General features: G+C 42.7%; 3 protein-coding genes across 4 annotated transcripts; 2 read left to right on the forward strand and 1 right to left on the reverse strand.

The window, feature by feature from the left end:
• Positions 1-3,269: 3,269 nt before the first annotated feature.
• On the reverse strand, positions 3,270-25,274 carry ARHGDIB (Rho GDP dissociation inhibitor beta). 2 transcript variants are annotated; one of them, XM_063133668.1, is made up of 6 exons: positions 25,124-25,274; positions 11,395-11,661; positions 9,674-9,757; positions 8,304-8,380; positions 5,563-5,626; positions 3,270-4,006 (listed from the first exon to the last, which is right to left on the reverse strand). In XM_063133668.1, the coding sequence occupies exons 2-6, from the start codon at positions 11,570-11,572 to the stop codon at positions 3,807-3,809; spliced, it is 603 nt and encodes a 200-aa protein (XP_062989738.1). In that variant the 5' UTR covers positions 11,573-11,661; positions 25,124-25,274; the 3' UTR covers positions 3,270-3,806. The 2 variants fall into 2 exon arrangements, with proteins under 2 accessions (XP_062989738.1, XP_062989737.1); XM_063133667.1 differs by lacking the exon at positions 25,124-25,274 and adding an exon at positions 14,177-14,309.
• An 11,027-nt stretch (positions 25,275-36,301) lies between these two features.
• On the forward strand, positions 36,302-50,353 carry PDE6H (phosphodiesterase 6H). The gene is made up of 4 exons (XM_063133683.1): positions 36,302-36,339; positions 44,401-44,591; positions 47,791-47,831; positions 49,425-50,353. Exons 2-4 carry the CDS (start codon positions 44,446-44,448, stop codon positions 49,499-49,501), a joined length of 264 nt encoding a protein of 87 aa, XP_062989753.1. The 5' UTR covers positions 36,302-36,339; positions 44,401-44,445; the 3' UTR covers positions 49,502-50,353.
• Positions 50,354-65,469: 15,116 nt separating this feature from the next.
• Positions 65,470-87,010, forward strand: AGBL3 (AGBL carboxypeptidase 3). Its single transcript, XM_063134982.1, has 13 exons — positions 65,470-65,535; positions 67,101-67,161; positions 67,720-67,902; positions 70,427-70,534; positions 73,448-73,595; positions 76,169-76,951; positions 79,203-79,368; positions 81,429-81,555; positions 82,240-82,340; positions 82,455-82,543; positions 82,732-82,780; positions 84,223-84,321; positions 86,879-87,010. The coding sequence occupies exons 1-13, from the start codon at positions 65,470-65,472 to the stop codon at positions 87,008-87,010; spliced, it is 2,112 nt and encodes a 703-aa protein (XP_062991052.1).
• The last annotated feature ends 15,414 nt before the right edge of the window (positions 87,011-102,424 follow it).

Below are 102,424 nucleotides of genomic sequence, written 5' to 3' on the forward strand. Positions count from 1 at the left end.
AAACATTCCTGCTTTCTCTGAGATAAGAGGCTGGTGGGGGCAGAGGCTCTCAGAGCTTTCCTTTCGCATGTAAGGGATTCCATGCTTCGTTACTAATAGGCGTTCCATTTTTACAGCATCGTAGATATGGCACAGAAACAGCACAGTATAGATAAGAAAGAGGGACCTCTATCATTTCTGGTCAGGGCTTTCACCAAAACCACTTATCCAAGCACTTTGTTCAATTAAAGAAATCGCCAAAGATTAATTATATGAACTGTTCTAAGTGTACATAAATAATGTATATGAATGAAAATGTATATGAAGAAAAAGGCTGTGTGTGTGTGTGTGTGTGTGTGTGTGTGTGTGTGTGTGTGTGTGTGTGTGTGTTTAATGGCTCCTGCTGTGGGGCATATGTCTAGGAAGAGGCATTCTCCCTTTTGCGAAGGAGGTGGAAGGAAGGTGCATTCTCAGAAGAGGCATTCCTCCTTCTCCCACACACAAGGAGGGAATGCCTCTTCCAAAGGGATTGGTATATACTTACATTAAATGGGGTGGGCGACACCAGGACTACATGCGCACGCACCCCATTGGGAGTTTTGGGAGTCTCGCTGAGTCCCTTGCCTCTGTGGCACGGCCCCCACTGTGCTGCACCACTAGATTCCCAGCAGAAGCGCACCCCCACTCACACACCCACTGCCGCATCCTGCCAAACAGTTGTTTGGTGGGCTGATGGGAGTATGTTTCGACCTGCATTTGAATTCAAACCCAGAAGTGTAAAAATTCTTGGAATAATTCTTTGGAATAACCCTTTTTTCTCTGAAAGTTCTCTTCTGTGGCTGCTTGATTTAGCTTCTCCCCTGCCATTCTTCTCACCTCTCCCTTTCCTGTAATTTCAGGTTTGCATAAAGTGTGTCCCACAGAGCATGAGCAATTTCTGCCAATAAGAAAGATTAAAAGAAATATGGGCGGTTTTCCATGGAAGGTTTGTTTCTTGAATTAATTCTGTATACAAACAGCACTATATTGCCAACCAGTGATCATTTACAAATGTAACACATCATGTTTAAACGCTGTAACAACCAGGGTACGATACCCTGAGGCTTAGAATGTGCGGTTGCATTTCTAGGGTATGATCCATTGGTTAAGAAAGTCACCCTAACCAATGGAATGAATGGTGGAAAGGCAACCACATGTATTGAAGACATGAACTTCCCTACCCTATATAGTCTCTGCTTCTCTCAGTACCTGCTTTTCCCAGTACCTGCCGGAGATAATTATCAGGCTGAAACGAGGAAGGGAAGAGAATCAGGCTCACCATCAGTTGTGCTCCGACACCAGCTCTGTTAGGCTCCTCCCTCCCAGCCCTTCCATCAGGCTGCACACACAGAGAGAAGGGAAGCAGGACACTCCATCAACTCTGCTGAGACACCAGCAATTTTGGCTCCTCTCCATTAACTCTTTCTGTTCCAGCTGATCATTGTAAGGACTTTGTAAGAGCAAGCGCCCGAATTTGCTTCCCCCGCCCCTCCCTCCCAATCCCTTTCCCTTTTGTGTCTTTTATATTATAAGACAGAAGCAGGTATTTTTGTACTGAACTTTGTAAGCTTTTTTGGCTGAAGAGCAGTGTAAAAACATTCAAATAAAGAAATAAATATCTACCTGTGTATTAGACACAGAGATTTAATACATCTGTGGTGGAAGAAGAGAAGCAAATGCCAAAATATATGGTTTCGCCTATTGTCCAGTTAAGGTGGATCAGAACACTGATATTCACAGTCTGCTATTCTCAGTGGAGGCCGGTGGCTCCGTTTTCGGTGGGGCTATGAATCCATTCTGGGTTTTAGTCAGAATAACCGATAATTCTAAAGGAGCTATCTAAGGTGATTAATCCCACCCCCAAAATAGGTTCAGCACCTTCGGTGGTTCCTTTAGAGTTCTTCCTAAGACCCAGAATGGATTCACAGCCCCATTGAAATCAACCCCCCCACTGGCTGTCTTTAGAACTCCTCCATCACCACCACCATTTGAACTATGCTTCCACTGGCTCCAGATTCTTCCCATCCTCACTTTTCCTACTCAGGTCAATACATGATCTTGCTACTCCAACACTGTCTTGCCTCTCTAATAAACCACGAGCATCGTGGGCAAGAGCAGTGTCACGTCTACATTCTGTACAACAGGGGGGCAGTCAGACTTCAGGCTGGGAGATCAACTGTCTTTCTTTACTACAACCAGAGCCTGGTGGAAAAGACATGACTTCGAACTAAAGAATCCTGAGCCCAAGAATTTGTCTTGAGAAGAAAAACAAAACTGAACAGAAATTACTTCCACACACAAAATCCACTCCTAGTTACCTGAAGCTTTCTTCATTTCAGTACAGCGAAGGCTGGTGGCTCTGTTTGCTCTAGGTTTCAGTCAGAACCTTGGACAGCTCCTTTAGAGTTCGGGCTGGTTCTGACTGAAACCCAGAGCAGATTCATCACCCCACTGACATTGGAGCCACCAGCCTCCACTGTTTCAACAATATAGTTTACGCATGTGTGTCTGAGGGAGGGCTTATAATTTCATTGCCGTCATTGCTTTATATTTGGTGTCAGAAGTCCTTGCCAGTCTTTTTCACGTCACCCAAATATCTACCAGTAGATCTAGATCTACCTTCCGCCCACCTTGCCGTAAGCACCATGCAAAGCCTAAGCGCTCAATAAATGTTATGCTATAGAGCAGTGGTTCTCAACCTTCCTAATGCCGCGACCCTTTAATACAGTTCCTCATGTTGTGGTGACCCCCAACCATAAAATTATTTTCGTTGCTACTTCATAACTGTAATTTTGCTACTGTTATGAATCGTAATGTAAATATCTGATATGCAGGATGTATTTTCATTGTTACAAATTGAACATAATTAAAGCATAGTGATTAATCACAAAAACAATATGTGTTTTCTGATGGTCTTAGGCGACCCCTGTGAAAGGGTCGTTCGACCCCCAAAGGGGTCGCGACCCACAGGTTGAGAACCGCTGCTATAGAGGAAGGCAGGAGAAGAATCTATGGTTCTATGATTCTAAGCCCTGAAGCAGACAATATTGCTCAGAGGGAAGATGTCACCCTAAACCCAATCCCTAGAGGTTTGCATATGCCCCAAATGGTTAAAATTATATAAGTAAAATAAAGTGTCTGGGCCCATTTTTTACCACTTATCGAAGATCTGCATAGGCTTGGTCCTCTGCAGGTGCAAAGGACAGAACAAGTCGCTGTACTGTAAGGAACACGAGAGGCTCGCTCAGAAGCAAAGGACAAGACTGGCTTTATTTTCAAAGACACTGAAATCTTTACAGGCCAGGGCAGGCACTGTGTCTCCTGATACTGTTAAAAGGCAAGATTTCCAAATGCAGTTTGGGGCATGACACCCAAACAAGCTTAAATGAATCCACTCATAGGCAAAGATTTTTCCACTGAGTGCAGGTTGCGAGAGGAAAGAAAGATAACAGCCGTATACCTTTAGATGGGGACAACCTATCTGCCCTGGTAGTAAGGGGGTTGGGTTAGCAACCGTACGTCTTCCTAGCAAAGGCACTTCAAGGACTGATCCTGTGCAAGCAGAGAGATGGTTTGTCCCCGAGCAAATTCCTTGTGATTACGTTTCAATGGAGCAGCAGGAGAGACAGAGTCTGTCCAAAGGCCTGTATTAAAGGAATTTCTTGTGACAATCAATGAGCCAGCTGGGTTGTGTGGAGGAAGCGTGGCATGCAGGTGCAGGCGACTGGCACGCCCGGAATACAGCACGAGAGGCAGGAGGAAGCAAAGAGAAGGAAACGAGGCGGAGCTCATTCCGTCCAGTCCTTCTTAATGGCCAAGTTCCACTCCCAGGTGAGGTGGTCGTGCTTGTCATCATCGGTGAAGAAGGATTTGTTGCGGTAGTTTCCTCGAGCCATCATGCCCTTGGGTGCCTCCTCAAGAGGTGTCATGAATTCATATTCCTCTGGCCGCGGCCCATAGCTGCCCACCATGAAGGTCGCTTTGTCCACTAAAGGAGAGCAGCCCACAAGAAAAGGAAGAGTCACAGGGAGGTAGTCCGAGATAGGACAGGACAAAGACACAAACACAGACCCCTGGAGGAATACATGCAAGCAGTTCGGCCTCAGGGCTGGGCAATTCTGTCATGTCTGTTTCTGATCAGGTTGTCAGGTTTCCACACCTAAATTTGTCCCATCCCATTTCTGTATTGATACATTAATTCTTTTTTAATCCACTTAAAAACATGTATTTTTTGTGCACATTTTTCCAATTGTGTGCATTCCTCGTGCACATTTTTTGAAATGTATGCATTTCTTTCCCATAGGATAAAGCGATGTTGTACATACTCCCCCCTAACAGGCACATTTTTGTGCATACTTTTTAAATGGCCTTTTTTTTTTTAGTTCATTTATTTATTACATTTATATACCACCCCATAGCTGAAGCTCTCTGGGTGGTTTACAAAAGTTAAAAAACAATGAACATTAAAAACAGATATACAAAATTTAAAACCACCAAAAGTATAAAAAACAACAATATCCATTTAAAACAACTATTCTCGAGACAGTTAAAAACTCAGCATATGCTGTTAAAGGCCAGTTAAAGGCCTGGGAGAAGAGAAAAGTCTTGACCTGGCGCCGAAAAGATAACAATGTTAGCACCAGGCAAGCCTCGTCAGGGAGATCATTCCATAATTGGGGGGCCACCACTGAAAAGGCCCTCTCCCTTGTTGCCATCCGCCGAGCTTTCCTCGGAGTACGCACTCGGAGGAGAACCTTAGATGTTGAGCGCAGGTTCATGTCGGGAGAGGCGTTTCATCAGGTATGGTGGTCCCAAGCCATTTAAGCTATTGGAATGTGGATGTGACATTTGGGGAAATGCAGGTTTCAGTTTGCGACTGCGTGCTGGCTTGTGATTTGGCTCGGGGAGCGCTAATATTCAGTCTGTGGTGGCCGCAGTTTTGACCTCAAGCTATATCAGCCTGTGGTAAAGTGGTCATGTGTAGACTGCTGTCAGCCACACACAAAGTCAGCCCAGATAGTCTTTCAGTATGGCTTGCCGAGGCACAGAGTAAAGCCCAGATTATTCTGTAAATGTGCACCACACAGACTGATGCAGCTGGAGGTCAATATTGGCTGGCTGAAAACTGCTATATAAATAAATAAATAAATAAATAAATAAATAATAATAATAATAATAATGCAGCAGGCATAGGCTGATGGTCTGGTGTGAACAGGACTACAGCAAACCAAAGAGTGAGGAATTTGGCCCAACTGCAGAGAGAATAATGAAAAAACACCTGGCCATACAGATCAGATAGCAAATTGGCCCCCGGCCTGCATTAAAAACCTAGAAGCCAACAATGATTCATGGGATCTGTATACAGGAAGAGACAAGAAGTTATGTAAAGATCTTTGTAGCTTTCTTTGATTCCTCCAATTCTATGAGGTGTGCAAGATTAAATTTGGGGGGGGGGGGACTAGATATGCTGGAGCAGGAGAGAGGATAATAGGAGGGAGGGAAAGAGCTTTGCTGAAGAACAGGAAACACAGTCCCCTTACTCACCTTTTACCCCTGTCCGATAAGTGTGCTGCACATATTTCAAGCCAGAGACAATTTCCCTATTTACCTGTAAGAGAAAAGCATAGTTGGCTGAGGCAGTTCAACTCAAGTTTTGGCTGCCTTTCTTTCCTTGGCTAGAGAATTGTCTTCTATTCCTTGTTTCCCTCCTCAGCTCCTCCGTTTTCATGCCACCTCCCTCACCCTCCCTTTTTGGCTGTTGGAAATGCCATAGAGGTGGCTAAACCCAAACAGATCAAGGGGTTCAATTCAAGATGGCCTCCCTGTGACAGCTGTAATACGTACACCAGTGCATCAGCCAGGTTTTCCTAACCCACTCTCACCAGTGAGTGAAACTTCCAACTTCTCTATGTTAGAGGTTTACCGTGGGCCAGTGCAGAATTCAAGCTGATGTCAACAGCAGTTGATCTACAGTGCTTATATCAGGAGGCCCAGCCCAAGGCAAGTCGCTGCCTGAAGCAGGATTTGCCATGCCGCCGGTTCCCCCCACAGAACCTCTGGGATCTCTTGCAATACCTTGCCGGATGCACATGCACCACTTGATTCCTGAAGTCAGAATGGCCTTACAGGGAACACATGGGCCCACACTAGGGAAAGCCAGCAGGGTCAGGAGGTGTAACGTGAAGGTGCATGGCAGGACAGAGGGACACGTATGTGAGCAGGCAGCTGCTGCTTCTTATTCCTGCCAGCTGCCTGCACGGCCAGCCATGCAGGTGGCCAGCAGGACCAAGCAGCAGCAGACCCTTTGGAGGGGGAGACAGCAACACTCTTCTCATCCTCTTCTGCCTGCTGTGCCCACTTCCTACCACTTCAGACAGATGTTTCCCCTGCCCTACCTAGAGATGCCAGGGACTGAACTTGGGACCTTCTACATGCAAAGGACGTGCTCTTCCACTGAGCTGTGGCCCCTCTAAATAGCAAAGTTATCCTGGACCCAATCTACATGGAAATGGTTTCAGAAATGTTATATCCAGATTTTCATGAAATCAGCTTTGTTTCGTCAGCAGCACACAAAGCAAGAAAAACCACTTTCACAGGTCAAACAGAACTTGAAGCCGCCATACTGTGATATTGTGAATGGTTAAAACAGGCTACTGTGATATTGTGAATGGGTAAGGAAAGCTACTGCGATATCATGAATGGGTAAAACCAGACTGTACCATGGTGCAGGGAGGGGCATCTTTCCCAGCAAATGGAGTGGGGGCTTGGATGGCAGCAGGGGCTAAGCAACCACGGCAAGAAGGCAGCTGCCAAGTGGCAGTGGCTGAGATTGGTAGTCGGGAAGGGAGAGTCAGGGGCCGGGGACAAGCCAGGGAGATAATTAAGTTCCAGGGTGGCTCAGTCATCATTTATTGTTATAGTTAATGAACAGCATACAGGGCTGATCAAAATAAGAAATGTTGAGAGATCTTTTAGTGGCTAGAACGAGAGGCAAAGTGCCTGGCCAAAGGCCACTGTTCTCTATCATGTTAAGGTGGCAACTGCAGCAGCAATGGGAGGTGTTATAAGATGAGCAAGGAAAAGGTGGAAGACTTGGTACTACCCACTACAATTCAAGTCTGACTATCATGCTAATGCAACATTACACAATTGTGCAAATCCAGAACTGTGAATCAGCAGTATAGAAGCCCTGCTCCCGCTTGAGTTACTACCCTAGTACAACTCCATTCTGACTATCGTGCTTATGTGACCTTGCACAACTGCACCATTTCAAAACTGTGAAGTAGCAATCCTGTAGCTTCCCTTCCATACAGAATTGTCAGTCAAGCTCTAACCCACCCCTGCAGCACCAAAACAGAACTGAGAAATAGTGCAAAGTAAAAAATAAAGCCAGATAGCGCAACTGCTAAGTGGGAAAGGAAGCCTGTGTCCAAAGCGGCTACTGCCGGGGGGGGGGGGGGGAGGAATGAGGAGGGGGGGAAAGGGTGACCCAACCCTTTGACCAGGTCGCAGACTCGCCCCTAGGCATACCTAGTATGCAGGATTTAATTCGGGGGGCCAGGGCACATTGCAGCGCAAGCACACAGGAGAGGTGTTTAAGAGGAAAGGATGCACTAAAAGGGATTTGAGACTTTTTGAGAGGGAAGCTGTGCGGTTGCTGTGGGTCAGCCTTCCTCACCCTGGGGCGCTCCAGATGTATTGGACTACAACTCCCAGAATGCCCCAGCCAGCTCTGGCTGGGGCATTCTGAGAGATGCAGTCCAACACATCTGGAGCGCCCCAGGGTGAGGAAGGCTGCTGTGGGTGGTGACAACGGGATGTGTCACAAATGGCCCAGATGTGCTCTCAGTCTGCACTAAATCACTCATGTAAATTGGGTGCAGGATAGTCAAATAAAGGAATTTATGCTTTTGAAATTTCTATTTGGAATCTAGGAGGCCTTTTAATTATATATAATTATTAATTTTCTCCCGCTGGCAGAAAAGGGACACGTTACTTTGAGGGGATGTGGGGTAGGGGGATTAAATTAAAAAACAAACCCTAAGTTACAGACAAATAAATAAACAGCTCCACTAATGGGGTTTAAGAACCCCAGAGTGTATGAAAGACCTTTCAAACTGGTACAGCCAACTGCTATGACGCACACTAGTTAGACTGTGAGATACAAAACATGTGAACCAACAATGAGCAGATTTGCATTGGACCAAGCTTCATTAAAGCCATTCAGCAAGGACAGAATCCAGCACTGGACCACCATGGAAGATACCAATGGAAAAGTGACTCACTTTGAAGTGGATCTTGACATTGTATTCAGCTTCTTCCTTTAACACAAAAGTCTGTTTCTTGAGAGCTTCCAGGTCACCTGAAGCAAGGGGGGAAGTCTCAATTAGCCCCACAGTAGGTCAATGGAGTCCAGTGCATACAGGCGTACATGTAAACTCATCTATATTGCAAATATAGATCGATTTTATACCAGTTTAATTGGAATCGGTTTTGAGGAAGGGTGGCAGATAAATGTTTTAAATAAACAGAAATTATAATTCCCCCCCAAGCATGCTGGGAAAGATCTGAGACTTCTCGGTTTGAAGACGCATAACATTTTTCCCCACCCCGGCCTCTTCACTGAACTACTGCGGGGTTCAAAGTCACTATTAAACAATTGTAATAACTCTGTAGAGTAGATATGCCTTACATGCCTATGTCACAGACACTGCATACATTCAAATGAGCATGCAGATCTGAAAGTGCAAACGTTCCTGAGCCATAAATATTTGTGCATAGGGGCACATTTGTTTCATTCCAGCGAACACAGGAACAATGGGCACAACTGACTGGGAGGATTCTCTTGCACAGCCTCCACTGAAGTTACAAGGAGTTGCATAAAAGGACACCTGTGAGCACATGGGTTGAAGAGGAATGTAGGTGCGGCCGCGTACAAGCGTTACAATAAAGAAAACCAACTGTTTGTGGTCTTGCCTTCTCCAGAGATTTCAGCTGAAGCGGAAGCCTCTGAGCTCTGCTGCACCCTGACTTCCTCTTTCATCAGATAAAAACCCATATAAGGTGAAGCATGATTCTCCCTTGCTGGCTGCTGAATGCACAGGAGCAGCCGCTCGAGCCTGCAGAAAGGACTGTTGCTTCAGGGCTCTGCCAAAAAGGAAGAGGTGAGAGCAGCTTTCCCCCAGCCTGGTGTCCTCCAGATGTGTTGGAACTACAACTTCCATCATCCACACATCTGGAGGGCACCCATTTGGGAAAGTCTTGGGCAAGCACTACTCTGTGCACACGTCAACACTCTAAGTCATGGGGCTTTGGGAAAGGTGGCTGCAACCTGCTACCCATATGCATCATGGAATTTTAGAGCTGGAAGGAACCTTGAGGTCATCTAGTCCAACCCCCAGCTCACAGCATGATCTTCCATGCTAGATGCAACTACACCATCCCTGACAGATGGCCGCTTAGCCTCTGCTTAAAGAGCTCCAGCATTCTGTTGTCACATCAACCGGAAGGCACCATGTTGGGGAAGACTGCCCTAGGGACTTGTCTCAGTATTCACAAGGCCAACTTCAAACAGGAAACCGGGTCCAGGTAATCCTTTTTTAGCTGAAATCTTGTGCCTCCCTTTAGACAGCGAAAGGAAGAGAATGTCACCTACCGGTGAGGTCCATGGTGATCGGCCCGGGAGCAGTTTTGCATACCAGGGTGAGCCGAGTGACAGTCACATTGGGAACTGTAGGGTCTGTGGGGTCAGAAAGGAGAGGTGTTCAGTTTGTTAACCAAACATGGGGAAAATGTGCGGCAGCTCCCCCAGCTTCATTACTCAAAGATTCCTGTAGCATCAGCCTCACTGTAGGCAAGCACTTGCCTTCCAAGGTTCCCAGCCAATAAAAATCAACCTGCTACTCCCCAAAATACAGAATCTCAAGCAGTACCCATCAGTGACAAGCTGCTTCTCCAGCAAAAAGACAAAGCCAGCACAATCCTAAGCATGGTTGCTCAAAATAAAGCCCCTGAAGTTCAACAGGACTTAAGACCAATTTCTAGAATCAAGAGGGAAGTTATAATTTCTGGCCTGCTTCCCTTCAGGCTGCAAAGGGAGGGCCACATGATAAAATGCTCTCTTATTAAAGTCTTCCTGTGCACAGGACACTAGCAGGTCACGGAAAACCTAGCATGTCTCCCTGACATGCTAGTTTTCTACATGCAGGGAGAACATTTTTGTGGTGAAGAACTCCATCTCACCACCATTAACTCCTCCTGCCCCTGCTGTTGAAAATGTTATAGTAAAGGTTGGGCATTGCCACTTGACTCTGCTCATTGTGTGAACGGTACCTCCCTGCAGCTAGTAGATATGCTTGGCACTGAACCCTAGAGATCCTTCTGAGCACATAGCTGCCCCACCTCTCCTAACAAAGAACAATTCGGCGTTCACACTTGCAAGACAACTCTTCACTCTGCAGAAATGCTTCCAACTGCACATCCTGAAAGCCCCAACTAAGAGCAGTCAAAGCTGAAACCCGTGTGCCTAAGTGCTAACGTTCTTCATTATTAAGGATGTATGCTGCAGACCATTGTGCAGCTCAGCTCCCCGCAACCTGGTGTCCTCCAGACTACAACTCCCTGGCTGGAGGATGATGGGACTTGTAGTCCAACACATTTGCAGAGCACCAGGTTGGAGTAAGCTGATGTAGCTGCTATAACTGTAGCACTAGAAGCACACAGATGCCTTAGTTCAGTGGTTCCCAAAGTGGCCGGTACTTCCCCCTTAGGGGCGGTGGGATTGCATAGGGGGGCATTAAGAGGCAAAGGGGGGCAGTTACCTGAAAAAGTTTGGGAACCACTGCCTTAGTTGAACCTCCCAGACATCATGAAACAGGTGCTGTAGGAGTCCATCTACTGCTAGCAACCTGTCCGGCAGCTTCTCTCACTACTGCTAGGTGAGATCCTTTTAACTGCAGGACCCAGGCCCTTGCAAGTGCTCGGCATGTGCTCCAGCACTGGGCAATAGGGGGAGACGTGGATTCTGAAAACAGGATTCAGGTCTTCCAGAAAGCAACACAGGTAGAAGCTGTGCTGTTGTCATCCTGGTCAACTACGTCTGCCAACACGACTCCATCCCCTGCGTTTAGGATGGGAGTTCTGGATACTCATACTCACCACCTGAAACAAAGCAAGCCCTTCTACATCAGCCTTCCCTAATGGGGTGCTCTCCAGCTGTTTTGGACCACAACTCTCATGTTTCCAGACTACCGCCCCTGCTGGCTGGGGCAGATCAGATCTGTAGTCCAAAACATCGGGAGGCGCCACATGATGCAGGCCAATATTGGCTCCTTCCCTGCTCTTCTGCCTGTAGCCCGTCAAGGCCTTAAGCCATACCTGCCACCACGGGCGCATCCCCCAGCAGGGACTTCTTGTACTTTGCAAGGCTCTCGTCATCCTTGTCCAGCTCCTGCAGTTCCTGCAGCGTCTTCTGAGGCGGAGGCTTATAGTTCAGTTTGCTGTCTAGCTCATCTTCATCCTCTTCCACATGCACCTCTGGGTCTTTCTCAGTCATGGCTGCCTGCTGGCCTCACAAGAGGAAGTTGTCGAATAGCGTAACAATCGGACGCTGGTGGGGCTCGTAAGTCCTTAGCCGGGTGTCTGCTGTAAGTAGAACAGTTGTCTGGTCACACGTACAGCCATTAAAATATTTCCGCAACCACAAGTAATTATGTTTATCTGGAAGGTTCTATTGATGTGCAAGGGTTGGTTTGCAGTCATTTTGATATGAATGTGAAACAGCTGGTTTGTGCAGTGGTTGGTTCGGTTGGTCAGATGTGCAACAGCTGGTTTGTAGTCATTTTGATATGAATGTGCAATGGCTGGTTTGTGCAATGTGCAATATTTGGTTTGGTTGGTCAGAGTGCAATGCTTGGTTTGTCATTTTGAAATGAATGTGCAATGGCTGGTTTGTGCAATGGCTGGTTTGTGCAATGGTTAGCTTGGCTGGTCAGATGTGTAATGGTTGGTTTGTAGTCATTTGATATGAAGAGATGTAACAGCAGCCTGACTGCTGGTACCTTACTGCTGTGGGTGCTGTCAAACCAAAAAGAGCCCATCTTGCTCAGTAGCCATCTTCCCAGCAGTTCCCAGTCCCAGATGTGCTACAGAAGCAGTATAAAACAGCACATTATAACACTCAAGTCCCTGCCAATCTCTTCCAACTATAAGGCAGTTGAGGGTGCTTGCTCTACCCACCTCCATAGCCACTGATATTCCAGCCTCCTGTGAATGTATCTAATGCCAGAGTTAGCAAATATATATGCATTAATTTTTTTAAAAAAAAACACTTTCTTTCACCATTTCTACCCACGTTTTGTGCTTTTGGCAGCAAAAAAAAAAAAGCTAAAAAATACAACCATATGCCAGTGGTATGTATCTAGGCCAGCACCCTGAAACCCTGAGCCAATATTTTATGCACCATCACAGAGCTCCCCGCCACTTGAGGTTATTTATTTGATTTAGAGTACAATCCTATGGATTGCGCCCTTGTGAGATGAAAGCCTCCTATCTCAGAAGCTTCTGTGTATTCAATGCTCTTCTGTATCTATGCCCTGATTTTTTTCTCTAGACGGGCTTCTGAGCGTAGGGAGAGCATGCTGGCAGGGACAGGACAGGCCATAGGATTCCTTGTATCCTGGCCTTTCCTCTCCTCCACCCTACCCTTCCCGACCACCAGCCTTCCCCCTTTCCACTTTTGCAACCTTGGTAAGCAGCCGGAGTAGTCCTTCCCAAGGCAGCTGGGAGCAGTCAGGGGAGGGATCGGATACCAGATTTCCCCCTTCCAAAGTCAAAGCTGTGTCTACAGCCTCATAGTGGGGGGGGGGGGCTCCAATGAATCCAATGGTCCCTGGTGTGCCCTCTTATAACCCACCTTTCCACCAAGGAAATGGTACTCAGGACAGCTAACAATAATGGGAATCAATATTTAAAATAAAGTCTTAGTTAAACAATCAAAACAAATACATTAAAAACACAATGAAAAAACACAGCAATAAGAGAATAAAAACAGCACCGAACCCAACAGACTAGCTTACATGCCAAAGGTCTGCTTGAATTAGGACATCTTTGCCTGCTGGTGGAAGGACAGCGGAGAGGGAGCCAACCGAGTGTCCCTTGGCAAGTTCAAAAGCCTGGGAGCTGCCAACAAGAAGGCCCTCTCTTTGAGTCTTTGATGGTGGAGGTATGGAGAGAAGGGCCTCCCCGAAGATCTTAAAAACCAGGCGGACTCTTATGGGAGAAGGCAGTCTTTCAGGTAGCTTGCTCCCACGGTCCCAAGTCATATAAGGGCTTTATAGGTCATAACCAGCACTTTGAAGTGTTCCCGGAAACACACCGGTAGCTAGTGAGGCTCTTGTAACAAGGGAGTCGCATGCTGCCTGTCACCATATTGAGGCCCCCCTCCCCCTCCCCCATGATCTCCCATCCCCAGATGAAGCCATAGGCATCAGCAACAGCAGTGGCATAATCCAGCACTGTACGTCTTGGTTTACAGCTTCAACACAGTTCTGCTAGTGGAACCCAGAAATACTCAATGCTACTTGTGAAGCTAGACAGATTTCAGCCTTCTAAATCCAGGGATTTTCTTACTGGAAGCAGTAGCCACACCCGCATTGCACTACAAAGCAGCCACATCTGCCCACTATCAGATGCACCTGGCTGGTGGACATGATGAAAGCCATCTGTAGGGATTCGGTCAGCTACTGACAGCTCTGGGATCTTTTTTTCTTGAACTGGGGTCTAGGGCTAATCATTGCAACTGGATCCAAAAATGGTTTTATTTTGAGTGCATTGGCTGGAACCATTTCAGCAGGAAAATCTCTGCTCTGCACACATAGCCCCAGCATAATTTCAGTAACAAAATGCTTCTCATGGCTCCAGCACCGGCCAGCAAACCCCTTTCAAGCCATACTGAGACAGACAAGCACCCCCTTCGGGAAACACCCATTGCATGCAGCCCTGTTACTCCACGACACCTATTACAATCCACTCCAGCCTTGATCAATACCACTACAATCAAAATCAATCACAGATTCCATGCAGTAACTTATAGGGATTTATACCAGTTAAGGACAGGCTAGAGATGACATTTAGAAAGAAAGGCAAGGAAGGAAAATACCTGAATGGAGCTTACAACATAACATGAAAAAGGTAAAATAATGCCGACGAATCCAGCTGCAAATACCATGTAATTTCACGGCTGCACAACACTTAAAATAGCTGTTCTCTGTGCTGTGACCAGGTCCCCTTCCTGTGCAGGAAGGAAGCATGTGGCTTGTTCCTATGACAACCCATGCCCTGGCTGCAGACTCCTACGCGCAGCAGCCGTTAAGCACTGAAACTTCTCCAAAAAGGGGAGGAAGTAAGAAAGACTCAATTCAACACACAGCGTTCTCGACAGTGGCTTAAATGGGAGTCGCCTTTGCGACACCATGAAAAGAAGCCCGCTCTGGCAGTTTCATGTCAGGAAGCAGTGGAAGGAAAGACGAGAGAGCACAAGTAGGTAAGGTGGGCAGATGGAACACCTCCATGATGGGCAGGGCAGGAGGAAGGGAATCATAGAATAGCAGAGTTGGAAGGGGCCTACAAGGCCATCGAGTCCAACCCCCTGCTCAATGCAGGAATCCACCCGAAAGCATCCTTGACAGATGCTTGTCCAGCTGCCTCTTGAAGGCCTCTAGTGTGGGAGAGCCCACAACCTCCCTAGGTAACTGATTCCATTGTCGTACTGCTCTAACAGTATGGAGGTTTTTCCTGATGTCCAGCTGGAATCTGGCTTCCTTTAACTTGAGCCCGTTATTCCGTTTCCTGCACTCTGGGAGGATCGAGAAGAGATCCTGGGCCCCCTCTGTGTGACAACCTTTTAAGTATTTGAAGAGTGCTATCATGTCTCCCCTCAATCTTCTCTTCTCCAGGCTAAACATGCCCAGTTCTTTCAGTCTCTCTTCATAGGGCTTTGTTTCCAGACCCCTGATCATCCTGGTTGCCCTCCTCTGAACACGCTCCAGCTTGTCTGCATCCTTCTTGAATTGTGGAGCCCAGAACTAGACACAATACTCTAGATGAGGCCTAACCAGGGCCGAATAGAGAGGAACCAGTACCTCACGTCATTTGGAAGCTATACTTCTATTAATGCAGCCCAAAATAGCATTTGCCTTTCTTGCAGCCATATCGCACTGTTGGCTCATATTCAGCTTGTGATCTACAACAATTCCAAGATCCTTCTCATTTGTAGTATTGCTACTACAAGCAATACTACAAGAAGGGTGAGAGCATAGATGAACATAAGAGCACATTGGAGTAGAAGATCTTCAGCTGTCCAGACCATAAGATCTCACAGTGTTCAGATGCTCCAGAGAAAAACACACTCTATAATGCAAGAGCTTTATGGCCATAGATATGACATCAGTGCGACAACCAGTTTAGCAGCATAGCTCTACAGGCCATTTTGAAAGATTAGATGCACTATCCCCCCAAACCTTTCACCTTTGCATGGTGGAGGGAGAATCATAGAATGGTTGAGTTGGAAGGGGCCTACAAGGCCATCAGTCCAAACCCCTGCTCAATGCAGGAATCCACCTTAAAGCCTACCTGACAGATGGCTGTCCAGTTGCCCCTGGAATGCCTCTAGTGTGGGAGAGCCCATGGCCTCCCTAGATAATTGGTTCCACTGTCATGCTGCTCTAACAGTCAGGCAATTTTTGCTGATGTCTAGCCAGAATCTGGCTTCCTGTAGCTTGAGCCCATTAATAAAAGTAGCAGTCCTCATAAATGTTCTCACAGAATTCTCTCAAATCACATACCGGGGTGGGTGGGTGTTTTACTGTGTAGATGGTATCCCAGCCTTCCTTCAAAGAGCCCAGGGTGGCTACAGGGCTTTCCCATGCACACAAGCACACACACACACTACCATCACAACAAGCCTATAAGATAGGTTAAGCTGAAAGGCCACCCAGTGAGTTGTGTGGCCAAGTGGAGATTTGAACCTGGGTTCCTTGGTCCTGGTCTAATAACTATGATCTTAAAGCAGGCACAACTGCACACAATAATTTGGTTGTACAATACATGCATATTGAATACATGCATTTGAAGTTCAAACTCCATGCATCCTCCCAGGTTGCATAAAAAATTCCAGAGAGATTGTAGTTTCCAAGCACTAATATTTTGTTACAGGAAAAATTAGATTCTCCCCACCACCATCAAGCTGGTGTTTCCATTGCTGTTCCAAATAGAGCATGCAAGATGGTTGGGTGAGCGTCACAGGTCCCTACTAAATATTGACTATGTAATATCATTCATGATAAGCAGCACAACTTCTCCGCAGTTTCAGTCCTGATAAAGCACTATTTTTATTCTTTGAAATGCTGGTTTGTCGTATATCCCTACAAAAGAAAATGTGGAAAACAACAGTAACAGCCCTCCAATACCAGTGGCATTCTGGGTATTGGCTAGTGCTAGTGTGGAGCATCACCACATCATGTGCAAGTCCAACATGGTGACCACCACAGCTTATACACAAAGTCACAAAGATGTTGTTTCAAATGGCCAGGTAACCACAGTGGGTGGACTAGCCCTGTTTGTCCATTTCATTCTGCACTGTAAAAAGAGCCATGCCAATTTCACTTCCCAACTTCTGATGGTAGGAACACTACAAAACTGGTTGGGAAGAGTAATGGCTGGAACTAGTCTTGCAATGTCATCTCTTTGTGGCTCAATCATCCCCCAGTCTAGCATAAATAAGTCCTTTAAGGCAGAATACAAACAAGCCAAGATGCCCTCACCTCCTCCCATGCTAAATCTCATGCCTACCTGCGGCCCGACTTCTTTTCTTGTTGCCAAGAGAGGTACCACTCCAAAACAGCACGGCTACCACTCCAAAACACTTTCATAGCAATGCTGCTTTCTATGAATCTACATTTTTATTTATGTAGAGTTATGCTAATGCAACCTTTAAATCTCCTTTACTCCTCTCAGATGGCTAATAGAAACTGGAACATGGTTACATTTATTCTCTATCCTCTTTTGTTCCCTGGTCTAAAGAAGCAAGTGGAGCAGTTCCTTTCATGAAGTTACATCGTGCCAGTGTGTAAATGAATATGAAAAAAATGCAAGGGAGCGAGCAGATCAGCTTGCAAAATATATTAACTGGTGGGTCTTCTACAAACACACGCTTCACTGGTGCTCCGTTTTCATCTCCCAAACAGAGAGCAAAATGAAGTTAATTCCACTGCTGGTCAACACATACAGAAAGAGCCAATGGGTTTTAGATGGTGGCAGGATTCCAAAAAAGTTTCTTGCTGAAGGCACTACAAAGACATATGTCCAAAGTAGAGAAATGGTCAGCTCACAACCATGTGCAAATCTCAGACATGCCATCCACATAGCCCATTTGGAGGGAAGGGGAGAGGCACTAAGGTTCCTCCAACTCTCTGTATGCTATTATGTTGCTGCTAAAATGGAATGGATCTAACCTAAGCACCTGCTCTGCTTCTTCCCTTTCACCAAATGAGGAAAGGAGAAAAGGCTTAGCTCCCATCCCATGCTGTGTCCAACAATATGGGAACTCAGTATATACACACCCCTTCATGCTCCCCCACAAAAAGGGCGGAAAGCCTACACCAACCCTCCCTAACCTCATGCCCTCCAGATGTGCTGGATTGCAACATTGGTTGTGCTGGCTGGGAATGATGGGAGTTGCAGTCCAACACATCTGGAGGGCACCACATTGAGAACAGCTGGTATTAACTATGGTTTTAAAATGTATAACCTGAGATAAAAGCATCACTCCTAAAACCAGACATTTTAATCAGAGGAAAACAAAGGTGCCTTAAATACTTAGCCACCAGTTAACGAGATGTACGGCAAGGAAAGCAAGAGAGGAAAGGAAGTGATAAGAGGAGTTCAGAAGCCTCATTCATACAAATGAGCTGCCGCAAGGTGGACAACTGAAATCCAAACCATGCAAAGGCTGCTCCAAGCAGACCATCTGTGCACGTATAGTAACCACTCCCCTCACAGATTCACACATTCCAACACAGCCTCACAAGACTCCAAAATAAGTTGTACTTCAGAGGAGGTAGCAGATGCTTGATGTGATGAATACCTTGCCACTTGGAGCAGACATCAAGAGGTTTGGATGTCAAGAGGCAGCTGCTTTATGCAAACTGAACCTTAGATAGAGGTATTTGCATATAACTGCTTTAGTAAAATGCCCAAAGTTAAGGAGAACTTCTAACAAATACAGAATCAGCATCTACAGAAAAACAAACAAAAAAGAGGCACACAAAAGTCTAAAGGTAGGGAAAATTACTGTGCAGGGAATACAACTACTACTGCCAGCGTCAATGTGATCTACTGCCTAAGCTTAGAAGACAACTGAACGGCCCATATTTAAATGATATATACTCACATATTGTGCTACCACATGTCCCAGTAAAAATCATCTCTCCCCAGTTTAGAAAAAAGTTTAGATCCAACAGCACAGAAGCAAAGGGCGGGGGGCAGAGACAGAAAGATTGCACAGGAGAAACATCATCTACATGAGCTAGATAGGAGGAAAGACTTAAATGCAGAGGCAGAGGAATGCAAAAGGAGAGAGAATGAGGTACAAAGGAAAAGCGAGAATACAAAGAAGACACATGGGCACTCACTCCATAAGCGCTTACGAGATGGACTGCTTTTACGAGACGGATTGCTTCTCTGTGCCGACCCAGTAAAGCAATTGATCACAGTCCTGTCTGATTCATGCACGCTAACAATTGCGGCGCCTCTTGCTTGCTCCTTCAACCACCACCACCACCCCATCCCATTTTTCAAGAGGAGTAAATACAGGATTGTTAGAAAGGAGATGGGGACCACAACCGCTTATAAAAATGGAGAGGGCTTATGTCCACTCTCCCCAGAGCTATTGTTGCCATCTGTTATCACCACTCCCAGAGAAAGCCATCTATATATCCTATTATTCCCAGTTGGGACCTGGAAAAAGTGCATCTGATGAAGTGGGTTAAAGTCCATGAAAGCTTATGCCAGAAAGATTTGTTAAGGTTTAAGGTGCCACAAGATGCTTTGTTATTTTAACTTGAAAGTGGACTCTTCCACCCATGACCTCACCCATATTCCTGTACTTCTCCTTCGCCATTAGCTCCAGAGTTTGGTCCCAGAGACAGTGTATCTGACTACTGACCCTGCCTAAACCAAAGTCCACCCACAAGTTCCTTCGAAATTGTTTTACCTGGTCCTGTGCTTAATTGGGACAGGGAGTACAGGGTTAAGGTTCCTCTGACAAAAATATCCCCAGCTAATTCACACGCATTTCTGAGATGGAGAAATTGCCAGAAGATACCTTTCTCCAGTTTGTGTATGATGAAGTTGAGGCCATTTAATACTACTTCATGTGGCTAAACTGCCATATCCTAGAAAGCACTAATTCACTAACTAGCTGCTGTTACTAATAATAAATAGATTCCTTATTTACTTATTAGCTCCTTCAAGAGTTTATGGAATTAGGCGCTTCCTTTCCAAACTCCCATAGACACTGGCTTGGTTGCTGGCATGGGAGAGGGTAAGAAGTTGTGCAACCCTGCTATAGACTAATCATGGGGGTCACAGCTTGAACCCCTTATTCAGTCATGAACTTGGTCCTAATAAAGGTATTGCCTAACTGTGGGTGTTTCACTCTTATTGTTTCAGTTCCCTGACTGCATAGCTGCTAACTATATTCCTTTCCCAAGAAGCCACAGGGCTGACTTCGGGGGAAAAAGATGAACAATCACATTTATCAATCTCATTTTCTGGTCAAGTTCAACTGGAAACAATAACAAGATTGAACTGATTGCATTTCTTGCATCTTCGACTTCCTGTATGTTCGCCCAACATTTTACTAGGCAATCAGTAGAATTGGCAAGCATGCTCTTGTGTAAAAAAATAATATTGATCTATCTCAGAAGCCTGAAGTACAAAAACAACAATGTAAAGATTGGAAAGGACTTTTAAAGTGCTGCATACAAGGCTCTTAATAGTATGGCACAGAGCCTCTATGAATCAGGTTCTTCACAGACCAGGGGGCGGGGGTAATATGGCCAGAACAAAAGGTACTAGATGTGTTCAATATACCATGGTTTATTTTGATAGGAATGAGTCTAGCCTCCCACCGGCTTTGCATGCTCCCATCACCACCCTCTTCTCCTCTGGCCCAGCCACAAGGAGGAGATTGGAAGCTTTCGCCTTTGTTTTTGATTAATTACAATGTACTGACTTGTCGGAATACTGGCTAATCTTAAATACAGTTTATTGAAACAAGTCACTTCCATAAACTACAGTGTGACGTTGGCTTCTGTCAAACAAAATATCATTGAAATTAACCACAGGTTCAGACAACCCAACAACTGGGTTTAGATTAACTGCAGCAGTTAATCTAAACGAGAAGTGAATGCTTCCACACTCCTCCTTGTGACTGCACCAGGGAGGAGAGAGTAAGGCCCAGCACGCAAATCTGTGTGGGGAGGGGTGGTTTAGGGTTGCTGCTCTCATGATAAACCAAGATTTATTGCGAATGATGTCCAAACGCAGCCGGAGAGGCAAGACTGCATGTTCTCCATAACTATGAGGGCTCAACACTTTTTAAAAGCTACTCTCACTCTCCTAATAAAAGCCAAGACTACATTTACTGTGCTGCTCCAGATTTGCCTTAACCAGAAATTATGATACTAAGACAAATTGTTCCTTCCCAAAAAGGGTTGACACAGCAAATGGCCACCCTCAGCTAACATCATTTCGTGCTACACCAATGGCTAACCAGGATCTGAAGAGCCTTTCTTGTGGGAGGGGAAAATAAATTGAGCAGCATAGGGCAGATTCCACAGGTCAGTTGCATTATGCCTCTAGAGATTAACAGGAGCATTTGGGCTGCAAAATAGTGTTTTAAAATTAGGACATTACAAGTATCAGAAATATCAATACAGGATGTATGTGTGCTTGCACACCATGAAGCGTAGAAAGGCTATGCAGATGTGATCCACAAAGTATATTGCCTGCCTATTAGTTTTCTAACCAAAAACATGTGTGTGCGTGTTTAAAAAGCAAAAAAATATATCTCTTCCCCCTCCCCACCCATCCTTTCACTCTTTGTATCCACTGCCCATCTCCTGTAGCTCTTCTTTGTTCACACCCTGGTTTTAAAATTGTTTCCATAGTAGCATAGTGCTTCAGTGTTCCCAAAGAAGAAACAAAGCATTAGAATGCCTGAACCATTGCTATAAAGAAAGCACACGCTTTAAGAAGAAAAGGCTTAAGCAATCACAACTGGTGGCGATTTCCCAAGGCAGAGGAGGAAGAAATCATCCTCCCTTTTAAGTCAGCTCACCATAGATTAAAAGAGAAGCACCACTGTGGCACAGCAAAAAGGTATAAAGAAAATTCTCATTTTTCTCTTTATGGTATAATTAGGTATTCTGTGAACAAAGAAGTAGGTCCCAGCTGTGTGCTTTTACCCCCTATTTCACTTGTCTGTTTTAAGAATCCACAAAGCAATGGCTGTATTTATCCTCAAAGCATGCCATCTGAAATAAGGAAGTACAATTTCCCCTATTTTACAGTTGCAGTAGGCATAAACACTATAGTTGCTTCACTCTGTAACAACTCCCATCTTCTACTACACTCACCGTTGCGAACACACGGATTGCAATCTCCCGTTCACCCAGAACCACATGCTAAATAGGATTGCCAAGTAGTGCCTTTAACTGCTGCATAAAATGCTTTCATTCAAGAGGTAACGCCTTTGCTTGCATGCAGATACAGTGATTGGGAAGCTTCACCTGCTGGACTTCTGCCTGTTGTTAAAAGCACAGTAGCCATGCCAAGAAAAATGTAGCAACCATAGCACTGAAAAGTGGGAATATTACCCCTTTTACTTCTTTCATCACCCTGATTGTAACTAGGAAGGATAGGTGAAAGTAGTAAGAGGTAAAAAAAACTTGAGCATGCAGTCTATTCACATAACCCTGTTGCCTCAATAGTCTTCAGTCCCCTATTATCCAGGCACACACAGCCTTTTTTTAAATTAGTTGTAGGTTACAAATCCATAAGGTAAGTATAGGTAAGGTAGCATAGAGTAATCCTATACAAATTAACTTTAGAGGTAGATGGAGTACAAGGTGTCTTTAACTTCTAACCTGTGGGCCTTTACAATTGTCCCAGTCTCAAAAAAAATTGACAGGGAGGAGGGTTGCATGTTTCTGATCAGCAGCACTTTCCTAGTTTAAAATTTGAGGCATGGTGTCACCATCCAGCAAGCAAATGAAGCTCCTTTCCATTTCAGGGGTGTGGGGTTTCTGTGCCTCGGGCAGTAGAATCTCCATATTGCAGATGGAGCTTCTGCGACCCAAGAAAAATTATAGCTACAGGAAGAAATGGAGGAGAAGCTATGTGGAAAGTAGAGTTGCAATGGGGACAGGATAGGCCAAAATAAAATATCTGAGACTGGCTAAGACAGGGCTATCGAATCTCAGGCAACACCACCTTCCCCGCATCACCAGGTGGTTTCTACATTTTTCCCCAAGTGCCAATTGTTCAACGGCTTTCCAGATTTGCCTTGTTTTCTCCTGTTTTAAAAGGCTGAGATGGTTCTCCTAGGGTTAGTTACTACCAGTAAGAGCTTAAGCTAAAATATGCAGGCATTTTTGGGACTACCCCCCTTTTTTCCTTGCCCCCCCCCAAATCAAATGCACTCCCCAGGAGCTTCCCTGAAATGGAATTCGGCCCTCAGGTTGAAAGAGGTTCAACACCCCGGGCTAAGGGTTTTGTGGCTGGGGCAATTAAGCCCTAGCCAGCCTACTAGGAGTGCGAATTTGGGAGCATTCTGGAGCTGAGCCTTTCGTGGGTGGAATGCACATACTCCCTATTGGGAACATAAGAAGCTGCCTTATACCAAGTCAGGCCATTGGTCCATCTAGGGAACTATTATCAACACTGATTGGAAGCCGCATTCCAGGCAGGAGTTTTTCCAGCCCTACCTGGGAATCAAAATTAGAACCTTCTACGTTAAAGCAGGTACTCTACCACTGAGCCACAGCCCCTCCCAGGTTTGGGGTACACCCTTGATTTGATCATTTGCTAAGGGTTGCACAGCCTTTGAAATCTTGAGAAACTACTGAAGGGTGATCTTACATAAGAGTAATTTCTTGTTCAAGCAGCAGTACTTTCCAATTCATTTTTGGGCCATAATAATAATAATAATAATAATAATAATAATAATAATAATAATATATTTGTTACCCGCCTCTCTCTCTGGATTGAAACACAAATGCAACATCATACAACTAATTAAAACATTTAAAACCAATACATCACTATTGGTGTATATTAAAGTGCTGGTCACCTATAAAGCCCAAAACAAGCTTTGGGACCCAGTCCTTTGAAGGAGCACCTACCACAGCCATCCCAAGACATGTTGTTGCCTAAGATGAAGGACAAGATGGCACCCTGTGTCCTCAGTTCCATGGGCAGAAGCTGACTGGGCATCCATAGAATCTTACTTCAACACTAGCAACAGGACATCCTCCACTGCATCTGAGGGCAGCACACTAGCTTAGGGGTGCAAGCCAAGCTGTGTGGCACACATACTTCTATCTCCAGTTCCTTGTCACTTCTCCCTTTCCCCCGTCTGCCACCTGAGGCAGCCACCACCCTCTGCCTAACGGTAGGGCTAGCCTGGCCACCTTTCTCCCATATAATCCTGCCCACACATTGCATTCATCAACAGACGCCTTATTCTACAGAGCCTTTTCAGCAGAGGCACTCCCTGGGAAGTGTGATTGGACATTTCCTTAATGGCCTCTTGGCACGCTGAAACATTTTTCTTTAGCCTGTAACCTCGGGTGCATTTTAAACTCCCGGATGTGAAGTCTGTTATTGGTTCTACGTTTAGCTTTCTATTTCTTACTTTTTTTAATTGGTTACTGTATTTTGCATTTTATTGGGCTGTGTGTGTGTTTAAATATTTAAATAAATAAGATATAGGCTTGTTTTCCAGTCTGTCTATCCAGATGGTGGCTTTCCAAATTCTTTATTCAATGTTGCGTAGCATGAAGCACACTTCCCCAACCATACACCCTCCAGAGGTGTTGGAACTACAACTCCCATAATCCCCAGCAAGATAGGGGATTGTGGGGGTTGTAGTCCAACACCTCTGAGGGGGGCACCAGGCTGAGGAAGGCTGGCATGTAACAAGGACTATGGGAAAACTCCTGGGAAAGCACCAAACCCTACACGTTTGTCCGGCATTAGTTCCTGTGAACTGGCATGTATTGGCAGCTCCCTTGATTCAGGGGCCAAAATCCAGTCCCACATCCCTCAAAAGAGACACCCTTATTCTGTGTAGCCAACACCCAGCAAGTTTCACGGAGGAAGCCCATGGCACCATGTCTCTTGGCGATTTGGACTTGATCGCCTTTAAATAATCAGCAACCCCTATCTAAAAATAAAGGAATGCACCCAGAGAGGCCTCTGGAGTTGATGGGAATGATAGACAAGCTTCAGCACAGGAAGTGGAGTGGAATTTTCCACTGAGAAAGGCAAAAAAATGCGCACGCAGGACTCCAAGGGCAGAGTGTTCACCCGGGCTCTCCTCCGTCCAGCTTCTTGGGGGCCCAAACTCGAAGGAATTCTACTTCTTCCCCCTCCCGCCCCCCACCATCACCACCCCGCGCCGCCGCCGCCGCCGCCGCCGCCGCGCAAACCTCTCCTCGCTCTCCACAAGGTGACCCACCCTGGCTGCATTGCAGCGCCGCCGCCCCCTGTCCTCCCCTCCTCAGCCGCAGGCACTAATTCTGCTTCCCCCTTCTGCCGTGTGGCCATGCTGCTTATTGTCTCTGCAGCAACCTTGGGGCACTTTCCTTTTGTCATCTTCCTGAGCGGCCTGATTCGCCCTTCCCCGGCTAGGAGCAGATGGGGAGCTCGGCAGAGCGGTTGGCAAGCGAGGCGGCGGCGGTGTCCCCTCCCCGCCTTCGTTCTCCTTCCCCGCCGCTGCCGCCCCCTCGCCCAAACCCGCGGGGGATGTGCATTTACTCACTCCCTGGCTGGCGGCTGTGTCCGGGGTCCCTCTCTCCTCTCTGCTTTGAGCTTTGGCAGTTAAAAGCAGGAAGGAAGTTGGTGAAAAAATAATTATAAAAAAAAAAAATCCGACTTGAAGAGGAAGCCTCCTTGGGCTGCGGTGTTGCTGCTTTTCCTGCCGTGCACACTTTATCTGGAGCCTCTCCCTTCTGGATTACTCACCCACCCCCAAAAAACCCATCTTTGCCCACAAACGAGAGATATGTGCGAATTCCTTGAGTGTCATACTTACTTATGGACATCAGTGATTTATGCATTATTTCCTCACCTGCCTGTGATGCCTTTGGCATACCCATCGGTCTGGTCTTGGTTTCTCTGTAAACATTCTTATTTGGATGTGTCTTACAGTGATAGGCTTTTTCACTGATATTCTTGGCTATGATTTTCCTGAGTTCAGCAGAGTGTTCCTGAGGTATGCTGCTTCTAGGGAGGGAGTGATCTCAAGCCACAAAAAACAGGTTCTTCCTTTTCCACTCTCCATGAAAGAGGAGTGCTTAAAGTGTCATTATTTACACATTGTCTACATTCCTACGTTAACTATTGTAACACACTTAAATCAAGAGCATTAATTACGTGGTGAGGGGTGAGAAAGTATATTCACTTGACCTTCACACTCTAGGGACTTTTTGCGAATTCTAGACAATTTTACTGCTTCCTGTTTTGCATTTCATCAAGGAGGCTTGCCTTCTGCTTCCTGCCCCAGAAGTGCTGACAATGCAAATCAATTGTAGTTTTTTTTTCATGATGAAGAAAGGCTGACTTTGGTATCATAGGAGAAGAGAAGAATGTAATTATTGGAAGGGATCCAGAGAAACACATCCTAACTATAGAGACTGGGCACTTTAAGTGCTATTCATTTCCATGGGAGAGATGCTCACACATGCTTAACGCCACCAGTGGGACTTGACTGTAATATTCTTTTAAAAAAGCATTTAAAGAAACTTCCTAGGGAAGTGATGTGCCTGTCTTCTTTGGAACAGAATCAGGAACCTGTGAGGGTTGTTGTGCAGTCCTTTGATTCCAGGGGGTTTCGTTTGCATGTAAACATGCAGGGAATAGCCATTTCAGCTAAAGAGTTTGTCTCCATTCACTTCCTTAGTCAGCGCTACAATGCCCACCTTTAAGGAAGTTTCCTTAAAGCAGTCATTCTTCCATGCTGTGAACAACTCCATTAAGCAATCCTTGAGGGCAGCCTTTCCCAACCTGGTGTAATAGCAGATGTAGAAGAGAGCCATTTCAGCAGGTCTCATTTGTCATGCAAGTGACACCTCTTCTGTACAACTATTAAAGGTGCAGGAGCCCAGCTGCCCGATAATGCTGAGAGACTTTGTGGCTTAATTTGAAGTGCGTTTTAAATCACTGAACAGCCCCAAAGTATATTTTTGTATTCATTTCTGTAACCCATCCCTTGCTTGAAGCCTTGTTCTGGACACCCTTATCTGGACAGAGATAGCCTAGCTACAGTTATCCATGCTCTGATAACCTCTCATTTGGATTACTGCAATGCGTTATATGTGGGGCTGCCTTTGAAAACGGTCTGGAAACTTCAGCTGGTACAAAACAGGGTAGCCCGTTTACTAACCGGGACTGGCCGGCGAGATCACATTACGCCAGTCCTTTTACAATTTCATTGGCTGCCAGTCCAGGTCCGGGGCCCAATTCAAAGTGCTGGTATTGACATTCAAAGCCCTAAACAGTTTGGGGCCAGGTTATTTGAAGGAACACCTCCTCCCATATGTGCCTGCCTGGACCTTAAGATCATCTACAGGGGCCCTTCTCCGTGAGCCCCTGCCAAAGGAAGTGAGGCAGGTGGCTACTAGGAGGAGGGCTTTCTCCGCTGTGGCAGCCTGGCTGTGGAATGAGCTCCCCAGAGAGGTCCGCCTGGCGCCTACACTGTACTCTTTTCATCGCCAGCCGAAGACCTTTTTATTCTCTCAGTATTTTAACACTTAATTTTAACTTAAATTTAAATTTTACTGTTCTAACTCTGTATTTTAATCTTATATCAATTTTGCTGCGTGGTTTTATCCTGGTGGTGCTTTTTATACTGTATTTTGTATTTGTGTTTTTAACCTGTTGGTAGTTTTATTATGGTTTTAATTTTTGTGAACCGCCCAGAGAGCTTCGGCTATTGGGTGGTATAAAAATGTCATAAATAAATAAATAAATAAAATAATTTGCTCCACTGTACTAAAAGAACTACTCTGGATAAAGTGACAGAAAAGGAATGCCTCTGGAGTTGATGGGAATGATAGACAAGCTTCAGCACAGGTGTGTTTTTAAAGGGGCAGGAGCAGCTTGGCAGGTCTACCCCTGGTCTACTTGCTCGTTGACTGGCTGCTAATCCAGCAGGCAAATTATTACAAAGGCAAATACCAGCTGGTAACAATGGTGGTGAGAAGGTAGATCCACTCACGGAGGGGACACACTGAGGATGCTTTGCCCAACGGCCATCAAAAACCTGGAGCTGGCACAGCTTTTAAGGGTATACAGTATCTAAGGACCCAATCCTTAGACAGAAAAGAGTCCTGTAATTCCCAGCATTCCCCAGCTAACCGTTGTAGGACTTTCTCTCTCTCTAAGCATGCATAGGATTGCGCCTTAAGAGTGTTTAGATGTTATATTTCCTCCCATACCAACAGAATAAGATGCTTTGAACCAAAACCTATATACCCAAATGCAGAACCTATTCTCACAGCCCATGCTAAAGCACGCCACTTTCAAAGCTCTACAACATTTCACAACTAATTCTTGCTTCCCCACTAAGGCATTCTAATTGAAAACAGTAATTTTAGAATCACTTTTAAAAGGCAATGGCTATGATCCAAACAGCTGCTTTGGCTGCAATCCTATAACATCTGACTGGAAGTAAGTCCCCCTGAATTTAGCAGGACTTACTTCTGAATAAAGATGTACAGGATTCCATTGACAGTCATGCACAAGGGTGCAATATCTGTAGAACGAACTTGTTATTCAAGGGGGGTTGCTATTAATGAAAAACTAGTCTAAAATTCTTTGGGCATGCAAAACTAGTTGCACAGTTGTTTGGGGTTCTGTCTATTAAGTCTAAAACCACATCAGTCTCAAGATATTCCCACTTTCCTATTGACTGGAATATCACAGGGTGCTTCCAGAAAAGGCTTTTATGGCACCATCCCAGAATTTTACGGGAGGAATCCAGGCATAGTCTTCCACTAGTAACCCTCCCATGATTTCCCACGACTTCTGACTTTTTTCTTACCATGGAAAATTCATTAAAGAAGAAAAGACAGAATAGTTGCACAATGCCTTCTCATTATTAGCAGTAGGATCCGTCCATCATCAACAGTCATTTCTGTCTCCATTCAAAAACAAAGATTTAATTTGTTCTTTATTTCAAAATAGTTGTTCTAATTTCAAACTACATGTGCTATTGTAACTGTATGATAAATAGGTTCCTCTTGGTTCTCCAAGGCTCAAACAGTTTGTAAGGAGAGGAACTTGATGATATGCAGTGATTAAACTTCCTCCACAACTTGCTTCCTCTTTGCCAACTGTAGAAGTAAGAATGATTAGCAATGCAGAAATCACTCCCACTAGGAGTAAGCCCCACTGAACTCAATGGGACCTACTTTTGAGTAGATTTGTATGGAGTTGGGCTGTGTGGACCATTTCTCCCACACTGAAGGCTGCAAGTGCAGATCTCTTTACACTTCTTCACACAGTGCATAGTTAAACTATGGAATTCACTATCACAAGATGTAGTGATGACCACCAATTTGGACAGCTGTGTGAGCAGAGTGCTGGACTAGATGGACCCTTGGTCTGATCCGGCATGGCTCTTCTTATGTACTTATCTCCCTGTATATTTTACTTATTTGTTTGTTTTTATTTGTTACATTTCTATGCTGCCCAATAGGGCAATTCACAACAATTAAAACCACAAAATGCATCATAAAATTAAATATAAAATGTGAAATGGTTTTAATTGTGAAGTGCCCAGACAGCCTTGGCTGTTGGGCAAAATAAATATATAATAAATAAATATAAATAAATAAGTGAAGCTTAAAACTACAAAATAAAAGTAAAAATCGCAATAAAATTGAGTAGCAACGCAGATAACAGATTTAAAACAACAAAGTTAAAAGACTAAAATGCTTGGGAAAATGAAAATGTCTTCACCGGGCACCGGAAAGAGCAGAATGTAAGTACCAGGCGAGCCTCTCTGCGAAGCTTATGCCAGAAGTGGAGGGACAGCAGAAAAGGCCCTCTTCTTGGTAGCCATGCACCTCATTTCCTTTGGCAGGGTTCTGAGTTTTAGTAAATATATAGTCATGTTGTTCTGTTGTGTAAATGAAAGGGTTTTTAAATAGCCTGGCTGTTGACAGTGAACAGTAAATCTTGCTTAATTAGCCATTGAGCTGTTATTGGATGAGAATCCTTGGGATGTAATTTGAACTGTGCCCACCCACAGGTACAGAGCTAAAATTGTTTTTAAAGTATGAATGAGGCGCATCCTTAAATAATTCTGTCTATATGTTAGGGAGGTGATATCAAATCAAGGCCCTCAGGCATGTGCACACATGTTTTAAGAACACACACCTGTCATTCACACCTTACATGTTTGCTATTTGAGCAACTATGATTGCTGTGTAAAATGGGGAGCTACTCCTTACTCTTTTTAAATTACCCACAGCACAAAAATATAGCAGTGATTAAATTATGACATAGCTGGAGAGTAGAGCATATTCCAAATGTGGAGGATATTAACAAAACAAAATGCTTCAACTTGCCCATCCTGAGGGGAATACCTGCATTCTCCACAGTGTGACAGATACAGGTATGTGGTTATTTATGTGAGTGTGTGATGTATTATAGCAGCGGTTCTCAACCTGTGGGTCGGGACCCCTTTGGGGGTCGAATGACCCTTTCACAGGGGTCGCCTAAGACCATTGGAAAACACAAATTTCCGATGGTCTTAGGAAACTGTATTGACTGAACTATGTCATGTATCATCTTTTGTATTATTAAAGCTATTGTTATGTATTATTTTCATTAGCAAACCATCCCATGACAATGGATTGTGTAGAGAAGAACGAAAATAATTTTATGGTTGGGGGTCACCACAACATGAGGAACTGTATTAAAGGGTCGCGGCATTAGGAAGGTTGAGAACCACTGTATTATAGGATAGAAAGACAGTGTGGTATAACGAACAATGTGTTTAATTTCAACCCAGGGAGTCCTGGGTTCAAATTCCCTCTCAGCCAGTTAGCTCATAGAGTGACCTTGGGCCAAACCTAGGAATATAGGAAGCTGTCTTATACAAGACTATTGATCTCTCTACCTCAGTATTGTCTTCTCTACACACTGACTAGTAGTAGTTCTCTAGTTTTAAGCCGTTTCTACATGAGGCATTTATCATGTGCTTGTGATTGTTTACTCATGGAAGTTCGCGGTTCCTTTTCATGACATCATCAACCTCCGATGCCTCTCTTGTCATTTTCTAGCAGGAATCCACCATTTTATAAGTCACCTAAAATGCAGTAATAAATATAAATAGCAGCGCTATCTACTGGCAGTAATGAAATGTATGGAAAGGAACTGTCAAAAACAAAGGGAGGGGGGAAGCGTGTATATTGTGCCGATCGTAAACCCGCAAATGAAGGCAAAGCTCCAGTAAAGCTGCAGGATTTTTGCTTAATATAGAGAAACCCTTAGGAATCTTTCCCCTTTCTTTGATACTGCAGATTGAATCTGAAACCTTTTGCATGCAAAATAAGTGTTCTAACACCTGAGTTACATCCTTAATTCTAAAAATGCAATGTGGTGGAGTCATTTTGTCTATTTTGAAAAATGTATGCTCCATTTTATCTTGTCAAATGACAACCCAGAGTAGCCAAAATACTCATATTATGGTCCAAACTTGTTGGAGAAATGGCAGGGGATGGGGGAATGAAACAAGACTATGTTGCAATAGAGGCCCTATGCAGCACGTCTAGCAAAGAAGGGAGAGTCTTCTACACAACACAGAATGCAAGGTATGTATTATGTGAATATACCGACAAATCTTCAACTCAACTGTTTCCAGTTTCTGTAAAGCATGCTGCTGTCTGCAGGCTTTTCTCAGGTAGAGAGCTGGTCTTGTCTGGTGACAGTCTATCACTCTTTCACCATTTAGAAGATGGGGAGGTTTTAATGCCTGATTAATCCGCTTACAAGCCAGCTAATCGCCTAACTCCTGTCCCTAGCTTAAAGGTGAGAAAAATAAAACACGTGGGCAAGAACTGCTCATTGCAGGGCAGGATCTACACTACTGCTTATAACCGTTTATAATTATTATGACAACTGTTCAGGCCCAGGACACATTAGAAATACCATTTTCATACCGTTTTTAAAGTGTTATATCCTGCTTGGTGTAGATCGGCCCCTGCTTGCTAACTAAATGCTGAGCCAAGAGCCTGAAGCAGCAATACTTCAAGGGCGCAACTCTATGCAAATTTAGGCAAAAAAGCGCCCTACAACTCCCAGCACTCCCCAGCCATCTGGCTGGGGAATGCTGGGAGTTGTAGGACTTTTTTTCTGCCTAAATATGCATAGGGTTGCACCCTAAGGAAAGGAAAGGCATTGGGGGCATGGAATGGGGAAACAAGACTAAGAGAGTGAGAGAAATGAGATTCATAGTGCAATACTATATATCAATGTAGTGCCTGCGGGCTGCTTTTTACCCACTGAGACACCCTACTCCTCCCAATTTTTATTTTTTAAAAAATTATACTGCCTTCCTGGCATCTGGAATGGCTTCAAAGCAAAGTAGAAGCCTCTAGCTGCTGCCATAACTTCCCATGAATGCCTCTGGACAGGTTACTTGGCTTTTGTGACTAGCCAGGGCAGGGCAGCCATTTTATAATGTGCTCAGGTCAGGAGAGTTTCTCAAATTTCCAAATGTGCCTACAGCCCCGAAAACATTGCTTACTTTGCTATACGTGCCTACTCAGAAGCAAGCCCCAATGAGTTTAATGATAGTCACACCTAGGTAAGTGTGTAGGATTGCAGCCTCATTCTCTCTTTTCTCCTTTAAGTCCGGCCATGTACATGTTCCTCCTTATTATATTGTCACATCAAAATGTATATTTTTAAAATCTTGTCAAGTCTCCACATTACACCAAAAAAATTGAAAAGGAGTGTCTAGAAATTTATTATTGTTCTGAATATTTGGGTTTATAGTCCCAATAAGAATACACATTTACTTCTATTTTTGTCCAAAACAGAACAACACTCTTTTTAATAGACAGGCAGTAATCTCGGATATCTGGCATTTGAAACTGCTGTGGGGTTTGGTTATTTACTTTATTTTAACAAATATTTCACACTTCACTGCATAAACAATGAAGTCAGGATCATTACACTTCAATGACTTGCTGTTTGGGTGACCATATGAAAAGGAGGACCAGGCTCCTGTATCTTTAACAGTTATATAATAAAGGAAATTTCAGCAGGTGTCATTTGTATGCATGCAGCACCTGGTGAAATTCCCTCTTCATCACCCTATACAATGCTAATCATATGTACTTGGAACTAATTCCCATTGAAATCAGTAAGACTTAATTGTGAGTAAACTTGGTTACAATCAGGCTTCAACAACAACAAAAAGCCTCATTCCTTGTATAAAAATAAAAGTATAAATACATATTGTGCATGTTTCTCTGAGAAATTTGCCTCTAGTGGCAATGGCCCCAAATGCATTGCAGGTATTTTTGATAGAGAAAAAATCCCTCACCAGTCAAAATCAGGCAGCCAATCTTTTGGATGAAAAACTATTTGAAAAAACCCTTCAACAACAACAACGGAGTTCTGGACTGCTCTACTTAAGCTACAATCCTACGCACACTTGCCCAAGAATACACTACATTGAACATAGTAGCACTTACTTCTCAGTCAACATATATAAATCTGCATGGGTGTAAAAGCAAGCTAAAATGTGGGAGCTGCCGTGCTGTGGGAAGTATGTCTGAACATCTTCCCCTCCTCCAGAACGGATGATGCTGGAGTGCCAAGATGCCACGCAATGGGAAATGTTCCCTGCTAGTCTCTGGCAATTCCAGAGACACTGGAAGATTGCTCTTTTTTTACAGGAAAGTAAAGAGTACAACGACAGTTGGAAACTGAACATGAAGCTTAGGTCCCAGGCTTTCAACTGATTTATATACACCCTGCAAAATACTTGCACCCTTACAAATCACATTTCTTTACCCGGGCTTCCTGCTTCTCTTGCGTAATCATAATGAGCCTGTGTTATGCGGCCAGAGTGGGGCAACCACATGGCCTATAATGGAAAACTTCCACTCCTCTCGCTGTTCATAGCCCTGAATGGGACAACGTCCTCTACTGGGTGCTTTGTAGTGCAACTTCCCCTGTACACGATAGAAAATTCAGCAGAATCAGGACATCCCAGGATTGTTGTTTTTTAAACGGACCAGGGGAAGGCACTGGAGACATGAAGGAGGTTGCTGACATGGTCAAAAGGACCCATAAACTTCTGTGAGTGGCCAGTCACAAGTGTGCCTTATTTTGCTTGTGTGAAGAAGCTCACAGTCCCATGGGCTGCAATAAAATGATAAACACACAGATCTCTTTGTACACAGTATAACTGTTCACCAGACTGGGGCCTTATCTATTTCTGAATGCAGATAAAATAGTGCACAAGGCACACAACCACTATAGTATACTATAGTACACACTACTATAGTACACACTGTTCTCTCCTTCAACATCTGTTCTCTCCTTCCAGCATCTGCCACCTGAGATGACTGCTTCGCTCTGCCTAATGGTAGGGCTGGCCCTGCTACTCAGCATCTTTTTCCTTCACAGCAGTGAGGACAGTAAGTATATGGAGCAGAGCCAGGCTCTCTCCAATATGGCATCTACATTATAGAATACAGAATTACAGTCTTGATTAAGATTTATTTCTATATAGTATAATCTAATTGCCTTAAAACATTTTAACCATGATGTTGGTTTTAGTTACTGGTTTTTGGTTTTTTAAAGTTACTATTGTTACTATTGTTGTTGTTATTATTGATTCATTAAGGTCTTATAGTTTTTGTGTGTAACATGGCTTGTGTTAGACTGCCTTTTTAATTTCAACACTGCCTTGGGTACCATTAGATAGCAGAGAATTTGGCTATAAATACCTAATTCATTGATTTATTGCATTTCTATTCCTCCTTTCTTCTATCATGGAACTCAAGGTGGCATACGGGGGGTTCCCAGGGTCTCCCAGATGCTGACTAGCCCCAAACCTGCTTCGCTTCCCCAGGTGCCTGCGTCACCTGCCCTCAGGCCAGCCTTCCCCTTCAGATGTGCTCTGCCCTTTAAATAGCCTGGCTGAGGCAGATGGAGAGTTGGGAGAGGGCAGGAGTGCTGGAAGAGTAGCCACTGCCACGTCTGTGTATCGTTTCTCAAGCTGACTGAATCCAACATTAATCGCTCGTACTGTCAGTCAACATGAATAATACTACAGTCAGCCTGCTGGTCCCAGGCATTGTGGTGAGGAGATTTGGACACTACATGCATGTGCCTGCACTACAAGAAACACAGGTGGCTTACTGAGTGACGGTCCCCCTTCGGACAGGGGTTGCTAGGGCATCTTCGTGGTCTTGTTTATGAATTCAAATAGTATTGTGACACATAGAAATGTAGCTGGGGAAGAGCAGTGGTGTCTTGGTCAATGTTGAACTGCAGACATTCATCCTGACAGTCCCCAGAGCCCTCATGGAGAGTCCAGAGTTCCAGGCAGCTGTGTGGAACTGTACAGTGGAGGCTGGTGGCTCTGATGTCAGTGGGGCGGTGAATCCGCTCCCAGTTTCAGTCAGAACTATAAAGGAGCTCTCCAAGGTGCTTGGAGAGTTGCTTTAGAGTTCTGACTGAAACCCAGAGCAGATGCACAGCCCCACTGACATCCGATGAGCCTCCAGTGGATCAACAAACTGGTTCTAGCACGTCATCAGAAGAGTGTTTTACCGCATACTCGTTACTGGGCACTCATGTTTTCTCGTGGGTCCTTTTGACAATGCTGTCTGGAAAATCCAAATTTTTCTGATGTAGCATCCCGCCATTTCCTGCTGTGTGCAGGAGATGCAGTGGGTTAAAAACGTCCACTGAATGGGCAACATGGTCATTGTTTACTTCCTCTTTCTTCCCCATATAAAGAAAGGGGAAGTATTGTGGGACAGAAGTGTGTGGGGGGGGAAGCAACAGTAAGAAAACGCAATTCCCCCACCCCATCTGATGATGCTCCTAGGTATTTTGGTCCCTGTTCCCCCAGGAGTAGGTCTTTTGTAAAGCTAATCATTGGGGCAGGGAGAGACTTCAGCTGTTTTGGCATTGTTGGGAGCTCCTAAATTACAGGCAGCAGGTTCCTTACACACATATGTCAGTGCTGGCACCAGGATTTTGAGGGCTACTGGGCAAGGTGTCTCAATGGCCCCCTTACCTCAATGAGTCCATCTTTTCACCACCACTGTCACCAGTTGCTATTGGTCCTCCTCTTCTTTCTCATCATGGCTCCCACTTGCTTGATGGATAGTAAGAGAGCCAATGAGCAAGCAGGCATTGGCACCTCTTTTTGCTCCTTCTCACTACCACCATTGTCTGGGCCAGAGCGAGAGGAACAAGCAGATTGCAATGGTAAATAGGGGGCAACTTCAGTGGGCTCTTGTTAGGGGGCCCCTGCAGGGGTGTTGGCCCTAGGCACCTGCCCAGTCATGCCTACCCTTGGCGCTGGCACTCCTTGTTTTGAGTGTGTGTGTGTGTGTGTGTGTGTGTGTGTGTGAGAGAGAGAGAGAGAGAGAGAGAGAGAGAGAGAGAGAGAGAGAGAGAGAGAGAGAGAGAGAGAATGAATCACCTTTTTCACAGGTGAAGTAAGAATTTCAAAGCAGGATCACCAAAAAATCTAGTTAGTGGCAGAAGCCAAAATGCACTCCCAAGTAAATCTGGGATCAACACTCTCAGAAACATGTTTGCTCCTCCTCTGTGACATGACCTACTATCATTGGTGCCATTAAACAGTGATGTCACCTGATGGATTAGGACACCTTGGAGTATTTCTGGAGGATGAGTTGCCTTTGCGAGAGATTTTTCTAATCAAGCGGGTGGAAAATAACTTCATGGTTTCCAAGGAGAGCTCCCAACACTGTAAGTTGTTATTTTTAAAATCTCTGCATCTTGCAGTCAGTGAAGCAGGAGAGAAAATGGAAAGATCTGGTGGTTTAGACTTTGAAATTAAACAATTCAAATCATCTATTGAAACTCAAGAAGACTTAATTTGTACAGCACCATGTACATTGATGGTGCTATATAAATAAATAATAATAATAATAATAATAATAATAATAATAATTTTTCTTTGATCCCTTTAGTCAGAAAAATCCAGAGGACGCTAACACTAGTAGTAAAAACGATATAATTTGTGTGGTACTTATGTTGTTTTTATGTTGTTGTTGCTGCTGTTGTTGTTTTTTGGTGTAATAACTCTTTAGTCATTGTATTAAATGTAGTCTGGCCATTCGTTTTCTTAATTTTGCTCTGCCAGTTACTTCTTGACTGAAGTACTTTTCTAGGTAGGGATTTGCTGGGCTATTAATTGCTTGGGACATCAATGAAGAGATGATTTATTAATGGTACACAGAAGACTCGTGGGTCCTTAAAGGGTAATGTCAGTGGACAATTTTAGTCGTTCTTGCCTTGGGTTTGTATTGGGAAGACACAAGCGTCATCAAGACTGCAATTGTGCCTCATTAAAACCAATGGGAGTTTTGCCATTGACATCAATTGGAGCAGGATTTCCCCTCTTTACTGACTTCCTAACAAACTGTAGTGACCTTGACCACTCGGTGCTCAAACATTTTTTACTTGGCAGCCTATTTTTTACTGCCTGTACATTCTCACTATTGGAATATCGATGGCCAGGAAGGAATGTTGAGCAATTCCCATACTGAAAGTATATAGGATCACTTTTAGCTTTGTTTAGATGTATTTCATACATTTGTGAAGGAGGGGGTATTTCCTCCTTTAAAGCATTTCATCTTCCACACAAGAAAGAAAGGAAAAGCAATGAAGCTGGTCATCATCAAATGCTACAACTGGAAATATTCGTAATAGGCAAATACAAACGGCACAAACTGGAATGTTGAGGCTTCTCCGTGTATCTGGAATTACATCTCAATCTGGATTAAGAATATCCTAGGTAAGAAAATGATAGAGGGTAATCACAGCAGTGCAATATTTTGAGGCTCTGTGACATCACACTGAGAAGAACCTTAATTGCTTGGTCTGAAGACTGGATTTCCATTGTGAAAAAGAGCAGAGGACACATGATGGGCCCAGTGTGTGGTGATTTTTGGAGCACTGTTAAAATCACATCAACCTTGAGAAGAATGTGGTCTTTCCATGGTCCAGCAACATGTTCCTACCAAATGGGGAGCCTGGATATAAAATATTGCCAAAGCAATTAATCAAAAACTATCAGCATTGCCCAGGAGGAGTTTTGTGTCTGGACCTTCTGTCACAAATATCAGCCAGAGCATCTACTTTGTCTTTTCCTGAAGGATCAGAGATTAGAGCTGTGAAAGGAATGGATTAGGAAGAAGCTATTTGCCATTAGTAGGAAAGCCTCATTGGTTGCAAGACAAATACCAGGTGGGGAGGGGGAGGGAAAGATTAACGTGGAAGCCAACACAGAGGTGGGTTGCCATCTGACAGCATCACGCTAAGGGCATTATCATGGACAGATTACATTAGGAAAAATTAACCATCGACGTAAGCAAAGTCATTACATAATGGATCAACTCCTACACTAAATAGGGATCTGTCAGAGCCAATTAGAAAACACTGAATGTGAAGTTGAGGTTGAGGAAGAGGGTGAAGGTGGGGAGGACACTCAGTTGCCCAGTGGTTTTCAAGCTCTATTTCTCTAACACTGGCATCGGTTCACTCATCCCAAGACCATTTTCCCACCAATAACTACTGGCAATTTTAGTACTGGAATTAATTGCTGTCGTACAGTCCCTGAGAGAGGTAAGTTTCCAAAGGATTCAAATAATAGTTTGGCGGCACTAAGCAAAAAAAGAAGTCAAAACTGAAGTAGGGGGTGCATTTAGGCTCTTGCTACAATACAGTGAGGTTCAAGATCTGAACAGATGGGTTGGGTGGTTGGGGAGAAATCAGGTGTAATATTATTATTATTATTATTATTATTATTATTATTATTATTATTATTATTATTATTTATTTATTTATTTATTTATATAGCACCAACAATGTACATGGTGCTTCTCCTATTGTCTTCTCCTATTTGATGAATTCTTCCTCGAAACTCACTCAGTGGCTCAGAATAGTTAAAGAAGGGCATTGTTGGAGAATTGATTGGTGCATCTTCGGCTTCAGTGGAAAAGGATTGCTACTATGCTGAAAATAGTTCATTTAAGACTTTTTAAGTGGGAAAAGGCATCGCCTTCCCCATTGGTTTGCTAGTAAAAGCAGGTAAAAGTAGTGGACCTTTTTGTGTGTTCTGTCTAAACCAGAAGGATGTGTTGACAGGATGGTGGTGAAGCGATAAAAACAATAATTCCTGACCTCTGCTAGATCCCAATTCTCCCCTTTTCTTTCTTTCTGTTTCTTTACATTTCCCCCTTTCTTTTAACGTTGTCAGCTGGAAAACCATTTAAGATAGCTTTATTTGATGCATGAATTCATCATGGCTGCATTATGTCTCTCTGTCAGCTACGTAGCCTTGCTCTGACATGGGAAATGGCCCCCTCCTGCCCCTCCTGCCCATTTTCTTGACTGTATCCATAAAAATACATGAGGAGCAAAGTCAGTGCAGAGAAATCAGATACAAAAGTGCTTGCGAGCAGTATTGCATCCCCGTCTATACAGTGTATAGTAGCTTTGTGACGAATATACCTTATATTATAAGGTAAACTATGGTCTTCCTGTGTGTTTTGTTACCTTTCCAGATTTGTGGGTTCAAGTCTCTGTCACTGAAAAGTTCCTTCTGTTTCATTCACTGAGGGGTATGTTGCACATTTCCAATGAAACCTAATCAAAGCTGCTAATGAGATTATTGTGCCTATTTAATTAATTATGTATATTGGTTCTTGGACTCTAGTATTCCAGCCCACTGTTCCTCTCACTGACTTTTCCCACGGGCTATTTTGATGTGTGATGTTTTTAAAAACCAAGGGTGTAGTTGAGCATATGCCCTCTATGCATACGCAATCAGTATATGGAATGAAAACCCTCAGAATAAAATTGAACAGGGGTTCTCTCCTTTCACTGCATTCTTTGTCACTATCTTAAATAACTCGCCTACACACAGGGAGCAAGTTGTGTTCTCCTTAAGAGATCTGTTGATGCTAACGGAAACTGGCACAGCTCCATTGACTCCAGGAAAGAATATGGCCCTGGATTTGGATTCAGGAAATCAAAGGTTAGATTTAATTCACAGCTCTGCCACAAATGTCTGTGATCAAATTGTTTAGTCTTTCCTCCTCAACTTCCTATCTGTAAAATGGAAATAATACATCTTCCCCAACCCAACAGTGGGGGTTGAAAGCAAACGGGATGCTTAGGAGGTTACTGGAAAAGGCAAGGACTGGTTTCACATTCATAACTAAGCAATCCTATGCATCTTTACTCCAATGGAAGGCCCACTGAGTTCACTTACTTGGAAGCAAGTTACTTCTGAGTGAACATCCTTAGGACTAGACAGCAAATCATGTACTATGTCTATAGGCAGTCTATAACTGCAAATATGGAGCTCTTAGTAAGCTTTATAGTTACAGAAGACATGACTCCAAATTGTTTTCATTTTATTGCTTTGGTCTCAAGTCATTACCTTTGGCCTAACTGTGAGCAACCACAACTCTTCCAGCGTTAAATGTTTCCTTACCATTATGACATACGCTAAATGGTCATGGTGAGAAACGGATTGTGTGTTATTAAGATGTTACAAATTGCTCCCTTTGAACAAAGTCCGACCGCGGAATTATTTTTGGCATCTCGTAAACAAGCTGTGAAATTATTGAACAATGACAAAGCATAATTTAATTCTCAAGTTCTGCTTCATTCTTCATGTCAAGAGCTTTCCTCTTGCTTTTCCAACTGTTGTCTGAAGAAAAGAGTGAGCCACCATTTCAGAGCTGTTTTAGAGGACAAGTGTTCCCCTTTGTGTTATCTAGTAGTTATTTCCTTCTGTCAGAATTCTCACAATGTCCTGACAGAGGTATGCATGTTTTTATAAGCCAGAGACAAAAGAGAGAGAGAGAGAGGCACAAGGAGATATTATGAGATTTTACCAAGGATACAGTGTGAGGCTCTGACGTACAGAGATTAAGCATCAATTCTGAGACGTCAGGTCTAATTTTGGCCTTTCTCAGCAGGAGCACTATGAGAACCAATCAAGGGAAAGGTCTAGAATGAGAGTTACATAATGCCTATAAGAAGCATCTAACTTCACATATGTAGGAGGGACAAAGAGGAAAGGACAATGCCTTTTTTCCTATGGCACGTGGGCAGAAAGGCCATTTTGTACAGGAAGCTGGCTTTGCCCAAACCAAGGCCGTTGCTAAACCAGGCGTTAGCGCGGTGTGAGGCCCGGTTTCCCTCCTGTGCATCCAGATGACGCACAGGGGAATCTGGGGCCAGGCCGCGCTGAAACCTGCCTTAAGCCGGCATAAGCGAATTCGCTTATGGCCCGGCTTTTCCGCAGCCCCGGCCTCAGGCCGGGGCTGCAGAACGTCTAGCAGGGTCCGTGGCTTTTTGCGGCTGCTTGCTTACTCACAAGTAGCCGGGAAAAGTCACGGACTGGGCACAGCGCCCCCATCGGGCCGGGGGGGGATCCCAGGGGGGGAGAGAGGGGCGGGGGGGAAGGCCGGACCCAGCAGGAGAGAGGGGGGAGAAGGCCGGGCATCTGGGATGGCGGACGGGGGCGAGGGACGGAGAGCCGGGGATGGGGGCAAGGGACGGAGAGCCGGGGACAGGGGATGGGGGCAAGGGACGGAGAGCCAGGGACAGGGGATGGGGGCGAGGGACGGAGAGCTCGGGACAGGGCATCGGGGATGGGGGATGGGGGGAGGATGGCCGAGCGGGCAGGGGGGCGTCAGGAATTGTGGGGGGGGCAGGGGCAGGGGGAGCGGGGGGGGCTTAATTTTTTTAAAAAAACCCCCACCTTGTCCAGCAGCTCTCCGGCGCACATGGCCCCTTTAACTAAAAAAAAAATGGACGATGCTATGGGGCTTCCCGTTGCCCCTTTGTGTCGTAGGTCTAGAAGCTGGCGACAGCGCGCACTACCTCTAGCCCGCCATCGCCCCTCCTCCCTGCCGGCTTATCCAGCAGGTCTAGCAAGGCCCCAAGAGTAGTCAATGCAATGGCTAAATTTTGTTGAAATGAAAACATCAAAGATAGCTTCTTCTTTTTTTTCCTTTTCCCCCGTTGTGCGGGCACAAATCCAACAGATGACAACACAGCAGATTATTACTTGAGCCAAAGGAAAGCCCTTTTAGTCTAAATAAACAAGTGCATTGGTCTGCAGCTGGTTGGTAGAGACCCATAAGTGGTTGACAATGTAACGGAAGGTGATTCAAACCAGTGGTGCCATCAATTTTTTTAGGCTTTGTAAAGAAAATCAGAAAGATGTGGTGAGGAGGCAGGGTTGACCAGATGTAAAGGAGAACGGAACTCTTCCTCCTTTACTCAATGTGTGGAAGGAGTGTTAGGAGGTGCAACCTTGGATGACAACTTACCCCTGCCAACTTACCCCTTCAGTCTGGCTCTTAAGGTACAGAAGCCTTGTCATCTTTTACATCTGGTCCTCATAACTCTCAAAAAGTAGTATACTGGTGTGTTGGTGGGTGTTCTGTTTTTTTAACAGGAAAATTGAGTTGGTTGTGATAGATTGCAACTTGAAAAGGTTGAAGACTATGACCTGGTTCACATGATAACCACAACACACGCCACTGTTTGTTTAAGCCATGATAGGTTGCAGTGCAGGCCGGTGGCCATTTTGAATGTTTAAGCTGCAGTGGATGGACAACATGGCTTATTGTGTTGTCCGAACCCGATCAAGGTGGTTGGTTGGCATTGTTAACAAAAACAAAACCCCACAACCCTAAAACAGTCCATGGGTTGTGGGTGGATATGGCCACCAGCACACCAGGCTTAAATAATCCACGGTGGACTGCAGCAATCATGCCCCATAACTTAACCCTAGTGTCCAGGGCCCTTTTCAACAATAGGCTCATTGCACTGGGTTGTCTTGGGTGAGCTTCAGTTCCCATTTTTACCATTCAAAATAATATCATGAACTGCTCCCAAGAACTCTTCTGGAAATCAATATGGTGAAGATTATTGGGCATTTTGTCTCTTGGAAGCACTATACACAGAAGTTAAATAGTAATATGAATGTAGGAAGTTGTCTTATATCAGATCAGAGTATTTGTCCATCTAACTGATTGCCATATTGTTTAATCCCCAGGATTTCAGGTAGGGCTCCTTCCGATTACATTTTATTTGCAAACATAAAACCTAAATATTAACATAATACAGAAACCATACATGCAAGGAATAATAAATTACATATGTTTTTTTAAAGAAAGAAAGTGCTACCAGTCTCACTCTTCTGTAAATACATTTCCTTGTATTTAAACCTTTTGCCTCCTTCCAACATTTGGCTATCAGCATACATGCTGCTATTAGGAAATATTCAATTTGCTTTTATGTAATATAACTTGGTTTTGGCCATCAAATTTATTAAATAATGCCAATTCTGGTGTTTTTATTACTGTTGTTTCCATTATGATGGATATTTCTTCAAAAAAATTCCATCCAGAATCTTTGAATATGTTTAAAGAATACGTTCAAAACATGTATTCTACCTTGGAGCTATGTTCCATTCGCAGATATTGGTCCACAGGACATTTTTTCAGATCAGTTGGCAACACTGTCCCTAGTGCCAAGCTCACTTTTAGTTGCTACAAATTAGCTCCAATCCCCCAATAATTCCTCATTAAACATGGATCCATTGGGAGGGAGGGTGAATTGGGTGATATGCAAAAACATCCACTTTGTTATACATTCACAGTAGTTCCCAGATAAGAAGAACCAGTAAGAGGAAACATAGAAGGACCAGAAGCAACTGTATGTTTATTCCATTGTTTTTTAAGTAGCACCTTGTGCTTATTAGGTAGCATCTATCCTGATTTCAGATCAAATCAGCCTTGGACTTAGCAAACGGGCAGCTGAGCCAAGCCAGACTTCTGCTGCATTCATTTTTCATGTTTGGATCAGTGAGGGTAGAAAAGAACACTGAGAAGTTGAGAATGTGTCCTACACATACAGAATTTCTCCCTTTGATTTCTGATAGGGCTAATGTGAGCTTTTCAAAGTGCATGACACAAAGAAACCTAGCTGTTGAATCTTCCCCATGGCTACATCTTTGAAACAAGCTACACCTGTTGAATTTTCACCACTCATGCAACCATCATTGCCCACCACCACCACACACACGCAAAGCCATTGCTGTTCTACTGGCTTAAATCCCTGCCACTAAAGGTGAGCTCAGATAAATACAGCTATTAATTATGAAACATACAGAAGCCCTTGTGAGGTTCCTGGGAGAGAGAGTTATATAGTTGTGGACAGGGTGTCCAGATTCAATTGGCGACAGGACTCCTATCACAATTGTATGGAAGAGGAAGTTTGGAAGATGTAGCAGTGTGGTGTAGTGATTAGAGTGGGGAGATCTGTATTCTAGTCCCCGCTCGCCCATGGAAGCTCACTTGGTGACTTTAGGCCAGTCACAGAGTCTCATCCCCACCTAACTCACAGGGTGGTGGTTGTGAGGATAAATGGAGAGGAGGAGGATTATGTATGCCGCCTTGGGTTCCTTAAGGATGAGGAAAGGTGGGATATAAATGCAATTTTAAAAAAAATTAAACTTGTCATGTCCTCATTCTGCAAAAGAGAAAAGTTGCATGAACCTTCCAGAGTTCCCTACTTTACACAACTTTATGGAACCCCCATCCTCAACTGTAGCTAGTCACCCTATCTGTCTCTTCTGAACTTGCCTGTAGTGGCTACCAAGGTTGCACCTTTGCTGTCTAGACTTTCAACTGTCTTAGTGTCAAACATTGTGCATGATCAGGTATTTCCACCCGCCTGCCCCTATTTCATTAACTTTGTTGATTTGCCTTCTAGAGAGAACAATCTGAAAAAAGCCGATTGCCTCAGAGTAGCTGAAGAATGACTGATAACGCCCCTGCAGCTAACCTCACCACAACAGACGCACCAGCTGGTGGGCCTACCACGCCTCGCAAGGGACCCCCCAAATTCAAGCAAAGGCAAACGAGGCAGTTCAAGAGCAAGCCTCCTAAGAAAGGAGTAAAAGGGTAAGAGCAGCGACTCAGAAATCAAAGGATGGATTAGCCTGAGAATGCATTTTGAGACACTATAGTACTGAGCCTCATTCTCTCCATACCCTGCTGCAGCCTTCCCCAACTTGGTAGCCTCCAGCAATGGTGGCTGATGGCCCTGGTGTCAGTGGGATGGATGGTGAAGCCTCTCTGGGTTTCAGTCGAACCAGTCAGAACTCTACAGGAGAACTCCATTAGAGTTCTGACTGGAGTGGATTTACCGCCCCACTGACATCACAGCCACCAGTCTCCACTGAACAGAAGAACTATTCTGGAACAGACCAAGGCCCATCTAGTCCCACAAGCAGGACATGAGTTCAACAGCAACCCTCCTGCTCATGTTCCCCATCAACTGTAGTCCAAAACTGCCCTCCTGTTGTTTTGGACTACAACTCCCAGGATTCCTGACCATTGGTCATAATGGCTGGGGCTGATGGGAGTTGAAGCCCAAAACAACTGGAGGGTACCAGGCTGGTAAAAATTCCCCCACTGTAACTGATGACCGCGCAATCCCATATGTATCTACTTAGGAGTAAGCCCTGTTGAATTCAATGGGACTTCTTCTCAGATAAGTTTCTATAGGATTGCATCCTAAGTACATGTAATTGGGGGGGGGACGACGACGACTCATTCCTTCTCCTTGTACCACTGCTCCTTTTCCCCTCTCTCTTCTTGTTGTGTCAATATCTAGACCAGGGAATGGCAACTTGTGGCCCTCCAGATGTTTTGGTCTACAAGTCCATGATCCTCACTATGGGCTATGTGTTACTAGGGTGATAGAAGCTGTAGACCAAAACATCTGGAGGGCCACAGGTTGCCCACCGCTGATCTAGACTAGCCTTTTCCAATGGGTTCATGCTGGTTGGGAATGATGGGAGTTGCAATCCAACCAGGTTGGAGAAGACTAATCTAAATTTGTTAGCCTTTGGAGGCAAGGGCCTGTGCCCTCATTCTTTGTAAAGTGCCATGCACATGGGCAGTGCTGTCAAAATAATATTGTGCTTCAAATCATAGGTGGTGTATACAGGTTGAGGGTGTCGTAAGTATCTTAATGCAACCTGCATAATTATATACTTATGCTGCAATCCTAAACACAATTACTGGGGAGTCAGCCCTATGAAATCCAGTGGGACTTATTTCTGAACAAACAGATAGAGGGTTGCACTGTAAATGGAACTAGTGCCCTGTAATTGTCCTGAAGAAATAATGGCACAAGAGAACACAGGGAAGTAGAGGCAGGAGGAGAGGCCTTGTTGGGAGTTCTGGCCTATGGTTTATAGTGGTGTTATTGATGGGTTCCCAGGTGGAATTTTACAATGGAAAATGGCAAGATGACATGGACGTTAGGCCAGCAGTGTTGAGTCCTGACCAAATGGCAGCATTCCAGTAGATCCCCTTATTAGATTACCCTTGAATATACCTTTGACATTCTATAGCCATCTGGAAAGCTTTTGAGTCCATCATCTTGATAGTTAAACTCTAATCCATTTTAAGAATCTTTACCCAGGGTCCCCTTTTCACAGCTAATCATATAAAAATCATTTCCTGTTCTTGTGTTTCGCATGAGATGGCATGATGAGATTGTGTAAGCAAGTTATCAGATTTGAAAACCGGCTCATGACCAGAAGCTCTCTGAAATGGGGTTGTTCTTCATACACAAGATGCCTCCACCTAATTTTCGGGAATTCTCTCCTCTATGCACTTCAGCTCAATCCATTCACAGTAGGGTCCCCTGATCCTACGCATAGCATTATCAGGGAGCTGCCATGGGGAGGAGGGGCAAGGAAGTCCAATTCTACCAACCCGGTTGCACTCTACTAAATCTGGATCTAACCATATATGTTTAATAGAAGCATATCTTCCTATTTCTTAGTACATGTTTGTATGTTTTTGCTTTGTTTATTTTGTTTTATTTATGGGTAAGATGTGCTGACCCTGTGTGCATGCTCTTGTGGGTCAGACTAAGGACTTCTTTAGCTTAAGGGGGAAATTGTGTTTTGTTTGTGCTTTGTGCTTTGCTTCCTGCTTCTCTTGTGCAAATGTAATGGAGCTGCATTACACAGCCAGAGAGGGGCAACCACGTAGTCTATAATTAAAAACTTCCCCTCCTCTCACTGCTCATAGTCATGAATGGAACAGCACCCTCTAGTGGGTGATTTGTAGCACAACATCCCCTGCACACAGTAGGAGATCCCAAGATATTTCAACGGCATAAGGCTATCACCATGTTTTCTTTTAACGGAATTACTTGGGGAAGGTGCGAGAGATGTGCAGGAGGTTGCCGATGTCATGAAAAGGACCCACAAACTTCTGTGTGTGACCAGTCACATGCATGCCTTATTTCACTCTTGTGAAGAAGCCCTAAGATGGAGTCAGCATGGGTGGTATAATGATAGAAATATACCCCAAACTCTAAAAGCAGCACCTTTGGGAGACTAACACCACTTATTGCTGCCCTTACATGGGTGGGTCCTTCTTCTCTGACCCAGACTACTCAAATATACCTGATAGCAAGGAACAGATTACATCTTATTTCTAACTGCCTTCCATTTGTCATGGAATCTGCAATGTCTCACCTTTTTATAGATCACAACACTTAAAGGCAAAAGAGAACCAAGCCAAATGCAGGGATATGCTAAAGGAGAGTGGTCTCAAGCAGTATTGGCTGATCCTGCAATTAAGAAAAGGTCTTGCACAAAGAGCATCATCCCATGGGGAGAAATCATGTTTCCTTACTGTCGTTTCTCCGCCCCCGCTTTTGTCCCTCATTACTTCCTCATTCTTCCCAGAGGGGAAAGAAGAAGTAAAAAAAGACCACATGGCCCATTTAGAGGCTGTTTTTATCATGCCGCTTTTCCTGCACATAGCAGGAGATTGCAGCACTTTCCATTTTTTTTAAAAAAAAAAAAAAGTTGGATTAAAAGGGGTCTATTTTGCTGTGGAAAATAAGTGGAAGGAGCGGGAGGTGTGCAGGAGGCAGATGTCGTCGTCTAAAGAACGCACACACATCCGTAAGTGGGCAGTAGCGAGCGTGCGATAAAACACTCATCTGATGAACCTCAAAGTGTTCTGTTGCAGGTTTTCATGCTGCTCTTGCATTACAAAAATATATTGATGCATAAGCATCTCCCTCACTTGGTTGTACCTCATCTTTCCTCTGTTGTTTTTTCCATAGTTTTGGAGATGATATCCCAGGAATGGAAGGTCTTGGAACAGGTAAATAATGTATATTTTCTTTTCTTTTTTAGGTATTGTCTTGATAAAAGCAATGCAGAGAATAGTGTTGTTGCTTGGCTTAATCTGGGTGATAAATGAATACAGCTAATCACATCCCTGCACTATATACTTGTTTTAGGAATACAAGTAGGGCCTTGCTAGATCAGACTAATCTAGGCCAGATCACATCTTTTAGCCCAGCATTCTGTTTCTGACAATGGCCAGCGAGAAAAGTCTACACTCTTGGCATAATGGAAACAGCTTTTCCCTGTTGTTTTCTTCCAATTTCTGGTAATCAAATGCGACGTCCTCTGAAAAATGAAATTAAATTCCTAGACTTGGCGAATAGATCTATTATGCATGAACAACCCATCCTTAAAGCTATCTCCGCTACTTGCCATTACAACATCCTGTGATGAAAATGTTCAAAATGTGTTATGTGATTCCCTGTATCTTAAGGTGTGTCCACACTAACATTTTACATACATACTGCTAGTATACCCAATGTAATCCGGATTGCTCTGAAATGAACATGCAGTTGGTAATTACCTCATGTAAAAAACATTGTTGAGTGAAGAGGATCATTAGAGAATCTAGTGGGTACAAAATTTCAGCTCAAATCCCAGTTAAAAAAAAGACCAAGAATTACAGTACATGCCAAGATTTTATATGTCATAGCCTTTCAAATGAGACACATAATTGTGAAAGATCATGTGTAAGTAAATTTCACTGTGGCAGGAAGTATTAAAGTCTCGTCTGATCTGCTGAAATGTCCCTGATGGAATATTTGCGCAAAGATAATGAAAGGGTTTAAAAGTGCTTTCAGTGCACTTCTAAATCTTGCTGTTTGCCTTCTATTCCAAGAGCCCACACTGAGAATGAGATAGCCAGGTGTTGGCAACAGATGAGCCTGAAGAAATAAGCAATATATGAAGCGGGGATGCTCAAGGATTTCATTCTGTCAGCATTTCAAAGTTAATCAACCTGATTCACATGTTCCTGGATAACATGCAGATCAGAAGATGATTATCTTTAGGATTTTGTGCTTCTCTGAATTTTGCAATGTACTTTTCAGCTCATAATCTTTACCAAAATGCATATAGAGAAGCGTATTTTGGGATAACAACTATGTTTAGCAACACATACCAAGGGTCATAATTAAGAAATGAGCATTTTGTGAAAAAGTACGTTTCTAAGATATGTATTTAAATACATACTTTTAAAAACAAATTTCTGTGGGGGGTTTTTTAATCACAGATTTATGAAAAAACATAAATGGATTCATAAATGAACTCTTGTGAAACTGACATGAACCAGAAATAGAATGTTCCATCCATCCCTAATTTGAAGTAGGGGTAAAAAATATACTCTATGTTGAGGGATTCCTTCTGAGCCCTTCACATGCTTCCTCTTTTATGTTAGTCTACACTTTAAACCTCAAGAAAACTGAACAGATGTGGAGTTATTGCTCCAGACTCTTTTTGCATCGAGGTCCCTACAAACAAATTTTCTTCTTAAATGAACTTTCCCAGCTTGATATATGTGGGTGTAATAAGTTCTCTCTCTCTCTCTCTCTCTCTTTCTCTCTCTCAGATATCACAGTGATCTGCCCCTGGGAAGCTTTCAGCCATCTGGAGCTTCACGAGTTGGCACAGTTTGGAATCATCTAAACCACCAAGATCGCTGCATGTGTGTGTCTGGTGGCATCTGGCCCTCCAGAACAGTCTTCATCACCTGTAACATTTCTACCCCTCCACCCAAAATTTTGGCATTTTTCATAACAGGCGGCTTTATGGCGGGTATGGTCCATCCTGGGCAACTTTCTTTTCAGGTTAACTTTGCAAGACATTAGGAAAGGCTGCTAAAAATATCCAACTGGCTCATCAACTATGAATTAGGATAGCGTCTAAACGTTTTCCTATCAAATAGCTTGTGCTCTTTTTCTTCCAATATTTATCAATGTGTGCAAATTCTCCTTCTGTGATCCAGGATTCCTATGTATATATTTAATAAAGAAAAAAATCCTCACCCATACTTTTCATCTTGGATATTTTGTGAGTGTGTCTTCATGGATAGGCAATCCTGGATTTCTCCACAATTTAACCCTGTGTTAAACCCCACTTTGATAACTCTCCCATGCATACGTGCAAGTGGACACACAAGATTAGATGACAATCCTGCATAATGCATAGTCCATAACTAGGAATATCCCAAGAGTTGCAAAACTAATTACGTCTTGTGTCAGGAAAAGACTTTGGAGCCTGCTAAGTTCTATGGGCCGTATCACCACATCAGCCATAAAAAGCAAGGACTTTATAGTCATTGTCTTAATTACAGGCTTATCATGGTAGCCATTAGGTTCCCTTTGTTCTATTAGAAATATATAAAAGCATTATTTATTTCTTATCCTATCTTTCCTTCCCCCTGAGTAAAAAAATTAATGAAATCCGTTGCAGGGAGAGCAGGGAGAACATGCTCTGTATAAGTAAGAACCTAAGAAGCGCTGTGCTGGATCAGACCAAGGGTCCATCCAGTCCAGCACTCTGTTCACACAGTGGCCAACCAGCTGTCGGCCAGGGACTCACAAGCAGGACACTCTAATTTATTACTGCTTCATATGCATCAGACATTGCAAAGTCTTCCAAGCTCTACCTGGTTCCAGGTATCTTACTGTTTACCTTGGTGGTGGTTTTAATTGGCAGATTTTAGTTAAGAAAATGTAGGAGCTCTTGGGTGAATCAGGCTGCAGTCCTCTATGGGACTTACTTCTGAACAGACATGTATAGGATTGTGCCGTAAAGTTAGCCTACTTTGAAATATCAAGTAGAGCTGCTTCTGTTCGCTTTGACTGAAGGCTAGGGTGGATTTTCATTTGAAGCCAATTTCCTATCAAGTTCTCTGTATCATTTTTGCAACAAATAACTAACTTCTGAAAACTGCCTCTCAAATGACAGATTCTCTATGCGACTATACTTGTTTTAGAGGAAAAGCCCATGTAAACGTCAGGTGTGAGGATCACACAAATTTCTATTTTACCACGTGTCTGGCATAAAACAGAACTTTGTATGGTTGTCAGAGTGTACATAAATGTATATGATGTATCCCCACTGCACCCCCATGCTTATGCATTCCCAATTCACAAAAAACATCTGTGTGAATCTGCTATGCTGTCACAGGGCATGGGAGATCCCGATAGACTCATGTGACTGGAAAAACATATCTTTGTAGGAAACACATTGATTCATTTTTGTTGTTCCCCAGCTACTTCACCCTTGCCTTGGTATCTCACAGGCCCAGCTATTATGATGATGATTATTGATGATGATGATGATATTGGTGTTAGTCTGTTTGTTCATTCAGCCCACTTGAAATGGTCCTGGAAAGCTCTGGGATAAATCCATACCTCTTTTAATCCAAGGAAAGTTAGTTGTGAAGAGGGGCTGAGCAATCCTATACTTTGCTTATGCTGAGTCCAGAGAAACGTTGCAACTCTGCTGGCAGAAAAGCTGCCTACTCCTACAACCACTCAGCTGGTGAGTCTTGGGAATAGGATTGTGCCCTAAGTGACTTTTACTATTTGCTATTCAGAATGGAGGATGTTATTTTATCAACATTATTCCTCTGAGTTCCACCCACCATATCCTATTACTGGGAAACTTATTTTTCCCCTTATGCTGCTGTTTCTGGCTTTAAAAAGTGTAGTGATATATATGAGCCTGCATTTTTGCTTGAAACCATCCGTTTGTATATGGTATGATTGCCTCCAATGGAGGCCGGTGGCTCTGATGTCAGTGGGGTGGTGAATATGCTCTGGGTTTCAATCAGAACCAGTCAGAATTCTAAAGGAACTTCACACTTTGGATAGCTCTTTAGAGTTCTGATGGTTCCGACTAAAACCCGGAGCAGATTCACCGCCCCACTGACATCGGAGCCAGCAGCCTCCACTGCCTCAGAACAACACACTCATCAACTAAAACAGCATGAAGATATCAAAGCTGTGGGCTTTGAAGCTAAAATGTAAGCCTCATCTCTTCAGTCTGAGAATCCTTAGCAATTTAGCAGCAGTCCTGCTTCTAGACCTTATAAAACAGCTGCTAATGATACACACAGGAAAGAGCTTACATAGCACTTCAGTATTATGAAAGAATAGTAATTGTTCCACAAACATTTATACTAATAAACTATGCAGCAACATTTTTCATGCAATGTTGCTCTTCATTTCTTTCATCTTTGTTTTTGCATCTATGATTCTGCATTGTCATGAGATCATGAGTGTAATATTCCTTAGTTTTAAGAAGTGACTTTTATTTAATTATCTTCAGTTGTATTTTTCTTGCTTTATCATTTCCCCTTTTTTATTTTTTCTCTGAAATTCCTGCTTTTATATGCCATCATTCACTGCTTTTTTAATTCTGATTTCCCCACTATCTTTTTATACCCCAATCCAAAGCACAGTATGTGGAAAGGCTCGTTTATAGAATGTAGCTTCCTCCCACTTAAATGTGCTTTGGATCATAGCTGGGGTAGCATTTCTCTGTGAAAAGTTCTATTGATTCTTTCTCTCAGTTTGCATAAGGAACAGTGTTTGCCTTAGTCATGGCTTCACCCACTCTGTATACAATATTTAACAACATAGCAAGAGGATGGACATTAAGATAGTATTTAACTTTCCATAACCCTCCATATCATACAATTCTAGGTTTTATTCTTTGGATTCTCTTGCACTAGCTGTGATCCAGAGTCAGGAGTGCAGTATCATGTCCTCACATACTGGATGATGATGATGATGATTTGATGTGTAGCCCACCTTTCTACCAAGAAAAATGGTACTCAAGGAAGCTTACATTTGTAAGTAAAACTTGATTAAAACAATAATAAACGTAATAAAATACACAATAAAAACAGCATCCCTGGTTTCTCATTTGCATTTAACTCCTTCCTACAATCAGCCAACAATCTCTGGCCACTGAACATGGTAGTCCTTGATGGGTGTTTGTGTTTCTCTGTACCCTTCCTTGGGTTTTTTCCCCTAAAAGTTTACTGGGGTTTTGCTCCTGCAAACCTTGGGTTTCCCCCAAGCCTGCTGAAACCTCGCTCTTGTGCATGGATAATAGAATTTGGGTACATGATTCAGTATGACTATATGACTAATAAATATCAGTGCGGTGTAACTTAACACAGTTTTCACAATCCCAGTTGAGCACATTTCCTTGAACATAGCTGCTGTTCTTCCATAAATTGGGAACTCTGCGAGCTAATACTTGTCCATTGCTTATTTCTGCAATGACAGATTTATTTATTTATTTTAAAATTTATTTATTTTAAAATTTGATTTATCATATACTACAGTGAAGGCATATGTGTTGTGTATGTGTGTTTGTACACAGACACACACACACACACACACACACACAATTTCTTGATTATTATTATTTTTAGACCCGATGCCCTCTGCAATATCAATAATTAAAAGTAAAATGTAATTTCAAAATGTTATGGAACATATTCCCCACTGTATGTATGTCTTCATGCTTTTACTATAAAATACGAAAACAAAATTAAAAAATTGTTTTAAAAAAGTTGAGTATTGCTTGGATGTGATTCCTTTTCTTAAAGTCAGTATTGCTTCATTAAGGCTGCAATCCTATACACACTTACCTGGGAGTAAACCAAATGGGACTTATGCCTGAGGAGATAGGCATAGGATTGCACTATAAATGCATATACATTATTCCCAATGCTAACCTTCTCCTTTAGTCTAGTGGGTGGGGAGGGGTAAGCATAGACTTATTGGGTGTTGTAGTTTCAGTGTTTTCCCCAGCCCTCTCATCTTCTCCTTCCCTGTAGGTAACAGGAATGAGGAAAACCTGAGGAGAAATCTGGCTGCTTCATCTTCTGATTCTGCAGTGGTTTAAATGATATAGAATAATTTTCGTAGTTCCACCCTGGCAAACAATACATATATCCTACTTCTGTCCTCAATGCTGACATGTTTTAGGCATTTACTGAAACCATATCTGTTTATTTTGGCTTCTCCCCCACAGCCACGAGTTTCAACGAAAATAGGTGAATCAAAATACACATAGACAAAAATCAAGGGGAAAATAGCACCACGTGCAGACAACTGTGAAACAGCTGAATTTGAATGGGAATATTTCTGTGTGTTTGCCGAAGGAACCCTTATAAAATAAGGATAGCTTTGGATATGAGACTGGGGCTGAGCCAGAGAAAGGCTTAGAAATGGAGAGATGAGGACTAATGGGAGTGAGGAAGTTGGCAACAGAGGACAGTGGGGGAGAGCACGCCCTGGCTCACATAACGGCTGTGACGTCCAAAGCCAGCAAGAGTGGGTTTTTACCATAGTTAATGAACCACACACACACACACCATTTCTGGTGGTTTGCTAACCATGGCAACAACCTACCTTGTGCTGGGTTCACACGACAAACCACCATGGCTTGAATATTCAAAGTAGCAGTTCGCACACACTACAACCCATCCTACCTTATTTAAGCCACGGTGGAGCAAACTGGCCCACTATGTGTGGCATGCCGTTATTGAGAATTATTATTCAGCCCTTCCCCACCTGCACTGGACCTCTAGGGGATCGACACTGTTGGAGAGAGGTGCTCTAAAGCACAAAAAACCCACACTTTTGAACCCACAGTTTTCTGCTCCTCCAATACCCATTTCACAGAAGGCAGACTCATAAGGTTCAAAGAAAAGTAACTTGGCCCAAAACTGAATACAAGGTAGAGACACGGTCTCTGAGTCCCAAATGCCAAATCATATATTTGCCCCCAAAGCACAATGAAATGGCCATTTCATAGAAGGTAAACTGGGGGGGGGGGGTGTTCAGAGAAACACAAATGCACGCCCACACCACCCACAAAGGAGGAAAAACACACCAGATACACACAAAAAGCAGGCAATGCACACGCACACAGCACAGGTAAAACATCCCTTTGTTCCCCTCTCTTCTCATGATGATAAGTACTATCCCACCCTAACCCCAGCTTAACTATTCTTTTTTCCTGGTGACTGGGCATGCTGCAAAGCAAAGTGATCGGCTGCAGCCGCCCACCATTTTTATCTTCCAAGAACGCCTGTGGGGCCCAGAGGTATTCTTGGAAGTAAAAAATGGCAGGGGGGGGGGCAGAACTTCACTGCCCTTGTGTTAAAATATAAATAAAAATATAAAGGAATTTCTCCTCAGAAATTTTAATAAAATCTTCATTAATCAGTAAGACAAAAAAGACGCAATTCTTTAAAGCAGCCTTCCTGCTCCTGGTGCCCTCCAAACGTTTTGGATGTCAATTTCCATCATCCCCAGCCACCATGGCCAATGATTAGGAATGCTGGGGAGGTAGGGCCTATCATAGAATCATAGAATAGCAGAGTTGGAAGGTGCCTACAAGGCCATCTAGTCCAACCCCCTGCTCAATGCAGGAATCCACCCTAAAGCATCCCCGACAGATGGTTGTCCAGCTGCCTCTTGAAGGCCTCTAGTGTGGAGAGCCCACAACCTCCCTAGGTAACTGATTCCACCGTCGCACTGCTCTAACAGTCTGGAAGTTTTTCCTGCTGTCCAGCTGGAATCTGGCTTCCTTTAACTTCAGCCCATTATTCCGTGTCCTGCACTCTGGGAGGATCGAGAAGAGATCCTGGCCCTCCTCTGTGTGACAACCTTTTAAGTATTTGAAGAGTGCTATCATGTCTCCCCTCAATCTTCTCTTCTCCAGGCTAAACATGCCCAGTTCTTTCAGTCTCTCTTCATAGGGCTTTGTTTCCAGACCCCTGATCATCCTGCTTGCCCTCCTCTGAACACGCTCCAGCTTGTCTGCATCCTTCTTGAATTGTGGAGCCCATAACTGGACACAATACTCTAAATGAGGCCTAACCAGGGCCGAATAGAGAGGAACCAGTACCTCATGTGATTTGGAAGCTATACTTCTATTAATGCAGCCCAAAATAGCATTTGCCTTTCTTGCAGCCATATCGCACTGTTGGCTCATATTCAGCTTGCGATCTACAACAATTCCAAGATCTTTCTCGTTTGTAGTATTGCTGAGCCAAGTATCCCCCATCTTGTAACTGTGCCTTTGGTTTCTATTCCCTAAATGTAGAACTTGGCATTTATCCCTATTAAATTTCATTCTGTTGTTTTCAGCCCAGCACTCCAGCCTATCAAGATCACTTTGAAGTTTCTTTCTGTCTTCCAGGGTATTAGCTATCCCACCCAATTTTGTGTCATCTGCAAATTTGATCAGCGTTCCCTGCACCTCCTCGTCCAAATCATTAATAAAAATGTTGAAGAGCACTGGGCCCAGGACTGAGCCCTGCGGTACCCCACTCGTTGCCTCTCCCCAGTTTGAGAAGGTTCCATTGATAAGTACTCTTTGAGTCCGATTCTGTAGCCAACTGTGAATCCACCTAATAGTTGTTCCATCTAGCCCACTTTTAGCTAGTTTGTTAATCAGAATGTCATGTGGTACTTTGTCAAAAGCTTTGCTGAAGTCAAGATATATGATATATATAATAAATAGTGTCCTGGGCAAGGAGGCCCTTTGGTACCCCTCCCCAGTCAATTTGGCAGGGCCACCCAGAGGCTTTATGGGGCCAAACCCTTGATCTCTCAGCCACTATGCTACAGTTTGCACAAGCCAAAGTTCAAAAAGCCACATTCAGGGCACTGACAGTGCACTAGGCAACACAGCAGAACTGACACAGATTTTACTTATAATACTATTTGTTTTGTAGCAGCTTCCTATGTTTTGGTGATTTTTTTAATATTAGAATATCCACTATTAAAAATAATAAAGTCAAGTTTAAATAAAAAGGGATGCAGCTCAGCTCAGCACCCGGGGCCACCGCCCAGCTTGTCGACCTCTAAGGCCAGCCCTGTGGGGACGGTCTGTGGCTCAGCGGTAGAGCACATGCTTTGCACGCAGAAGGTCCCAGGTTCAATCCTGTTAATGATCTCCAGATAGGGCAGGAATAAAACCCTGCCTGAAACCCTGGAAAGCCGCTGCCAGTGTAGACAAGACTGGGCTGCATAGTCTGACTCAATGTAAGGCAGCTTCCTATGAGCCTATGTAGTCCAAAATATCTGGAGGGTATCTGGTTGGGGAAGGCTGCTCGTTAGGTTTGTTTATAGGCACAACTTGATTAACATTGTCAGAACAGTTCTCACGCCAACACATGTTCAGGCTAAATTCACACTTTAGGCAGTGTCAACTGCCTAAAGACATCCTTCCCTCCAAAAAGCAAGATCTAAAAATACAAATAAATACAAAAATAACTGTACCATATAAATGTTAAAGATGGTTTACTGTCAGTGTCTACTGCACTAACAGTCTCATTTCATTGATGTTTACTCAATTCTTGTACAGTAAAGACTTAATTCTGAATTCAGTGGTGCTTACTCTCCAATAAATATGTTTAGGATTGCAGTCCTTATTTCCAAATAATGAATGGTCATGCTGCTTATCCATCAGCCATCACAACTATTTTCTTTCGTTAGCAGATGGCAGACAGCAAGTTCAGTATAAGCAATGTATAAGTGCTATAGGCAAGGAAGAGATAGTATTGCAATACCAGGTTCTCTGGGGTATATTATTTCTGATACTATGTCTAAACTGTCAGCCAAATCTCGAAGTACATAAAACCCTAAGAGAAAGAGTGACTCAGAATTTCTGGGTAGACTCAAGACAAACCATTAAGCTTATACAATGAACCAAACTGAGGCTCAACATGTTACTATTAGTATGCTATATAATCCGTGCTGACCTAAATGCTGCATGGTGAATGAATGCATTTTAATAGCTTAGTATAAACAAAATGCTAAGCAACGTTCCCATGCTCACAAAAACATCCATCAATGCTTCACGTCAGCTCCATCTCATTAACGGTAAGAATGACTGTTGCACATTACTGCTTCACATTTCCCATATGTCACAATACTATATTTATGGGAAGGAAGCTAGGTAGACTTCTGTCCTTCTAATTTCCCTAACTTCATTTATTCAGTGCTGGCTGCCAGCTGTACACAAGAACAGTTTGGAAGGTTCTCCATAGATAAAACCATTGAAAACAAGAATATCCAAGGGATATTTACTTCTACTACTACTTCTATTATTCTTATTAGTCACTCATATGTTTATACAGCAGACAACCAAGGTAAGTTACTCATTGGAGAAATGTATTTCTCTCATCTATGATTCACACACACAAGCTCATTTACACTACACTAAATTCTTTGTTGCTCTTTTAATAACACATTTTCACTGAGGCCAGGTTTTTAACAATTCCCAGTGGTAAACTGTGAGTGTTAACAAATCAAGATGACTTAAAGTTTACTTTAACTTTTCTTCCAGGGCAGAGATATTTTATTTATTTATTATTTATTTATTTATTTATTACATTTTTATACCGCCCAATAGCCGAAGCTCTCTGGGCGGTTCACAAAAATTAAAACCATCATAAAACAACCAACAAGTTAAAAATACAAATACAAAATACAATATAAAAAGCACAACCAGGATAAAACCACGCAGCAAAATTGATATAGGTTAAAATACAGAGTTAAAACAGTATAATTTAAATTTAAGTTAAAATTAAGTGTTAAAATACTGAGTGAATAAAAAGGTCTTCAGCTGGCGATGAAAGGAGTACAGTGTAGGCGCCAGGCGGACCTCTCTGGGGAGCTCATTCCACAACCGGGGTGCCACAGCGGAGAAATCCCTCCTCCTAGTAGCCACCTGCCTCACTTCCTTTGGCAGGGGCTCACGGAGAAGGGCCCCTGTAGATGATCTTAAGGTCCGGGTAGGTACATATGGGAGGAGGCGTATTTTCATATTTCAGGAATTAGAAGAAGGGGCTGCTTCTGTACATTTCTATTTTAATTCCTGTTCAAGTTTTAATTTTAATAGATGTGAACAAAGCTGAATCTGTAAACATGATAGATATAAAAAACATACATTTGAGAGATCAGCAAAACAACAAACTTCCCAGAGCATGTCTATGCTTATGCTGCAATACTTTACACACTTACCTGGGAGTAAGTCCCATTTAATTCAATGAGCCTTATTTTTGAGTAAGTCATGCATAGGATTGAAGTGTTAAGGACTTTAAGGACAGGGTTGGTCAAAATGTTGTTTATTTTTTCTATGTTATTCTCTAAAAACCCTTTTCGATTCTAATATTATGTCTGCACACAAAAGATGGGATGGGGGAAAGGAGAGAAAATAGCTCCATTCCACCGGAATTACACCTGTTCAAATATCTTCCCTCTCCTCTCTTTAAAAAAAAATGTGCCTAAATGTTTGATTCAGCATGAGGAAAGTGGCTACCAGGAAAAGGGCCTTTTCTGCTGTGGCACCTCATTTGTGGAATGAGCTTTCTAAGGAGGTTTGCTTAGTGTCTACATTTGTGCTTTTCTGGTGCTAAGAATGTGCAATCTTCCCAGGCACTTTAGCATTCCAGTCTTTGAGCTCTATTCTTTTAAATCAGCAATTGCATTTTAAATCTCTGCCTTGCTGCTAGGTTTACTGTGGTTGTACTTTCATACTATAGTTATTTTATATTATATTTTATGCTGTATTTTGTGGTTTTAATTTTTGTGAACTGCCCAGAAAGCTTTGGCTGTTGGGTGGTATAGAAATGTAATTTCAAAAATGCATAAATGAGTGTTATACCTTCCAAAACAAACTTAAAACATTGTATTCCTTTTGTTTCCTTTTCTCTTCTATTCTTGTCTCCATGCTTTCTTAATTTGCCTGGGGACTGTCAGATGTCCCATTTTATTAATATTAATAGTTCAGTGGTATATCAATGTTCTAATTTATCAAGGGATTTCTTCATTTCTAATGAAATTTAAGGAGTTGTACACTATTTGGAGACATAGGTGACTTGCAGAATGCAGTGGATGTTTCTTATTTCAGCTATTACACCCCCAGTATCCTTTCTTTTTAAATGTTTGATCTGCACCTACTCTTCACCTCTATTCAAAAAACTGAATTTGCCAGAGGAAATGTTAGTCACAGTATGCAGGGTTTTCATCTTGTTTTCTGACCAGGCCCCTTAGTATCTCAACAACTACATGTACATTTCCACCCACCTTACCTTGCATAGTGGCAGTAGGGGATGCTCAACTGCTGAATTTCTGCCCTGTTTAATCTACGTATTCTGTTGAATTTCCATGACAATTCTTCAAATGCTCGGAGTATAATTCTATAGACATTTATTAACCCAAACAAACTTTTGGATATATCATCAGCAACTCATGCAAAATTGTTAGTAACTTCAAAGAAAATAGCAGGGGGGAACAGCTATATGGTTTGTGTGCTGTTAAAAATATTTGCACATGTTAGAAATTGTATCACATGGGGTAATAATTAGCAGACCTAACACTGTCAAGCAAGTTCAGAATCAGAAGGAAAAAAATCACACCTTCAGTTGTGGTGAGGTTAAGGTATAATGTTCTTTTTACCTCAAAAGCAAGAACATAAGAGATGTACTGGCACAGGTGGCAGATTACCTCACACAATGTTTTCAGGGACTTTGAGGTAACCTGTTGCATAGGATTGTCACCTTCAACAGTATACTGAGAAGCTGCAGATATACTGCCTTTCCCTACCTGACAAGAGATCCACCCATTGAATTTCTTCCCAGGTCATTCTGTGCTGGATCATAAAAGCAAAGGATGGGTATGTGTGACCAAACAAACCTGATAGCGCTATCGGGTGATACAATTACTACTACTTCCCTGTAACTTCCTCCACTTTCTGCTGCTGTGCAGTGATCATAGAACAGTAGAGTTGTAAGGGGCGTATAAAGCCATCGAGTCCAACCCCCTTCTCAACGTAGGAATCCACCTTAAAGCATCCCTGACAGATGGTTGTCCAGTTGCCTCTTGAATGCCTCTAGTGTGGGAAAGCCCACTACCTCCCTAGGTAATTGGTTCCTTTGTTGTACTACTCTAAAAGTCAGGAAGTTTTTCCTGATGTCCAGTCAGAATCTGGCTTCCTGTAACTTGAGCCCATTATTCCATGTCCTGCACTCTGGGATGATCGAGAAAAGTTCCTGGCCCTCCTTTATGTGAGAACCTTTCCAGTATTTGAAGAGTGCTATCATGTCTCCCCACAATCTTCGCTTCTCAAGACTAAACATGCCCAGTTCTTTTAGTCTCTCCTCAAAGGGCTTTGTTTCCAGACTCCTGATCATCCTCGTTGCCCTCCTCTGAAACCTCTCCAGATGATATCTTAGATCTCAACGTTCAGAGCTTTCAAGGATGAAGAGATGAAAATGGAGCCAGGCAGTACAACAAAATTGTGGGTCTATACCACAAAAGCATGCCATTCCCCCCGCCCTTGCTTAGATTCATGTGCTTTAAACAACTTCATGAAAGGGGGGAAATGTTGCTGTAGTCTGAACAGTTTTGAAGCTTCTAGTGCTATGTGTCCATGTGTTTTGTCCCAATCTGTTGTTATCATACAGGGGGGAAGTCGCGTTTCCTTACCGTCGCTTCTCCGCTGGTGTGTTTGTCCCTTATTACTTCCTCTTTCAAAAGCTGAAGTAAACAACGTGCACATGGCCCATTCCATGGGTCGTTTTGATCAGGCTGCTTCTCCTGCACACAGCAGGAGATAGCGGCCAGTTCCATCTCAAAAAATAAGCTGGACTTACAGCTGGAGTGTTTGTTGTGCGAAGGCTAGAAGGGGCGGGAGAAACAAGGGAGGCAGACGATGTCGTCAGAGGGACCTGCAAAAATCTGTGAACGCCCAGCAACCAGCGTTCAATAAAACGCTTGTCTGATGATGCCCTTTAAGAGAGCCAGCGCGGTATAGGAAAGACAGCGTAGGTCAGACTAGGACTGAGAACACGCAGGTTCAAATCCCCGTTTAGCAGTGGAGCTGACTGGATGACTTTGGGCCAGTCATTCCCTTTCAGCCTACCTCACAGGCTTGTTGTAAAGACAAAAGTGAAGGAGGCACCATGTATGCCGCCTTGACTTCCCTAGAGAAAAGGGGGTATACACATAATAAAAAATATCAACAAGTGGAGCTTTCCTGAGCATGGCCATGCGGTGATACAGAACCTTACCTGTAAAATTTCTTCTATTACGACAACTGTTGTAAGAAGGAAAAGCCTGACAGGAATTATATAGATGGGGATGAGAAGAGGGAGTCGGTCTATAACCCTTTTATCGTTTCAGTAACATTTAAAAAACCAAAAAAAACTTCAGGAAACTCCCATTTCACTGGCAAAATTTGGAAGGGAGACTGCAGCAATAAAGGTGTCCATAGCGCAACCTTCCCTAAGCCTCTGGTGCCCTCCAGACGTTTTGGACCACAACTCCCAGCATTCCTGACCATTGGCCTGCTGATGGGAGTTGAAGTCGAAAACATCTGGAGCGCACCAGCTTGTGGAAGGCTGTAAATAAATGAAGGGGGGGAGTGTTTCTTTGGCCCCTCCCCCTGCGAAAGCGAGGCTCATTCTCGAACGCGGAGGCGCCGCTGCTGCAGGCGGGAGCGAGGAAAGCGGCGGCAATTCCAGAAGAGAACGGGCTCGCGGTTGCTGAGGCAACGGCCCTTTCTCGGCCTTCCCCGCTGGAATGTCTTGCCAGCCGCCATCACTGGGCTGAAGAGGCTGCTGAGGCCACGCCCTGCTGGCCGCGCGGCCGTTTCCCTTTGCTGCTGGGCTTTTCGCTGGGAGCGGAGCCATGCTGGGTTAGGGATCCCCCCCCACTCCCCTCTCCATCCGCGTACCCGGCAATCAGCATTCACACATTAATACAAAGGTGAGGGAGGGCCGAATGTGCGAGGGACGCTAAGCGAGCGCAGCCGACATCCATATTAGGGCAATGCCTTTGTAAAGCCGAGCAAGACGTCACAAAACAGCGTGCAAGCTTTCGAGTTCTCCGTAGCCTTTATCCAGCTAGGTGTTGAACCGGCACGGGGAGGGGGTTGTAGCTAATAGTCCTAGTTAGAGTAGACCCATTGAAATTAATGGGACTTAAGGTAGCATTACAATGGATATAACCCATGGAATCTATGTTTAGTTGCCGTCGTAAGCTGGGACGTGGGAGGAGGTAGCAGCATTGGAGCGGGGTGGCTCCGAGGTCGGAGGGGCTTGGGCATTCGCTCTTGTCTTTCGGTCAGAACCATAGTTCAGCACCTTGGATAGCTCCTTTAGAGTTTTGGCTGGTTCTGACTGAAAGCTAGAACAGATGCACAGCCCCGCCAACATCGGAGCCCCTGGCTCCCACTGAGTAGCAGACATTCAAATGAGGCTCTACCAGGTGATGTGATGGTTGCAACTTGTCCGTAAGACTCAGGATGAAGAAGCAATGGTTGGTTGATCCTACATTTTTAGTATAAAATCCAACTGCTACCTGGATCTGCCTCCATCTAGCAGAGGGTGCTCCAGAAATGCATAGAGGGCAAATGGGGTTCAGTGTTAAAGTAATAGTCCTACAAGGAATATGGGAGCAGATAGCAGTTCATTTCTGACACGCACCTTGCTTTGGCAGGTTGGCAGTTTAAAGGACAAAGGCACATATCTGTACAATGCTCCTTACAGGCACTAGAGTGTTTGGATAATTATTTAGTGCATCAGAGAACCAGTTTTCCATTCATGCAGGGATATTTTCCTATGCTGCACTTCATCCTCACTCATCCTCCTTAACAAAGGCAACAGAAGGTTCTGGATATTTATCAAATATGTAAAACAAACTTAGCAGGAAGTTGGTCATGTCTTACTACCTCAGGGCTGAGAAAATGTCAGCTGTGCTAAAATTAAAGGTATAAGAGCTTTGTGCCGTATGGCATATGGCCATTCGCACAGCTGACAGAAACTATGGTGGTAGGGCTTTTAGTTTACATTTTATAGCCAGCTAGCTTCTGGATTTTGACATGGGAATGTCCTTGGAAAATCTGCTTTTTCGAGGACGCTTTTCTGAGGTCATGGGAATGTCCTTGGAATATTTTTTTTTGCATGAGTGCATATCATAATTTAATCAGCAATATTGACATGTACGTAAACACAGGAAATTGCAAGAGCAGTTTCCAGAGCAGGCTGTTTTACAACTTTGGTGAATCAGTTCACATGGTAGTTAGAGTGTTGGACTGGGGCTAGAGAAACCCAGGTTCTAGTCCCCACTTGGCCATTAACCTCAGTGGGTGACTTTGAGCCAGTCACTAACTCTCAGCTTAACCCACCTCACAGTGTTGTTGTGAAGATAAGATGGAGAGTTGGAGGTTTATATGTACTTCCTTGAGGGAAAGGTGGGATATAAATGAAACAAACAGACAAACAGAATTCCTAATGAATGATATGCTGTCAAATGGTATCTGCCTTTGATGGCATGTGTGCAGTTGATCTACCCTCTGAAAGCAACACTTCCCACTTCACTGGTACGCATTCAATGTTGTGGTTGTACAGAACAGTACAGTGTATTGTTGCTTAAGCACCACTCAAGGCATCTGCCTGTGACACTGAAAAAGTGTTGAGTATGTCTGTGAAATCTGGGAAGGCTGGCCATGTGCCCTATGCTGTGATTTTCTCTTTTATGACATATAATGATGCAGGGTCACAACATAAAAGAGCAGAAAGATCCTTGGCTTCTTTCCTTAACACTTTTCATGGCAATGAAGTGGACTCTAGTACAAAAAAGGTTTCTCTATAATAAATGTGTTCATTTTCAAAGTAGCAAAATTAGATTTTGGTGCAACAGATTAACACAACTATCCCTTTAAATAGCCAAGTACTAGTTTTATTTATAAAATTACTTATGAGTGGCCTTTTGGCTCCCAGGACAACGTGTATCAGGCTAAAATACCCACCATTAAGTGGCAAATTGCAGAAGAAGATGAAATGAAGAGATGATGATATAAACAAAAATCAATGGTCCTGATCATAATTCTCAAACAGCCATCATTGACAGCAGCAGCATCTGTGTGGATCATTATTCTTGAATCATCTTCTTGGTTGTAAGGAGCAACAGTGACTGACAATGGAAATGACTAGTTGTTATGTGTTGATCAAGAGCTTGTCACAGCTATGTTTCAAGATCATCCTTGCAAGAAAATTGTATAGTACCATCTTGTTTTAATCAGCTTGTAAGAAGTTGTGCTGGGCAGCCATGCTGAGAGGGGTCACTCTGTTTCACACCTCTGTCTTGTTCTCGCACACACTTCTCTTGAGGCTGTCTTTGATGCACATCCCACATGGCATCAAAAAGCACAGAGGAAAATTATAATGGAAGAATTTGTGGTCAAATGGTGCCTGAAGAGTATAATAAAATGAAAATATGGCACAAGATTATGCTTTGTTCAGTTATAAATCTGTTGGTAATAATAGAACCAACTCACACTTAAATAAAGTGGGAAAATTTCACTAAGTTGGAAAGAAGCTGTATGCCTTTGAGGGCAATATTGGGACAATATACTAAATACTAGTCTTCATAGTAGTCTGCTAATTATTGTTAAACACCTTAAATGCATAGATAACTAAATATCATTGATATTTGTATGTGAAAACATTTGTAGGTTGAGGTGCATATAGTGTTCAAATGATTTATTTGTATGTGTTTTAACAGTCTGTGGAGAAAAAATAAAGGCCCTGGTTTCAGGAGATTATGTCCGAAGATTCAGATAAGGACAAGCAGCACATAGAACAATTAACGAGTGATGATTACAATTCGGTTTGTTTATTCTTCAGTTTTATACATTCTTCTAACATATTTAATCTATTTCTATATCATTATTTATTTGTTTAAGAGAGTTTAGATTTCCATCACTGCAAGCATCAGATATAATCCTTGTACATTTAAATTGCAATTGCATAGGCAGGGCAACCCGTAAGAGTAATTGTTTCAATTATTCAGTAGATATTTTCTCTGCTGTATTCCCCATGTGCTACTGCTGCTACATTATACTTCCTTTATCCCTAGCAATTTAAAAATAAATATAGTCTGCAGAGATTGAATGTGGAAACTAAACTTGGTTAAGCTCTTGGTTAAGTGCCCCTGGAACTTACCACTGCTTGTTTGCAGAAGTGGGGTGAACATACGTTTTGCCACAGTCTATTAAGGAACATTTGTAATCATTCTGGCCCCAATTACCATCTCCTATCCAAACTTCCCAACAGACAACAGAGCATATTCTACCATGGATAATTAGCATATTTCCTTGTGCTCAGTCAGTCGAAATGTTAAAATCTATGCAGATTTCAGGGCAGGGGAGAATTACTTATACTATAGCACATTTTTCTGATTTACAAGTTAAGCATTTTTCTCTAGTTTGATCATAGTCTATCAATCCGTGCCGTACTCTTTGTTCAAAGTGCATTGGGACTTCCCTAACTTACCTGTCATGCTATTTAGCCTTTTTGATAACTTAAGATCTCTAAAAATGAGCCTGGTATTCTGATTTAAAAGTCTGTGATCTGTGTTTCCCTTTCATGATAGAGCCTCTCTTTTTTGTTTCATTTGCATTGCTGTAAAGCAAAGGTGCAGAACCTCAGGCTCAGGGGCCAAATTTGGCCCATCAGGGGTCTCAGTCCAGCCCTCTGGAGTTCCCTAGATTACCATGCCCCTGTCCCCTGCCCCCACCTATTGTTGAGTTATTTCCTGGCTTTTGTGAAGTTTTTTCCCATGCTAAAAGGTTGAAATTCCTTTCCTAAGACCACCAAGCAGGATATTGCACTATAAAAGTGGCATGGAAGGCAGGAGCCACACTACTGCATTATAGCAGTATTGAAGTGCACTGACAACTGTTGGGGCCCATTGACACAGACCATATACCACTTTCATACCGCTTTCATAGTGCTATAGCCTGCTCAGTGTGGCTCTTGCCTTTTTTATACTGCTTTCATACTGCTTTCATAGTGCAGTCTCCTGCTTAGTGTAGATTAGGCCCCAGTTACTGGCAGTAAGAGCTTGAAGCTAAAATATGCTGATATATTTGGGTAGTTTGACCTTTTACCACACCTCTTTTTCCTTTAGTCCCGCAGAGCACTGAAATGTGGCCCAGTGGATACACATTTTGGATAGCTTCTCCAAAATGGAATTCAGCCCTTGAGCAGTAAGAGGTTCTTCAACCCTGTAGTAAAAGGTTCTCTAAAAATTAAGAGTTTAGTTATCTATTTAAAACTATAATGGTCGCTGTTACTAAATGCACAATGCCCCATCTTAGATGTTATTGTCTGTTTTCAGTTTGCCAGAGACAAGAGTGGCCTTACTTTCCATTTTATTTTTATGCATTTTAGGATGAAGATCCCTTTAACCCATTTTTAACTGAAGACTTTGAGCAGTGTGCATTTTTCACAGGTCTGGTATTTTTATTCCTTGTCATACATTTGCAGCCAGTGTACTGGAACACAGCAAAGTTCTTGCATGCCTAGTGCCTCCTACTACACATCTGAATAAAACATGTTCAGTATCATACACGAGGATACCATGCCATCAAAAACCAGCAGTAGGACTCCTTTTCTGTGATGTTAATATACATATTATTGGAAATAAAACTTTTGCTCTTTCACCTGTATGGTGAAAGTGGCACTTGAAGAAAAAAAATCTATAGCTGGGGGTGTATGTACTTGTCTAAAGCCACCCTAAACAGACCGTAGATATTCATAGAAATGAAGAAATAATAACTCTAACAAAAAAGAAGAATCAAGCTTTTTGACAGCTAATTCCATTTCCTTCCTTACACAGCCTTGTTAATGGCTGCCCAGGCCAATTTATAAATTACTGTTCAGAAACTACGTTGGGCAGATAGATTACATGGTTTTCTTCAGTTGTATCTGACAAACTGACAGACTGATTTGAATTATATAACTACAGGACAAAAGAGATGAATGTCTTATTTCCCCCTTTATCTCATAGATTCTTTTTGTGATCAGCTTTTGCCACGGACCACACAGATTTTATTGGAATATAACTCAGGGAAATGGGTGCCAAGGCTTCGTGAACCACGAGATTTATATGGCCTGTCTCCTGCAGGACACCTGCACTTAGTACGCTGGCCCCATCAGTATGAAGTTATCAGAGAGAGAATTGAGCATATTGGTAAATAATATTAAATGTTTGTTCCGATGTGGCCCTTTTATTGGTAGGCAATATTTTACTAATAATTTCTATAGTAATGCACTTTGTAATCTTTGTGCCAACCAGTTAAAGGATTTACAATTGATTAATGAGCTTGCTTTGAATCAGTTAATATTCATTGATTAAATTTAAATAAATTTGAATAGGTGCTTTTAAAATATTGAAGGAAGTCTAGGTGCTTTTGAAATATTGAAAGAAGTTTGCCATGTTATTTTTGTAGCCAGGGAAAGGTCTGTAGCTCAGTGATAGAACACCATGGCTCAGTAGTAGAGCACCTGCTTTGCATGCAGAAAGTCTCCAGTTCAATCCCTGGCATCCCCTGATAGGGCGAGGAAAGAAGCCTTCCTGAAACCCTGGAGAGCCAATGCCAGTCAGTGTCAACAGTACTGAGTTAGATGGACCAATGGTCTGACTCAATATAAATCAGATTTCTATGTTGGTAGGTTGTTAAAAGGAAACGTCATCTCTACTATTAAGTAACATACCAGAAACTAAATAGTCTCAAACAAGCGTGTCCTTAACTTTCAGCACTTCTGATAAAAGTTGCTTCCTCCACCCCCATTTCACAAAGATAGGATTCCTGCGATGCACACTTGCATCAACAAATCCCAAAGATACATTCACGACGTCCTCTTCCTCCTAGGACGTCGTATGCCGCGTGTAGACAGAGGGGGGAGGATCTTGCATGTAGACAGCTCCTCCCCCTCTGTTGCGCTAGACCCAGTAGGTCTAGCCATGGCCTTTGTTCACTACAGGCTCCTTCATAGCTCCATCACACCAGGGGTTAACATGCTCCCTACCTCACTTCTCCGCCCATGTTTTCCTTCCTCAAGTTACTTTCTCTTTCAAAAGAGGAAGTACAGAACGAGCATGAGGCCCATTGAGTACACTGTTCTAATGGTGCTGCTTCTCCTGCACACAGCATGAGAGAGCAGGAATTCCGAGTTTAAAAAAACATCAGACTTAATGAGGGGTTTTTTTGTCACGCAAGGAAGGCCAGAAGGGGCGGAAGGGGTGCGGGAGGCAGACAATGTCATGTGAGGGACCTGATCAAACTCCGTGAGTGCCCAGTAACATGCTCGGTGGATGGAGCTTTCAGATGCAACCACTTAATATGTAATTGGAACCTTCCCCTCTGGCCAATGTTTCATAAAGCTCAATGAAACAGTAATATAAATACAAATATAAATGTCAAAACAACCAAGAAGTAGTCTGTCTGTACAGCTAGCAACCAGATTGCTGCTCATCTATAATCAATGTATGAAGATAATTAAGAATGTGTGCTACAAAATAAAACTAGCAGAAAGATAATAATCCTCTCACATGAAAAGATCATGGTTGTATTCAATGTTAGGGCTCATCTACACCAAGCAGGATATTCCACTATGAAAGCAGTATATAAAAGGCAGGAGCCACACCAAGCAGCATATAGCAGTATGAGAGCAGTATATAGTATGTCTCAATGGGCCCCAACAGAGGTCAGTGCACTTCAGTTCCACTATAAAGCAGTAGTGTGGCTCCTGCCTTTTATATACCACTTTCATCGTGGAATATCCTTCTTGGTGTAGATGAGCCCCTAGTCTAACTTATGTCCCATTCATTTCAAAGGGTCTAATCTAAGTAGAACTAACATTGTAGACAAGCCCATGTGTGCAATCCACCAGACCCTGCCTTCTGAGGTGAAGCTCCATTCATTTCAATGTGGATTTCAAATGGAATCCTAATTTAGCAAAAAGTATTGGCCTGGTTCTCTCTTGTTCCTCAGTCTGTGATCCTATGCTGACACCTTCTGGCAAGAGCATTCTTCTGCTACTTTAAAATAATTTCTGCAGGAAATGCTTGAAAAAGTTGGAGGTAGTCATAGAGCCTATGAACCCATCCTTACTTGTCACAGAGGAATAATTTATAGTTCTTACTTGAAATAATTTCTCCTTTAATATAAGAAGCCCCTTTTTAACTTCAGTGCCTCATGCAATATTCTTGCTAGCATATTCTGCTAAAGCAGAGAGCAGATAGATGTGTAACAATATACGCATAACAATATCAGCTGAGATTTGAAGGTGAACCTTGGTTTCTCAAGTGGTCACACACACACCAGTAGGTCTTTTTATAAGGGTATTTGTCCTGTCATTCCTTGTAAAACACCATGTAAATAAATAAATATGAGCACATAGGGGAGAATCACATGTAGCAAGAGCTATGTTCGGCATTTTTACCACAGCAGTGCCCATGGCCATAGAGAGAGATGCTGTTGTCCGGTTTATTTTTGTTAACTTCTGGGGTGTCCCTCTCTTGGGTCTCATTAGGAGTCTCTTGTTTGCGATCAATGGGATTTTAAAGGCAACATGTCTTACTGTTTTTCAAGTTATAATTTTTAAAGCTAAGGTCATGATCATTGGTGACGTGACATATATGAATATTTAAAATAATCAGATGTAAAGATTAATTTCTGTTCTCTTCTCTGTCCAACACCACCACCCCCCAGTGTGGATTCCTCCTACGCCAGAACCACTGTACAGTCCATCAGGTCTGGAGATTGAGCCACTCTGCCCAGACCCTGGAGAGGAGGCTGTGGTATATCTAGCAGATGGAGGTCTGAGCATATTTTTATTATAAAGTTCATACAACTTAAAAAGAAATTTATTTATTTATTTATTTATTTATTTATTACATTTTTATACTGCCCAATAGCCAAAGTTCTCTGAGCGGTTCACAGAAATTAAAACCATAATAAAACAACCAATAGGTTAAAAGCACAAGTACAAAATGCAGTATAAAATGCACAACCAGGATAAAACCACGCAGCAAAATTGATATAAGATTAAAATACAGAGTTAGAACAGTAAAATTTAAATTTAAGTTAAAATTAAGTGTTAAAATACTGAGAGAATAAAAAGGTCTTCAGCTGGCGACAAAAAGAATACAGTGTAGGCGCCAGGCGGACCTCTCTGGGGAGCTCATTCCACAACCGGGGTGCCACAGTGGAGAAAGCCCTCCTCCTAGTAGCCACCTGCCTCACTTCCTTTGGCAGGGGCTCATGGAGAAGGGCCCCTGTAGATGATCTTAAGGTCCGGGCAGGTACATATGGGAGGAGGCGTTCCTTCAAATAACCTGGCCCCAAACCGTTTAGGGCTTTGAATGTCAATACCAGCACTTTGAATTGGGCCCGAACCTGGACTGGCAGCCAATGAAGTTGTAAAAGGACTGGTGTAATGTGATCTCACTGGCCAGTCCCTGTTAGTAAACGGGCTGCCCTGTTTTGTACCAGCTAAAGCTTCCAGACCGTTTTCAAAGGCAGCCCCACGTATAACGCATTGCAGTAATCCAAACAAGAGGTTATCAGAGCATGGATAACTGTAGCTAGGCTATCTCTGTCCAGATAAGGGTGTAATCATATTTTTATTATTTTAGTCACGTTTTTATTATACAAAATGGTTTAAAATAGATCAAAAGAAGAAAAGAGCTAAAAACAATAATAAACTGTAAGGTGATTCAGTTTAACAAAGACCAAGACCTACAACATTAAGGGCTCCATCACACCAGTGATATTTCGCACACTCCCCATGCCTGGTATGCAGTTTTGCAGCCTGATACCCAGATGACCTCATCCACGTCCTACACACATTTCGGCTCTTATCCTCCCTGTTTCATTTCTTTTTGGAACACAGAAAGTCTGGATTATTTTCCCTCCCTGCAAAATAAATGCTCTCCTCCTTCCCGTGTATTTCTGTAGTTCCATTCTATGGACCATCCTGTTCTTTGTTGTGTGTGTGTGTGTGTGTGCCTAAGGGCGTTCTCTCTAACAAAAGAGGAAGGTGGAGCAGTTCTACATTCAACCGTGAAGGGGAAGGAAGAGAGGTCCCGTTGAACTCTAACGTTCTTATTCCTGAGTAGGCATTTTCACCTTAAAAGAAATCTGGAAAATGCACCCTCCTTGATTGCAGCACCCTCATTTTTAAAGATAAAGAGATCAAAATTGGCACAGTGATAGCTGTTAAGGAAGGCTTTAGCCACACCAAGTTTGAATCAGATTACGGCATCCCTTGATTTTAAGGGATTTTTAAAATGGAAATTAAACAAATGCTTACATCAGCATAAGTTTTAAAGCTAAAGAGATCAAAATTGGCACAGTGATAGCTCTTAAGGAGGGCTTTCAGCATGCCAAGTTTGAATCAGATGGGGTCATCCTTTGATTTTTTATGAATTTCTGAATTTCCCTCTTAAACCCTTTTCCTGGTAGTCCACAAGGGCGAAGGATCAATCTTCCATTCCTTTGATCATGTGAAGCAGTGCATCTTCAAGTTCATAAACTACAGATCTGCTGGTTTCCTTACTCAAAAGTAAATCCCATTGATTTCAGCATATTGCCAATAAGTTAAAAAAATCATTGAGATTTCAGCTTTCATTTTGCCAAGCAGCAGCACCAAAGAATTCATAAGTAATTTGCACCCTGTCACCTTAATAAAGGTTCAACCTTTTTGCACGGCCATCAGATATATTTAAAATCTACTCCAGTAGCTTGCCTTCGAAGTTTCACACATCCATAGTTTTGCACAAGACCACAGTAATGCTAACAGATAAATTAGCTTCCCAAGAGTTATATTGATGTCATGGAAATCAATAGAGCTTACTGATACTGTGATGACACTGATGTCCTGATCATGAACACACAGGCACTGCTAGATGGGGATGCTGTGCTTTTGCTTATTCCATTGCATCAGTGGAACCCAACTCTACTCAACAAGGAGCTAGCGGTTCTAAAAGGAACTCCAGAACTGAGCAGAAACTCCCTTGTTTCTGGATCACAACAGGTCAGCAGAGCTACCTTCTGCGAACTCTACTGACCTGTCCCATTCTGGATATGAGTATTTTTGCTTGTTTCGAGTTAGTTTTAGAACTGCTAGCTCCCCATTGCGCTAACGGTTGGTCCCGCTGTTGTGCAGGCAGTATAGGATACTGCCCATAACATGGACATTTGTTTTCAATGTACCTGTGGAGATTTTAACCATATGCATGAAGATTGGGTAACTCATCAGAAAACATAATTTAACACAATTCCTTGCAGTATGAACCTACCTGTACACTATCATCATCATCTGAGGCCCTCCTCCAAGGAAGGCTTGGAGAATGGCAACAAGGGAGAAGTCCATCATGGTGGTGGCTCACTAATTGTGGAACGTTCTTTCCAGTGAGGTTGGCCTGGCATCAACATTGCCAGCTTTTCTGCATCAGGTCAAGACTTTCCTTTACTCCTAGACATTTGACAGCATATGATAAGACTTTCAAATAGGTCCTGGGCTTTTTATTGTTGATTGTTGAAAAGTGTTTAGATGTTATATGTGAATGGTTCTATATTACATTTTTATATTGTATTGCTTCAGAAAGGAATATATGTAACAACTGTGTACAGTTTTCTTTTACAGAATGTTTTTCTAGCAAACAAACTGTCTAAACTGAGTTTCTAAACAAACTGAATAATACTTGTATATTTTGTTCCTTCCACTAGCTGATAAGGATTCCAGATTTATGTATTCCCGCATAGGGGGGAGCTTCCCTACAAAGCAGGTGCTTCCTCAGTCCTGGGATGACTGGGACAATACTTTGATTTTTGAAGCACGATTTGAAAGTGGGAATCTGCAAAAGGTGGTCAAAATGTAAGTTGCTCATCATTTTCCTTTTGATTTGCCAAAGCAGTTACTAGTTTCTGTCTGTGCTCTCTCTGGCATTAAAATCTAACTTGGTAGGCCTTGAATAATGGTTTAGAGAACTTGAAATGAGATGCAAGTACTTTTGTAAAGTTTGTATTGTATGCTTATTTGTATCCTACCCTTTCTCCAAGAGCTCATAAAGTTTCCAGACTGTCCCCCAGGTTCAGAAGGTCTTTTCCAAGGTGAAACTACATTAACTACCTCCAGATTATTCATTTTGATTGGGTACAAAGATTTAACATATTTGACTTTCACAGGTTCCTACATGAAGGTCATTTTTTTTCTTTCAGAGGAGATCCTGTTTGCAAGTGATTTAGTGCTTTTATAATTTTACAAATCCAATAGGGAGAAGATAAATGGTTGAGAAGAAATGTGGGTTCTGGCAGAGAAGACCTGAGGCCATTTTACTATAGGTATTATGAGTTCTTCTGCAACAATGTAGCAGTTGAGTAAGGAGTCAGTTCCTTTGGTTGTGGTTAACAGCCTGCCCAGTTTTATGCTTAGTAAGCCAGGAAGAGACAAATAGCTTGGTCCACGTGTCAGAAAAACTCACTGCTCTCTTTTCACTTCCTATTAACTATGGCTGGCCTAAATGTTGCTCCTGTACACTAAAATGGCCAAAAGAGATGGATATGCCTTTTCTCCATGCCTTCACCAAGAGATTGCCTTAACTGCTCTTGCGCAAGGGCAGGTGCAAATGTATATACCTACCATACTTAGCATCCTGGAGGTAGGCTGAGCTATCAATTGAAGAACTGAGTATATAACTTACTCTGAACTTATAATGTGATGATGGGTTGGATTCACAACAGTAGTTCAAAGGTACTCTTTGTGTGCTCTGTGCCACAACTGGGATCTTGGTGTTCAATCTCGTGAGTGGATACATTTGCACAATGAATGATAAGACTGGGCAAAAAGATTTTTTTTAAAAAAATTAAAATCCATCAACAGCTGCTCCTACTGGGCAAATGATTGATTTTCAGAAGAAAACTACATCAAATCAAATAGATTAATTAAGGCAGAGGTAGGCAACCTGGTGCACTCCAGATCTTTTGGACTACAACTCCGATAATCCACGCCCTTTGGCTTGGCTGGCTGGAGTGATGGGAACTGTAAACCAAAACATCTGGAGGACATTCGGTTATTTCTCGGTTGGACTACTGCAACCTTCTTCTCACTGGCCTTCCTTCTTCTCACATCAGTTCGTTGGTTTCTGTTCACCACTCTGCTGCTAAGATCATCTTCTTGGCTCGCCGCTCTGACCATGTTACTCCACTTCTGAAATCTCTTCATTGGCTTCCAATTCACTCCAGAATCCAATATAAACTTCTCCTGTTGACCTACAAAGCTTTTCACTGTCTAGCTCCTTCCTATCTTTCCTTTCTCATCTCACACTATTGCCCCACTTGTGCTCTTCGCTCCTCTAATGCCATGTTTCTCACCTGCCCAAGGGTCTCTACTTCCCTTGCTCGGCTTCGTCCATTTTCTTCTGCTGCCCCTTACTCCTGGAACGCTCTTCTAGAACATTTGAGAACTACAAGTTCAATCGCAGCTTTTAAAGCTCAGCTAAAAACTTTTCTTTTTTCTAAAGCTTTTAAAACTTGATTTTGTTCTGACTTTTATACTGTTAGTTTTACTCTACCCTGTGCCTGTTTGGTGCATTCTCTTCCCCTTCTTATTGTTTTATTATGATTTTATTAGAATGTAAGCCTATGCGGCAGGGTTTTGCTATTTTATTGTTTTACTCTGTACAGCACCATGTACATTGATGGTGCTATATAAATAAATAAATAAATAAATAATAATAATAATTCGGTTGCCTGCTCTTGTCATAGGGTATATGTACTTGTAGATCTCAATAGTTCATGTTTCTGTTTTAACATAATGTAGGTTTTATTTCCCTGTTCCAAGCACAGCATCAGTGTTGGGCATTGTCTGTTTCAGATTGGCACAAATGACCAAGTATTAGCCTAAGAAAATTTTGGAAACAATAGTTGTAGATAGACATTCACTCTTGTGACGAAGGTATAATCTAGTATATTTATTTACTCATATATCCCGCCTTTTCTCTAGTGAGCTCAAGGCAGTGTACAGGGTTCTCCCCCTCCCCATTTCATCCTCACAATGACCCTGTGAAGTGAGATTTGGGCTGAGAGATAGTGACTGCCCCAAGATCACACAGTGAGCATCATAGCAGACTGGGGATTTGAACTTAGGTCTCTCCAGTCTCAGACAGATGAGAATATGGTGTAAGCTCACCATAAAGATTGTATGCTCTACTTTTAAAATGCAAATATGTCAATAAACAACTTCCACAAAAGTTGGTATATATGAAAAACTAGCAACAGAGTCTACAGACCAAAATCTCCAAAGGAAATCAGACTTTAAGAAAAGATTTGAAATGAGGGGCATAAAAGAAAATTTGAAAATGTCAAACATATATTATGTTATATGCTTGTATCTGAATGTCCTACCACAAAATTTATATTTAAAATCTTTTTCTCCTTTTCCCATGTCAGTAGTGATTTTGAATACCAGCTGACACTACGCACTGATCTCTACACAAATAAGCATACCCAGTGGTACTATTTTCAGGTCACCAACACTCAAGCTGGAACTCCCTACCGTTTCACCATTGTCAACTTCACCAAGCCAACAAGCTTGTACAATCGTGGTATGCGTCCCTTGCTGTATTCAGAAGCAGAAGCAAAGATCCACAAGGTGGGATGGCAAAGGACAGGAGATGAAATCAAGTATTACAAAAACAATCTCAGCCAAGATGGGCGCCAGTATTTTTCCCTGACGTGGACATTCCAGTTCCCACATGACAGGGACACCTGCTATTTTGCCCACTGCTATCCTTACACTTACAGCAACCTGCAAGTCTACCTGTCAGCCATTGCCAGAGACCCAAAGCGGTCTAAGTTCTGCAAGATCCGCATCTTGTGCCATTCTCTGGCTGGGAACATAGTCTATGTTTTAACCATTACCAATCCCTTGCAAGATTTCAAGGAGGAAAAACGCAAGGCAGCGGTAATTTTGACTGCCAGGGTGCACCCAGGTGAAACAAATAGTTCCTGGATGATGAAGGGCTTTCTGGATTACATTCTGGGGGATTCAAATAATGCCCAGCTGCTCCGAGACACTTTCGTTTTTAAGGTGGTGCCAATGTTGAATCCAGATGGTGTGATTGTGGGCAATTATCGCTGCTCTTTAGCAGGCAGGGACTTGAACCGTAATTATAAATCTGATCTCAAGGAATCCTTCCCTTCCATCTGGTACACCCGCACCATGATCAAAAGGTAAAAAGGTAACGCCATCGCTCCTCTCTGTTTAGTATAGTCAATCTTTGTTCATTATTAGCTCATTGTTAATTGATACATCACCAGTATTCAGCCTGTTCTATTGCATTTATTTTTAGTTCAGAGTATATTGAATTTTCAGTACATCTAAATTTTGTTTTTAATATTGTCATGCTTTCTAATTGATATGTGGAATAGGAAGACGAACCCCTGGAAGAGGAAAAGGAAGAAATGCGTTAACACATAGCAACAAAGGGGATGTTTCTTCAACGAGGTTCTTTTCCCATCTAGTAACTGTGTTTTTTTATATGATGTCCCAGCTGCCATATAATAGTTTGATTTTTTTAAAAAAAATACTTCTTTCAAATGTCAGCTGCAAAGAATAGAGCATTTTTATCCCATACATGCAGCATCTGTCAAAGGGTAATGAATCATAGAATCATAGCCTCATAGAATAGCAGAGTTGGAAGGGGCCTACAAGGCCATCGAGTCCAACCCCCTGCTCAATGCAGGAATCCACCCTAAAGCATCCCTGACAGATGGTTGTCCAGCTGCCTCTTGAAGGCCTCTAGTGTGGAAGAGCCCACAACCTCCCTAGGTAACTGATTCCATTGTCATACTGCTCTAACAGTCAGGAAGTTTTTCCTGATGTCCAGCTGGAATCTGGCTTCCTTGAACTTGAGCCCATTATTCCGTGTCCTCTGGGAGGATCGAGAAGAGATCCTGGCCCTCCTCTGTGTGACAACCTTTTAAGTATTTGAAGAGTGCTATCATGTCTCCCCTCAATCTTCTCTTCTCCAGGTTAAACATGCCCAGTTCTTTGGGGCCATAGCTAGACCTAAGGTTTATCCCTGGATCGTCCAGGGGTCAAACCTGTTCATCTAGGTGACACACAGGGGATCCAGTGCTCAGGCAGGGGTGAACCCTGGATGATCCCAGGATAAACCTTAGGTCTAGCTGTGGCCTCAATCTCTCTTCACAGGGCTTTGTTTCCAGACCCTGATCACCTGCTTGCCCTCCTCTGAACACGCTCCAGCTTGTCTGCTTCCTTCTTGAATTGTGGAGCCCAGAACTGGACACAATACTCTAGATGAGGCCTAACCAGGGCCGAATAGTGAGGAACCAGTACCTCACGTGATTTGAAAGCTATACTTCTATTAATGCAGCCCAAAATAGCATTGGCCTTTCTTGCAGCCATATCACACTGTTGGCTCATATTCAGCTTGCGATCTACAACAATTCCAAGATCTTTCTCATTTGTAGTATTGCTGAGCCAAGTATCCCCCATCTTGTAACTGTGCATTTGGTTTCTATTTCCTAAATGTAGAACTTGGCATTTATCCCTATTAAATTTCATCCTGTTGTTTTCAGCCCAGCACTTCAGCCTATCAAGATCTCTTTGAAGTTTGTTTCTGTCTTCCAGGGTATTACCTATCCCACCCAATTTTGTGTTATCTGCAAATCTGATAAGCGTTCCCTGCACCTCCTCGTCCAAATCATTAATAAAAATGTTGAAGAGCACTGGGCCCAGGACTGATCCCTGCGGTACCCCACTCGTTGCCTCTCCCCAGTTTGAGAAGGTTCCATTGATAAGCACTCCTTGAGTCCGATTCTGTAGCCAACTGTGAATCCACCTAATAGTTGTTCCATCTAGCCCACTTTTAGCTAGTTTGTTGCATTTAGTGGGAAAAGCTCCTGTTCTGACAGATAACCTAGTGAAGGTTGTACTATTGGTAAATATGCTACTAAGTAATGGGGCTCTGAAAATCTAGAGCATCGTCAGACGAGTGTTTTATTGCATACTCGTTACTGGGCACTCATCGATTTTCGTTGCTCCTATTCATGACATCGTTCACCCCCCGTGTTTCTCCTGCCCCTTCTAGCCTTCTTCCCGCAACAAAAAAAAGGACCCCGGTAAGTCCAACTTATTTTTAGAGATAGAACTTGCTGCTATCTCCTGCTGTGTGCAGAAGCAGCAGCGCAATAGAAACCGCCCACTGAGTGGGCCACGTGCACATTGTTTACTTCCTCTTTCCTCTCTCTGAGAAAGGAAGTATTGAGCAACAAAAGCGAGAGTGGAGAAGCGACGGTAGGGAAGCGTGATTCCCCCCCCCCCCCCCCGTTGATGGAGCTCCTAGAATACCTTTGAAGGGATTTCCTACAGTTACTACCTTAGCCCAAAAATCCAGATTGAGGGGTCTGCATTGCAGTAACCAAAGCTGCTCATATTTAATTTTCTCCCTTGTTACAGAATAATGGAAGAGCGCAATGTTCTCTTGTATTGTGACCTTCATGGTCATAGCAGGAAAGAGAATGCCTTCATGTATGGCTGTGAAAAAAAGGAGCAGCATGAAGAAGGCTCATGTTTAAACCAGCGCATTTTCCCTTTTATTATGAGCAAAAATTGTCCGGATAAAGTAAGCCAATGTTTAATTTTAATTATTATTAGAAAAATTGCGAAATCATTTGCCAATTTCCGCAGCTGTTATAATGATCTAAAAATCATAATGAATCAGTCCTTAGAGTTAGTAAATATTTAAAAATACACATTAGCTACAGGTGATTACTGTTAAAACATACTAGGAACTCCTTTAGAGAGCTCTTTTAAGAGCATGCATAGGCTTTTGCATGTACAATACAGTTTTTAACTCATTTAAAAAAGCAGCCCTTACAGCTTTGCATCACTCTCAAGTTCCAAAAGTAGTTTATTGTGGGAGGATAAAGGTTAATTGTTGCCATTGCATATGCTAAATTCGCTGTTCTCTGGATTTCAGCTAAATATATTTCCGTGGTGCAAGAGGCTGCTTCTATAATTTGTTTGCTATAGTGCCCCAAGTATCATATTAATGATTTTTAAATATATATGTGTGTGTGATTGAGTCTTCATTTAAATATCTAAATTGCAAAATCGTACTTTTAAAACAGTTGCACCTCGTGGTGTCTTTCTGTACCAGTCTATGATTACAACCTCTGTTCATATTATTGTTTATGCATCACAATCAACTGATTCTTTCCACATTCTGTAGTGTAAGCAGCATAATTTGGGAAGAATGTCCTTGCATTATATTGCAACAGCAACTTTCATGAACAGCTTAATTTGAAAATGTACATCCTTAGTTACGAATATTTGCTGCAAAAGTATGGCTTGAGTTTCCCTCTCCCATGTTACACTGCCCATACAAGTAACATGAACATTTCAATACATTGATAATAATCTGATAGTAGCATATAGGTTCTTATTGTTATTTAGTACCGTGAATATACATAACTCTCTAGTGAGATAAAAAGACAAATTCCTGCTCCAAAGAGTTTACAATCCAGATTTTGACAGAAGGGGAGACAATGGAAGAAGGAGAGGATTAAAATGAGCAAGTGCAGTTACATGTATTAGGGTTTAAATTAAGTTATGTAACTCTGTTAGATATTGCAATGTGTGATTTGGGTATAGCACACAGGCCTAATCTACACCAAGCAGGATATTGCACTATGAAAGTGGTATGAAAGCGGTATATAAAAGGCAGGAGCCACATCAAGCAGGATATAGCGCTATGAAAGCAGTATATGGTATGTGTCAATGGGCCCCAACTATTATCATGCACTTCAATACTGCAATGAAGCAGTAGTTTGGCTCCTGCCTTTTATTTATTTATTTATTTATTTATTTATTTATTTATTTACATTTATATACCTCCCCACAGCCGAAGCTCTCAGGGCGGTTTACAACAATTAAAAATAGTAAACATTAAAAGTATACAAAAATTTAAAAAACATAAAAACAGTATAAAAACAACAGTATCCATTTAAAAACAACAATTCTGGGGTCCATTAAAAACAAACTTAACGCTAAATGCTGTTAAAATGCCTGGGAGAAGAGAAAAGTCTTGACCTGGCGCCGAAAAGATAACAACGTTACAACACCGCTTTCATAGTGCAATATTGTGCTTGATGTAGATCTGGCCATCGTCTTCCTATACCAGGTACAGCTCTGTGAATTTGTTTTGTTTGCTGTCAGGTATAGACAACATAAATAGACAACTTTTCTTCTTTTTTTACTATTAATGGTAAATATTTACATCTTAATTTTTTGGAGTTAGAGCAGGTATATTTTATTTATTTATGGGTATAACAAGGTGATTTTAGCTTTCGCCATCTTAAAAGCTGTAAAAAGAAGTAACATTTTAATTCTCCTCCTGAAGTTGTCATATCATGTATTTCCCTTCCCCCCCCCCCCGCCACACACACACACACATCACCAACAACCAATGATGTAGACTGAGAAAGAAAAAATGCATGACGTGACATGACAATATCACATCATGGATAAGTGAAACTATACATTATGGGGGGAATGTGCCATTGGGAGGCCCTTTTCCACTGCAGGCCCATGTCTCCTCTAATGTGTAGTTTGGCTCTTAAGTAGGAAAGTGTATTACTCATTGCCAAAGGCCATAACTAATTCCAGTTCTCTCTCTCTAAGTTCTCATTCCCAGACTGCAGTTTCAAGATACAGAAAGGCAAAGAAGGAACAGGTCGAATAGTGATGTGGAAGATGGGCATCAGCAATAGCTACACCTTGGAAGTTACTTTCTGTGGGTCTAGATTGGGTAAGCACATAAGCACACTATGTTTAATAGGTAGGGATGTTATAGATGCATATTAGAATTGCATTTAGCCAAAGAAATAATGGTTTTCATTACCAACTGTTAAAGAGAGCAAAGCACTACAGACGTATGTAATGTTTACTAATGGCCTTAAGATCATGGTGTTTTATTTAGTACTTGAGAGCCAGATAAGCAACTGTGTTTACACAGGCTTATCTATGCTACAAACTGATTTAATAGCCATTTCCTCTTCCTTAGGAATTGTAATTATGCAAGTGGGGGGAGAGATCACTAACAGAGAATTTCCAGCACTGCACGACTCCCAGAATGCTGTGAGAGGAGCCATGATAGTTAAACTGATATAAAACTATTATTTATAGTATATCCAAGGCCTTTAATCTGAAACGGGTGCAGTCTTTCCAGTCAGCACAATTTGGAAATATAGAGTGAAAAAGCCCTTTGCTTACATGCTTTGTGAAAGCAAGTTCTAGATGTCTGAGAGAAGCCAGAACAAGGATTTAGAAGACATATAGAATATTTTGCAAGCAAAGAAGTTTTGTATTATACGTTTGTGAAACAGCAGTTAAAGTTCCGTTTTCCTAGCCCCATTACAGTAGATAAAATTATTGCTGGTGCTGTGTAGGGCAGTTATTTATTAACCAATGAGGCTTCCCCTTCATGTTCCAGGCAATGGACATGGTACCCACTTCAGTACTAAGGATTTGGAGTCCATAGGATACCGTTTATGTGATTCACTGTTGGACTTCTGTAGTGAAAAGAAGAGTAAGGTAAATACTGCTTTCATATAGAACTCTGCGGCAATAACGCTGCAGGGTTTATTACCGCTTAGAATTAGTGAGGCTCTGAAATTCATTGATAACTAAGTGTGTGATCTCTCCTAGTATAATGAATGCCTGAAGGAACTGGAAGAAATGGCGAAACAAGATGACCCAAGTGCCTCTGTCAATGACACAGTAGACAGAGATTCCAGGTAAATGGAACCGTTCGTATATGGTGATATTTCTAGCCCATAACTAAGTGGGGAAATCAGCAGCAGTATCATATTTCAAGATGAGTTACCTGAACATATAATTGATTTATTGTGCAGATGAATCTTCGTTAACATTTTGCAATCCACAACCTTGTACATGAAAGCAACAAAATTATTTTCTTTTGCAGTTCTGATAGCTCGGATGCTAATGAGCTTGCAGTTAAACTAGAAATCCAGGTATGATATAAACTTCCATCAGGGGATTTAACTTCTTTAGTAATTAATTTTCTTGAAATGCATTTTTTCAGCATGTAAAAAAGGGATATACAAAACAGTGTATTGACAGAGAGCAGTGGCTGCAATACAGCAAAGTAATATGGTCTCCCCTGCCATCAATGTATTTATAGTCAAATGCCAGACTCTTTGGTACAGATTTATGGAGATCTAGGGAGACTACAGGACTTGAGTAGTTTGAACCGTGTACACCCACTGTTTTGCTTAGGATAAAACTTAAAGGATCCTCAGTGACTTCAGGCACTCACACTTCAGTTATAAACTACTGGTTTAAGAGCTCCCAAAACTCTGCTGTGCATTGTAGAACAATGTGAGGAACCTAATACTTTAAAAAGAAAAGAAAAAAGATTATTGGTTAACACCAATTAAATAAATTGACACTGATGGGTATTTTTTGATCGGGTAGAATTGACTCTGATTCAATGAGTCAAGGAGACACAAGGTTGCTACATTCTTACCATTTGAGGTCTCCTGCACTTTCAAGATTGCACATGAAGGAAAATTCTCATTCCTCTGTCATGGGAGTAGCCACACACACCTGGTTACATTCTTCCTTTTGTACAATTCTTAAAGGTATGGGGCTTTCCAGGTCTGAATCTTGAGAAAGCTGTGAGACCTAAGAAGGCCCATTAGTGGAATGCAGCCCTCTGCATAGCCTCTTGGGCCTTATGCTACAGAGAAAAGAAGGTGAATCAAAGCCTGGGCCAGATTAGTTCAGGCAGGCGCCTTCAACAGGTCACAACAGACCAACATGGCACCACGCTCTGCTCTACCTCCCTCTCTATACAACAACAACAGTTCTGTCTTCTAAGAGCCCCAGCTCTCACTGCCATTGAGGGAGGTGGGGTGAGGCAGGAAATGACCGTGACTGGGCATGGGCCTTGCCTTTTTCTCCCAGGGCATCTAACATCCACTTCTTGTAGATTGCTGACAGATTAGTAGAGCAAAGTTGGTAGGGCTGAACTCTGCATACCCACAAATCAAACACCGAGAAAATTCACTCTGGATTTTCAAAGGGGGAAATGTCCTACGAGTCCCCTCACTCCCCATCCATGACTTGTAGTGCAACTTAGCCCATGCCCTGACATCATTACCCTGTGTATTTCCGACCCCAGCCACAGTAGCCGCCAATGATGTAGATGAAAACGGGGGAAATGGCACACTGTCAGGAACAAGGGACATGTCAAATTACATGCTCTCGAGGACTGTCGGTTTTGGCAGCAGCCCCCATGTTTCTTGTAACATGTAGTTTTGCACTTAAATCCTTTTGCGTGTCTGAGACCTAGATTAGTAAAAATGCTGAAAGCAAACCTTAAAGTGTAAATATCTCAAATGCTATGAAATCCAGCTATATGTTTTTATTTGTTTTGGTTTTTGCTTGCTAGGCAAAACCAAGAAAGAAGTATCTGAAAACAAAGAAGGAAAGGAGTTTTTTTCTGGAATCATCAGGAAGAAGATTTTCTAAACATCCACATGAACCAATGGTAAATTATATTTTATCTGCATTATATATTTACTATGTTGATTAGTATTTCTACATTATATATATTACTGGCAGGAAACTGAAAGACTAAACAATAGGTGGTTTCCTTCGGAAAAGTTTATAACATTGATTCAGGATATATTGTTAGCCCGGTAAATGTACCATTGCCATTTGGTCTCTTTTAGGGTCTGTTTCTTTGTTACGTTGCCTCCTATGTACCATGAAACAAGGTGTGGGCTTGAGTCTTTCTCCTATTCTGCTCATCACAAATGAAGTTACAGGCCGTTGCTAGACAAGGTGTTAGTGCGGTGTGAGGCCCGGTCTCCCTCCTGTGCATCCAGATGATGCACAGGGGATTCTGGAGTCAGGCCAGGCTAAGTCCTTGCTTGAACCAAGATAAGCGGATTCGCTTATGGCCCGGCTTTTCTGCAGCCCCGGCCTAAGGCCGGGGCTGCAGAAGGTCTAGCAAAGTCCGTGGCTTTTCCTGGCTGCTTGAGTAGCCGGGAGAAGCCACGGACTGGGCACAGCACTCCATAGGAGCGCTGTGCCCATCGGGCTGGGGGGGTGACCATGGACGGGGGGACGCGGAGGGGGCATTGGACATGACGAGCGGACAGGGGACGGGCATGACGAGCGGGCAGGGGCGGGCATGACGAGCGTGGACGGGACAGGCATGACTAGTGGGGACGGGGGACGGGCATGACGAGCGAGCAGGGGGCGGGCATGACAAGTGGGGACAGGGGATGGGCATGACGAGTGGGGACGGGGGACGGGCATGATGAGTGGGCAGGGGGCGGGCATGACGAGTGGGGACGGGATGGGCATGACTAGCGGGGACAGGGGACAGGCATGACGAGCAGGCAGGGGGCGGACATGACAAGCAGGGACGGGCATGACGAGCGGGGATGGGGGACGGGCATGACGAGCGGGGACGGGGGATGGGCATGACGAGCGGGCATGGCGAGCAGGGGTGGGCATGGCGGACGGGGGGAAGAAGGACGGGGACAGGCCTGGCAGACAGGGACAGGGCCTGGTGGACGGGGGGAGGACGGGCGAGCGAGTGGGCAGGGGGGGCATCAGGCATTGTGGGGGGGAATCAGGGGGAGCGGGGGACCCTTTATTTTTTTAAAAAAAAAACCTACCATTTTCAGCGGTGCGCGCCTGCGCACATGGCCCTTTAAGCGGGAAAAAAAATGCTGGACGCGATGGGGCTTTCCCTTGCCCTGTCGCGTGTTACGTCTGGAAAAGGGCGATGGCACGCGCTAGCTGTAGCGTGCTGTCGCCCCTCCTCCCAGACGGATTATGTGGTAGGTCTAGCAAGGCCCACAGACTGAAACAGGGAAGACCTGTGTTTATTTGAATAGGGTATTTCCCTGACCTTGTAGAAATTATAAAGATTGTATATCTGTATAAATGTAGTAATTCCTCTCTTTCTGTTTAGAATGAAGCCAAAAAAACAGAAGACTCTTCTCCCAGAATTTCTAAGAGCCAAGAACAAATAATTAAAAATGTAAGAATTTTCAATGTATTCTTGCTTGTAGAAATCTTTAATTTCTGACATGATCAGAATTGGATTCCACAGAAAAATAGCACAATAGTCCCCTCACAGCAGACATTGTTCAGCCAAATCTATTCATACAAATTCAATGTGTATCCCTAGCCATGTATACCATATGAGCCAGTGTGGTTTAGTGGCTTAATTGTTGGGCTGGGAGTCGGGAGATCCGGGTTCTAGTCCCCATTTGGCCATGGAAACCCACTGGATGACTTTGGGCCAGCCACAGAACCCACCTCACTTTGGGCCAGCCCAACCCACCTCACAGGGTTGTTGTTGTTGTGAGGATAAAACAGAGAGGTGGAGGATTATGTACGCTGCCTTGGGTTCTTTGGAGGAAAAAAGGTGGGATATAAATGCAGTAAATAAAATGAATAACAATATACTCCAAACTTACTTTCTATGAAGATTTCTTTAAATGGTTTTAATTGCTCCCCCCACCCACCCCAGTACTCAGACCAGTGGAAAGTTAATTAGATAAGTTAATTAACAAGGGGAAAGTTATTTGCAACACTGCTAACTATTACCTCTTCCTAGTTATAGGTATAAAAGGTAGTCACTCCAATTTAGCAAAGAGGTGTGGGTGTGGGTGTGGGTGTGGGTGTGGGTGTGGGTGTGCGCGCACCCACCCACTGAAGATGCAGATACACATTTGGCTCCACAATTGCATCACAGATCTCACTGGATGCCATTGAACTGACTTGGATGGTTTAATTTGTTTTTAGCTGTGTATATTTACTGTTTTATACTGTGTGCTTTTATCTGTACGCCGCCCTGAGATCTTATTGATATAGGGCGGGATATAAATGTTTTAAATACATAAATGAATTATAATGCAGTGGGGCCTCCAGTTGTTCATAAGTGGATCTGAATAAGGGACTGGTAAACTTTTAGAATTAACCGTTGTATGTCATACATGAAGTATTATTTTAACCTCCTGCTATCAAGGTGCAGTTTTAGTTCTGCCTATGAATACGTGTGACACCTTTCTCTTTCTTCACAGACCCAGGTTTTTCAGAAATTAAAATTGATGGAGCTGCAAAACATGCAAAAAGAAAAGTTTGAAGCCGCCAAGCAGAATGTAGAGTCTTTCCCCAGAACCCCCAATGCTAAAAAGGTTTGGATGTCTCATTAATAGAATAAATTTTGAAACATAAATCTGAGAACGCTGTCAGTGTCATCTTCTTTTTTAGATATTGATTCATGTTAGTAGCAAACATGAGCAGAGTTTAACTTTGACATTTGGAAAAACTAAATTGATACAGTGCACTGTTGTTAAAGGATATCTGATTATGTAACTTGCTATTTAAAAGCAATCTGTGTTTTGCCATTTTTTAAAAATTACTGTAATAGAACAGCATTTGTGGAACTAATTCTAGTTAAAATGTGTATTTTAACTCCTCTTATTTCCTCTCTTTACTACAGTGCCTGGACAACAGTCTTTTTAGGTCTCTTAGGATGCAATCCTATGCCTGTTTAGACAGAAAATGTCCGACCACTCCCAGCGTTCCTCAGCCAGCATTCCTATACATGCATAGGATTGCACCCATAGCATTCCTTTAATGCCACATGTCATTGGGTTCTATCCAAATTAGTCTAACTTGATTTCAGTCCCATTGATTTCAGTGGATCTACTCTAAGTAGGACTAACATTGGATACAATCTGTTGACACCTTTTTGGGGGTGTTTTTACTCTTTTAGTAGGCATGATAGAAATGGAGAGAGATAATTTCTGCAAGCAGTTGTAGCTCCATTCACTGTGATCACTTAGGTGCATAGTGTGCTTATTTCTTTGGCTTCTTGAATTTGTTTAATTTTCAATAGACAGAGATTCAGGTTTACTTAACTATATTTTAACTAGTGGTCTGGTGAAAATAAAGTTGATGGAATGATATCCCCACTGCCCTAACAGTGCGGGTTTTCCCCCGCTTTAGAAAATAATCTGCACTTTTGCTGCTTTGGGGTGGAGTCAGGTAATCCCGATGCAGGAGAAAGTGTGGCTTTCCTGCGGCCATTTGGCTTGCTGGGCCCACCAGTCCCCTCGCCTGGCTTTTGGTGACCAATGGGAGGTCACCTTCCACCCAGGAATGCCTGTGGTGCTGGAGCAAGGATAGACGGCGGAATAGCTGTGCTGACCTCGCTCTGTCAGGAAAAGTTGGGGTGAGTCCCCAACTTTTCTGCTGCACATCTTCGTGTCTTTGCCGCGCGGCGGCAGCGAATTGGTGGCTGTGACATATAACCGATGCACCACCGATTCATGGGGCAAAGATGCCGCTTAGACAGCTCTCATGTTACACAAAAAGGATTCCTTTAGCTACAGCACAATAACATTCTGTGCTGCACAGAGAGAAAAGCCCCTCCTCCCATATTGCTAGCTTAGGGCCAAGGTTCACCTTGTGATCAACAAGCTTTAAGAAAGGTATCTTAAAAACTGGCCACTTTTTGTTACGTTTTGTTTTAAAGGAGGAGAAACAGCTGTGAGCTCCTGATCTGAAATTTGTGCCCACAGAAGCTTCCTGCAGAAAATTCCACTTCCCACATGCTGTTTGCCCCTTGAGATACTGTTTATCGTAAACAGCCCTCCTGGGTGCAAACAGCAGTCAGAGGGGCAATTTTGGTAGGAAATCAGTGTGTGGGAACCTGATCCAGACTGGGAGTTCATTTCAGATAACTGCTTTATTTTCAGAATAAAAGTGGCTCGTTTAAGCATGCTATTCTTGAAGTGTGTTTATTGCAACATATAGTTTAGCTCTTAGTTTCCCTTATGCAGGGACAAAGAGAGGATGCTGAGCTTTTAAACAAGCCCGTCTCATGAGATTTCTGAGGTGATACTGACCCACCCCAGCACTGGAATTGACCTACACTTTTAGGTGAATTCCAAATTATGCCCACTAATTCAAACGGATTCAGATTCAGAAGTATCAGTTCAAGCTAGATCTAAGCCTAAGAGCTGAACTAGACCTTGCATACAGTTTCATGTAATAATTTCCCCCTCTTCTCTTTTCATTAAAATTAAAAGCATCCTGCCATTAGGAGCAGAACAGCAGCAGGATGGTGAGGGGATACTTAACATTTTCCTTTCCTTCTTTTTTGGGGGGGCTCAAAATCACCCTCCTTCCAAGCTGCTTTCTTGCTTCTTTGGTGTGGGAGAAAAGATATGGTAAATACTTAGAAATCCCAAAAGAGGGATAAATCATTAGCAATTCATTTCACTTCAAAATGGTTATTGAGCCCATCTGGAAGAAACCAAATAGAAAAATAGTAAATGATTCAGCTCAGACCAGAGAATTTCAGGAATTGTGAAATAAAAGGAAACAAAGGAAACCTTCTCAGGTTGTTTCTCGGATAACCCAATTACACATAGCAAAACATTTGAATAAATTTAGTTTGTACAAATATATTCTACAACATCCAAATCTAGAAATTGCTGTGCCACCAAATAAGCACCAGTGCAGGCCCAAAAAACTTCGGTAAGGGGCAAATGTTTAAGATGTTTAAGAGTAGTATACAAAGCTGTTAATTTGTTGCCGGGAGATTTTGGGGGTCTTTTCCCAGTACAGTATTTCTGGGTCTGGAAGTGCTTTTGCAGAGTACCTGATCCCTGCTGCCTATGGCTTCAACCCACACTGGTGAAACAATTATGGGACTAGCCAGACAGTATTAAGTGTGCTCCCAGATTTCGTGCATCTCCTGCAGGAGTGTCCCCAGACAAAAGGTTTCTGCCTTTTCTGGGGATGCTCTGTGCACTTCTGGGAGTGTGCTAAAGAGGAACACCAAGAGCTTGGGAAGTGGCCACTCACAGACAGTGTCTGTACGAACTCCTTTCACTCCAGTCTGAAAGGAAACAGAAGAAGGTGTTATGAGGTAAGCAGAAATGTGGTTGGAAGACCCAGTAGTGCTGCTACTCCTGCAGTTCCAGATGGCAGCCAGCAAGGTTCCATACAAAATCCTGCTTATCCTGTTAATCCTTTAAACCTTAATTCCAGCTCTGAATTATAATAATATTTACTGTGCCCAATTACTATTCTGGAGAGATATTCCTTGTCAGATTTGACCGTATTAGCTTTGATTGTTCATTGATCTGATGGCGCAAAGCAGCTTCTTATATTTATAGAACAACCATTGCTGTTACAATGGAAAGCACTAAAACCATTTTATTAATAAAAAATTAATTAAGGCAAACAGCTATATTATGGAAGTGTTGTCATCAATCTATGATATGATTTAGCATAATTGCATTTTATGTTTATCATTTTAACTTGTTAACTTTGGCTGGTTAAAAATCAGATCCAATAAATGCAACGGGACTATGACAGCTACTGACCACACTTACTGTGTGATTATTGCTTTAAAATATTTGCTCTGTTTGGGGAGTTTCATCTGTAAGCCCCAGCCATGGTGTAAGCCAGCCTTCCCCAATCTGCTGCCCAGATATTTAGACTACAACTCCCATCATCCATGACCATTGGCTATACTGGCTGTGGCTGATGTGAGTTGTAGAACAAAACATCTGGACGGCGCTAGGTTGGGGAAGGCTGCTGTTGACCACAACCCTGCCAGCTTTATAGTGTATGCCTCTAAATGTGGACTTTCTGGGAGGACGCAAAAACCCACATTTTCCTCGCTGCCTTCCCTGTCGTAAAGGAGCACTGCCCTTTTGGATATCGGAGTTACAATAGCACACAGGTAGTCAACATGTCACAAATAAGAAAGCGAGAACGCTTTTGTGACATATCTGGGCAGGAGCAGGAAGACACACAGGCCAGATTAGCATAGAGACTCAGGCCGGCCCGCCAGCCTGCCTTTCCCATGCTGTGCTGCTGCTTGCTCCCTGGACCAGAGCCAAACCACACCAGAGGCACTGAACAGAAGAGTGCTAGAATGACACTATCCCATCTATACTTCATTAAATTGTTGGGAAAGCAAGATTCTGTGTGAGTTACATGAAATTCTTCAATGATGCTCTTGTCAAATGCTTCTTTTTAAACATTTCAGTCTATAGGTAACCCAGCTAACCAATAAAATGGATCTAAATGACCTAAAAAGCTGCCTTAAAGACATTTTAAGCAGAAAGGCAGTTTTAAAAATAAATAGATACAATAAACCTTAAAACGGAAAAGCTGTACAGTAATAATAAAAATGTACCAAATCCTACAAATGCAGAGATCTTAAACTTTGGCCTGAATGTTTCAGTGATTCCTTATGACAAAGAAATATCAGACTTGGGAGGAAAAAGATTAATAATTACAATGTATTTGTCTCCATTTTCTCTTATAGTCAAAAACCTTAGCAGGATTCCATGAACTTTTTAAGGAAACTAGCTCCATTGTAAAGGATAAATCACACCGAAAGTCTTTAACCTCCCAAACAGGTAAGAAATAATATAGGTCAAACACTTTTTATCAGTATGTGAACCCTAGGGGGGGTGTCTTTTGAAGGGGGGTGTTGGTGGGTGGGTGGGATTCACATAGGTATTATATGGCCTAGTGCAAATGTAACATTTTCAAATTCCGATCCATGGTTAGGAGATAAAGAGTATGACAGTCTCAGTGAGTGGAATGGATGCCGGAACACCCCGTGCTGCCTTGCCGTGGGGAGAAGAATTTATTTTCTTCTCCTGAGCTGCTGCCTCTGATAATACATTATTTTCTTTCACCTGCAAGCTGCTGCCTCCTCCTCCTCCTCCTCCCTCTAGTCTGAGGGTTTGCCCCCGGATGGCTTCGTAATGGCTGCTACGTCATGTAGAAGCTGTGCTGCTACTGCGAAGCAACCCCAGGGCAAACCCTTCGTGTAGATGTGCCCCAGGTTGTACAACAATTACACATTCTTTCTCTGCATGACTGTGCTACTTCTGCTGTCCCCCCTCCAAATTCCCTTTGATCCTTTCAGCCTGTCATATGGTCTGGTCTGCTGGGAGGTCAGCACATGCTGCCCACAGGTATACTGGAGATTCTGGATGGTGTGGATTTGGATGTCAGAGGATTCCTCAGAATCTCTAGGTGGGCATGCCCAGAGGTTTATAATTTGGGATATTCATATCTTAGCTTAAGAAACAAAAACATGAACAAGCCATGAGCCGCTATACTCTGCCCTTCCCTCCCCCCTGTTGGAGCACTGTGATTAACCCCAGAAGTTTTAAATTAACCATAGTTTCTCAATGCATCCAAACTGGGAAACTAAGATTAACGGGTTCTGAATAAGACAGGATCTTAATCCAACTTCAAACTGATTTAAGGTCCTGGCTTGTTCCAAACCTGGTAACCTTAGTTGGAACATGGGGGCACAAGGCTTGTGCATGACTCAGTTTATTAGCCAAGATATGTACTTCCAAATATACACACACTTGTACATACACACACATAATACATACATACATACATACATAGCCATCTGAGGACATTCATCTGAACTAGTCCTGAAAAGTTTATGCCATAATAGATTTATTTATTTATTTATTTATTATAGCACTTTTATCCTGCCCTTTAGCCAAAAAGGCTCTCAAGGCAGCTTACAAAATATTTCTTAAGACATGTGTTAGTCTCTAAGGTGCCACAAGACTATTTTTGTTGAGATTCTTTATGATCCATTTATGACATAGTCATGGTCTCTTATATAAATATTCCAATTTTACTTTTGCCTCCTTAAATTCTGTTCCAGATGAACCAGGTAAATATTCAGTGGAATATCTCAGTCATTATTTTCCTGAACAAGGATTAAGTAAGTAACTCATACCTATAATTCATATAACCATGCATATGTAATATATGTACAGTGTAGTATATGTGCAATGATAGGTGTGTAGTATATGTACAGTGAGGGGACACAGAGTTAAAACTATAAAATGTAGATGTGCAGCTAGATCTTATGTGGGAGTAAACTCAATCCTATGTTGATATAGTCCATGGCCTCTGAAGTCGGAGGCTGCTGAGTATCCTAATGCAGGGCAGCCGGAGCATTTTTGCTAGATAGGCAATTTCACCCATCTAGTCGTGGCACTTCAGAATGGGAGGGAAGGAGACTGGGACGAGCAGAAGAAGCTGCATAAGGGAGCTTCCATGGTCTTCTCCCCTCCCCACCCCATGGGCCACCCCATCTAGGTATTTAGATTTCTGAGTGTGGAGAAGTAGGTGGTGTGGTTCTCTCCATGCTGGCTATGAGGGAGGAGGAGGGGAGTGCGGTTTACTAGCTCTGAGGTCAGAGTCCTCTCTCTGACTTCGGAGCCAATAAACAGAACAATCCTATGGTGGCCCAGACACCATCTACAGTCAAAGGTTTCTCAAATTGTATTTTGTCCAGTCCTTTATCATAGCAGGATGAAAGATTATAGTGCTTTGTGTCTGGTTCCGGTCTTCATTGCATACAGATATTAGCTGGGACCTAGCCCAACCTTTGAAGCACATCATCTCCCAGAGAGTTTTCTTGCCTCCTACCATCCTTAACAAAATGTGCCACACACCAAGAAGAAATGGTGCACTTTCTGGCTGTCGCCTTCCAAGGGTGGACAATATGGGGAAAGAAGCAAAGATCCAGCGAAGAAGTAAGTCGTTGAATATTAGCAGGGGGAAGGGGGCACACACATCTGTGTGCACAGTAGGCTGGGATTGACAGCAGATGTGCTGTACTGCACATAATAGAGCAGAATATTTTCTTATGCTGGATACCTCTCCTTACATATACAGGTGCACATGCAATTTGGCTATTTACAGCAACACAGCTGTGGGTTTCATACCACCAAATGTCAGTGTCCCAAAGAGATGCATTTATTTATTATTATTTTATTTATTTATAGTATTTATATACCACTCCATATTTAAAATAGATTCTGGAGTGGTGCACATAGGAATAAAACAGTAAACGAAAGATTAAAAACAGCAAATTAAAATTGTTCAATTTAGAACAAAGGACCAAAGGTCAGTTGAGGAATTCTTCCTGGAAAAGAGTAGTTTTCAGGAGGCTCTGGAAGCTGCATGGCGTTGGCACCTACCTGAACTCCAGGGGCAAGGAGTTCCAATAAACTTTACTTATAAAAGTGGGAAGTTTTATAAGTAAAGTTCCCACTTTACTTATAAAAATAATATATAATTGGAGGCTGCTTTCAAAGTAATGACATTTACAGCCACAACAGTAAAATATTACTTAATAAAAGGCAAAGCCAACAAAGCTCAAATCCAAATTTAAAATAACAACATATATTTAAATGCCCCACCTAAACAGAAATAAATATATAAGTAAGTATAGCACAAGAGTCAGTCAGGCTTCTGTGGGAGACGAAGGTGCCTCTTCTCATGTGCAGAGTACTTTTCCTTAGCACTGAGTTATCACAGGCAGCCCAAATTCATCTAGGATTAATAACAAGGATTTTCTGTGTCAGGTAGTATGACTTATGCTAGAGCTGAATTCAGTAGCCTTGATAAGCAAGAGAAGAGTTACAGCCTGATTCTTTTGAGAATTCACTAGGCCCTCATCTTCATGATGTTGCTAATGCTGCGCCCAGCGGCGCAAGCTGGGGGGGGGGGCAGCCGCATTGACACTCCTTCCGACCATCTACATCGGAAGGAGCGCAGTCGCGGGCTTTCCCGCCACCGCACCAGTCCACGCAAGCACTACCGCCACCAGTCCAGGGGCGTCTGGCGCCCCCTCCTTGAAGGGTAGGTTTCTTTTTTAAAAAAGTGGGACTGGGTGGTTTTGTTTAAAGCTGTAAATGCAAAAAAATCACATTTAGAACTAAGGGGGGGGAGACAAGGGGGGTAGGAACAAGGTGCTCCCTCCCTACTAGGATTTCCACCCACCCACCTTCTTTCTTTCTTTTTTCTTTCTTTTTTAACAAGGCTCCACAGAGGAGTGGAGCTTTGCTCCAAGCTAAAAAAGTCAAGGTAAGTTCCCGACTTTTTTAGAGCGGAGCTTTGGGTCTTTGCCCCTGGATTGCATCAGAGTGGCGGCTGCATTATGTAGATCACCTGCTGCCACTCTGAAGCAATCCAGACGCAAAATGCCTGAGGACAAGCCCCCAGTGGTATTCCTTTCTCTGCATATTATTGCAGCCCTACTCTATTATCCAGGACTAAAACTGGAAGCTTTTACACCACACCGCATCCTCGGAAGTGCATGGATCATTCTTGCTGGATTATGGATCACCCACTCCACCAGTGCCCCATGCGTTCATGGACTTTTTGCCTTTTTTCTCTTTCTCTTTTAAAAAGAAAAAGTAGGGTTATTCCCCTCCCCTACAAAAAACCACATATCTGCCTAATATATGTGAGTGTGGAGGGGTGTGTGTGTGTGCAGCTAGGCTTTTTTTTATCAAAACACCACAGATTATTTTGATAGACTTTGCCTATAGAACAGGGGGCATATAACTAGGAGCTCTAATATAAAAGCAGTGCCCCCAATTCCAGTGATTAAATAAACAATCATATAAGCTGCAAGAAATTTTCTCTTTACAGAGAAATTAAAAAAAATATGTAAGCATACACACCATTTCCTACAGCTAGTACAATATATTTAATCATAGGTTTGTTTCTGTTCTGCTTACAGCCTCTCTCATACATGTGGAGAGACACCCTAGGTAAGAAAACATTATATTTGTTATCAACAATTTTCCATGTATACAGTTTTCTCAGGCTACAGTCTTACACTTCCCTGGGAGTATGTCCCATTGAACTCTGTGGGTCTTACTTCTGAGTAAACCTGTGTATCACTGTCAAATCTCTCTGTCTTTGTGCTATGGAAATAATGCTGTACGAGTCTAAAATTAGTGTTATATTTTTCTCTGGTTCCGGTAGTAAAGAATCTGCCTTTGGGAAGAGTATGAATAATATGGAATAGCGCCCTAATTCCTGCTTTAATTTTTATCCTTCTCATTTATCACAAGCAACAAGTTTTATATTACAAGCCCAAGGGCAGGAACTGTCTTATTACTGATCTTTCTAGCTGCTCTGGCAGCCTATTTTTCTTTCTGCTGAAAAGCAGAAAAATTCTTCAAATGCATAATTAAATGAATTTTAATTACAGCTGCAAGGTGTAATCAATAATTTGTTAGATTAATCAATCAATAGTATAATCTCTATGTGCGTCTATTCAGAAGTAATCCCCATTGACTTCAATGAAGCTTACACCCCACCCCACCCCACCCCACCCATTACGTGAATTGAGGATTGCAGCTGGGGAGGTTGGCTTATAAAAAAATGCAGATGGCAAGCACCATCTTAGAAAAAAGACATTTCCCCTTCTCTTGCATTCACAGGAAGGAATGCTTCTTCTAAGATGATGAGTGCTATGTCACATATATACAACCCTACCCAAAAAAAGTATGCTTCTTGTTTCAGAAATATTGTTTCACACTTGTGAAAATTTAATTGATGCTTTAATTAAAACCCATGATTACCTGTTAAAACCCATGATAACCCGTTAAACCCGTTAACATTGTTTAATTGGGTAGCAGACCTAATTTTAATCTCATCCAGGTATTAATATGGTACGCCTCCATATAAGCAATTTCAGAATCTAGATACAATTTTCAGGGTTAGGCCTGCAAAATGTTGAATGGTTTAGGTCACGTTAGTTTCATCCCCCTCAGCACACTACTTCAATAATCATTAAATTGTCTAAAGCTGTAATATAGAAAACATGTGTATACAGCTCCTTATAAGATGTGTCAGATATTCCTCAATGATCAGAACAGTCGTGTTTTTTTATTTATTGAAAAGCAAGCTGCATTAATCTCTTTCAGCTCTCTGACTCTGGAGGCAACTGGAGAAAATCACCCTGGAAGGAGTTATGTCACACTGGAGTTAGGAGAAAAAGAGCGACAAAATATAGTTTTGGCTCAAGGAACAAGTTTTAATTTTCCATACAACAAATCTACAAACTGGCGACTAGAAAAATATCAAGTTGGAAGGGCCACTAGTTGCAGAGAGAAGACATCTTCACAGATCAAAGGTGTTTTTTCTCATATTTGATTTTTTTAGTGAATGCCTCATCAGTAACAATGGTCCATTTCCCATGACACAACAGACCATCGTGGGTTAATTTACCTGTGAGGAGTTGTGGTGTGTGTGTGCCTGCCTCCGTTATGAATATGCAAGTTATGGCTTGTTGTGTCATCTGAACATGGGCAGCAGGGGGTATTTGGGGGTTAAACAACCTTTACATAACACTAAAATAGATCATGGATTATGTAAGGGTTTAATCCTCAAATAGCCTCTGCAGCCTGGCTTCAGACGACATGACAAGCTATGAGTGGGGCTTGCATATTCATAATGGTGGACGGCAAACACTGTGATGCCCCGAGGATTAATTAACCCACAGCGGACTGTCCTGTTGTCTGAAACAGGTCAATGAGTTCTATGTGTTGTCAAAATGTCCATCATGGTCATTTCGTGGGTTCATTCTTGTAACCTCCTCTGGCCTTCTCTGCCTATCCTAGCAGCTTCTCTTGATGGCATTAGCTGGTCTGCTCTGATGTCACAAGGGGCTCAACCACATGGACAGCTATGTGTCTGTAAATAATCTTTGCTAAATTAAACTGCGTAAGTACCCTGTGCCTGTTTGCATTCTCTTCCCCTCCTTATTGTTTCATTATGATTTTATTAGAATGTAAGCCTATGCGGCAGAGTCTTGCTATTTACTGTTTTACTCTGTACAGCACCATGTACATTGATGGTGCTATATAAATAAATAATAATAATAATAACACTGGGCTTTCAAATAACAGCTTGTTTGATAAATTGGTTGAACAGGAAAATGAACACTGGCCTTACTCACAAAGTTTTTTCTTATTTGAGGAATAGTATGCTGACAGGTTACTCCTCTCATTTGCTCAACAAACATTTGCTGTGTTAGTAATTGCAGAGTTTTAACCTGCTGTAGAAAATGATACAGTAGACAGTAACAGAACTTGCCTCACTTTTTTATCACTGGGATTTTAATTATTCTCTGTACACCCTGAGAGCTCACAATCAGGCACTCCTAAGCAGCAAGATCACAGAAATAGAACAAGTTCAACTGTAGCTCAGATTGATCTCTGGAATCAGTACTTATTTTGCAATTTTTTTATCGTAGGTCTCGACAACCCAAAAAGCAATTTAGATGAAAGGGAAAGAAAAGGAAAAGAATGGTCACTACCAAGAAATGCTAAACCTGACAGAAACAACAGAGGAAGCCGTGAAGGAGGTCTTAGATTGAGCGGGACCTCTCAAGCACAAGATTTTTTACAGCTCTCCTTGCCATTAGTGTCAGAGGGAAAGTATGAACAGTTCACTGGAAAATATCAGAGGAGTGAACAACATCCCAAATTCCTAGGTCAACATCGGTAAGTGAAGAGGACTGCCTTTTCAGTGCAACTTTGGGTGTTTCTGCTCAGTCTTCTCATGATTCCTGTTTAATTTTAAATTGAAATGTAGGTTAAAGTCCCCGAAGATAGCATAATATAGGCTGGCCTCCATCACAAATATATTTTGTGAAGGACAACCTGGACTATCAAGTAGTCAATTGTAAACAATAACTGGATTAGCACACACATAGAGGCTCTATGACTGAGATAGTAATGTTGTGGCTTTATCTCCTGAGAGACCAAGGGCTCTTCCATACGGTTGGGGGGGGGGGGTTGGTGGTGGTGGGGGACACAAATGTCATTCCACATTTACGATATTTCCCGCGTGCAGTACACAACGCCATTGTCCTGCAGCAGCTGCCCCATGCCTACCCTGTGATATTTCTTTATGAGGAAAATGTGGTATTATTTGAAGCTACACAACAGATCCATCATCACCTCTTCATGTATTGCCGACATCACATTACAACATGCTTTGTGTAGGCGAGTGTTGGGCGGTGCGGTGTTGTCATTACCTACTGATGACAATCGGGTGGAATTGTCACCCTCGCACACCTCTCTTGACCCCCATTCCCTTCACCATTCCACTCCTGGGTACAACACTGGGAACTTCAGAAGTACAGTATATCAACATTTCACTACTACAGTATGGCAGTGATCGCTCCAAATGCAATGTTGTAACCCCTTTCCACAATCCCCTCTCCCTGTCTACACTCAGAGAAAAGTGTTACTACTTCTTTTTACAGGGGCAATACTGAGTTGCGCACAAGGGGTGGGTGGGGAGAGCAGACTTTGGAAGTTGTGAATGTACTGTGAATTGTATATAGAAGTTGCCACGGTAGGAATTGGAGGTAGTGAAGTTTAAATGGAAACGTTCATGCTGAGAGGGGTGAGGGGCTACTCCGGAAGGGATGGACAGTATGCGTATAATGCTGTCAACATCCAATAACATCCCACCAGGCTCCACCTACCAGGGTAAATGGCAGGTAGCATTAGGCAGTAAAAGAAAAACAGGCTGTGTAAAGAACCAATTTAAATCCCCCAAAGAATCTGGATGCAGAAGCCCTGGTTGGTAAGTTGTGGGATAAAAAGCCTGGTGCGGTGAAGCCCCAAGATTAATTTCCTTTGTTTATCTGTGCAGACCATGCCTGGCTACACTATCAACTGCGAGAGGGACCAACAAAACAATTATACTGAAACACTGTGAAAATGGTGAAGCATCCAGTTCTACATCTCTACTACATGCGAGGCCAAAAATGCCAATGCAAACCTTACTGTGCCAAAGTGAGAGCAAGGTTTTTTCGAAGAGACGTAAAAGCGAGTGCCTGAATCACAGACCCTCAGTGCAAGACCTTCCAGCTACAACTGAGAGGATTTCCTTTCATGCTTAGAAACATGCAAATTTTTTGGGATGCACCTGATGTTAAGGCAGCACATACCACTGCAAAGGCACTCTCTGGTTCCTGGGATAATATTTTCAGAGATTATGGCCCCTGCTGTATGGATGTGCTGGGAAAATGCAGAAAAGTATTTTCAGTGCATAGTGGTTGTGTTTTGCACAGGCTGGAACATGGGATGCACATATACTGGGGCTTAATCCATGGGGCTGCTGTGACAGATAAAAACAAAACTAAAAAATGAACTTATTTATTTATTTATTTTTATTGTTGGCCAATTTCCAATGGGAGCAATAATTTCAGTTCTGAATTTCACTTTGTTTCTAAGGTGATGTTATTTTAACAAAATGATTATCTAAAAAAGAGGGATTGGGATGATGTTTCTCAGCACTGAAACCTACTTCTCAAATTAAGGAAGTCTGTTTAGGACTCTCATCCAATTGAGTGATGAATCCAAAAGGAGAAACTGTACAAATCCTGCTGCTGGTTTCTCTTAAGGGAATCTCTTAAAACTAATGTTATTTGGCCCACATTACGAAAAGAAATCATAATGAAAGTTTAATACTGATTTACCCATCCCCACCCCACCAGAGCTGCTATTTGCCCCACAGGAATGGGGGGGGGGTTTGAGTTGGAGAAATGGCACAGAGGGAAAGGGTTTAAGCCTCCTTTGCCCAGAGCCATGGCTCCAATCAGAGAATCTAGTGGCTCTGTTTAGTCTTTACCAAATTAAGGAAGATCCAAATCTCCCACCGTTACGTCTACTGTGATGCTAAGCAATATTAATGATTAAAGAAGTGTACATACATATATAATAAAACACGCATTTCCCCCTTAAATTAATATGTATTGAACCTCAGAAAATGCAGGCATCTCAGTGGAATCTCCTGAGATTGAGATTTTTAAAATGGAAATTCCTAGTTGCCTCAGTTATTGATAGGAATATTAGACCCATTTTTCAGTAAAAGGTCTCAGAATGTGTCAGCAAGGTGTGTGTACCAAGCCAGGTTTACATGAAGTCTGTATTTCAACTTTAAGTCCTAAACTTAGAATCATAGAATAGTAGCGTTGGGAGGGGCCTATAAGGTAATCAAGTCCAACCCCCTGCTCAATGCAGGAATCCACCTCAAAGCATACCTGTGTAAAACAAATTTACACAGAAAACGAACCCATGAAATTTTACCTTTGTTTGGCACTTACAGATCAATCCCAGTTCCTTAGCTGAATATTGTCCCACATTATACCTTTGTATATTATTGTTGCAAACATTCTCAGCCGATCGCCTGGTTAACCCCATAACCCTAAAATGACTGGAAGTGATCGGCAGTGTACTGAAATAATTTGTGGAAGCATCATGGAAATAATGCAGAATAGATGGTGTAAAATGTGCATAACATGCATGAAAACTTATTTCTCAGATTTCGTTTAAGGAAAAAATAGCTTCCAGAGCCCTGATGCATACTATGTACCGCATTTTTCTCCATTTAGCCTGATCAGAAACTATGCAAGAATCAGACAGTGTACTATTCGATTATCATTGCTAGGGCAAAACGTCAGCTGCCCCTGCCTTTTCTACCAATAGTAACATTTTCTCATTGGTATCTGTGTCAGGATTGTGAGGACAATCAGAGACAGGTAGCCCAGAGGCATGATAGGAACGCTTTCCTCCTTGAGATTCCTCCTTGCTTGTCAGTATTATCTGGAAGGGCCGTCCACAAATACAGAAAACAAACAACTCGCAAATCATCACAGAGCTTGCCTTTGTTTGTAAAGCTAGCGTTAGTTTGCTAAGGTAAACCTTAAAACTTGAGAGATAGCTGTGTTTGTCTCTTGCCCAAGTCTAATTATGTAAAATTCGAAATGAGTGCTGATTTGCCAATTTCATATTGGAGCCCTCCTTTGAAGCCATTTTGTTAAACCTTGGCAACTTATAAGTGTGCTACAATACGATGTGTATTTGTCAGCAAAAGATAACAATCCATGCTTTGGATGGTGAACTGCTTCCCACAAAAGCTTATGATTCATTAGCCTTCTTAATGCTGAGGCACTGCTATTCTGCAGTCAGTTGGACGCAGAATTAAAGCGGAGGCTTGACACAGCACTTTAGTTAATAAGAAAACAATCCTGTGATCTCTGGGACAGCCTCTCAGCGCCCGAAAGGTTGTTCAGAGTCCCCCTTCTGAGGCTGTAGACACTGCTTATAACCTCAGGAGGGGGGCTCTGAATCCCAATCCCTTTCCTCCACCCCCTTGCAGCCGCCACTGAGAGAATCACGACAGCTGCTTCCTGACGCCACCAATGCAGCCTCAGAGGGAAAGAAAAGGGAGCATTTTAGTGGGCAGGGAGGGGCCAGGAGAGGCGAAATCCTATGGCCTCTCTAGCCAGGGCCCAGCCCATCAAAGGCCAGTCTAGAGGAAAAACATTTAAAAGGCGGATGGAAAGGCGAAAATCACTTTTGTCGCTCTTCCCATCCTGCCAGCAGCAGCCTGGCAGGACATTTGGAGTCATGGAAGCCACCAAGAACTTACTATATTATGCAGAAAAGCCCTTCTCCACAGACAAGATCCTATAATATTTACTCACAAGTCTTGTTCTGCAAAGGACCCTGGCAACTTAAATTAAAAGTGTATTGATTGTGGGTCCAGCCCTTATTTCTTCCTGTTGATCCTGACGAGGTGCTTCGTGATGAATAGGTTAATTGTCCCTTAAATAGCCTTTCTGAATTGGCTGAGTGTCTGTTCCCATTGGAGCTTTAATGACTTGATTTCCTCTCATTGTTTTTTGTTGCTAGGTTTTTTGTTTGTTTTTGTTTTTAGCAAAA

Source organism: Elgaria multicarinata, chromosome 9 (genome assembly GCF_023053635.1).
Source record: "Elgaria multicarinata webbii isolate HBS135686 ecotype San Diego chromosome 9, rElgMul1.1.pri, whole genome shotgun sequence".
NCBI lineage: Eukaryota > Metazoa > Chordata > Lepidosauria > Squamata > Anguidae > Elgaria > Elgaria multicarinata.

Coding starts and splice junctions, on each gene's coding strand:
- ARHGDIB (XM_063133668.1), bottom strand. CDS start 11,572: ATGACTGAGAAAGACCCAGAGGTGCATGTGGAAGAGGATGAAGATGAG. Junction 8,381..9,673: donor GATCACCATGGACCTCACCG/GTAGGTGACATT, acceptor CCCTTGCTTCAG/GTGACCTGGAAGCTCTCAAG. Junction 5,627..8,303: donor ATGTCAAGATCCACTTCAAA/GTGAGTCACTTT, acceptor TTTCTCTTACAG/GTAAATAGGGAAATTGTCTC.
- PDE6H (XM_063133683.1), top strand. CDS start 44,446: ATGACTGATAACGCCCCTGCAGCTAACCTCACCACAACAGACGCACCA. Junction 44,592..47,790: donor CCTAAGAAAGGAGTAAAAGG/GTAAGAGCAGCG, acceptor TTTTTTCCATAG/TTTTGGAGATGATATCCCAG. Junction 47,832..49,424: donor AATGGAAGGTCTTGGAACAG/GTAAATAATGTA, acceptor TCTCTCTCTCAG/ATATCACAGTGATCTGCCCC.
- AGBL3 (XM_063134982.1), top strand. CDS start 65,470: ATGTCCGAAGATTCAGATAAGGACAAGCAGCACATAGAACAATTAACG. Junction 65,536..67,100: donor CGAGTGATGATTACAATTCG/GTTTGTTTATTC, acceptor TATGCATTTTAG/GATGAAGATCCCTTTAACCC. Junction 70,535..73,447: donor GGTATATCTAGCAGATGGAG/GTCTGAGCATAT, acceptor TCCTTCCACTAG/CTGATAAGGATTCCAGATTT.